The sequence below is a fragment of the Lepisosteus platostomus genome, chromosome 11, assembly GCF_059453375.1.
Source record: "Lepisosteus platostomus isolate fLepPlt1 chromosome 11, fLepPlt1.hap1, whole genome shotgun sequence".
Classification (NCBI taxonomy): Eukaryota; Metazoa; Chordata; class Actinopteri; order Semionotiformes; family Lepisosteidae; genus Lepisosteus; species Lepisosteus platostomus.
Window position 1 is genome coordinate 12230275 of NC_142621.1, and position 144179 is coordinate 12374453.

The following is a 144179-nucleotide window of genomic DNA, read 5'->3' on the forward strand; positions in this document are numbered from 1 at the left end:
ACATTTACAAAGATTATTAAGGAAATAACGCCTTTGTAGCAGATGGACGGGCATTTTATTGAAAAGAATTGCCAAGGTAAATTCATTATACTGATTTAAATGTCATCAACAAGTTTGAGTGCCAGAGGGTCTTCTGTGAAAGTCATAGTCTAGCATGTGGCCACTGTTACAAGCAATATACACTATACATCAGTCCCACTCCTCTTGCAAATTCAAGACAAGAACTGAACCGAGTTGTAGCAGGAGAGCTGAATGATTCCAAATTGGATAAGAAAAATCCAAATGAATATAGGGCATGAATTAATGGAAGAGGTAAGATTTAAGAGGTTATATTTCATGATTTTAAACATATTAAGGATGATGATAATTTAGCATGAGTGGACATCACAAGAATACACACATTTATTGCAAAATGTATACAATTAAAAACAGAACACAGGACACACTGGAAAGGGAACATGCATCTTAAGCGAGAAGATAAGGTTCCTCAATACACAGGGCTGTGGGAGTGGGGAAAACGTTATTCATCAATAGTATTTAAGTTGATAGATGAAAGCCTTTGAAAAAAATTAATGAGAACTTTACCAGTAAGTACAAACATTTACGTTGGGCCAAATTACCTTCTCTAATTTACAGAGAAATCTTGACACATCTTGATTTGTCTGTTTAAAATTTGTGTTTAGCAGTTTGAGGGATTCTTCCTAGAAATCTGATACAAAAAATAGTGTCAATTTAATAAAATTTTAGCTCTAATGAACAGACTAACCGGTCATTTTTCATTTAGTAAAGAAAGAAAATACTAGAACACACAAGGTTTTAAGAAATCAAATTGCAAGACAATTACTAAATGTGTACAAGAATTACACAAATTCCGTCTCATAAAAAAATTTCATCATAACCTTGTTTGGTTAAAGAATGGCGATTGATGGCTACTCAATGACCTTGGCTATGATTTCTGCTTAGGAACTAGACACACAAGATGCAAAGTATAGTGTCTCTCTTTCAGGCTGCATATATAAGATCAATAAATCAACGTGGTCTAAAACGTTTTGAATCATAAACGGAGATCTGCGCTGCATCGGTGTGTAGCACCTAAAGGGCAAGATAGTCCTTTAGCTGTATTTACACATTAGGAGAGTGAGTGAAGAAAATGCTGTCTTAGAAGAATAATATTTTGCTTCTTTGTACACTGAAAGGAACACCTAACCACTATCTAAATCAATATTAGCCCAAACCACACTGATAAAGATTGCATGGCTAACAGAAACAGGAGGTAAAATAAGAGACAGCCAGAAACCCAGCAGAGCTATAAATGATCCAAGTTGTCATTTAGATTTATTGACTTGGCTGTCCCAGTACATTTACGGTTTGCTGCATTCTGCAAAGTACATATTATTATACTGACCTTGTTAGCTGTTTTGTTCAGCTCTAGTTTTTATCAAACAGAAAAGCAGTCACAAAATTCCAGTCCCCTATGGCTTAAACATCTCTTTTACATGTCTACGAACTGATTTATATAGATATTTTAACACTTAAGGTTACATTTCATGCCCATCAGTAGATTTATATATTAGTTATGAAATCCTGTAAACAAACTTTAACCCTAATTCACACTGTACAGTGTTTCTCAAAGATGATATTTGGACCAATACTTGGATGTTCCTAAAACAACAGCATAACAAGACTAAAATCATGAATACTAATTTATTTTTGAGTGTATTGAATATTGAATTGAATGTATCTGAATTCATTGCGCTCAGCTATAATTTAGCAGCAATACAAGACTAATTTTGGGGAGCTGGGCTGAAGTCACTGAAGGCCTTGATTTTATATGCTTTTTGCGCTGGTAATGTATTCCAGAAAATAGAATTTACTTCATTTAAATTCATTTGTAATTGAAATAATTCACTATTTATTTTGCCAAAAGTTGGTACTGCAGTACCCTTTTCCTGTGTATAATGTTCAGGAAATAATGCAAATTTTCTGAAAGATTATAAAGCAAGGAAGTTTTAACAGTTTTGTTAAACCTTTATTTTCAAAACCTGTGTTTTTGTTTTACATTCTTGAGCTTGACTGTTTTATAATGTTGAAAAATAAAACTGAAATCTGACCTTCAAAAGCTTCTTCTGCTTACAAGGTTTGCAGCACAAGCTGCAGTGTTATCAGAGAAAAACAAGCACAGAATTTTACATAGATTTACAAGCACCAGCTAAAACCTACAGTAACTGCCTCCATATTTTAAGAAGTCAAGCCAAGGTTACAGCGAGGAAAAAAGTTCCATAGTTGAAAAAACAAAAACACAACAGACCACAAAATACTGAAAATCTGTATAATTACTTTAACACAATGGATCATTAAAATTAGTCTCTGACACAAATTCATTTGTGACCCCATTTGAAAGAACTAGGTCAGTGACTTATGCATTCCCTTAAATGCAGCAAACTGGCATAAGTAGTCAAATACGCAACTTGAGATGAAGCAATCTTTTATTTTACTAGCCACAATTTCTTTAATTCATGATCATAGTGCTTTAATAAAACACCAGGTACCAGCAATTATTTTCTATGTATTTTAAGTGCATAGAAAGTGTAGATCTTTGATATTAAATTAAAAAAAGACATTTAGGCCATTAATCTGATACTAGGTTCTTTATACTGCTGATTCTTAGAGCATTAACAATGTGGAACACTCTTCATTGGTCCAATGAATAATGATCAGCTAGGCACAGACTACTTCCAGTATTTCCCAGCAGAACACTAAAATAAATGTAAGGTCTTCTGGAAAGCTGATTGAAATTGTAATGAAAACCAAGCAAGAAACTGATGCTCTGATAGAATTACATTTAGCTGATGTCAGCAATCATCAAAACAGACTATTTAATCATTTTTACCAGTCAACACCTGCAAAAAAAAAAACTTGCACTGCACAGCATTAGAGTATTTGCATAAGTAGGCCAGATATCTCATTGCTCAGAATTCTAGTTTGAACAAAATGCTATGCTGATAACATCCTTACTCTTTAAAACCGTAAGAGATCTCTAAAAAGTCAAGTTATCTGTGAGACTGCAGAAAAACTGAATTATGTATCCCTTCATGGACTAAGTGACTGCAGATTGTGCTGTCTTAAGCCCCCAGGAATCTGAATTATATAAAGAATACATAATATACTCTGCATATTCAAAAAAGAGAGCATTTTTTATTTATGGTTTAACTTTCAAGACTTAGTTTAAGCCTTAAAAGTTTTAACTGCAAAATTGTAAGGTCTAAAGTATATTTTGGCAATATCTAAAGTACTTTTGTGTCTTCATAAGGACACTGCCTGTAGATACACAAACCTACTAAATGATATAACACAAATGAACCAGAAAGAAAAGGTGTTCATAATAGTGTAAATGTGAAACACTAAAGTATATGCATTAAAGCTGGAGTCTAGAACTTTCTTTCATCAATATTTTAACCATTTTAAAAAAATAATTTCAGTATCCAAAGAGAAGGCAAGCACCTGAACATATGGGTGAATCAAGGGCCTAAATTGTAACTGGACTAGACTCATAAAAAAATATTTTTCTGAGAATTCTACAAATGATCAGTTTCAGAAATCATATACAGTATAACACCTGTGAGATTTTCGTTTTTACACATTTAGATTGGGGGAAAAAGCTTTCTCAGAAGCTGTAACTGAAATAGCAGAAATGATTGCATTACGACTCCCTTACCTTACTACAAGTAATGCCAGTGTTGATCCATCTTTTCAAACAATCAGAATAAGGAAGTGGCAAGCATTCTGAAAATGTGATCCTAATCCAGTATGCTCTGAATTGCATTAAAGGATTGAGGGATGTTATTATACACCAAAACTATGCCAAAACTCTTTAAATCGCCACTCAAAATGACTGTAATAATATCCAAGATTGCTAATATACAGTAGCATCTATCCATAAAAGCCGTGATGACACCAAACCAAGTAATTATAGAGCAATAAGTCTTGAAAGGTTACAGAAACAATAATCATGTAAACGTTAATGGATTTATAGTGAGTTATATCCACATTCAAGAGAACAAGAAACAAAGCATATCATGTACTACTTTTAAAAAAATAATTAGAAGGTTTATGTTAAAGTTACACACAAAAAATAATTAAAAAAAATAAATTGAAGATGAAATAAATATAAGGTAATGGGTGTATAAAGACTGAAAAATGGGATGGAGAAAGCACAGATAAGGAATTGTTGCTTGAACTGGGTATTAATCAGTGAAGTACCACAGGGATCTACTGATATACAAGTGATTATTTCAGTGGACAGAAAATATCAATTAAGATCCATTAACTGCCAAGTACTTGAAAGTAGTATTGAAAGCAAGGGCTTCCACACAGGAGTGACCTATGTGTTAGTGAAGAAAATAACATCCTGACATGCTTTGGATCTCACATAAATATGCAGGACAGGTCAGGTGGTCTATAATTATAGCTAGCATGGTACAAGACCTCAGCAGTGACTTTGAAAGAGGGGTGAGAGTTGGGGTGTTTGGGCAGTGACCAAGACGGCTTAGCTTATGATGTTGCACAGCCAACTGTTTCAAAGGTAATGTCAACATGAAACGCTAAGGGATAGACATCACCAAGGGACAACAGGACATAATATTCATGCAATATTTCGAAGTCCAAGGCAAAACAAGCAAGCAAGTGGAGACCGCAAATTTCATCCACATATGCGATTTGCTAGTTTAATTAAAAATGGACTGCAGAGAACTTCACAGAGCAGGATACTGTAGTTGAATTGCAATGCACAATCCACTCATCATACCAGCAATGGCTATTTGAGAGTCCAATGGTGCAAAGATCCCAGGCAATGCACTGCTGAGCAGTGGAGAAATTGATATTGATGGATTTCATCCTACACCATGTTCTCAACAAACAGACCAGTGCAGAAAGAACTGTACAGCCCCGAGTGCTTGGCTCACACAGCAAACAGGACTGGTGGTTCAAGAATGTCATGGAACATATTTCTGCGGCATGGTTTTGGTGCATTCATTCCCTTAGAAGTCAAGGTCAATGGTAATCACTGCTTAACAGTATTGAACATATCTTCGCCTAAATTTGTAGCATTTCTTCCTGCCAGGAGGGGTGTCTTCTAAGAGGATAATCCCCCTATCCACAGAGCAGATGTAGTCACCTAACAGTTGGATGAGCATGACACTGATGCTACCCATAAGTCATGGCTTTCTGAACCCCCTCAAGCATTTTGGGATGTAATAGAATGAAACCTGAGATTCTATTGTCATCAACCAGGTGTGAGTTAATCGCATGGAATAATGGTGCCCCATCCCTTAATTCAATATATTCAACAAATGATAACATATGAGTAGAAAACACTATAGAAGTGTTTCAAAAAGATTTTGATAATGCATGACTGTGTAAACACCTGGTAGATGACATTTAATTTAGAGGTACACAGCATTACATGCAAGTAGGAACAACAAATTACAAATATAAAATGTGAAAGACAATAAGCTCCTAGAAGCTGCTCATAATGAAAAAGACTATGCTTATGTTGATTAATCATTTCCCTCCTCTTGGCAATGACTAGAAGCAAAGAAATAAGCAAACAACTTAAGATATGTAGTTAAGAGTATAACATTTTTAAAAAAATGAATGTTGTGCTAAAATTGGTTACAAATGCAATGTTATGCACCAGTAACACTTCATTTAGAACACAGTATAAGATTTCAGTGATAATGACAAAATAAATCTCTAAAATCTGTCCAAAGAAAAACAAACAGGTATATTCTTATGCTTAACAACATGTTCAACACTGACATGACAAAACTAAGTTGTTTTAGACATGAATAGAGATTCAGATATTCAAAATGTTCAATGGCCTTGATAGATTTGACTGTAAAGAACAAGCCAGAGGACTAGAGTCAAACTAGTAGTCAATAAATTAATTGGATTTTGCCAATAGAATAAAAGTCTCAGATTTAACCTAAAATAATTTTTACACTTCTTTAGCAGCAGGACTTCATTTATGTGGTGCCAAGACTTTAAGTTTTAAATTTACAGCCAAATGTATAAGATTATAAACAGTATTATTGCCACTTCAGAGCAATACGACATGATGTTATCGCAACTACAGAAAATAAAAATGATCTGAAATGAATCACAAATACTTGATTTTGTCTAAATATAACCAAAATGTGTAACTTGACTTTCTATGCTCTTATGATTAAAATCTAAAGATGTTATGAAGCTGCAACTGTAGAAATGAAGCTGTTGCCAGTGCTAAATTAATTTGCTATTTTTGTGACATTTCTTAATGTGTCCTGCAGTGTGAGCTAAGAAAAACTTAGAATCCAGCCTCTGCATTCGATTAACCTCACATACACACACATTTACACATGTAACACTTTTTTGAATAGCTTTAAATTAATAACAAGGAGGACTGAAAGGTTATCCACTTTTTTTCCCCCCAACACAGGTTATCAATAGTGTAGGTTCAAATATTATGGACATGCTGAACATGTGGCAGTAGTTTCAAACAATTGCATCACCCAAAATCCCAAACTGAAAGTATTTCACATAGGCAAACATTTTTGGAAATACGCCATCTTTATATTAGAAGTACTTTGATTATTGTGAATAAGATGACTCAGATTAATGTCAATATGATGCTTAATTATGCCATTCTTCATTAACAAAAAAAAATACAGTAATCGAAAATTGTAATTTGCACTTAATCTCTTAAATAAATGAATTATTCAAAAAAACTCAGTGACTGTGACAAATATTCAGTTTAAACCTTTATTAAAACAATAATTATGAAATTAACAATTTAATTTTTCCATCATGAAATTTAATTTGAGGTTCAAAGTATTTGTCATGCATATGTTTTCTTTAAGAAGATTCACATATATATAACTTTTCAGTATAGACCAGTCTACAGTATAAAGTCTGCTCTACACCTTTTCATTTTCTGTTTGTACTAAATGTGACCTCCTTAACAGTCTCAAATTGTGAGGCTTTATGGCTATAATGATGGACATTACTGCTTTAAAACTGTAATAAAAAAGAAAAACAAAAAGGAAAACAAAATACAAAACGTGGCTTACTGTCCCTTATACTCAGCAGACTTTATTTATCTGTTGCTTTTTTTTACATTTTGAAAGTTAACAAAATATCAAATAGCCATCTGTGGGAGGACAATGTGAAGGGATTTTTTTCTGGCATTAACAAAGACTGTTATATTGAAAAATATAGTTTTGAGTATGCTTATAGATGAAAGCATATGGTGTGAAAAGAAACCTGGGCACCCCCTGTCCGAAACAAAAATAGCTGCAGCACAAACTTTTACTTCTAGCTAAGGCGGACAACAATCATTTTGCCAATGCAGAAAAACGTCCAACAGACAAGTTGGAAAGGATGGGGGCTGCTCTGGACTGATGACGCTCTGACAGTTCATGGACACGCTGGTTAAACAGTTCTTTTCCCAAGGCATGGGAGATGCTCATACTTCTTAATTCAGCCTCCAGGAAATGAGTGGCAGTTCCAGCTCAGAATCGCAAGTGGGATTTGTGCTTCACCATGTACCTGTTTGTTTTATAAATAAAAGAAAGTCAGTGTTCCGATGCAAACCAATGCAAAACAATCTCTATACAATGAAGGCTCCTTGCCGCATAACATCAAAGGTAAGACTTATACTGTAGCTCTATTGTTATTTTTGAGCAGAGAAAACCAAAATACAGTAAAATATCTTTAAAGTAAGAACTTACTTAGGCAAAACAGAACTTAATTTAGGATTACAGGAATCAATTATCAGTAAAGGATGTTACAATTTACATGCACAACTATACTTGAAGTTCAGTGATTTCTATCGTGATCGTTAATCATACAAATACCCAGGTCAAGTAAACAATGTACTACAAGAGGTACTGAGACACAATAGAAAGGTGCCTTATTGCTGTGTATAATCTTAATGCGAGGTGGGGCAATAGCATTCAAACTAAAGCACTATAGAACCAACAGGGGCTACATTTCTGAAAATACCCCAAAATAAAGTCTTGGATATACTTATAGATGAGAGGATATGGAAAATAGTTGAGTAAACGGGAAATAGGTTAGATTTCCACAGCCCATAAGTAATCATCAACAGGCAACAGAGCCTTCAGAATTCTCCCTTAAAATTGCAAATGCAATCATGAGAATGATAGTTAAACCACTGGAAGCAATAAAATGGTGTTATGTTACCGCACAAACAAAAAACATACTTGAGAGCACTGAAATCACATGTCAATGTGAATGTGAAAAATAGGCCTTAGAACACCTAGTTGGGTAGAGCGATGTGTGGTATGCGAGCAAAACACTTGAGCTAGGCAAGACAACAAGAGTTGGAGAATACGAATGCTTTTAAACACTTCCGCAGGCAGAACCGAGTATGACCAAGGTTGGGATAACTGGTACATTACACAGAAACTGTGCGAGAGCAAGTTCCAGGGGTGTGGTTCGCAAGGGAGGCCTGTATTTATAAATAACAGATTAATACCATACTAAAAAATACTAGGAAATCAATATAAGCAACGTAAACTCCAATAAAATAAGAAATTAGAAAATTACACAAATGATGAATAATTGAATTGAACATTCAGAGGTGGACTGTTTAAGTGTCAACATTTTCATTCAAACCAGTTGTTTTACAACTATCATTTCTATATTTACTAGCTACTGTTAGATTAAAAGCAGTGCTTTTCTATCCATCATCAGAAAGCTGCTTATCCTGGTAAAGGTTGGACACCTCCTAGACAGGATACCAGTTCATTTCAGAGCTACAGAGAAAGGGATCATTTGAAATAATCAACCTAGCCAAGGTGTCTCCGAGAGGTGGGAGGAAACCACAGCACTTGAAGAAAACCTACAAGAACACCTGAAAATTGGAACTTCAAAGCTAGAGATGCTCGAGTTTAGATTAGTTCTAGTGTTAAAGTTAGATATCCGAAGTGTTTTCAGAAACCTAACAAATGATTTTAGATTTCAACCCATTTTGTCATACCAGATTTCACAATATCTTAAAATGCAATAACTTTGCATCAAATTAATTTACAGATTTCTGAAAGAAATTACAAGAAATCCAATGTTTCCAGGTATCTATAATGGAGATGGAGATATCTAACTAATCCTGAAATGACTGATATCTCTAAATAATTTGGCTTGCCATAGTTCCTGGCTGTTTAGCTGAGAGGTATTTAGACCAGTTTCAGACAGCATCATTTTAATATCTATAAAGAGTACAGACTTAAATGTATATACTGCTTAAGTAAATTATTTTCCATTAAATTTCACTCCCAATATATTCCATACACTTGAGACAAACAGCCAATGAGCAAATCATCAAAGGTTGTGAATATCTGCTATAGCTTCCATCATTCAAGTTTGTATTAACATTCAAATTTGATAGACAAAGATTAAGGCTTCAAGTTATCCAGATAAGTTTGTAAAATGAAACTACAGTATTTCAGTAAGGAAAGCCAATTTTTTTAGCAAACACTTCTGAAAAGCAGTGATAATTACAAATAAACCTAATTAAGAAAAAAATAATTTGCTTTTAGATCAATTTGGCATTTGCTGTTGTCAAAAAGTCCTTTCGCAATCATAACTTTCACTGGATTTTTTAAGGTACAGAGAATGTTCACTACGAAATGTGTTGTTTACAATATTCTCCGCATTCCAATAAAATGTTATAACGTGATGTTTTGTTTTTTTAGTTTTTCTGAATTAATATAAGAAGGGAAACCCCTCTCATTGCAATCAAAAACTGTACATTTTTTACAGTAAGGCCCACAGGATTAGTTTATCTTAAGAAGATGGGGTAAATAAATAAACCCCCAATTAGATGCAGAAGTTTACAAGAATATATGTTTTTTAGATTTTATTCCTCTTAAATAACAAATGCTTATATACAAACTGTATATGTAATAAAATTTATTTCACAACAAAAAGGCATCTACCTTTAACAAATTAAAACTTTGCTCACCTGTCCAGAGTTTCCCAGAAGCGCAAAAACACTGGTCTGTCCAAATGCCTTTTGTGATGGCTCAGCTCCAGTACTGTCACATCCCATTTCTGCACGTTGGGATCAGTCTTTGCTTCGTCATATTTAAGGTGAAAGGCTCTGACTGTAAAACAACAAAAAAGGTTTTATTTTTGGAGAAAGACAAAAAAGACTTTTTTAAATAGATTGCATTCAAAGATTTCAGAAGCAACTTAAAACAAGCCCCCCCAAAAAACTTGTTCTATTGTTTACAGAAGAATAAAACAACAAGCAGAATTCTATTTTGGAATTACATAAATAAGGAGTAACTTGAGTTGCAATATTTAAAAAAAAATTCTGTAGACATAATAAGGGCAATTATCAATGTGATTCCATAAATAGAAAAAATGAAATGTTACGAGTATTTTACTTGCGTTTTATTTTTGAAAGTGACTTGGGTTACCAAAAAACATGTATACACATAGAGGTTTAATATAGGGGTGTGTACAATATTTCAAGAGCACTACGACTGTGTAGTATCTCTTAAGATTTGTTCTTATTGGTAGTTCATTTAACATATTGTGGATTAAATATCCCCCTAGGACTTTTTTTTACATTTTATTGTGTTATAAAATGGAACCATAACATTTAATTGGGATTTTATGCGACTGATCGACACAAAACATGTCAAAGTGAAAACAAAATTTCCCAAATTTATTAATAACACTATAAAATGTGAAAAAGTCCAAGGGGTAAATACTTTTAATACCACTGTATTGCTTTTGATTTCACATTTCGCTCAATGGCAATATAACAGCAGATGCACCTTTTAAATGCAATGAGGATGGACAACTATAGAAATAACTACTTAAACGGACTTTCACAGTTTAAAAGATAATTAAAATATAAGATTATCATAAATTGTCTAATTAATAATTATACAGAACTATCAATTTGTCTGTTTTTTAAATCAAAAGAAAAAAGGTTGTCTGGTACCAAATTAAATTTAACTCTGCACTGACAGTAAATAAAAGGTAAAGCAGTTTATCTTCAAAATAATGTCTTTATTTAGATACCCTCATTAAAAATCATAGGAGTAACGTCGCTAGTAGAGTACCATAGTGATCTTCATTTGAACCACTGCCTTTTCTGATATCAGTGATCTAGATTTTAGTATTCAATCTCAAATTATACCAAAATAGGATGAGACGCAAAAACTGTAAAGGAAATTCTTAATGATTTAGGTAGAAAGACTAAGCAAATTTAACAGTTAATTTCAAGTTTAATATACATTTAATGCATGCATGTTTTTAGAAGTCAAGTTTAAGATGAGATTTTATTAAACATTTAATGTAGAGTACAGCGTACTTGCAAGTAGCCAGAACAAACTGTAACTAGAACATGGGAAATCATGACCTTGAAGACTAATGGAAAAACGATGAAAAATATTTGTTATACTATTGTTAACATTTTGTAAACAACAGAGGGGAATAGTGGGGAAGCGATACAAAAAGGAAAACAGAACAACAGAACACATTAAGTGCATACTTTAAATATGTTATTCATTGGGGTGCTAATTTCAGCATTCAAAATGCTCAATGGCATTGACAAAGTAAGCTCTATGAACTTCCTCAGCATTAACAGTGAAATATAAGCTCAAGGGAACTGACAGCAAGACAAAGTTCAAAATAAGCAACTATTTAATTTGAAGAATTTCAAGGAATATGACACTTTCAGTAGTCTCGAAAGGTTTATTATTTTATTTTGACCATATACAAAGTAATCCAGGATTTCAGATTAATTTCGTTCATTTCTGGGATTTATTTTAATCTAACTCCAAACTAAATGGCATTATATAACCCTTTTTTTTTTATAAGACCTTCAATGTACACGTGGTTAGGATAACAGTGCTGAACTCAGAGATAATGAAAAGAAAATAGCCTTCAAACAGCCTCCAAAAGGTGTTCTGTAGACATCAATCTGGAGTCTGAACAACCTGTCTGCTAGTCAGGATTTGAATCCTGTATCTTGACATCTCAATTGTGTTGTTAAACTGATGAGGAGAAAAATGGTGTTGCATTTTGTTTCTTGAAATCTAACACATGAAATTCATTTTTCACCTTTGCATTACCTTAATTTTTTTTAACTTACTTTTGGCAAAAATATCAACTGGTGAGCCGTCAGGTAACAACCATGGCCAACCTTTAAACTGCCAAGCAGGACCTTGGACAAACACTGCCACAACACGATCCCTTTAGAAAAAGAAAAAAGAAATCTTAGATGATCTGTTGCACATATTTTTCACATACTTCAATTATTCTCAATCTGTAAATACACTTAAATCCATGCTGTACACTTCAGAGGTAAACTTGTTAAACATACATATGCTGCAAAATGTAAAAATAAACAGTGCAAAAAGGAAGCTTTAAACAAATAATAATTCCACAATCTTCTCAAACTAAATTAATGCATTAATAAATGCACTCAATTAACAGTAAAACCTTAAAATGCAAAAGGAGCAAAGAAGTTGATATCGAACAAAAGACACTTTGAAGAAATATTAAAGGCATCAGTATAATTGTATATGCCATTTTCTATAAGGTGTACTTTTTGAACAACTGTACTTTTTTTTTTAACAGCTTTATCCAATACAAGGTCAGGCTACAGGGGAATTGCACATTCTGGCAAGAAACAGACACAAGGCAGCCATATACCCAGGATGGGATTTCAGTCCATTGCATGATGGACAACATTCAACAATTTTCTCAGAAGCCAATTAAACTACCAATATGTCTTTAGACTGATGAAGGAAAATGAAGCACCCGGAGGAAACCCAGCAAACACAGGGAGAACATACAAACTCATTGATACTACTCCAGGAATGAAGCCAGGGCACTAGTGTGGCAAGGCAGCAATGCTAACCACTGTGCTGTAAAGGACACTGAATTTGATAATACAATAACACAGCACATTATAAAAAGTATTCATAAAGCTTATGTTTTTAATAATTTTTAATTTTCAAATAAGACACAAATGGTATAACTGCCTCCATTTTGCCTCAAACTCAGTGACACATCCCTCTAAGCCTCCCCTTATAAATAAAATCACCTAGGTCAGAATCATCGTCTAGCACCACGTGATAACACAAAATATTTTGAATATGGATAAAGAAGAAGACACCCGTTTACAGAATTTAACCACCTTTGGACACTCCCTAGGGACTATGAACTAACTTCAGAAAGATACTGTCTAAGGGGTCAAACGCACTGTGCTGAATATTTAAATGGATGATTGGGATTTTTGGAAGCAGGTTTTATATCAAATATTGTTTCAGGAAATCATGTTCCATTTATTCCATTTAAGTCACTATGTCAAATAATATACGGGTTTAAATGTAGCACACAATAAAAAAAAGAAATCCAGTCTTACTAAGGTGCAACTGATTTTGCATGGGGTGTTTTAGACATCTTTACCCACTGGCACACTAAAGAAAGGAGATGCCAGTATAGAAGAACAAAGAGGCTGGAAGCCTGTATTTCAATTGAAAGTACTGGAATTCATGAAAACCAATTTTATTTAACATATTGTATTAGCAAATATTGGCTACAATACAAATTTGTCACACCAATGAAAAGAAAGAGAACAGGGAAAGTTGAAGTGCCTAGAAGGGATTTTTTAATTACAAAAACTGGAAAACGGACATGCCCCCTAATTAGTTACTAGTTACTTTTTCTACTTAAAGATAAATCATGTATAATTATGGGACCAAATGCAATCTCTCATGTTTTAGAGGTAAACCTATGAATCAGATTTCAAAACCTATATTGCATGAGCCGCCATCCTTAAAACCTTTCAGTCTATAGAATGGACAACATGGTTGCTTCCCTTTATATATGAATTTCAAAAATATAGAATGTGAATCCAACCCAATAACCTATGGGAATGAGAAACCAGAATCATACATCTAAACAAATTAAGCAAGAATGTAAGGAAGGACAGCACACCAAAATGTTAGGTTTCTATTTGTATTTCCTCTGTATGAAGGTAGTCCTAAAACTTCATGTGGATTTTACTTCTTCTGGAATTAGTAAAGACTACTTTGTCCTGCATGATATTTTCAAAATAACATTACAGATGTAAGAAAACATATAATGTAATTTTAACATTCCTAGCATCTAACAAATCTGAAATAAAAATCTATGCTTTTCCAATTTGTGATTGTGAAGGACTATGTTTTGTAGCTGTGCTATTTATATGGATAAGTGTTAGATCACTGTCCAACAGACCCAAAGACAAGGACTCCAATGCTTCTGCAGTCCAAAAAACAAAATCTTTTCAAACAGGGAAATGGAGACTAAATAGCAAAAATGTCTAAGGCAGCCATCAACTTCACTGTAGATGCTCTTTATAAAAAAAAAAAACTCCCAAGAGCTCATTTGAACCTTTACTATTAATACATACCAGTCCTGGGGAGCCAGTTTGAGGGGCTGGTCTATCACCCTGTATGGCACAGTGACACTCAGTGTTGTTCCACCTGGTTGAATCTGATCCTTTCGCCTCTGAAGTAAGACTTCATTTTCTCGTTGAAATCCTTGTTTTTTCTTTTCCTCGGACGTCACAAACCTTTGAAATTTTGTACATTTTAGTACTACCAAAAACTAGGTTTCAAGAGACAGGGCAGAGAAAATTGATAATTGCAACTTCACAGTACATAAAATAAAACTATAAAGAAAATATAAACTTCAATCTTTTCCTGGGACTTACTTAGACTTCTTTGAAAAAATTATAATGAACAATTTATACATTTAAGGGATTCAGCTTGTACTTCAGGTAATAAACAAATAATAAAATCGTGCTTTGAAGTAAACCATTTTCCTTCGAGTTGTATCCTTAATCATTAACGACTGCAAGTGGTAATCATGGTAAGGAATGTAATATGAAGAATGTAACCAATCTCTAGGCTCATTTTTAACTTGTAGCTGATTTAACATCTGGAGGTAATGGTATACAATGTCCTACAATCCCAGATTGACAGTGAATTTGCAGTCCTGGTACTAGAGGGAGAGTTCTACAAGCTGGGCTTCTATCGGCCAGAATAAGCTCATTATTGGCTTAACTGGAGCAGTTTGACAGGTTCTTGTAGCTTTTCTGGTTCCGATGTTTTAAAGAGACCTAGAAAACATACATTCTGGCCCTTTGGTACCAGGATTGGGGACCCTGCTCCAAGGGCTTGTTCCCCCTTCTGTTAAATTTGTGAGCTGGTTGACAATGTTTATTAAAAAAAACAAACAATTCATTGTTGTATAATGTAGAGAGACTTTTTTTAGACTAAAGGGATTTTCTTCTTTCCAACATAACAGGGTGAACAAAAACTATTATTCCTCAGTCCCTATAATGCCTGTACACCAACTTCTGAAAACAAATTTTTCTTTGGCAAATGTTTGTGCCACACCACAGTATGGCATATCACTTAACATTAGTTTTTAGTTACTCAGAAGCACAATAATTGTCTAAATGCTTATCGCCCCGTCAGCATTTCGTTTTCAAAAGCCACTTCACACCCACATTTAGTAACTGACAAAGGGATTCAATTGTGATGAACTGGTCTGGTAGGATAATTAAGAAGCACTGGATAGAAGCAGACATTCAATGTGTGACATCTTGCTCATTTCCACAAACTTTTAAATCGGATGACAAACATCATCAGAAGCAGCTGGTTAACAAGTACATTGATGTGAATCAAGGATTTAAACTGGAGAATCAGTAATTCTATATCTGACAAATGTCATCCATCAGACGCAATTTAACAGGTATAAAAAAAAATCACAGGATTCAATTAAGGAAAAAAAATACTTTCTACTATTGAGCTCAGCATGCAGGAATATAGTGTTCCAATGATGTTACTGTCTAAACAAGGTTTCTTGAATTTGGGATTACTGTTTTGGGCTTTGAAAACTTGAAAAAAACACATATCTTAGAAAAAAGCAAACATAATATCTTTAAGAAGAAGACTTAGAATAATGCAAATGGTTTAATAAAATACTGATCTAGGTCAACCTTACAGAAGTTCTTATTTATAAATGTAACAAAAACTTTCCTATGCATATCACTGCTTAATAAAGTTTTAAATTAAGTTGGTATACAAAACCCTTAAGTGATGCTGACTACGCTACAAACAAAAGCTCCAAGTCATCAGTGGGAACATATTCTCAAAGTTTTTGCCCTAGTCGCATCGGAAAGATGTGAAGCTTCAATATCGTTTCAGAAAAACTGCCAGACTTCATTAGCTACTTTTCATCAGCTTAACAATGTTCTCAAGCTTAGGACTGAAAGCTGAAGTAAGGATCTATACAGTCGAATGTTCAAACTTTTAAGACGAAGGGCGTTTCATTCATTTTTGTCACTTTTAATATTCCCGTCTTCCCTCTCTTAAATTAGAATTCATTTTTCTAAAATGTATCTGAACATGTATGGAAGATAAGAATGATGACCACTTCTTTGTAACAGTAGTTACCCCAAGTAGCAATTAATACTAATCCTTCCATCGGTGACAGTAATGGTCTTGCAACAAAGAAATGTAAGACAAATCACTTTAATTCTACCAGAATGTGTTGATTAATTATATAGCAGTTTACATTAATATGAAGTACTGAGAGGTTTGCAGTTCCAACAGTACATCAGCATCACACACACATGATACGTCTTTACTATACTTATTTCAGACTTAAATCAATTTTGATTGAGAATTTCTAATTGAAAGTATTTAAAATAAACAGCACAAATCTGTCGGTAATGTTTTTATATGTAAAGTGTGCACATATGAAAATACGGGTCAACACTCAAGCACCTATATAAAATATGAAGAAAAAAGAAACAGAAATTGCTGCTTAAATACAAATCATTGATTCAGTTGAGATGACCATAACTGCATCAGTTAAAGGTAAAACTTACCACTACTTTAACTGAAACATGCTGTGTACCACTTTCACATCTCCAAATTATACTAATCTTGACATCTTAATACAGCACTGAAAAAAAAATCTGAATAAGTCTTACGGCAATAAAACAGGTAATTTGTTGAATGTGATTCTCTAAACAATGTGCTTGTAAGTGTCTAGTACACTGTAGTGTCTGAAACACTCCGTAAAACAATTATGGCCCTGCCCAGAAGACCATTTAAAATCAGGGACAAATATATAAATACTGAAAATGTAAAAAAAAAAAGTCAATTATCTTGTTTGAGGACAAGAACTGAAACACAGGGAGAAAAAGAAAAATCTCAAACCTGTCACTGCAAGACAAGTCAGATTCATAGGACTATATCGCCTTTCAGGTTTTCTAGCCTTGTGTACCTCAGGCAGCAACATCAAGCAGGGCTTCTGAATACAATCAAAGCACAGTGAGGGGTATTTCTGTTGTAAGTGACATTCGCAAAAACAATACTGCACCCGAGACAGAAAGTGACAGGATTTATTAGTTTTGACATTTGTTAGTGATATAAAATTCAATCTGCTTAAAAGGAAAGCCACGGTATTATACAAATCTGTGTGCAACAAATGCATGGCTGTTAGTTATCATTAATGTTATGAATGAAGGAATTTTAGCTTTTAGAAAAGGTAAAGTTCTTAGATTTCTTACAGGTATTTTTTGTGGTGAACCTGGCATATTCAAGGCAAAAAAAATGAAAAATGAGGAATTACCAAATACAAATGAATTTGATTTTCAAGGGCTCATCACACTGAATATCACAAAAAGGTAATTGCAGGTTAACCTTGATTTATTAATATAATGACTATCTCAATTTATTTCTGACTTCAGTTTAATAGAGAAGAGATGGCTATTTGAAAACCTTACTGCAATCAAGGATTCAGACAGTGCTTTTAAGTGCTGCAAAAAGGATACATCGATAGGTAGCTTATTAAATACTGTTTCATGCGACGGGGGTGGGGGGAATTCTTTAAAATGCCTGGAATGATTAGGGCGCTGTATTTGAGAAAGGGGCCTCCCCACCCCACTCAAGGGTCTTATGTACATGGTGTCACTAAAGTTGGTATTAAGGCGTTTCATTGGCAGTGATTCCTAGCTACGTTTTCAGCCAGATCTGAGTGAAGAAATGGAACACTACCATGTTCCGGAAAATGGTCAAAGACTTATGTTACCATGCGACATACTTACAAAAAACAGATGAGGAACAGAATAATAGTATAGAGAGAAAAAATTTGATCTTATCATGAGATTCCTGCTCCTTATCAGGTATTAAACACTAAAGTTAAAAACTACTTAGAGAATGGAGTATTTTCATATTGGTGGAATTCTTCTTAAATCTCCCAAGTGGAAGATAAAGCATGCGGGAAACTCTATCAATCTTGGTAAACGTGTTACGATAGCAGGTGTTTGGTTCTGTAACACAGCTCTGAGAAATCTTCAATCATTTTCATACTATCACAGAACACAATTAGTTTTCACAAGTAAAAAAATGCAACTAACACTCTTCATAGTATTAAACGTAATACATTGAAAGCATTATAACAAAAAAAGAGGAATAATCCATATACAGAGAATAAATAGTCCGCATCACACATTTATCACAGGTGCTACAATTTTCCATGGCTAAAACAGACCATGAATATATTAAGAATCAATTACAATGATCACGTGACTTCATACTAAAAGCAATCTGAGAATAATAAAAGGAAAAGGAAAGGAACACTAATTACAAATGTAGCTTTAGGAATGTTTCCCCTCTCATTTTAAATGCACCCTATGTGCCAACTTCAGAACATACTTGCTTGAAACCCTCACCAATTATAAATTACACTGAAGACCGAGAAAAGGCTGAGGCTGCTCATCCAAGGAAGCTTCTGAAGGGAAATGCAGCTTTTCTGCATGTCAATTAGGTATGAGTCAGGGCTCTGACTGTCACAAACACACACAAAGCTTTTCAAGCATTCAACAGCCCCAAAAATATGTTCAAAAAGTCTTCATTATTTGGCATAAAAAACTGAAGAGTAGCACACAGAACCTTTGACCAGCATGAAGCACTGGGTTTACAATGTTAAGTATAATTGATGGGCCTTAATATATTTGAACCTAGGATGAGATGCTCTATGCCTTTCATGCAGACAGCCTATCATCCTTGAAAACATGGCAGGGCCACGTCCTTCTATTAACTCCACACTTTTAAAGTTAAAAGGCTGATTTAAAAATAACCTTTCCAGTGTTCATAAATGTTTTCAGAAATAAATGCCTGTTCCACAAAAAAAATTCCAATTTTAAGCAAGATTCCATTTAAAAGGCTTCAATGGCAAGAAAAATAGTTTACATGACTTGTGAACATCCTACTCATTATGCTTGTCAATTTAAATATGTATATATATTTTAAATAGTACGTTTGTGTCAATCAGTTTTACATTTAGCTTTCAAATGTTAAGTCCTCCTGGTTCGCTTCAATCACATACTTTCCTTTTCCATACCCATTCACTCATTTTGATTGACAACAATATGCCATAAAAGTCAGCTGTTAGTTAACAGTGAATCCTTAAATGTTTTAAATAAACACCTTTTAAAACACACCTAGTACCTATGTACCACTAAAGATTCAGATAAGAAATGTATAAAGGATCATGAAGTCAGATTTTCTCCACCATGTACACTATTAAACCATAAGTGGGGACAATATTAATGAGATGGGTAATGGGCAAGATACAGCAACTACTCCATGAAGTTTTAATAAGAAACAAATCTCAAAATTAAAGAAAAATGTTTCCCAAGAGGCATGGTAAAAAATTCTCAAGATAAAGGCAAAAATATATTTTTCAGAAATCCCATTCAACCAGCAAGTATATTTATGAAGAATAACTACCTGAAGTGTTTTAGTGCTTTATGTTTAAAAGCCCATCCTCTGCATACACAAACTCTAAGATAAAGCATGGCTAGCCAAAAGCATGATTCTGCACTGGATAACCAAGTGCTTGCCAAATGGCTACCTACTGAGAGAAATGAAACTGTGAACCAGATGCAAACAACCTGAAGCAATGCTGTGAGCAATAGTTTACAATGGAAACAGGTTTACAGTCCCACCATTTAAAATCAGATCTAAACTACAACATGGCGGCATAATTATCAGACGAAGCTTAGCTCAAACACAGCAATTATAATTGGTAAACATAACCAGTGAAGAAAATACACATCTTGAATATAACAAAAATAACCCCCCAAACAATTCTTCAGTTTCAATTTTCAATCAGCATTTTCACACTGAACAGTGGTGTGGGATTAAGCATAAAGATGTGGCTTGCTCTGTGCTTTACAACGTAGACTTTCTAATTTTCTAAAACTAATCTTAAGGGCATTTTAAATATCTCCAGCTCCATTTATGCGTCAACTGAGAACAATTGAGTTTGCACTTCAAGACTATTTCATAGTGTTATGGACTTATAAAACACTTGCAATGGCAATTACTCTTTTGACATACATACTACTATGTATTTGTATTATCTTTACATACGAACATGCACATGTGCAGGCAATTTAATTAAATTAAAAGCCCTTAGCTTACAATTTCAAACGTAATTTAGCTTCTAAAATCAATCTCATGATGCTGGGTCCTTATGGGTCTTTATTTCCAAACACTGGTAGACCTACTTATTTGCTCCTTAAGAGCATTATTAAAAATCTTTTGTTTTAATTTAATTATAACATTTGAAGGAACATTTAGGTTCTGACAGCTCATAGTATATATATATAAAGGCAGAGGTGCTGCTTAAAACAAAAATCTAAGAAGAAACGTTATTAGAATATACTGAATTACTTCAGTTAGGTCTTTAGGAATTTCAGGTAGTATACCTAGAGTAAAATAATGAATATCTAAACCATTCATAACTTAATACATACATATAAAATGGATGACAGTAAAAGTATTAGCATTTTGGTATTTCTGACAGGAACTGAAAGTGTGGCTTCCAGGCAAATCCCTGCACAACAAAACATGAAAGAAAACCAAATCAAACCCACAACCTGTTGTCTTGACAAAGGAAATCAGTTTGAGAGATGCACCGATTATTTCTGCAACCAGAGTTACCTAGATCAATGTTCCCTCATCACACAATTATGAGATGGATCCAAAAGCTTTAGCATTAAAAAGAGCAGTGAGAAAATAAATGTCCAATTGATCAGTTATATCTTATTTTATAATCTTTGATATTACAGATTTTTAATCTCAGGACAAGCCTGCTGACAAATCTGCAGATTTTTAACTGCCATCTATACCTCTGAATGCATTTAAAAAAAAAAAAACTTTATCCAATGAACATCATTAATTACATCCTTATAAATGGCAGGAAAATAATTTATCAGCATTAATAGTGGCTGGTGTGGTTTTTAGATCTTTATTTTAAACAATATTCAAAATTTTATTTTAATTGAACTTCAAAGCAAAATGTGCTAAAGAAACACTAAAATATTTTTAATGCATGTCAAGTCTCACATTCTGTTCTTAACTGTGCTTTTTTTAAAATGCAACATTTAACTTGCAGGGCAGTATCTAGTTGTGGGGCTGTGTAGACAACATAAAATAAAATAAAATGTATTTTATATACCATACTCCTGAAAGCTGCTCATTGAATGTCCATTCTCAAGCAGCTCTTGTAAAACACTTACATCTGTGTTTAGGCCAGTGAATAAGACAAAATAAGGAAATGTATTTCATATCTAGAAAAACATTCAATTTCTTCAGTAACAATGTTCTCCTGTACTGTACTTTAATATTGTAAAATATGTTTTGTTATTTTAAACAGATTGGTGTTTAAAAAAAGACCACAGTCTAGTCATTCATAAAGGTCTAGTCATTCATGGGCTCAGTAGTCTGATTCTTGAGACAAAATCTTTGACTGACGAAGCAGATGATGTAGGGATGAAGACTGTCTGAAGGTTTGTTGGTATCAATTTTTCTGCTTCCAGACTCATAATTTTCTTCTGAATGAACAGCAATTTGAGAAGTAATATGGTGACAAAGAAATGTGTTTGCCTGCTCCTACCAGTTCTGAATTGTGGCTATCTTGATATTCTTCTTAAATATCCTTTCCTTACTGGTCACCTTTAGTTCACTGAAATTGGCTAAGTTGGGAAAAGATGACTTGTTTAGAGAGCTGACTGTCTGGTATGCAGACACTGCACATTTAGCTCACTGAAGCACCAGTGCTGCCTTGCAGGTTTTGGCTTTGGTGAAGATGGAGGAGTTTCTTCTATACTTTTGCCATTGCTGTGAAGATTCATCTTGAGATTTTGGTGGTAGTTCTCCAGGGTTTTCAGTGACAGCTGTATGTGCCCCCCACTCCCTTTTCATAGAACAAAGAAGGGGTGCAGATAGCATTGTAGACTATGTTTCTTTTCAGAAATCATGGTCTGTACAGATATGCAAAAGGAATTTCTCCAAAATAGGCATTAGCACAATTGATTACATACTGAATTGTGATGTTTGAATTCTGGGAGAGAGGGTTTATCATATAAGAGAAAGGCTTGATTACTTTGAGGGTTTTATCTCACTCTCTAAACATTATGACATCTCAAACATAGTACATGCAAAACAATTTTTTTCATGTGGCTGGTGTTGAACCATCATGGGTGTTAACGTTCATAATGAGTAATAAAGGGAGTGAACGAGTATGAGAAATAATCAACACGTAGGTCAAAATGACTTGATACCAAAACATTCTAGCTAAACCACTAGTGCTCTTTTTCAAAGAAAGAAGTCATAGGAAACCTGGTAAAAATTAGAACAAATTTCTCAAGAAGTGTGAAAATGGCTAAGATCAGGGATAGTAGCAGAGTAATCCTCCCCAGAAAAATTTTAACAATTACCAGTAGAATACTTAGCAAAATGAGAAATCATTTCAAATAACATCATTCCTGAACAGCGCTGCCTTCATTAATGTCTTTGTAGATCACATACTGCAGTGGAAGCTGAGGGTCGATAGCAGTGGTAGATCACAGAATGAATTTTAGCCTGGTTTTATGATCTTTATGAACAGCTGACTAGACTGACTTAATAAACAACTACTAATATTGATTCACTGACTTTTTGAACTCGGACTGAAGTTAGAAAAAAAAGAAGACTATTATCCAATAAAATTAAAACAACAAGCTTTCTAAAGAATTTCAAAAACAATTAAGACATTTTAATGATTTCTGTTGCACTAAATATAATTAAGAAATATCCTTCATTATTTTGCAAGTAGTTTTCATATAATTAAGCCCCAAAGGTTATGGTTTACTTATTCCACAAGAGATCTGTTCTGTGAACACCAGAAAAGGATAACTAATTGGACATTTTAAATGCAAACCATTTCCACAAGGGATTTCATAGGATTGCATGTCACAGGATTTATGTCTGATCCTAAAGGCATCCAATACATCAACGTGCCATTCAGTACAAGGCAGTAACGTTTTTCCCCTTAAAAATCAAAGTCAAATGTTCCATCAAAATTGTAAAAAGACAACATTCAAAATCCTGGCCGTCTAAAAATTTGAAAAAACAATTGTTTTCTAAAAGCAACATTGTATAATACATTGTCTTCAGTGGGGCAATTCTAACAATTTAATAAGTCATATGAAATTATAGCATTATAGTGATTTCAACAAGGATTAGTATTTTTTTCCTTACTTATACTAAGAATATATAAGATACTGGTTTAATCCTACTTTGTCTAGTAATGGCAGACAAAAGGCTGAAAGTAATTTAAACAATCAAACATATTCAGTAGCCATATAGATCATATACTCACCTTTTTAAAGAAATGTATAATTTCTTTAAATTATAAATTAATATAGACATTTTGGACACTGTTTTACGATTTACTTACTTTAAGTCCTGCAGAAGATCTTTTGCATTCAGCATGGTGACTAATGAAGTAGTTGCTGCAGGTATGATGATAATAGGGGTTCGAGATCCTAGAAAAAAAAAAAAATTGTAGCATCTGGAGGAACCGTTTCACTTCTGCAGTTTTACAGTCAGAAATACAGAAAACAATGCATGTTTATATATTGTGGAAAATTTAATAATGTTCCTCAAGATTCATTTAAATATAACAGCTTCCACATTGGTTCTGAAGCAATTATGAGGTTTCCAATGAAGAATGGAGCAGATATATTTGGGCAAATAAAACTATGTCACTACTTTTGAATGTATGACCATGTAGTGAAATGGAATTAGCTGAGAGATAGGTTATCCTGAAAAAAGGACAGTCTGGGACTAATTTCTTGGTAGACAATCTGAGAATTGTTTATAAAGGAACAATGAAAACCTTAGATCACCAAAGTGTTGACAATACAGATCATTAATAATATGGATCATTAACTGTAAGCAACAACTATTTTATCAGTCTTTTAACATAATAAAATGGATTGTTAGAATAGGTTAGGTAGAAGTTTAAAGGTTTGCATCTTTCTTTCTACATTAGTTAATTTGATGTTTAGAAAATGGACACATCAAATCTCACAACACCTTACCTTTCTTTTGGTTTGGAGGAGGTCTGGCTTGAGAAACTAAAAAGAATTAAAAAAAACTGTTAGCATATGAAAGTTTTCACTTTATATAATAAAAAGACTACTAAAGTACTAAAAGACATCAATATACGTAACTTTTTTGTGGTTGCAGTTTTTGAACTTTTGCAACAAAGGTTTGACATCTTTTGAATAAAAAGCAGCTGGGCAAATGTCAGTGAGAAAAGAAAAACGTTCATCTAGTAGGTTTATTAGGCACTCCTATATATCCTATATATTCCTGAGGGGAAAAAAAGAAAATGGCAAAAAAATTCTAACAATTCCAGGTTTAGATTTCTGAACTGAAAAAGAAAACATTTCTATTATGTAGTGCATAATGAGCCCCCCACCCCTAAAACCACCCTACTGAAACCTAAGAACATTTGATCTTATTTGATTTATTCTGGCTTAAGTGTTTTTCACATTTTTTTAGCTTCAGAAGCTTTGACAAGCTTTCAAAGAACCAAAATTTTGTTTAGTTCAAGTAGGTCCTTTATGCAGGTGAATATCAATCTATAAAAAAAAAAAAACATTAACAGAATCACTAAACAGAATCTTTAGACTAAAAGCTGCAGATGTCTGAACTTGCTTCTGATTTTCTGAAGTATATTGGTATACACTATATAGGAAGTATGTACTAATGTTAGTATATTAGTAAAGGTGTCCACAAAGTAAAATTATAAAAGCACAGATTGTCCTCTGGTTATGCAATGTGGTAAAAACAGACATTTGTTGAAAATCTGAAAAAACAAAAAGTATTTTCAACAGAGAAGCAATGAGAACAAGTATAAAAATCATAGTGAGCTCTAATGCTTCCATTAATCTAGATACACTGTTAAAGGACCCCAACAAAGCTGTGTTTCTGTTTCCAACCAAAGGTGCCATTCCATATATAGAAACAATTTCCACATTGTAAAATCTTGTTGATGACATAAGGTTTGTGCTTCAGATATTGCAAAAGCTTTAACTAAGACCCTAGAAAATATCAACAGAAATATATATGCATAATTAAACTTGCAGACAAGAAAAAGAATATTAGTAGTCACACATTAGAAAGTTGAGCATTTTAAGGTAACAGGAATATACTCCCACTGCTTTTCCAAACTAACAGGAAAACAAACATTTCATGCACATTCTCAACAGTCAAAGACTGCTAAACAACAACATGAAATATGGAATGTTGACATGAAACATTCATTAAACTACTTCTCCCTCCCTGTTGTGCAAAAAAAAACGTGCATAAAATGATTTCAGATAAAGTCCTATTACCATGTTCAATTCTAGAAAGCAAAATAGCCATTTAAATTTGTAAATAATAATCCATACAAATGCATATGCACACAAACATTTTGACACACTCTAAATACTTATCACACAACAAAATTGTTATTAATTAAAGCTAACAACATTAGATTAATACCTGGTCTTGGTACAGGCTGTACTGTTGGTGTCTGCGCTTTTCTGGCTGAAGCCCCTTCCTGAAAAAAGTAACAAAACATTACAATATTTTACACAAACTACAAAAAGTATTTTACTAGTAATTAATATATAAAACAACAATGTGATTCTCCCCTCTAGATGTTTCCAATATCCTTAGTAATAACATGTATTCACTCAGCTGAAGGGATATTTGTCCGTGAATACACAATCATACTACTAATCTATTTTAAATATTATTTTTCCGCTTATCAGCCTCCTATTTTTATTACTTAAACCAAAAGAAATCATAAATTATTTAAATGGTAGATAAAATTAAATACATTCAAAATAGCTTAATTAAAAAAAAAACTTGCCTGTGCATTTTTTCCATTTCAATAATATTAAGTAGTACTAGGATATATATTTAGGCTCATGCCTACTCTGGAAATTCCCATAAAGAAAGGTTCATTGTAGGGTTCAAATTAAATTCATTCCTGCAAGGAAGAGGCTCCTCAAATTAGAGGACAAAAAGTACACACAAAAGGAAGGCTTAAACTCTTAGGAGGTTTATGTACATAGAGAAGCGCTACAGTGCTATTTTGTGCAACTTTAACATTGACAGATATAGCTAAAATTAGATAAAATAGTAATACAAGCTTACTCTGGCATATTCCTATGAAAATACTTATGAATTGTATCAAGTACAACAGAAGTGAATGTACAGTTGATTTACAATCAATTTCAGAACTTCAAAATCAAACTTTGCTCTATTTAACATGTACTTAAATGGGTATGTCATTCAAGTAAACCTGATATCAACCCAGGTGGCTAGTGTCCCCATCCTTTACCCCCCCTGCATCCCTGGGGATACCAAGTCATTTTCCCATGGCACATATAAATGCCCACAAGATGAACTTTAAGATTAGAGGGGGGCATGCCTTTTTCCAAAGAGTTCCTGTAAAAATTTTAGAATTACTGAAACAGGACAAGACTGCATTGTAACCAAGTACACCAATCCGGGAATATTTTCTACTTAATCCAATATTAGGAATGGGTGGAAGACGCCTGGTATTGATCAGAACCTTGCTACTCTAATTGCAGAGTCCACAACCACAGCAGGCTTTCTAGATCCTGATGCTACACTATGAATTGTGCCTGGCTGAGCAGAATGAAGTAACGCACCATCACAACGACCCAAACAATACACCACAAGCATATGCAGGAACAGAAATGCATAAAGGAATGCATAAAGACTCAATGTAGTTATTGTCTCAAAGGGAAAGACAGCCAAATAATGACTTTTACCCTCTGACATTTACTTAAAGTGAATGTGTCCCAATACTTATGGCGACATAAAATCACTGGGTTTAGCACAAAGTATGTTTTAATACCCAAAAACAAAATGTATATGACATTGTACTTATTCATATTAATCTTAATCATACACACATTACATAAGACAAAAACAAAAAACAGCTTTGAGTTTCCGGTCCCAATACATTTGAAGGGCACGGTAACTCAACAGAATCTGTAGTGATAAACCAAAAGAACTTAGATGGGAAGTGCACGCACACAGTGAATCTTTAATAGCTATGAATATGAAGAAATTAGGACATTGATGCACTGCAGCTCCAACTGGCTCTGAATTCCAATGATTCCTTTTGAAGGTCTGGGTCTCTAACTGCTTTCCTTAAAAAAATCAATACATGTCAGCAAATTTAATCTGGGCACATAGAAAAGCCTAAACATACTACTATCCTGGCAGACTCTTGAAGACAAGGTTATGAATTGAATAATTAATATGCAAAATAACCCGTTCTTTTCCACTGAGAGGCATTGTTTTTTTTTTTAATACAGCAATTTTCAAGTTTCAAGTTTATGCAGTTTCAACCAACCTGTTTAACTGGAATCGCTACCTTTAACCTTGAACTGAAGACATCCGTTATTCAATATTCCTAGCTTTTGACAAGTGAGCTTTTCGTGGCCCTTGCAATATTTTAGGAAAGTTACATTAATGTGTTCATAAACCAATATACAGTATGTCACAGGGAGGGCAGGAGGGGTGCCAAATACCAACCCTGAACACATTTTACTCATTTTTAACCATCTGTAAAAATGGTACTTCCTTTACCAGAAGATGTGTGCATGCACCACTCAGTGTTGACACTACAAAGCCAAGCTGAAAACTGGTATTGGGTTTGGACCAATGAGGCCACCATACCCAGAAGTCAGACTGCAACACGGAAAAAGACCCCAAAAAGAGTGCTCTCTCACATAGCTAAGTACTAAGAAACAGAAACATAACAATAGACCTTCAGAGTTTGTGTTTGTGTCTCTACAGATAACAGGAACGGATTTTGAAATAAAATGTGGTAATGTTTTGCATGTATGAAGTAAGCAAATGCTAGCCAAGCCCCGAGTGTGCACCCTCATGAGCTAGCTAGCCGACAGGAAAGTATGCATGAACATGTGTTACTTAAGGTGAATATTACGTGTCGTGTATTGTACCGCCTGCGGACAGCGACGGAGATCCCTCTGTCACACAGTAAATGCATGATGTGAGAAAGCACAAAATTTCTAATGCCTAGATGACTTTATCAATGCAACCTTAAGGTACACTGTGCAAGGATGAATTAAAATACTTTGGGGAAACATCGTAATAATCTGGCTAATCAGAAAGAAAACCAAAAAACTACTGCAAGGGCAACTCATATTCAGACCCAGTGATTTGCTAAAGTATGTTTAAAAAGATGGACAACACATATACAGTGCTCTTCATAAGTATTGGAAGAGTGAAGTCAAAGTTACTATTTTTGCTGTACACTCAAGCAACTCAGATTTGAGATGAAAAGATGTATATGAAGTAAAAGTATAGAATGTCCCCTCTTATTTCTAGATATGTAACAATGTGAGAGTGGGCGGAGCCATGTGGAGCACCAGTAAAAAGTCAACATCCCTAACCGGAAGCACCGGTGTGAGGTTAGCAGGAACCGCAAATAAAAAAAAAAGTGAAAAAAGAAACAAAAAGCAAAAAGGAAGGTCTTCTGCTGTGCATCGCGACATCCAGGCTGGGCTTGCCCTATACACTGGGGTCCAGCCCGGAAAAAAAGAAGAACCGCTAGCACAGCTGTGACCAGACTGGACTTAAACAGGGTTCAGTCTGGAAGAGCACGGTGAATAAGGCCAAAAACAAAATAACTCAAGTGTGAAAAAGGTCTGCCCTGCCCTAATGAAGATGCCTGACGGGACAGGCCGGAAAAAAATAAAAATAACGCCTAATGTAGGTACAATCCTCTCCGGGGCTGCCTGTGAAAATAATCCTCCCCTTCCGGGGGTGTCCAGTGTGTCTTCACAGCTGTGGCTCATCTTCTAATCACCAGAAAAGCTGTGACTACCAAGGTGAGGCATCATCCTTCCCTCCAGGACCCAAACCTCCACACTGGACACGCCCCCGCGTAATGTCACATATGCTTTAACATTTTAGAATAATATCTCTTTTTGTGATAATCTTAGGTCAGCATAAGCACTGGAAAAAATTAACAAAGCAAATTATTATAAGTCTTCGCTTGCAAATCCTTTGCACACAGTAACTGCATCAAGTCTGTGACCCACTGACATGAGCAGACACTTGATTTGTTCTTATGAGATGCTTTGCCAAGCCTTTGCTGCAGCCATTTTTGGTTGCTGTTTGGTTTGGGGGGGGGAGGTTCCGACTTCAGTCTACGTTTCAGAAAGAGAAATGCATGCTCGATTAAATTAAAATCGAGAGATTGACTTGCCTAATCTAAGATTTTTCATTTTTTCACCCGATGAACTCCTTGGTTGCGCTGGCAGTGTTTTGGGTCCTTGTCCCGTTGCATGATGAAGTACCAGTTGCATGAGTCTGGAGGCATGTACACAAGATGTTTCTGTACACTTCTGAAGTCACTCAACTTCTATAATCATTAGTTTCATCATAAATAAAGATAAGCGAGTCAGTTCCAGAGGCGGTCTGGCATGCCCAAGCCATAACACATTCCTGCTATGTTTCACAGATGTAGTGGTATGTTTTAGATCATCTATACTTCATTCCTTTTTCCACACTTTCACCTTGCCATCATTTTGGTAAAGGTTTATCTTTGTCTCATTTATCCATAGCACTTTGTCCAATGATTCTACTGGCTCATCGTAGATGGCATCAAAAAATGCGATTCACCTCTGCACTGTGGACATTTCTGGTCATTTAAGCAACAGACGATTTACAGTTTTTCTTCACAGCTCTGATAATTCTTGTATCAACAACTGAAGTTGTTTTTCTCAGCCAACCTGTTTGCTGCTGATTCCTAAGTACTTCAACGGTTTCTTTCCATTTCAAGATATTCCAAATTGTCGATTTTGCTATGCCCTGTTTCTGTGCTATAGTTCAGGTTGAAGTCTTTTCTTTAAGCATCCAAACAACAGCTTGCTCTATTTGTACCAAATAATATTTCGCTTATAATATTTATTGGGGGGGGAAAAGGCCCACACTAATTCAGGATCACTAGTTCATTGCATTGTCATGGTATCACAGAGAGAAGACAAAATAAACTTTTTTAACATTAACCTATAGAGGAAATCTTTTGCTTTGCTTTCTAACATGTGGATAAACCCTACAAAGCTGAAAAACATTTGTAGGGGAATCAGAATACACATCTTTGCCTATGCTTCAGACACTAATTGTACCCTTGATTCTTTACATATTTGTTCAAATAATCCATTGTATGTTTGTGTGGTTAAAAATAACTTTGTCCATTTAATTCTCATATGTTTACAATTTACTCATTTTTAAAAATAAGACATGTTCACTTTACATTCTCTGCCATTCTGAATTATAGATATACATTTACTCAACATCCTTCTCAAACCCTTAAACGTTAACAAGAGGCAATAAGAATACAAAAAAAAATGAGCACTGGGATTAGTATTTCTTTACCTTATTTCTTATTACCTTACAGTAACTATAACAGCTGTTTAACCACAGTAACAGAGGTTTTTATATGTTAACAATAAGGTTATCAGTAAGATGTTTTTAAATGTTTTTTTTTACAACAGTAAAATATTTTAATGTCAAACCCTAAAATTCGACAAAATGGACATATAATGTGGTAGGGGCTTAAAAACATTTCAAATTTTCTTCATTGATATTTCATCACAATTTTACAACAAATGTAATTAAACAAAATATTTTAAAAATAATAAAAAATATTCCAACAATTTTAGACAGATGGAGCTCACAAACCTTATAACCTCATATTAATAAAGCCCAGTGTCATGTTGAGAATGAGCATGGTAATCGTCTGGGCTTTTCTAAACAGGTGAACTTAAGCAACATGATGAAAACCTGAATAAATATATGGAAGGCTTCAAGTGCACTTGTCGAACAGCACAGTGTAGAATGAAAAAACAACAACAACAACAACACAAAGCCATTATAACACAAATTAAATGAAAATTATAACCTTAAGGAACATTTCAAACTCCACTGAATAGTAATCCAATATTCCAAAAATGTCATAAAAACAGATATCAAAGTTAGGACTTGTGTGAAAATTGTCAATATCTATACTGCAATAATACCCTGACACATTGTACTGATAATGCAATTACCACCATTACACTATTAAGAAAAGCTATTAAAACTCATTTTCTACAAAATAAATAATACCTTGTGAATTGTAAATCCAAAAATAAATAGCAAAAGCCATTCTGAATATTTACCAAAAGACTACTTTGGACAACATTTTCTTAAACGCCATATAAAAACAAACAAATTGTAAAGAATAATCTTTTATATACACACTCAAACCCTCAGCAAGCCATTACTGAGTGTTGTTTTTAGCTGTGACAGCACTGGGGTTATTAATTTAAACACTGAGCCTGTTAAAGGTCACAGACAAGAAATGAATGCCATATAAATAGTGATTCACTTTAACCTCTTTATCAAATGCACAAAAATGCAATGCATCAGTGCAACAAATAGTAGCAAACATTATGATAGCTTCCTAGATTTTATCTATTAGTTTTAAATAAAGAGGATTTACGTGCTGTTGCTAATGCAACCTACATATTCACACCCAGTCTATAGGAAATATTGACATTTACATGAGACTAAAAACTGAAAAAAGCTAGAAGCAAAATAATGAAGAGTAATTATACTAGATATCTCGGCTGTATTCTCAAAACTGTTTATAAGATAAAGCCACACTCTTCCTGTCTTGTGCAAGGAAATAGTTAAAGGTTTAGACTGTAGAAGGGAGGAAATGAATATGAATAGGTCACGTGGGAACCCCTGCTAAGTAAGCAGTGACGTTTGAATGTTCTGTCACTGAAACGGTGTCTAAGTCCACAGTTAAACAGCTGCCTTCCCAGAGCAGCAGAGGAGCTCTTCATTCCTTTCAACAGAGGAAAATCACATCACACTGGCTGCTGTAAAGAAGAGATTTTTTTGTCCTGCTTTTCTCTACGATGGGCAAAGAACCTGCTTTTCTCTACCATGGCAAAGGAGTGGTACAGCCTGAAGTAGTGGCTGTCTGAGATTGCGATCAAATACTAAAGCAGTGGAGGAAAGGATACTGGACAGATAAAGCAAACCTCTTTGTAACAGGAAAACAAAACAGTCTAACTGCAGCTGTTGGGGCTTGTTCACCAACTGGCCTTTTGCCAATCAAGTCAGCACAACGTCTAAATAAAGAAAAACTACTAAGCAGGCTAAACATTCTTAGAAGAGCAATACACACAAGAACTGAGAAAAAAAGAAACCTTGGGCTACGAAAACGAACAGAAATGATGGCTGCAGTCTGACACTGACAGATGGACGGATGGGAAGCCAAGAATAAAAGAAAGAACACAAGGGGATGTACACGTGATTAGGGGAAAAACATTATTTTTTTTTTCGTTCATGGAATGATGGCGTGCCACCCCTGCCTGCAGAAAGCACAATTGTCTACCTACGTCAAAAAATTACAACAGGAAGAGGTATGTTTAACGATAATAGTATTTTTTTCTTTTACTGATTTGTTGTCACAAGAGGCCTATTGTCTTTCTGAAGACCTTAAAAGTGCATCATGTAATTCAGAGCAGCGAGGCAGAGAAATTCAATGGATCTGATTCCTTTCCCAGCACCACCCCCCATCGTTCCGTCCACCCACAAGAACTGACAAATTGAAACCAAGCCGCTTCCTAATAGTTAATTACTGAATGTAAAATAAATACAGTATTTTGCAACGGTCAATGGAATCGATCAGCTTGCCTGCTATTATGTTTTAACATATTTTGTTTTCCCTACATCCCCTTGATTAAATTAGGTCATAATGATCCTGCAATGATCCTACATTTCAAATGATAGTACTTTTTTACTTTTGTTTAACTATGTTTATGTACAGGAAAATTGAAAATACTTTACGTTACTTTATGCGCATCAGACCAGATGTACAAAAACCAAAGTAAATTGAAAGGTCCAATAAATTGCGTCTGATATGACACGCCGTGAGCTCAACCATCAAAACAGATCATGCAGTAAAGTCACATTAACTGAATTGTATATCCTATACCATTTCTGACATACAATCTTATATTTTCCAAAGTACAATTATACAATTTTAGGGTTTAGACCAAACACTCTACTGTATCTCACTTAATTGGACTAGAAATAGCGATATCAACATACGAGTCAGTTTTGTCAATGTAAGTACAGGATAATACTCCAAAACAAATTGTGTTAGCATTAAAAAAACACTACATATATACAGACATAAACATGGAAAAAGATTTAAGCCTGTTAAAGAGATTAGTGGCTGTTGCATAATCTAGTCAATGCTCATTAATGCATCTTTCAGACAGTTCTATGTATTCTTTTTACCTCAATTACCAACACATAATAAAACTACTAATTTCAACACAGCAGTATATAATTCAGTACTAAAATGAAGGAACAAAAATACTGGAATGTAAATAATTACTAGGTTATAAGCAACAGTCAATATTTTAATTATGGAAATTAAAGACTTAAAACAGATAACATGGAGTACCCGCAAATTCTCTGTGTTCATTATCTATTTTAGGATGCACAAGTTTATGCTATAGACTACACAAACAGTATATACATACTTTGACAATATTATTACTATTATTCATGCCTGAATACAAATTTTACTAGTACTTGATATGGGAGATTTTAAAAGATTCTTTAATTTATGTTTATGGGTGTCAAGTAGGGGTACTGTATGGGTTAGATCTGTGTCACAAATGACCTTTAGAAGTTCCATTAATAAGCCAGAGGGCCCAAAGCCAGACGTGGCATGTCAAGTAAACATGTCACTCTTTGAACCATACAACTTTTAACAACTGAAAACGTTTTAAAAATACTTTTATGCTTAAAATATTGAAAAATAATTTTACAGATACAGTTAAAACTTAAGAAACCCAGGTCCGTGAAGATTTGGAAAACTATGAAGTGTTAAACATTTGTATTTTTACATCTAAAAAAATGGCAATAGACAGACAAAAAATTATATATACATATGAAAGCCATTCCTTGTTTAAATTAGTTTTAATTGATATAATACTGATTAAATATCTAACATAACTGTTGAGTACAATTGTCTTTTTTGTTTTTGGCAATTACATTATTTGAATCTTAAGTCTGTTCCATTTCATTTAGTAGGGATGTGGAATACACCAAGCCTTACCTAGCTTTTGCTTCTGAAGCTGGCCTACATTATAGTAATATAGCAGGGTAAGCTCATTTGTTAAAAAGGTCAGACTGGATTGATTCTACTCCTAGCTAACACATTCATAGGGAAATGCAAACTCACAGAGTGGATATAGATTTTTAATTTAAATTTTAACACACTCTAGTCATAACTGACCATATATTTATAAAATGGCAACATATATTAGGCTAAAATATTCTAACTCTCTGGTACAGAATAGAATTTACTTTCCAAGATCACATTTTATGTCAATCTTCTTAAGGATACATAACAAAAGATTTTAATTCCAGCAAAAACAAAACATTCAAGGTACCCCTTTTCTCAAACAAATATCAGGTTGAAGGTGAATGATGGGTGAAGACTTATCATTTGCTACTGTCTGCAGATTCTGCAGTGGAGCTTGCTGGACCCTGAAAATTCATTTTGACAGATGCATCTTTTCACTTGCTTTTCAAGCACAGCAGGAGGCTGATAGGAATAGGCCATCAGAGCAATACAAAGCTACAAGAGCACCATATTGTGTATGGGAAAATTTACATAGCTGTTAAGGGCCTTTTGACTAGCTTGCTACCACTTTGTTCATTCCAGATAAGACGTATACAGTACTAATTTTTGGTATGCACCCAATTAGCCAAAACAGAAAGGATTTAAGAAAGTAATGCAGGTATTAATCATACATTTACATATATTTATAACATGACTAAATTTAGTGAAGCACAATATAAACAGATTATAACATGGCAATGGTCTCTGTATATCTTTTAAGGTTCTGTACAGTAAACAAACAAAAGGAAGCCCAGGACTGAAAATGATATAGCACTTGCAATTAAAGACTTCAAGTTATTCAAAGTAATATACTGTTCAACCATGTTTGTTTTTCCTAAACTCTCATAATGCATTTACCTGAAAAATTATTGTTGTTTTTTTCAGATGTCCAAGAGAAGCATAAACTGAAGAGAAGAACTGTTAAGAAACTGCATGAAAGCATGACAGCCAATTATGCTGATAAGCCAGAAAAGGAGTTCAAACTGGGTTACTTGGAGAGTACATTATCACAAATGTAGCTCTACTACAGGCATCAAGAAACATTGAATGTTTCTTTTTAATAACGGCTGCTCCATTTGCAATACACACGTGACTTGATTAAATGTGACAATCAAGCAGCGGGGAATTTTACATCTGCATCATGCAGTGGAGAAGACGGCACTGCTTCCTGAAAAAAATGACTTGTAATGTTAAGAGGTCACTTTTCCGCACACACATCATTGGCCTCCTGTGTCTAGTTTTTCTTTTCGGCATTTTCCTGTTCTGTAACCATGTGGACTGGCTGCCTGGGAGGACTGGCATGAGAGATAACCCTGTGGCTTACACTGTGAGAGGATTCCGTTCACCGAAAGGTGAGACCAATCAGAGCTCACTGAGGAGCATTTGGAAGGAGACTCTCCCTGCACCTCCCAAGCCTCAGGTCACTCTGAACTTGAGTCATGCTGAGCTGTCTGTGCAGGGAGTCACTGGACTGGAGAACTCTTTGAGTGCGAATAACAGCTTGTATAGAAAGAAGGGGGCAGGGGGTGATTTGAACACACAGCCTTACCGGTACATCATCAATGAGCCAGACAAATGCAAAGACAGGAGCCCCTTCTTAATACTATTGATAGCAGCAGAACCAGGCCAAATAGATGCAAGGAATGCCATAAGACACACTTGGGGAAATGACACCATAGCACCAGGAATTAAATGCATACGTCTGTTTTTGCTGGGCCTGGGGAAAAATGGCAATGGTTACTTGCAGCGTTCTATTGTGGAAGAGAGTAGACAATACCATGACATCATTCAGCAGGAATATTTGGACACATACTACAACCTAACCATTAAAACTCTTATGGGGATGAACTGGGTAGCTACACATTGTCCATATACTCGCTACGTTATGAAGACAGACAGTGATATGTTTGTCAATACAGAATACTTGATTCAAAAGTTACTAAGGCCAGATCTTCCACCCAGGCAGAATTATTTTACTGGCTATTTGATGAGAGGCTATGCCCCAAATAGAAATAAAGATAGCAAATGGTACATGCCACCTGAATTGTATCCTAGTGAAAGATACCCAGTATTCTGCTCTGGGACAGGGTATGTGTTCTCAGGGGACTTAGCTGGAAAGATTTATAAAGCCTCCTTAAGTATACGCCGTCTCCACTTAGAAGATGTCTACGTAGGAATCTGCCTTGCCAAACTGCGTATTGACCCAGTCCCACCTCCTAATGAATTTATTTTTAATCACTGGCGGGTCTCCTATTCCAGCTGTAAATACAGTCACTTGATTACCTCTCACCAGTTCCAGCCAAATGAACTTATTAAGTATTGGAACCATTTACAAAACAACAAGCACAATGCTTGCATTAATGCAGCCAAGGAAAAAGGCAGCAGACATCGACACAGGAAGCTGCACTGGAAAAGGGGTCTGTGATTAACTTTGTTAAAAATGTAAATAAGCATGTACAGAGGTCAGTTCTATAGAAGGTCAAGCACGGTGGGTCCGGCACTGTGTACTGGTAACTGTCTTTAAGGAAATTATTTTTTTAAGTTTTAAAGAAATGTCATGTAGTTGTAAAACTCTAATGTGATAGTTAAAGGGGCAGTAAAACAAAATATATCGGTGAACATGTGCAAGACTAAGCATGCACACAAATCTAAAATGTACAGTTGCCACTTCAGGTACCAGTAAGAACTATCAGAAACAACAACAAAAAGTATTTTTAGAGCTTGCTAAAGGACTATGCAAAGGGCTGTTTACACTGTTTGTGTAATTTCAATATGTAGAGTACACGGATGGTTCAAAAAGAAATATCCAGACCCAAGGAAAATTAATTTCAATTAAAAAAAACTCACAAAGGATTCAAAGAGAAGAATCCCTCCAGAATACACTGTGCAGTACTCCCAGGAATTCATCTGATTGATCCAAGCTTTGGCGTACTAAGTACTGGTACATTTTAGGTACTACAAACCTATTACACATTTTTACTTCAAAGAAGTTTATCTAGATGGTGTACTAGTTTTAAATTATCACCTCTTTATGGATGGAAATTACATGCATCACAAAAGATATCTTAACTATTGCTCAAAATATAGTGCTTCTTTGTTATAATGCTAATATCCATGAACACAAAATGAGGAATGGAGGCTTATGACTCACAAGCATGCAAATATATTCCTTCTTTAAACTGCAGCTACACACTTCGATTACAAAACCTCAAAACAAATTAAATTCAACTAGTTACATACAATAGACTCTACAGTACTATACGTACAACAGCAGTCTCACAAGGTTCAGAGCAGGCAAGGTGAAGTATATTTGCACGGCATGCATTGCAGCAAGGAAGCAGTGTATATTACTCAGAGCAAAATTGTGATGAAAAATGTTACAATTACAAGCACCACCCAATGGAATAAAGTAAAATTCTGATACAAATTAATTAATTTAAGGTCTACTTTTTTATTCTGAAAGAATACAAACCGTTTATATTTTCCTGAATTCTTACAATTTGTTTCCTCACTTTGAGTTTGAAACCTATTTTTATATTTATCTGATATTCAATATTTTTTACAAATATGAAAAAATAATTGATTTTTAACCTACTAAAAAAAACGTAAAAGAGATTGTTAAATACCAGTGATAAAACTGCTGGATTACAGGGTAAAAGGACATTTATGTTATAACCAATGTTTCTTACATCCATTCTAAGAACTGAATTATGAGGAAAAGTTCCATATTATATGTCTCTAAAGTTTACTTTAAAGGTATTCCTTAAACGTGTGCCATACCAACACATGTATAAAAATAAACTTCATCCATAGAAGATCCATCATACAGAGGTGTCTTTATAACACAATTTTAGGGGTCAGCAGTAACAAGCTGTACTACTACTTTATTACTAAAAGACCACATTACAAACACGTGCATTACTAATACATGGCTCATTATTACCTAATTATTAAACAGTACAGATCTATTAGACACAGAAAGCAAATACCAATACAGACTTAGCACAAGGGTTGTTAACTTGATCATTCATAAATAACACATGACTTACAGGTCACTCCTAAAGTAAAGTGGTACCTGAAAAATCAAACCTGCACTATAAGAAAACTATAACAGAGAAAGACAAGAATATAAGCTATTTCTTACTACTAAAACAAGCTGTCCACAGTCTAAGGGTATTATCTTAGCTTTAATGCTGATATGCTGCTTTAGCTATACATGAATTATTTTTTTGCTTTCAAAACCTAAATGCTGTAATGTATTAAGTGAAACTATAAATAAAAAAAAATAATACTCATTTACATTAGTAAGGTATTTCAATGTGTTGATATGGCTTTATCAACTTCATATTCACTTGAATGCCAACATGCACTCAGTTTTTTCTAAAAGAACTTTAGAAAGAACGATGCTCACCCCACCACAGTGCCATAAAAGCTAATAATGCTTTCTACAACCTTTTGACTAGAATCTAAACAAGAAGATAGTTTTTACACATATAGATTGGTTACGTCAAGTTTCTATTACTTTACCTAATTTTTGTGCAACCAAATAAGCTGCAAATATCATTACATATTTTAGCATTTTTTACTTAGCAAATATTTTGATAGTTCTAAATATGGCATTGCCTGTTTGTGGATTTGCTGATCAGTATAACATTTGCACCTGTACAGAGGAAGGAAATTACACAGGCTTGGAAATGTGCACTCTGACACCGTTTTCCTGTTAAAAAATGAGCTACACTGTGCAACAGTTATTCCAACAGAGATAGGGTAGGCAAAGCTGTCAAGCTCACAGGTACCTACCTAAGGTATAAACCAGGGCTACTACTGTTAGGAAAATCAGTAACAAGAAAATTCAGATGAGAGACAGTAAAATTTATTTTTGAGGAGCTAAAGTTCACTCTGAATAAATTACACAACACGTCATTCATATAAGTACCATTAATACTGAGTCTAAGACTAGCACTGAGTTTGAAATAAATGATGTGGCATCCTAAAAGAGACCACATGTAAGGCTGTGCAGTTATATATATATATAAAAAGTTCTATATGGAAAAAGTCCATCAATATACAGACCCCTTCATAAGTATTGGTACAGTGAAGTTAAAATTGCTACTGTTGCTGTATACTCAAGCAATCAGGATTTTAGATGTAAAGATTAATCTGAGGCAAAAGTATCTTTTATTTTTTGGTATTTCTGTGTATATATACTTTAACATTTTAGAATAATTTCTGCATTCCATCCCCCCATTTCAAGTGAGCATAATTACTGGGACAAATGGCTCCTGTATTTTTCTTATTGGTCACATGTTTCCTGATGCATTGATTATGCACACATAAAAGAACTATAAATGGGCAGTGTTCGATTTAAACTTTGTTCTTTCAAATGGTGTCAGTATGCCTAAACCAAAATGAAGTCTAGAGAACCGAGAAAGAGAAGCAAGCAATTTGGGTGTGGAAAGTTGAAGAAACCAGAACCATAGCACAGAAACTGGGCATAGCATAATCAACAATTTGGAATAAATTATATTAGTCTTTTCATCTCAAATCTTAAAAGTCTTGAGTATATAGCAAAAAAAAAAAGCTATTTTATATATAGCTGTTTATATCTCTAGATACTGCATTTTCTTTTGTCTCGAATGCCCATCCAAAAGGTGCAAAGGTGTATAAAGGAAAGACTAACAGAACAATCTTTTCACAAACCTGCACACCCAGCAGACTTAAATTTCCAGCAGGATTTGATATACATATTAAAAGTTTATATAATAAGATTACGGTTTCTCTTCTACTGATGAATTATTATTAAAGTTTAAGTGTGCTCACTGAAGTTGGATGCTGACCATATCATTCTTCCTTAAAAAACATTTAAAACTACTTTAAAATCAATCATTTGATCACTTCAGAAAGAATGTTCTATACATTAAGTCAAAAAGACACGCAAGGGTCTTGTTTTCAATTTAGAATGCATGTTTAGGCTACGAAATCTTGAGCTTGATCTGTTATGAATCTGTTATATACGAAAAGTACCACAGTTCACATTTATTCTTTTTGAAACTATATCACATGATTTAGCAGCTGGATTGACATTGCCTTTGCATATCACAGAGTGAATTTAGTGCCACAACAGTCACAGGGAAGATGCTGTGAAAAAGTTGTCACAGCAAAATGAGCTCAAGGCAGTGTACAAGGGTAACAGTCTTTATAAATGCTTTTGCTGACAATATACATTATGTTCTAATATTTTTAATATCACTACAGAAAACTGTCATGCCGTGAAAAGCCACAAAGCAAGCAGTCTCAGCTAAAAGTCATGCTTCCTTTTGAAACGTAATTTCTACCTACCTTACTTTGACTGTAATTGCTTAAGGTAATAATGTAAAGTCAAAAGGGTGCTGTACCACCATGTGCACCATATGATAAGCTCTACCAGCATCTGGAATTCTGTAGGAGGGATGCAGCACCAATTTTCCATGAGAAAGTCACACATATCCTAGTTGATGGAGGTGGAAAATGCTGTCTCAGGAGTCATTCCAGAATTTTTCATAAATGCACAAATGGATTCTGATTAGGTTACTGAAGGCCATGGCATATGGATAATATCAGTCAACTGCTCACCAAACAACTGGGCAAACCACACTTGTTCTGTGGATGAGGGCATTATCATCCTGGATTACAGCCTTCAACGGAAAGAAATGATGCATCATGGGGTGAAGATAACTCAGTATCATTAAGTAGCAACACTTTGCATTTCATGCCAAGAAACTACACCTCAGAAGATTACAGAGCAACCAGTACACGTCCGATGCTATAACCATGCTCTCTGGGCTGCAGAGTTCTTTAGGTTGGCACCACATGTGCACTTGTCCATTTTTCAAGATCTAACTATATCACATTTCTTCACTGCATGTGAGCCACTGTGTAAATGCCACTGAGCTCAAAAACATGTATTGTCAGGTATGATGACCAGTTTGTGTGCTGTAACCCAACTACAATATCCTGCACTGTGTAGTTTTTGGCAGACTGTTTTTGATTAAACTGGTTGCTGGTGCCCCAGGATGAAATTTGCAGTCTACTGATCTTTAGTTACCGACTTCTTTTGCTTTGCAATTTGAATTAATGCAGGGATATCCATGTTCTTAAAGTATGTAAGTATAGACAACCCGTCAGGTCCAGCATTTTCAGATGTGTCCCTAACTAACCATAATAGAAATGTTATTTACTTAGCTCATGAGCCTTTCCTATGTGGAAACTCTGCATTCAACATCAAAGCATTCAACTTTGATATAAGTAAACACCATCCATTTTTAAGCACCATTTTTTCAATCTGCTGGCCTTTCTCATTTTTCCAAAGATAAATAATTTTTGAAATGAGAAATATTTTGGAAATACTTTAGTTTATCATACCCCTATAAAAAGTTAAATGTAGTTTTAATTTTGTCAAACTTTCCTTTAATGTTAATTTTAAATGTCAAAGGACATTTGAGTAACATTTGCACTGAATTCTGCATATGCAACCTAGGCTAAACCATCCACGTCCACTTTACCCTGGGTGTTTCAATTGATTTTTGCAGCCTTAGTAAACACTGGTTTCATCAAAACGTAAGACCATAAAATACAAGCTCTTTTATGGAATACTTGAGATGCACAAACCAATAAAGATTTTTTTTCTGAGAAGTAGTTGAGCCGTAGTTAAAAAAAATAACACTTGCATGGGTTAAATCATCATCTTACATTAAGTTGAATGACCAAAGATGCAGAGCACAATATACTGAATGCCTCCTGTGTTGAGTGAGTTTGAGTTGGATAGGACACCCTCATCTGCTGCAGTTCTTGACTTGCTTAGTAGTTGTAGCTATAAGCATGTTGTGTTTAGACAAGCATATCTCTTCTTCAGTACTCTCTATCTCTATAGTACAGGCACTGCAGGACATGCAGCATGAAATGTTGGTATGCTCCGATAAGTACTGGAGTTGGACACTTCACATACAGCACATATCCAAGTTATAGTGTAAGTGTTTAAATGTGTTGCGGAATGTATGATAGTAGTTACTGGAATATGTTAACTTAGCTGTGTACTGCCTGTATTAGTTACCACAAGTCCTCGAGGTCTGTTGAAGTGAAATAAAGACTGACTTTGCAAAAACAGCAGTAACTGGTTTGCTCCTAATGAGGCTGTAAGAAGAAGTGATCAACTTCAAAGAACAGTACGAAAACCGCTTGAACCTAAATCAAACCGACTTCTGTCATGTACTACATGAACCTACATTCTATAAAAGAGCTCAAGATACCCTAGCAGTTTCAGTCTTGCAGAGCTGTGCTATTCTTTCAAAATCCCCAAAACAGATTCTCCCTCACACAACATGCTCAATATATTTAGTCAAATATTTAAGAAATTACAAAAAATATCTATTCTGAGATGTAGATTAATAATAAGATTATTAATAAGATCTGTGTACACAAAGCCACATGGGACAATATTAGTAACAGCATCATGTTCAGGAAATCAGTTACAAAACTTTCTTCTTATGTAATGATAAAATTCAGCTAGAAAATTTAAAGTTGTTTTGAAGGCTTCCAGACGGTCGTTACCAGCTTACTTCAACATTAAGAGCAAACTATTAGTAAAACAAAAAGGTTTCAAAGCTTCACCACGTTTGGGAATGTCGCAGATCCACATTTTGAAACAAAACCTACTCCTCTTTTTCAAAACACTAAACAAAGGTATCCCCTGTTCACCAGTTACTTTTATTGAATAATGATTCATGTTTGAAATTGAGCCGTTTTCCATTCCCCCCCCCCATCACATTTCTAACCACCAACACTTAAGTGACCAAATGAGCTAATACAACTAAATCACAACAATTGTTATACAATTTATTTTAATACATTTTCAGGACTAATTTCTGTTTGCAATTTCACAGGTTTTCAAAGAAACAGCAGAGAATTACTGCACTTAAAGGACTATAAAAAGAGAAAAATTAAACAATTATAATTACCATCTAGAGAAATAGACATGGCTGGATTCACACCTATCAAGACAGACTATGTGTAATGGCATCACTTTTTTTGAGAAAACCATACACTAACTTTATGTCGACAGCAATTTAAATTCCTTGGAGATATTTATGCTGTGCAATTTTCTAGGCCATCAGCTAAGCCAAGATAATACCCACTAACATTTTCTAACAGATGGCATATTTTAACCGTGTTTCACATGGACTGGCAGATGGAAAGTTTCCAAGGATAAGCCAATCTCTAATTGTAATTTTAATTTGACATCAATACTGTCTTTCTAATGGGAATATGATCATTCACACCGGCCTCCAAACCCAAAGTTGGATGACTGACACCCCCCAATCCTTATCAGGCTTATCCGTAAATAGGAGCTATAAAAGAAAAGTATGAAAAATAAGGAATAATTACTTATAATTACTTCTAGGAATAATCAGAATATTGGAAAGAACACTGGATTTCCAGGAATCATGGAAAGTACATCGCTTCATATTACTGCAGCCTATGAATGGAATGGCTACACTATGTTTTCAGCTTAACAAAAAAGGCAAGCTCTTATTTTTGATAACTGTAATTGTAATTGTTATAATATAATGTTAATTTAGATGTCTACAGCTCCAGGAAATGTGGGGAGGGGTGCTACAATATGTAATAATACTAGGCTTCTGTTTGTATTCTATATCTTAAATAGAATGTGGCAGAACCTAACTAATGCACCACATACAAATACCTGAACTCCTCAGGCTATCACAGGGAGCATCACTGTGCTGAACATCTACCAGGATGTTCAAGCGCTATCATGGGTTTGAGCCTATGTCACGTCACCAATTGGCTGTGATGGGGATTCCCCAGGTGAAGGTAGGGAACCTTGGTCAGCTGCCTAAGGCATGCTACTAAGACAAATGGCTCAAACACTTAACAGTCTGCCTCCACCTTCTCATTCACCCACATGTATGTTGGTGGGTTTATAGATGCAGGTAAAATGAAAAACACTTGCATATAAGAATTTAATCGCATTTATTCCAGGATAAAATAGAAGAACTGGTTTTATCAGAAGTCAAATCTAATGTCAAAGAGGAGCTGAGACCTTAAAGAAAACACAGACATTACGTTCTAGGCCCTGACATTTTTTAAATACAAATGTGAAATTGTGGCTATCATTTTATTACATTTTGTCCCTCTACATATTTTTAGCATTATTAGGGTTACCTGTCTGTGCATGATGCTTAAAAATAGATTGATGCAGATCCATTTCTACAGTGAAGTGTTAATGTATGGCTAAAATGCATTCCTTGTTTCTTAAATTAATATTTCAGCAAGCAAAAAATTTAACCATTGCCATAACTTTGTTTGAAATAGCTATACAGATATTTGAAATCTTAGAAACAAAAATTCATTTTCAAATAGAGAAGACTTTCTTACCCGAATTGTCCCTTAAAATGAATACTACAACTGGTTAATGTAGTATGTGGAATTAATAAACCTGCCGGTGGTGTTTCCCATCTTTCTATTCTTTGAATATTCAAATTAATGTTACAAAATAAGGAATTGATGGATAAAGAAGCTGAGATCTAAAAAACTGATAACAAGGTCAGGGTAGATTAAATATGCCTTTATTTTTCTAACCCTTCTATGCATTTTACTAAAATAAATCTTCAATGTTCTGTTTTAAGGAAATCTGGATTGGATACAACTTTGAACTTTCCTTCTAATAACTGTTAGTTGGTCTAGATTTTGAATAACCCATCACCTCATTCTCCCTGGCTAACATTTTTAGCAACCACAGTGTCAAGGAACCACATTACCACTAAAAACTTGAGAGCAAGCAACAAGGCATTGAAAGGAAGCATATGAGTTTATCCAAATGTGAAATGAAATTAAGTAGGCTCTTACAGCTACAATATGTTGTGGCTAAGACATCAACCTAAATACTTTGCTGCAATGAAAAACTTGAAGCAAGACTAATTTCTCTACATTGATTATATCCTACAGGAGTGTAGGAGAAATGTCATGTCTACTTAAAATTGTACTAGCAAGGCAGGCTTTTGTTTCTTTTCGAAACATCTATATTTTATCACTCTTAAAGAAATGTTAAAGTAAATTAATCAATTTAAAAAAGGAGAAAATACTGACATCCTGTCAAAGACAGTGATAGTGTTACACATTTGCCTCTAAGTAGGATTAAAATCTCAGCCTTGTCATTAGAAAACTTGTTGAAAGGCACTCTATAAACAATCAGATAATGTTTATTTATATGAAGAGAAATGTATGGCTTCATGTCACGGTAAAACTGAAGCACACTAGCATGCTATTTTAAAGTTTTAAAACTACTGGATCACATTTCCAAAATCTCACTAGGCTTTAATAAACTGGTTCATGTGATGCCACATCTCTTGGCAGTATTTCCTTAAACATAACTCTACTATTCTGGGGTTTGTTAGGCCTATAATGCCAGCCTTTTCAGTAAAACAGATGGCATAAATTCCTTCAGCATGAAAGTAAACAACAATGTGCAACCATCTGCAGAGATCAAATTGCACAACAAAAACCAAAGGCTTTTGACATGGATGTTGTCTTTTGACAGGCTAAGCAGAATTAAAGCTCAGACAAACTTGTCTACATATCCCCAGATAAAAGAATTTATTTGACACATGGAGAAACTCTGTGAAACAGACAGAAAGAGAAGTTCAACTTAAAACACGTGTAGTAACTACAATTAGCAATACAAATGCTGACCATACCAGTGCATCATTATAATTTAATTCCAGGTTGATTTATGGAAATTGACTCGTGTGTATAAACGACTGTGCACCTACATTAAAGAAATTCTTAAGTCTATTCCCATTTCAATATTCAAACAACTCTTCTGCGGAAGATTTTTTTTTCTTTTGTTAAACAATAATATAAACTAAATTAAGACACCACTAGCCTAGAACCTTTCATTTTGGTTTACTTGTATATAATAACATTTATTTCATTTATATTGTCTCCAATGAAAAAGCCTTTAAAACCTCTAAAATGTAACCAAATGTAAAATCGTGATTTTACTTTGCATTTGTGACAATTCTCATTTTACTTCTAGTTTTGTTATGATGGTGGTGAATAGACATAAAATAAAAAAACATTTAATTTTATGCTTTGGGTGCTTTAAAACAAGGTTATAAAAAGGCAATAAAAGACAAAATGCCTTTTGATTTCCCTAAACTCAAACTCCTGTGTTTTTAATAAAGTCTTCCATGTGTATTTTCCGACAGCCGAAGCTTAATTGGAGTGATTGATGCAGTAGACTAACTTACGTCCGACTTCCATTAAAGGAAAGAGCAGGAATCAAGATAAAGGGAATGGAAGCCTAAATAAAAGTGACAGCTTTTAAATTGGGAAAGAAATAAGCACTGTGTCGTGTTCATTAAAAACACCAGCTGAGGAAAAAAAGTATTTCTAAAGCCTCACTAGACACTAACATCTTCTGTACAGGCAAAGGTTCAACAAGTAATTCCATCTAATTATAAAATTTGTAACAATCATAAATTTAGTATCGAAATTCAGGCTTTTGAAATTACAATACCTGACTGAGAAAGAAGAAAAAGGAAGAAATTGTTTAACTCAAGGCTATCACTAAAAATCAGACACAGTTAAACTGATGACGACAAAGAAAGTAAACAATGACAAAGAAAACTTGCATCACCTTATAAAATCATGGAGAAATAAATTCTAAACATCTGCGTAAAAAAAGAAAATACACTGACTTTCCTGCTCTTACTATGGCATGAAAAACATCTCAGTTAAGGTAAAGGGATATGAACATTTTTGTTCCCATGTTCGCTGAAAAGAAAACTGCTCAAATAAGAAAGTCAAATCTTTTAAAGGGTATTTATAAAACAATAAGCAAAAACACCCAATGCCAATTAAACAGCTTTTTAAAAGCCCACTGTCCGGATTAATATAAATGCATATCACAGTCAAAAAACATGGTTAAATATGTTCAATAATACAGTAGACGTCCCAATAACCATGTAACCATCTCAAGCAAACTTTCCTTTGGTTTTCTGGTTCTACTACAAATCACTCAGTACAATTATTTTACTACACTTCTTGCACTAAACCGATAAACCACAATATTCAAATTCCTCTTTATACTTAGAGTTTAATCCAATGCTTTGAAAACAGAGAACAAGCTGAAACTGGAACACTTTGAACTCCTTTCAGAATAGGTTTTATTACAAACTCTAGAAGCACGGTGAACATAAAACACTCTGGTCCATTCATATTTAATTTGTGTTTATGCAAAATAAAACATTTAAACAGTTTCAGAGGATTACCAAATATGCATATGTTTATGATTACACACAAGCATTGCATCAAATGCAGATAAGATTGTGTGTAATGTGCATTATAGCAGGTAAAGGATTAACAGAAGAATGACATTTTTTCCTGTCCCTATCTGATACTGATGAGGCCTGAATTCATCTGCCCCTTTTTAGAATTGACAATAAGTGCATAACATGAACTGCATCACTTTTCGGAATATATGAATTCTTAAGCAATTTGATATTAACTAGACTTTAAGTAAATAGTAAAACCAGGTTTACCATTTTGAAACTCATTACTGAGTCAACTACGATTCTGTGCTGTGCAGAGTTAGGGTAAGAATAAGCAGAAATGAAGGGAAAAATTTCACAGTAATCAAACCAAACTGCACACACATTTATAAAAGTTTTGAACAAGTCACCTCTATTTAATTCTGTTTAAATATGTTTACAATAGAAAGTCATTTATCATATTCTGTATGAAATGGAAATTACAAATTTCTTATGACAGAAGAAAAAAAATATCTGTCAAGAAGTAGACCTTTCAGAGCCATTGTACTCACATCCTTAATTCAATACCTTCAAATATTTAATCTACGAACTCTGAGAAGTACAGTCACACTAATATGTTAAAGGTGAAATAATAAGAAAGGCATAACACCCTAAATATTTGTTACAGACATATTGGACTCTGCAGACCGTAGTTAACTTTGATGTGCTTGGAAAATAAAATGAACGCATTTCTGGCTTATGATGTGATTAATAGCATAAAGTGTACCCTTATGAAATAAGCAGTCCACAGTAGGGTGATTAATCTAAGTGAGCTGTTAGCACTTTGGGAGCAAACCATAAGAAATATACACAGAGATACAAAAAGGTCAATGAACTCTATCACTCACTATGCATTTAGTAATTAGATTTTTTTGTATGTGGATGCTAAGCTTTTATCTTCAGGACATTCACATTATTATATAAAATAACTCAAATTTACTCGGCAATTAAAAAAAATACATTTTTTCCAACGGTAATGTCCCTTCACAAGGAAGATGTAAATATGCATTCGGGTTTAAGAAAGCAATCTCCCCCTCTTTATATGTCTTTTAGTCTATAGTACACATTACAACTCAGGGTATTTAACTGGAAATAGTGAGCGATTCATCATGTTTTAAAATGATTTCTCCATGGTGATTTAATCAATGCCTAATCAGTCTGAGCAAATGCATAGTAACCTCTGAAAATAAAATAATACCAGCATACTACAGAAATCACCAATACCTATTATCCAAATAAAAGCTAAAATGCAAGTGTCATGTTAAATCAAATTTCTCTTAATTTAAAACTTGTTGAAAATAATTCAGAGTTAATCTACAATTTGCCCCCTCTGTTTACACTATCACTTTATAATAAAAATATAAAGCAATTTTATAGAAGTTCTAATTAAAAGTGTAACTGAGCTTCAGCTTATTTAACATTCAAATAGTGCTTACAAGGCAGACTTATTTTTTAGGATATTCTAACTGAAGTAATAGAAGTAATAGTAATAGAAACCACAGACTTTCATGTAACTATACTGCCTTTCAAACAGCAAGCTTACTGATTATGTCTGACAATGTACCCAAAAAGCAAGAAGCATAATCATTAGAACAGGCAGTGTTTTTCAAAAGTATTCAAACCCTGGCACAGTTTTCACATTTTGTTGCTTTAGTGCTTGCAGTCGTGATACTTTGAAGTAGCAATTAATATTTTTCAGCCTACACATACATTCAAAACAAGCTGAATGTGTGGAAGTAAAAAAGGTTGTTGAAAGGAACTGAAAGAAATAAAATGCTAATTTCAAATGGAGTTTCTAAATGATACTGTAAACATGCAGCAAAAGGCTTTATGGTCCAACAAGATAAAATTAGAGCTTTTTGGTATGAATATAAAGCACTGCATTTGACATAAGCCCAGCAGTGTATCACCTAGTCAATACCATCCCTGATGGGAACATAGATAGAGCAAAGTACAAGTAATCTTAGATAAAAATCTGCTTCAGACAAACCGAGACAAAATCAACTTTCAGCAAGACAATCTGAAACACAAGGCTATACCTCCAATGGAGTGGCTTATTAATAAATAAATGAATGCCCTTGAGCGACCCTGTCAAAGTCCTGACTGAATGCTGTTGAGTCTCTTAAAAACTGCAGTCCATACGTGATCCCAAGTCAAGACAAACTGGACAAAATTGCACCAAACCAAAGAGCAAATATGGAAAAGATTTACCAAACATGTCTTGCAGGCTATAATTACTGACAAAGCTGTTTTTCACTAAACATTGAGTTCAAAGGTCTGAATATTTATGCAATCCAAAATAAAATATAATAAAGTTTAAAAGAAGCTAAAAGAAGCTTCATTTTGGTCTCCTTAGTTTTATCAGACATTCATTACCAGTTTTTTTAAAAAAAAAAACAGGTATTGAAGAAATTTTCAAATGTAAAAAAAGAGAATCATTCATAATTTCACCCAATGGGACACTATAGGAGGGGTCTGAATACTACTTAAAGGCACAGTATCTGACAGTCTGGTTTTTAACCCAGGAACCGAACTGCAAATCCTTTGGCAGGTGATTTGCAATTGGCAAGTAATTTTCTGTATTCTGTATCGTGACTAGTCTTTGCATCCTGCATATTTGATATTTAAGATTTACTGCATTCTATCCTGTTTAAAGCTTAAAGGATTAATGCTCTCCATTAAAAAAATACAGGATAATTAAATATCATTACGCGACGCTCAATTTCCTTGACAGAGTGCAAAGCATATTTAACTTAGGTGGGCTTGTCCTGGGTCAGGTTTTTTATTTGCAAATATGCAATTCTCCTATTAAAATTTTATACTGTAAGCAAGATAAAGGTGGTGGGTATTGCATTATAGTGGTGGACGAAGTGGGCCCCCTCCAATGTATAGGACTTTGTGATCTTTTGGGATGAAAAGCCATAACAAAAATTAAGCTATTAAATAAGTTATTTAAGTTATTAAACTTCTTGTAAGGGATTTACTAGCCATGATTAATATCCTAAATTCAGGGTTTTTAAGTGGATAATTGCATGGTTCAGTTAGTACAAGAGTCATTACTTGACTTGTGTTGTACATAGGATTGTTAAAAGAAACCAAATGAATGGAAGAACATTATCTAAATCACTAAATTTTTGTTTCCAAAAAATCTAAAAACCTCACACTCGACATTGTCATTCACATGCTTCACATAAAGATGCAAGTTAACCAGTAATAACGCTACTGTACACAACAGTTAATATCAAAACGAATGCTTTAAAGGCAGACCCAAGAAAAACACTTACCGTCACCGATTTCAAAGTCATGCCGTGGTAGGTGCCCATGGTGTCGATTTTGAAACCCTCCGTTTCTAAATAAAAAAAAAGATTAATTCTTAATTTTCTTTATGGAATAAAATTACTTAACATAATAACAGCAAATGTAACACAAATAGAATTACCCAAAATCAGAAATGGGTTGTTTTATTTATTATACGTACAATTCAGAATACAAAAGGTTTACTATACAAGGTCTGGAAAAGAAAACCCATGATTTTCTTGCGGCAAAAAGAAAGCTCAGCTGCAACATGAAAATTGAAATGCAATATTAAGGTGCATTTTAGATGGAAAGACGGAGCTAATAAATGGTCATAAATTAATGATTTTAATAGACAACACTAATGCTCCACAGCTATGCTAAATTACATGCTCAAATGTGTTGTAAGGTTAACAGGACTGAATAAGCAATTTTAAACTTATTAATTGAAACTTAGACCCATTCGAATAAATGAACCAATTTATGACGGTATCTGGCATTTAGCAAAACTGTCACATGTAGAAAAGAAGCAAGATTAGTTGAAACCATTCGATATCAATTTCATAAAGCAATAAGCTGGGTCCACATTTAAAACTATTTTAAAAAAATCAAAACATCAAAGTGTATTTTTCCCCATCGTATTTCCCCCCATGATTAAAGCCTAGGTAGCCAATTAAAAAAAAACATTGCGTTGCTCCCTGCCACTGACATTAGATCATGGTTGATGTAAAATTAATCAAGGGAATTTGTGGATTCACGTGCTATTACTTTCCTGACTTTGTGATGCACATTGAGTACTTTAGCACAATGTGTTCCTCATCTTTTGTCATCCCATTCAAAACACTCAACATTTGAAATCACATCTCTCTTGCAGTTTGTAACCCTGATCATTAGTCCCAGAGTCCATTTAACATACACTTCCATCCTCCACTTTATTAATTGACATGTGCAGGGTCGGAAATAACCCTCGCATTAGAGACGCGTGAGTTTTTTAATTCTCCAGCACATCTCTGCAGACAGACTAATAAATCAGAATCAGACTTGGACAAATATTAACAATAATTAACATCTATGCAACACACAGATGTGCAAATCTATGTTTCAGAGGCCTATGTCCTGCAGAAACAGAAAACCCAGTATTCCAGCCCTATACACCAAATGTTTAACATGTCAAAAACAGAATAATCTGTATTCTCATATAGAACTATAAGAATCAGAACTAAAATCTCTCTTCTTAACATGGATACCCAAAAGTGAAAGGGAAGCTGCCTATTCCAAAAATGCTTTAACAAACTAGGAGAGAATATTTTTAGTCCGGAAGTCCACATGACAAATAAATCAGAATTTCAAAAATAAACAAGACAGCTCTTCAGATTGTTCAGATTATGCTGCCACAATGTACTCTTCAAGACTGATCAGAACAAGGTCCTCTCGCATAGCAAAAGCTTAATCGAAGAAGAGAAGAATGTACTCAGTTTCTCTCCCCGTTTAATAATAATTGCTTACACTTATATAGTGCTTTTCTGGACACTCCACTCAAAGCACTTTACAGGTAATGGGGACTCCCCTTCATTACCACCAATGTGCAGCATCTACATGGATGATGCGACAACAGCCATAGTAAGCTAGAACGCTCACCACACATCAGCTATCAGTGGGGAGGAGAGCAGAGTAATGAAGCCAATTCATGATGGGGATTATTAGGAGGCCATGATTGGTTAAGGCAAATGGGAAATATGGCCAGGACATCGGGGTTACACTCCTACTCTTTTTGGAAAACGCCCTGGGATTTGTAAAGACCACAGAGTCAGGACCTCGGTTTTATGTCTCATCTGAAGGGTGATGTCCCCATCACTATACTGGGGCATTAGGACCCACATGGACCGCAGGGTGAGCGCCCCCTGCTAGCCCCACTAACACCTCTTCCAGCAGCAACCTAATCAGAATCCTAGATAACATCCCAGTTAGTCATGTTAATTTTATTTCTGGATTTGTAAAAAAACTTGTTAGCAATAACACTTGTACAATTTTTTTCCTCATACATTTTATGTCAACAGTGCATAAGATTGTGTATTGTAGACCTTTTTTTTGCCAAAATTGAAGAAGCAAACCCCATTTTTTTATTTTACTTTCACTTCACAAAATCTTTCCTTAAGGGAATAACCTTGGTGTAACCTCACAAGCAGAATGTGATTTATGTTTTATACATGTTCTTCTCAGGAATGACTCTTCAAAACATTAAAGTATAACCTTAACTACCTCTTTTTGATAACGCATCCTAAATTATTTTACATTATTAATAACAATACATATTGGTGCATTTAACTGGCATTCAGGGCAGATTTCTCTCAAGTGCAAAGAGAAAATGCAGAGAATAGACAAAAATACTCTTTGCTATAAAATTAAGAAAAAAAATCCTGGTGACAAGTGGGACGCAGACTCCAGCATGTTGTCAGTTTTATTGCATAGATCAGCACATTTTGCTTGCTTACAGCCAAGGAGCTCATTTATTCTGGGTGCCATACGGCACTATTTCTGCATCTGTGAAACGGTTAACTGGTTTTAACTTTACACAATAATTTCTCCCAAAGCAAAAAACCTGCTGGTTTATTATTAAGTGGAGGACATTCAAAAGTATAGTTTATTATTCCTTACCAACTGCCATGAACTGCAAAAAAAAGCTAAACATGGCTTTTACAAAACTCCATAATCCCATCGATAATCAGTGCAGTTCTTATGTAGCCTGGACAAAGACTTTCTGCATTTTACTAGAACATAATTTTAGAACTCTGAAACAATTCTTCTGCTTCCTGATGTAAAAGCAGTATATATGCTCCTTGAAACTGTACTTCAGCAGACTGTAGAAATTAATAGTCACATCAAGATTTTTGTGCTTGTGTCTAGTCCCTACCATTCATTTTGTCAAAGATAATATACAATATCCTCTTTAGAGGATACATTTATGTAAAAATGAAGTTTGACTTTACTATTGCATTTACTTAACCAAATTCTTTTGTTTCATTTGCCTTTAATGTTTGACCACAATTGATGGTTAAGGAAGAAAAGCATCATTTTACCATCAAATATTTGTAGTGAGAAAACACACTGAAACAAAGTAAATTTGAATGTACTAGGAGAATGTTATCTCTCATTAAAAATGGATAACAGAACAAAGCTATTGTAGACTTCTGTTTTTCAGCATCCACTATGGCTGCCTACATTAGTTACACATGATTACCGATATAAGAGCAGATAATTTTATATTAGAATTCAGATATTCATCCTTATTTAAACATTTATGGGCCAAAGGGAAATAATATATACCTATGCTGCTGATTAGAAGCAATATTTTTAATGAAAAGTTAATTTTCCCAGAAAATCTAAATTCCCTAGACTTTGTTCTGTCTCCCTCTATAGCAGCATGAGTGTTTTTCGGGTAGCTGTGCTGTAATAATTTTGTCTAAATAGTTCAAGAAACAAATTAAATAAAATGTATAATTTATCTTTAAAGCCATCTTGACAGGACATATAACTTTAATGCTGAGTCAAAGCACCATTCTGTGAAAATGCAATAGTTTAACCTCTACTAACAGCGAAAATTGCACACATTTTCATTATATAAAAAGGAAACATTTTTGTGTTGTGTGAAGAAAGAAAGATGATGCATCTTTATCTGACTTAAGTAAAATACACTGCGCACTTTTTATAAGAGGAAAACCTATCATGCCCATTTTATGCTAGTACTAGAAATTTCTATCAACTGAATTTCATTTACTGATTAGTTTCTACAAACACGAAACATTTTATATCAGCTATTCCTCAACATGAAAATGCAATCCACAGCTCAAGTTAAACCAACTACTGTAAATATATCACTTTTCATATATAGAAAACACAGCAGCTAAAACCACAGGATCAGATGAAATATTTAAATCCAAAATTGTGCAAGGATGATCAACTGGTCCACACTGCAAAAATAATCACCCATTTCAATGTTCGAAGTGTGGACCAGTTGATCATCCACAATAAAAAGCATCAAATAGAATTAATATTCAGTAACCTTGAACCAAACTTCTGCTAATAATCATTTTCTTAATCCTTCCAAAACTGAAACTGATACCAATTTTACCACACTTTGTTAAATAACCGCTTGTGCAGATGTCATAAGTTGAGAACACATTTATTTTGTTAAAATATTAGCATAGCTGGATAGTCAATCAAAATTATGTTTAGAAGCAGAAACATACAAAATATCCTGCTCTGAGTACATTTTGAAACCAGATTTGTTTCTGTTTTAAAGACAATTCATCATGGAAGTAATAACTATTTAAAATATAAACTATACAAAAGGAATCATTTAACTGAAGAAACATTGCAGATTATACAGGTAGCTTTTTTAAATGTGGTGTCTTCACTTAAACTGTTATATAAAAGCTTAGTTTTCATTCTCAAGCCAACATTTTAAGTGCTGCAAATGCATGTGAGAAAGAACAACAGCAAGAGATCTCAGGTCTGGAGGCAGCACAAAGTTTGCTGAAAAGGAACTATGCAATCTATAAATAAAACGTGGTATGATCTAACAATTTCCCTGCTGCTGATAATGAAACCATGTTGTTTGCTAAACAAAACAGATCTTATTTCTGCTGAAATGTTGAGCCATAGAATACTGAATTACAATCAAACTACAACCTTTAACCCCTAACCCATGGTTTAACTTCTGAAGGCATTCTGCATACATCCTTTGCTTTTCAACATAACTTTGTCTTAAGTGCATTCTATATTTAAAACAATATGGTAGTTCAGAACAGCAGGATATATTTTTTTTTCCCTGCTTGTGCAAAGGGTGGCACAGTGGCTCAGTAGTTAGTATCACTGCCCTGCAGCATTGTGGCCCTGGGTTCAATTTTCAGGGGATGTTTGCAAGAGTTTTCTCTGGGAACTCTGGTTCTCACAAACCAGTTTAAAGTTTACATTGTGTTTGCCAGTTCAGAAGGAAAACGACCACTTCAAAATGGTCAAAATGCTTTTAAAACCACTATTGAGTATTTAACCAGTAACCCAATGTCTATGGAATACACATTAGTGACAGCTTTTACAGCTGAGATCTTAACTTCAAATTACCTTTTTTGCCCCCATAATCCAAAATCAAAATAGAATAACCCAGCAACAATTCTAAGACTGATTTATAAATAGCCACACAAAATATAAAGGGACGGTGTAACTTTTTCTGAATTTCATACTTGTTTTACCAATACAAAACATTGCCGATTGAAAGCCCTAGAGGGAAATCACGTAATTTCACTTCATATTGATCCACCAGGTTTCATTTAAGAGGGAAACAACTCAACTGGCAAAACGGTGGTTTCAACATTTTTTATACAAACTAAAAATAATTAAACTATACACCTTAACATGAGTATACACTAGTATAAAAATATAGGTATGAATAAATTTACATTTAACATTAACATTTTTTGGCAACTTCCCCAAATCCTCACTTTCAATCTTGCAGAATATAAATTAAGCCCACACAAACTTATCTACAAAAGAACCAGAGCCCTGCTTTCATTATTGTGCCAAACAATGGATTAATTAAGCATGTATATAGAAGCTATTGCATATGAAAGATCAAAATTATATTGTTAGCTTTTACCCTATAATTTTTTACGCTAAACATGTAATTTGGTTTTTAAGCAACTGTGATTAAGTTCCCTATAACTTTAAAAAGAACAAAAGACGAAGCAATTACAATGGGTGAACTATTAGAATCATAAGCTTTCCTGTGCATATTAAAATAGCTTGCATCTGTATTGTGAAGCGTTCATACAAGGGTTGTACTTCAACAGAGCAAAATAATATATAGGTCCACTTCTGTATACTTTCAGATTAATATTTTTCATATTTGAAACACAGAAAATGACTGGTCAGTATATAGTTTACACTCCTATATTTTCCCCACAGGTTAAAGGCATTATGTACACTCAAAACAAGCATTCTGAATCCAGATTTACAACAGTTGGGGTTATGCACGTCAGGTGGAAAGCCAGTGTGGTCTGGCATCTGGTTAAAAAAAATGGCATTCCCCTGTGTATAAACCTTTATATAATTTCTGACATTTGGGGGAAAAAGAAAAACTTTTTACCCTGCAGAAGTAAAGCATCCTGAGAAATGGAATACAGGAAATACAAAAGTTGCTGCTTAATGGTGATCAACATTAAACCATCAATTTTTTTTTCTGCACTGCACTTTTATGAGAAAAAGACAATACAAGATGCATATACATTTCTACTGAAAACTTCAGGTTTGAGGCTGGAGAGCAAACAGTAAGAATTAGGTGGATGGATGTTAGTTCTCTGTTTTACAATACTGAAAAGCACTACTGTCTAAATGGACATCTAATTCTACTCAACATACAGTGCCAACATACATACTGTGGAACTTAATTACAGTTGCTTAAAAACAAATTACATGTTTAGCATAAGAAATTATCTACACACTACACACCCTTTCTACTTTGTGATGTAACAGCCAGAAATCAAGATGCATTAAATTAGAATGTATTTTACCTTTACACAATGTAACACAAGCTCCAAGTGAAATACAAAAGCTTGAATGTTCTGAAAAGTAACTACAAATAAAAACCTAGAAAAAGGACTGAATAAATGTACATACTGCTTAGTAACAGCAATTGTAAATTAGTTCTGAAGTAACCAACTGCCTTCCAAATCACACAACAGCTGATCATTCTCCACCCGTGTTCACTTGTAGTGATTCTGATGATTATATGATAAACATATACTTAAATGTTAAACAAACCACAGTATCTTTCTGAACTCTTGCACACCCTAAAAGCTAAACAAATGGAAGACTTGTACTTCTTAACCGTACACTAAGGAGTACACTAAATCCTCATTATAGAAAAGTTCACTTAATAATTCAACACATTTGAAACACTTTTTTTTGGTTTGTGTAATGAATTTGCTACAATATGTCTAGTCATGCACATAATTAATGACAGCAGTGCCCAAACTCCCTCACACAGCCTTTGTACCACATCATTACATATGGTAGCCTATTCAAAATATCAATTTTTGTGAGGATTTTGTCCTTCGCTACTTTATATTATTCTTTTTTTAATAAGTACTGTTTACAATAAAGTAATAAAGGTATACATGTACTGTACTATAGTGAATATATGTACTGTAATTCAAGGAATACACCCCTTTCATAAATTGAGCAGATGGTATATCACACATTGTTCCAATATGGCCACCGAAAAAAAAATCTGCTTAATTTATGTTGAACATCTACACCAAAAGCATTCTATATAAAGACATGAAAGTGATAAGCAAAACAGCTCAAAGGTATGGATGTGTTCAGTTTCTTTCAGTCACACCTGGGTGAAAAATATAATAGAAGTTACATTTACCTTCTTTTCCTTTGAACCTCTCTTGATCGTATCTGTTGTAAGCAGCTGGCACTGGTTGCTTGTTTCTTAAGGAAGGGTCCTTAAAAATAAGTTAAAAGTCAGGTCACCATGAGCAGTGCCACAAGTAACAAACTGTCAAGTTAGTGAAACTGCAATAAATAATGAATACCTCCTACTATATATAATAGTATATATATACTAATGGTATATAATATATACTATTATGAGATTTTTTACAGAACAGTACTTCTGTCTTGCAAATTTTCATCGACTGATTGACATGATTCAGTGACACATGCAGGTAGCAGGGGGAAAAAAACTGGAAACACCAATGTAAAGTCAATAAGGTGGTGGACAAGTACCTGGAGCTATCATGAACTGCCTATACTGTAGCAGAGTCTGAATTCTGAAGGCATGCAGCGCTGTTATTCCACAAAAACAATCGATCAATTCATGCCTCTTTCTAGAACATCCCGTCAATTCTTGATTAGGTTCAGATATGGTTGCTGCCATGTCCGCACTTGTTTGTTGGGAACATGGTGAAGGAATATACATCTAACCATTTCACAATCGTCCACTGCTCAGTAGTCAACTGCTTATGCTCTTTGCACCACTGGACTCACAAACGTCCACCGCCAGTTTAACATGGCAGTTTATGCATTGGAACCTGATTCTGTAGTTTCACACTTTCATATTTTTAAACAAACTGCTTGTGCCCAGAATATAAATTTGCAGTCTACTGATTTGCAGTTGCATGTCCGTTTTGCCTTGCTCTTCAAAGCAATGAATGGATATCACTAAAATGGGAGTATATAAAGTATGCAATTTCTGCCTTCTGTTGCCCTATGCTGACAATGTCTTTCCCTTGGCTTTCCATGCAGATATCACCTTAAACTCTGTTGCTTATAGACCATTAACAGGGTGAGCTGTCTTGATTACTGATGCTCCTGCCAAATGTACTCTAACAACCACCCCTCTTTCAAAGTCACCATGGTCTCGTCTTGCAGGTATGCTAGCCATAATTATATGCAACTAGGCCTTTCCAGCATTTTAAATGTCTCTAAGCATGCTAGGATTTTATTTGCTTAATTAATGTGTGAGTCACACCTGCATGGAAAACCTTATATATTTGGGATATCTCATTTACCTGAGTCTTTCCAGTTTTTTGGTCTACTAGCTATATAGCAACCCTGCCCCAGCCTTACTCAGCTTGTCTCGCATATTGCTTCCATCTTTTCCTGACAAAATGTCCAGTGTGAAACAAGCCGGAGCATTTAAGGGCTTCACCCAGGCTTATCAGTGTGGAAAAAGCAATAACTGAGCGAGCACATGGAATCATGCAGAATGACAGGTTTTGCTACAACAAGTGGCCACTTCAATCACTAATTCTGAAAGCTTATTACTGATTTCACTGCTGGGAAAGAGTGTGCACAGTGGTACTTAACAGTTGCAAATTTTGTTAGTTGGAAACACTCAAGAGGACAACGTGTATGCACACATAATTCTGTTAATGAGCAACAGTTGGCTTTTTGTTTTTATCTTTTATCACTCTCTTCAGCCTGCAGAATTAACTGAAGACCAGGTGTTGAACCAGTGCTCAATCTGATGGTTAAAGCACTTGGGATGAGTCAAACACAGTCTGATGTCCATTTTGAAACATCAAAAAAGTATTTAAAAAGTGTCAAAGGTAATATATTGAGAAAAAAATTTTAAATGCAATTTTCATGTAACATTTACTTGCTTAATTTAAATCTGACAATTAAGAAATTCTAAATAACTAATTAGACAGCTAAGAGTTCCAATGTGTATCTATCAGTACCAGAAACATGACTGGTTTTGGCAGTTCTAAAACATTAACTAGTCAAATAAATCTCAGGATGCCTCAAGTGAATATCTTACTGAACAAAAGCATATGATCTAAAAGCTGAAACTATTGCTAAGGTCAGAACTTTAAGACTTTCATGAGGTGGTGTTTGTTTTCAGGTCAGTTTATAAACAGGAAGAAAACCAGGTAATGTTACATTACGTTTTTAAGATATTTATCTCACTGCTAAGGGATTTAAAATATATGGCTATTAGGAAACATTTTAAATGGAAGTCGCTCTTTAAGAAATTTTTAAAAACTACTTGAATAACAAACCTTTCTAAATCATAATCTTTTTGCTTAAGCCAGCCAAGGTCTAAAATCCAAAAAAGGGTAAATAAGTAAATCATCTTTTCTACTCAAACATCTTTTCAAAACCGCAGCAGAAAGGGGGTTCATTGCTCAAAGCTTATGAATTAACAGATGCAAGTACAAATATTTGTTTTTAATGACACATATAAATGATACCTGTGGAATTTGTTTAGGCAAACAATGTATAGAGTAATGACAGTAATCTTCACTGGATTCAATCTAAAGGTCGTGTTCAGCACGTACAAATAATCTGCTTACCACCTGCGCTGTATTCTGTGTTGGTCTTTGTTCAGGGGCACGTCCCTCTTCTCTCGCTTTCACAGACTGCAGAATTGCAAAGATGTTCTTAGCGAAGTTCTGCAATAAAATAAAGGAATAAATTATAACTGCACCCACCAAAATATACAATACATTATATTTTTATCAATTATTTTCTTACTGCATTCTGTAGACTCATTATGTAAAGCCACCTCACTAAAAGTTGAGAATAGTGTGTTCTCAAGGTCAGACTCAAGACCTGATGTGGAGTGTGTTATTATTACAATTAATCCAGGTTCCCAGGAAGAATCCTATTAAAATAAATAATTGGGTATGCGGTTTGCAATGTGAATTGGAATGAAACCTAGTTTTTGCACTCTCAAAATAAGATAAGAAGTTGAACAGCAGAAGGAAGTCTGGTAATGATGGTGGGAAAAATAAAAATTCACCCCTATTGTGCTCTCATGATTATCAGAGGTGATTTCTAAACATATCAATAATCCAGTCATTCATTCATAAACCTGGTTGTGATTGTCATCATTAAAGAAGATCCATCTGATGCTCAAGAACTGAAATATCAAAATTGAATGCTGAAGAGTCAAATTTAACTACAAAACCATTTTAATACCACACTTCAAGATAATTAGAGCATTTACTGTCTAATGATGGCTAACGTAAGAGATTTTGCAGTACTTGTTCCTAATCTGTGCCAGGACTAACAAAAGCATTCAATGGCAACTATGTAGAAAAAAATAAAGTAAATGTACTTCATGACTTTCAGCTTTCTGGCTGACAGAACAGTGATAGAAGAAAAATGGTGTACTTTGTTTTGTGTGCACTTTTAGACAAAGGTACAGTATTTCAAAGATTCTTTAATTCATAAGCACAAGAATGACTGGGCTGTTTCATTTCCATGGCAACCAGCAACTGATCTCCAGCGCTCCTTTACAAGGAAAAGTGTCAGTGACAAAGACAGAGCAACAGGGGGGTACAGATGGGGAACAAAATGCAATAAGTACAAAGGAAATACTTTACTGTAAGCCCAGTAAACGCAGTAAAGTTAAATTCTACTGCAAAACCACTGAGTGTCTCAGTTGCATTTCAATAAAACAAAGTATCAAAACAGAAAAATGTTTTCTCTTAAGTAGTAAAAGAATTAACATGACAACAAACATCTATCAAACAAGGATTAAAACTTCCTTACAAAAGTCTGTGCTTTCCAATCTCAGTGCTCCTCTCGCAAAGCAGAATATAATGTGACATTAAGTTACACCATGCACCACACAATCAACCCATTTTCAATAAAAACGGCCATTAATCTGAACAATGGCCAATCATATTTCTCAAGCAAATCGTATTTCTGCTTGCACAGCATTTTTGTACACAGCTGGTAATGGATGCTACTGGCTTCTCTGAATTGCATTCTGCACTACGGCCTCTCACGAATACAAGCTCCTCAGCTTCTTAGGTATTTCTTTGTCAACAATATCAATGAAACTGAATAACCAAAAATTTATTAAAAAATATTCCACACCATATCTTTGTGATGTGTCTTTTTTGTCACTGTATGAAGGGCTGCTGGGGATGTAGAGCTCTTTGTACTTCTCCACTGCCGTAATAATTTTTAAGTCATACATTTTTTTTTAATGATTCTTAAATAAACTTTTCATGAAAAACGGGATCAAGCCGATGGTTTTAAAACCTCACTATTTACTTGGCTCAGGTTCTCGTCAAGTGGTCATCTACTTCATCCTCAGGGTTTTGAATGACAACACAGGGAATATTACAACACCATATTGGGAGGAAATTATGAAAAAATAATATGTAAATTGCATGATACTGTATAGCTAGTATTCATTTTTACACTTCACTGAAGGTGAATAAAAAAGTATAACAATAGACTTGAAGCATATAGAATTGGAACAGGATGAAGAGCTCTGCTGAGCTGTTTGTATGCTACTCATACTGCCAGTACAAACTGCAGCACTGACTACAATAGGTATGTAAAAGAAACACCAGATAGACATCAGGCACATGGAAGAAATACATCAATAATGCAGCTAGTATTGATAACCACCAGAGCTACGTCAGATCAAAATATTAAAAAATGAGCCAAGGAACAATAACTGCGTTTTGCTGTATCTTGGCACATCATAATTACTGCTCTGCATGCAGGTACGTGGCAATCATAAAAGGCAGAACAAATATTTACATATTTATAATTACATTCAACTTTGAATGTTACTACTGTTATTCACTACCAGATAAAGGCATCATTTTGACTGTTAACATTCACAAAATTAAAAAAGTACTACTTTTCTGTGCAACTGTGGTTTATCATGGTGTCCATTTTTAACTGTTTATTCATTAGAGCTAGTCATGTGACATTAGTGCTGATTGGATACTGCCTGGAACCTAATCACTTGGAATAGGATTGCTGCCTGCTCCAACAATCTCAGGCCAAGTGGTTGCTAGAGCACTGATAGTAGGTTGCTAGGGGTTTTATATGGGGAAATATATCCAAAACACAGACACAAGGGATGCACGTTGCCAGCAGATTACATCATGTAACAAGGGCCTTATACTGACAGGCTAAAGAAAATAAATCTCTTTAGACATGAACATAGAAGACTATGAGGTGAGACTTCATTTAAGCATGCCAAATTGAATATATTTGAGATAATGACAAAATATGACTATTTGACTTCTTCAGGATCAAGAGAAACAAAACAGAGGACACAAGCAGATATGTCCTGTGAACAGGAGGTACTTTTCACTGAGTTATAAGGGAATCTGGAACAAGCTATCCTGCCACATAGCTGAAGCTGATAACCTGGCTTCGTTCAAGACAGATGCATAAGACACTCATATCAATTATCTAGTAACAACCAAACAAGGTAAAAACACCAAAAAGACTCCACTAATTAACTTATGTTTTTGATTTTAAAAAAATCAATAAAAACTTATAAAAAACAACCTATATTCTAAAGTTAATTTACTTCACATTACAATAGTGTTAACTGAAATGCATATTACTCTATAATACTTCGTATTCTCAATACTCTAACAAACTTAAACCACCAATTTCCAAAAAGTTAAATAAGCTACAAGAAGGGATTTTAATTTAAATGTGGATTTTTTGCTATCTTATTAAAGCACTTTATAGAATAGCTGTAGCACTGGGACGTACGATACATTCTCCTGGATTATTACTACAGAGCAATTGTGCCACCTACAGGGAACAAGAACAGAAGTACTACATACCTATATCAGGTAAAATTAACTTTTCAATTGTACAATATCCCAGTAATATAATAATTTATACCCCATATACAGTTCATAAGCAGTATATGAAACAACCAAAACTGTCCTGCATTAAAGAAAGCACTTTTATATCATGGCATACATACACAGACCAAATGAGTTACAAATATAGTAAAAGGTGTTTGGATTGCCAAAGGTTTCTCACCATATAATGCTTACAAACACCTCACAAGGGCTTCTGAGAACTAATGTATAATAATTAACTGGTGAAGGGGAAAAAAAACTGTTTATCAATTACAAATTCACAGCTTAAAAAGCCTTTCATAAGCAGCATAATCACTGTGGATACTTTGCTAATGACTCAAACTGCTTTTAAGAAATTAACATCTACACTGGAGTTCCATGACATGTCAATGTCAACCTAATGTCGTTTCACATATGAAGCGGTATTGTAGCCCCAGAGTCATGCAACCATCAAAACCGTAATATAAAAATAAAATGTCCAAATGAATAAGGAAATAGACATAACTCAGTAACTGACATGCAACCTCATTTGCTGACATACAAACAAATCCCTTCAAACCCAGTGGAAAAGCAGACTTTGCTAAAGAAGGTTAACTTATGAAACACTGAGTTTAAAAAAAACAGATCAGTAGATCAGATCTGCTACTTCATTCTTGTTCACAAAAGAAAAAGCAGATGTAAAAGCAGATGCATAATGATAAAAGTACATCTATATACAGTCTTGATAAATTTAGCTGAAATACTGAAACAACTGTCATGAAAAGCATGTGTGGTGGAGCTACTGAATATAGCATAGTCTTTGCATGTGTATGAGAAGAAATTCTATATTCTACATTAAAATGTCTACAAAAATTAAGTGGTTTGAGCTTGCATTGGCTTAACTGCTTTATAGGTATGTCAATGCTCTCCCTCTACTGTGTCATTACTTACCCCATGTTTAGAAGAGATGGTAAGGCTCAGTGTTATTTTTTCAGTTGCAGTTTCAATTAGAACAGTTGTGACTGCATTCCACTTTCAATATCAGATCTGCAGTGCAAAAATAGCCCTTCAACGTTTTGAGGTTTTGCTTTAAATGTATCGGTTGTTTCCATGGATCACGTACTCCAATCCACCTCCCGATACTTACTTTTCACTGCCATAGGTCAATTCTAAGTTCTAACTGGTTTGCAGTCACTGACTTAACATCGTTGACAGAATCTAACAAGTCAATTAAAACAATGGTTTAAAGAAATAAATGTTAGATTTATAATAAAAATAAGTAACGCTACCAATATTTTTTTCCACACACTGAAAAAGACTAAGTACTTTAAGGTATCCAGTATGATTACTGGTTTATTACCTCGTTTCTTTAAACTGGCACAGTTAACTGTCTTTGTGTAATCAAGTGATGGCATATATAAGGCCTACATAAGCACAAATGTAAGCACAGCCACTGATGGAGGTAATTAAAAGCATTACAATATATATATCTGATAAATAGGCTACAGTATACCTCTGTTCCAACTAGATGGATGATTTACAAACTTTGCCTTACAAAATCTGATAGAATCTAATGTGCTCTTTCAGGGGCAAGGAAAATGCAAAACACAGCAGTATGGGTCCTGTCATCATTAAACTATTTCTTCAAGATTGGTCATTGGGCAACCACAACACGTAATTGATTTTTATTGCCTTCATTTTGTTATTCTAGCTATGATTTCTCCACAACTAAAACAGTATTGACATATTACTTCTTTCATAATTCTGCCTCATTTTTTTGAGTGAACTGCTTGCACTACAGTTTGCATGACTGCTTTCCCACACGTGGGTTTGCTCGTACTTAATGGCCTTGCTACTTCCAACAAACATTTTAAAATAGAAAAGTACACTTTAAGAATTATTGACCAGTCATTGGCAATGTACACTATCACCTAAATTTAGCTTTACTACCAGAGCTTTATGGAAATGTGGTCATAATTCTCAACACAATCCTAGGCCATGCAAAATGTCAAGAAGAATCTGAGCCGTTTTCATCCTGCTTTTCAACATTAACTTGCCATCAAACTAAGCCAATTTATGTCAAGGGCACTCTTCATAAAACTGCCATTTATGCTGACAGCCGTCAAAACAATACTTATTTGGCACATTCCAGTGAGCTTCCTAAAACAAATGTCACCATCAATATTACAGAGCATCAAGGAATTGGTCTTTTCCAAAACCTTCACATGACAAGAAATAACTAAAGTAGTTGCTTAAAAACTCATTTATTAACAATATACGATGTTTTAACCAGTTTTTCTCTGCAATTAAAAAGGTTGCTGAAGCAAAGTGAACCTACAACCTCACTAACTACCGCAGATTAATATAATCAGACAAACATCCATTGATACTGCTAAGCGGCTCTGCAATGCAGATCACTAAATTAACAATTAGTGAATGTATGTTTTGTTACTAAACTAAAATGAGTATGTTTTACTAAAGTCAATCTCAGAAATGATGGACTGTGTTCTAGGGATAAGCATTATACTTAAAATTTGTATAACATTTTGGAAGTTGTAGATAATCAGCTATTTTAGAAAATTTCAGTTTACATGTAATCTTTATGCATTCAGAAACTGCACCATCAGAAACAAATTGGGCACATAAAAGCAGATTGGAGGAAGGTTTTAGAAATATTTTTTAGAATTCTGTTGTGTATATGATGTGCACTTTCTGGGCTCTTGCAGCTACAAAATTTATATTCAATGTTATGATTTTTTTAGAAAAAAATATTTTGGGAATGTTAATCTTGTATATTAACCAAGTAACTGTGTGCATATTATAGCACGTTTTTTTAAATATGCAGTTTAAGGTCCTACCATTTTCTGACAACTAACCTGTGCCAAATTTGGTGCACAGACACAAAGACACGACGAAGTATTTGGGGAATATCCAATAATTTTCCCTTGAGTACATGTACGTAGTATGCATTTTCCTTTGATGCCAAATCAATTTAATTCAACGAACGAAGTGTTAAATTGTTAGCCATAAAGAGATGCTGTCAAATGATATTCAAGATGGAGAAAAACCTGAAATATATTATGCTATTACTCAGTTTTATTAGACTATGCACACTTTTAAAGTATCACAAACAGCCACACCAATATTAGTTTTACAGACACTTAACACTTATCAACAAAACGATTAAAAAAAGACTTAACTAGACGGAAGCATTCGTGTTTTTCAAGTAAGGATAAATACTCATTTAAATCCATTCTAGACAGCCATGACAAGCTGACAGGTTTTGACGTTTATTAAAACATAAAAAAAAATCAACAGAATTGCATAAAATCTTCAAAACCTGCATCATGAACTCAGCAGGTTTCCTCATGAAAGATTACAAAATTCTGCACATTTCTGAACCAAAAGCCCCCGAGACTGTCATCTGGCTCAGAGATAACAGTAGCACAGCTTTCCAAAAGCTGTTTTAAGTCAATGATACATTGCTTCAGAATGCTTAAATTATAGATTTTGGAATTAGTTTATCCAGCACACGTTGCTAATAACGAATAATTATGCTGCTCACCAACATTGTCCACTTAGCAGAATCACAGTAAATGCTAATCAACTACAGAACGTAAGCAACATTTTGATCAATGGCCATTACAAAACAGTGACAATAGTTTCAATCCGTCTTAAACAGCAGTTCAGCATAAATGCTGCGGAGGGAAAAAAAATGTTGACAAATCTTTGCAGCACAGACTTATAGAGCCCTTAGAACTGACTCAACCTTTATCCAGTTATCACACTTTAAAGTATATCTTCCGAGTAAATATTCCAGCACTTTTGTTCTTTACATTAAGTGAATATGCAAAAATATATGCTTCAGTGACTAAAAAACACAAACAAAATGCACAATATTTTATTGGTCTATCATACAGTTTTGATATTGGAAAATCATGCGCTCCCCAATCTTAGGAATTTACGTCTATAAATCAGTAGACCTGAGTTAATGTAGTTTTAATGATTAGAGGTTTTCAGATTTGTCAATTTAAAAGATTTGGGGGGCCTACCAAGTGGCTCAAGCAGTAAGTGTGCTTGCCCAAGCACACGCTGAGCTCGGTCATCGTGGGTTAGCGCCTTGATTACGACACTAGCTGACTGTGACCTAACTGTTTGTGCACAATTGAGTAAATGCTGAGGGCAGGGTAGAATTAGTCAGCCAAGGCTCTCTGTACTTCACAACAACCACTAACCCAGAAGCCTTCTGGGATCCTGCAAGGTTATAGCGAGGTTGGTAAAGGACATACCTCTATGTTTTTAAATTCAAATCTCTGGTGCAGGACTGTCCCTACAGTTACGTGTTAAAAGACAAAAGGCTCAAAAGGTGAGCGCATGAGAGTAGTCTGGCTACACTTCCGTTATCTCCCATGTCTGGCTGTAAGGTTCATACATATGAAGTGAAAAAAACTGCCAATTCCAAATGGGAAGAGTACAACAAAATGAATTAGCAATTTAAATAAAAAATAAACACTAATATTTAGGACTGCATACAAACCATCAGGTCTGTCCTCAATACACTCTCAAGCTCAATGTTTAAAAACAAAATGTCGTTCTTAGAAACATAAATTTTATCTGATAATTACTTTGGCTCTATAAACTGACATTAATGGAGTAGGCAAATAAAACAGTAACAACATACATTAAATGTACATATGGATTTAAGGCCCCAGACATGCTTGCTTAAGCTTGTTGGAATACTACTTAAACCAATATGGCCAAAACATATTACGCCCTTATCATAGCAAAGTCAATATTTCCCTCCTTTTGTTAAGCGTTCGATACAGTAAAACTTTCCTTTTAACCAATTATTTCCAGCAATATCGAGCAATCTTGTTTCTTTATAGTAGTAGACTTTAAAGCAGATGTTTATATCCTACCCATTACGTTTCACAATGTATTTTAATCCTTACATGTTGAAACAAAGATTAATATAAAACCAGATGAGCAAGTCAGTTTTATTATTTAAGATTTATCTTAACATCATTCTAAATCTTGTCCTTAATGCCTAGAACGTCTTTGCAAGTGCAAACTCATACAATGACTAAAAATGCAAATTAGTTATATCATCTGCAGGTACACAATAACTTGTCTGACTCCTAAATGAGTTAAATTGTCAAGTGATATAACCTAAAAACAAGCTACTCAGTTTCCTCAGAGTAGCCTGTTGTCCTGTTTTGAGTTTGACAGACTGTGATTCAAGATGTGATATATTTATCTTTAATTCCCAGTAGTGTGAAAATGTGAACCATCCATCGGGTATAGTACATCAGAATTATTAAATTAATTTCTTCAGAAAAACCTTTTCAAGGGAACAAAAGGAGTAGATTTGCATTTCAACCCACCTTTCCGCTGCTTTGTAAAATCGTTGTCCTTGTTCTCCACACTCTCTCTCTACTGACAATATCTCTGGTCACATCAACCTCTGCATCCACAAAACTTCTCTGTTTCAGCGCAGTGATGTCATCATCCAAGTCAGTCTTAATTGTTGATCTTTTCTTGGCCATAATCTTAGCTTTGATGGCAGCAATTTTTTCAACAGACATGGCTTCTGACAAAGACCTGCAACAAAATCAAAGGTACACTTCATTCAAAATGTGTGGTGTCCTAGATATGTCATTGTACAGATATGTGATTAGGGTTCAAACTTATTTTTTACAGCAGTGCAAAAAAAAAAGTCCAGATTATCTGTCACAAAACACAAAATAGTTTAGATCACAATACATCTGAAACATTTTGATTACTGGGAAAAAAGCACTTGTAAAAACACTTTAACAATAAAAAAACCAAATATGCCACCATGTGGTCAAAGTTGAAAATGCAACCTCTTTCCCACCAAAGGCGCTTCATAAACTTTTGAGAATCACTACAATCATTAGAAAAATAATTTCTATATTGTTATTCGTTGTACATGAACTAAATGAATGTTCACCCTCTTTTCATCAATTACCACCAACAGAAAATTTTACACATTTTGCAACGAAAGGACATGAAAGAGTAAAAATGCTCACATTCATCACAGAGGTTTGTACTCTATAATAATTAATAATAATAATAATAATAATAATTGCTTACACTTATATAGCGCTTTTCTGGACACTCCACTCAAAGCGCTTTACAGGTAATGGGGACTCCCCTCCACCACCAATGTGCAGCATGAGGCAGCCATAGTGCGCCAGAACGCTCACCACACATCAGCTATCAGTGGGGAGGAGAGCAGAGCAATGTAGCCAATTCGTAGAGAGGGATTATTAGGAGGCCATGATTGGTAAGGGCCAATTGGAAATTTGGCCAGGACACCAGGGTTACACCCCTACTCTTTTCGAGAAGCGCCCTGCGATTTTTAATGACCACAGAGAGTCAGGACCTCGGTTTTACGTCTCATCCGAACTATACTGGGGCATTAGGACCCACATGGACCGCAGGGTGCGCGCCCCCTGCTGGCCCCACTAACACCTCTTCCAGCAGCAACCTTAGTTTTTCCCAGGAGGTCTCCAATCCAGGTACTGACCAGGCTCACACCTGCTTAGCTTCAGTGGGTTACCAGTTGTGAGTTGCAGGGTGATATGGCTGCTATAGGTATATTAAACCTAATTAAGCAGGGTGATATGGCTGCTATAGGTATATTAAACCTAATTAAGCAAATTAAGAGGGAGTAATTGCATAAATCCAGAGTTACTTGTAGTGAGAAATGCTCATCTAAATCTGTCCAATTTGGAATATAACTAATCAAGAGATTCTGCCATTTTTCATCTGTTGTAAACTTAATATAGTCAAACAGACGTATGAAGGACTCCAACGAATCTGGGGTCAACCATTTCAATGTGTTGCCCTATTGCTAACTCAGCATCTACTTTAGTTTGATTTTACTTGATTCTTCTAATATAAAACATTAGGTAGGTGACTTAGTGGACAGAGGTTGGAAAAAAAATGGTCAGTTTAACGCTTATACATTAGGTGTTGTACATATACCAGTTTAAATCTCCGATACATATACCAGTTATCTAGGAGCCTCTCCAATAAGGCCTAAACTACATAAAATAGACTAGACTAGCACAAAAAGGGAAACAACGTGAAGCTGAGCCAGGGCACTATGGCATCCATTTACCCGTTGAATGTGAAGAATATGAAGTGAAAGGATGTGCAGCTTATTAAATTATGGCACATCACAGGAAGCTGACAGCACATACCTGATCTGATCCGTTTGTACAATGCCTTCTTTGTGGCCTTCCAGTCGAGCTGCCAGTCGCTCCTTGTCAAGACGTACACGTTCCTCATCCTAATGCACAACATGATACATTAATATACAATAAACAAAAACTGGGAAATACTTCCATATTCATTTATGAGCATTCTTCCTCATTAGATCTAGCATTCGGCTGCAAGGTACAAATTTCTTTAAGTGTTCTTTACCTCGACTCTAGGCTTTTTGGCTTCCGATGAGGCGTCATCTGCTGCTCTCTTAACTGAAAGAAAACAAGAGGAAAAGAAGTCACTAGAAAGTCTCTGATGGACAATGCACACAAATTGTTACTACATAAAACAATAGCAAACTAAGATATGCCAGCTCTGTTAACTGGCATCTTTAAATTGGCCCCCATGTGCTTGCAGGAGTGCATGACTTGTCATGGATTGTTGTCCCATTCAGTGGGCAGGACTGCAACTCACCCTGTGCTTCTGGGGAAGGCAGTGGGTTGCCGTGACTCTTGAAATAGAAAAATACCAAGTTTGTCCTTGAAAGAGTTGCACTGTCAACAATTTAGTTTTATACACTCAGTGGCCACTTTATTAGATACACTTGCTTGTTAACACTAATAGCTAAACAGTGAATCATGTGGCTGCAACTCAATATAAAAGCATGTAGACATGGTCAATTTTAGTCACATTTAGTTGATGTTCGACAACGTGATCTAAGCGACTTTGATCCAGCATCTCAGAAATAGCTGACCTTCACACACTACAGTCACTAGAGTTTACAGAGAATAAACAAAAAACATCCAGTGAGTGGCAGTTCTATGGGCGAGAGGTCAGAGGAGAATGGCCAGACTTGTTCAAGCTGACAGAAAGGCCACAAATACTCTTTACAACAGTGGTGTGCAGAAAGGCATCTATGAACGCATAACACGTCGAACCTTGAGGCAGATGGGCTAAAGCAGCCACATGATTCAGAAGACCATGCCAGGTTCCACTCCTGTCAGCTAAGAACAGGAAGAAGAGGCTACAGTGGGCGCATGATCACCAAAACTGAACGACTGAAGACTGGAAAAACGTATCTGGGTCTGACGAATCTTAATTTCCACTCAATGCAATGCATGCAAATGCTAGGGTCGGAATTTGGCATAAACCGCGTTGCCTTGTGTCAACAGTACAGGCTGGTGGTTGTGGTGTAAATGTTGTGGGGAATGTTTTCATGGCACACATTAGGCCCCTTAATACCAACTGAGCATCACTTGAATGCCACAGCGTACCTAAGCATTGCTGCCGACCATGTGCATCCCTTTATGGCCACAGTCTACCCGTTTTCAAATTGATTCTTCAAATGCGCCATGTCACAAAGCACGCATCATCTCAAGCTGGTTCCACGAACATGACAGTGACTTCAGTTTACTCCAATGGCCTGCACAGTCCCCAGATCTCAATCCAATAGAGCACCTTTGTGATGAGGTGGAACAGGAGGTTCGCAGCATGAATGTGTGACCAAAAAATCAGCAAGAACTGGGTGATGCTAGCGAGACAGCATGGACCAAAATCCCTAAGGAATGTTTCCAGCACCTTGCTGAATCCATGCCGGGAAGAATTCAGGCTGTTCTGGAGGCAACAGGGGGTCCTACCCAGTAATACATAGGTGGACCTAATAAAAGTGGCCACTGAGTGTACAGTTATACCCCTTTGTTCTGATGACAAATACATAAACCTAAAAAGTAGAATCAATGTTTTTTTGGCATTTCACCCATCTGATCTGGAACTGACAAATGTGCAAATAAGACTCATGATCCACCTGGAAGAGAAGGAAACATGGACATGCTCCTCCAGCACACCCACATGTAGAATCATGACCCACCCCTGGATTCCAATGTACAAGCTGCACTCCAGGGGATAAGAACATTTTTAAAATATGAGACTGAATTATGCATTTATGTTCTATTCCAATCAGAATTAGAAAGGGACGTGTTTACTGGAGAGCAAAAAAGATACAATATTTTTAAGAGGTGATTTAAATACATACTGAAGCTTCATTGTGCCTCAATAGTTAGTAGACCCCCATGGAAAAACACTGAAAGTGTGACATTAGGTGAATAATATACTAAAACAGAACACAGAGTTATGATGAATTTGGTGAAGCTGAAATCACAAAAAATCCTTTGCGAAATGTAAATTTGAAGAATGTGTTGACAGATCTAACTTTTAAATCTTAATTCAGTACTGCTTGAACGGAGTCTATGTTTTGGGTGATGCTTTTATCTAAAACACCTCATCTGTACTCATTTATACAGCCTGGAATACCCTTTCTCAAGGGTATAATAGTGAGGCCCGCCTGGAATTTAAAGCTACAATCTTCCAGTTAAGAGTCCAGAGCTCTCACCACTACTCTAACACTGCCATGAAAATCGCAATGCTTGGTAAAATGGGACATTAAGTTGGCACATTTCTATCAGTATGTGGGGATAGAATTACTTGCCATAAAGGAAAATGACAGACACTAATGGGCTAATTGCCAATACCTGTCACTAGTATTTTTGTTATTTATATTTCTGCATTGTGTCAAAATAAATTTTGTTACATACCTTGAGTAGGCCTTTGCAAACCAATCTCAATTGGCGCACTTCTGTCAATACTTGCAGAAGTTGCTGGTGGAGGGAAAAAAAAGGAAAAGTTAATTTGGTTTCTTTTAAAACTTTCTTTCTCTAGAGGTGCACTTAGTTCAATAATTTTTTTTAAAGGTCTTCAGGCAAATGACAAATTTGCTACATAATTTACAAACATTAAAAAAAGAGTAAAATTTATATTTCTTATACTTACAACTTTCTCCATTTAAATAAGCAAGCAAATCTTTTCTGTCAGGTCTTCTGACCACAGGAATATTCTCTGTCTAGAAAAGAAAACCTTAGTAGTAATGCTGTATCTTTATCAAATGAATACAGGAAGAATCACTATTGACAACATATGACAAAAAAAACAGTAGGGAGTTGTTGTACAATGCTCAAATGACAATTTAATCAAGGTATATGGTGCATTCTTCTGTCCCATGGAAGCAGGAGAAAACATTAATATCTCATACACACATGCTATAGATAAAATACTAGTATCACTTTAAAGCTCATTGTGCTGCATGCCCCATTATACTGTATCAGAGGTTTGCTTAGAGTGGGAAAAAAAAAATGTTTAACAGTAATTGTAAATTAAACATTCATTTTGCTTAAAAAACAAGAAAAGCAAGCATTTTGCAGACTTGTTTATGATTACTAACATTACAGATCATTAAATATTGATGAATTTCTTCATGTTTTCAACTTGTGTGCTTTTACTGGGATACCAATCACTCAAAGTGAAATTCTTGTAATGTACAAAGGAACATGATTCCAATATTAACACTTGAAAAATGAGAAAAATTCATATAGAAACAAGCTTTCAGTATCCTTACAATTGTAAGATCGAGAGAAAGCTTTACTTTTGGAAGAACAATAATTTATTTCAGTGAAGGAAACTGAAGGAGGATGAGATTCAGTGAGGCTAAAACACTCCTTTGCACTGAAAAGTTACATGCATTATGTCCCAGCTGCCAATGAAGGAATATTAAAATTGTGTGGAGTCTAGCTTTGTCTGGCTGTTGGCGCAGAAAGATCAAATATCAAGGTCTTTTCCACAACATAATATGATGGAAATTAGTGTACAGGTTGTTTTGCTAGTGGTTTTCCATATCCTATGAAGTTTCAGTAAAGTTCAATGATCTAGATGCATTGGTTTCAGGACGAGATTAAAAAAAATGTATTTAGAATGTTCTACTTCTTTTCTTTAAAATGTCATCACACCTGCATCACATAACTTATCACAGGTCTTTAAAGCCTACATCTGTCATATTCCATGCTCATATATTAGTGTCTGTAGAACATTATACTGAAAACTATCTGTATAAAATTAGTTTAATATTAATTAAAGTATTTAATCTAATGGAGAATGCAAAGAGCTTTACAACTATGTGAAATTTATGTCCTTAGCATGTGTACATCAAAGGCTGAAACGCTTTCAAAAAAGCCTGGGCAGAGATTTTCTATATCTAAAGAGCCAAGACAACGTATGCATTTTTTTCCCCATGAATCCTTTTTTCATAAGTCATTTGAATACATTAAAACACCTAAGAAAACTTTCAGATGGCAATGCAAAAATCACATCAATGGCAGATGAAATGATGCACATTGTAATTTCTCCTTTTCGTTTAGTTTTATGACTATCATTTTGATTCTTCTATTATTCTACACTGAGCAAGCCATGGGTTTTAATCACAAATCTTAACTGCACAAATACCTTTGTCAAATTTGAAAGTAGTAAACTTAGCAAAAAGTAAAAAATACTAAATTAATATTCTCAGGGAATCTGGAATATACGTTTATATTAACAATATGCAAGTTAAAAAAATTACATCTAACTTAAACGACCTGTCAATTCAATACTATTTTGCTCATTTCTGGATTCAAAGATTTAAAAAATCTCAGAATAACTGCATAATATAAAAAAAAACTGGAAAAAACTTACTGCAGCTCGGCGCACATAAGACGAGTGAGGAAGATGTACATTGTTCAACAAGAACAAGATGGAATCCAAAGTGTAGTATTCTTTGGGCTGACCCTCCTTCCCCGTTCTAAAATAAAAAAATCATCATATATGCATATTATTCCATATTTAAATACATTACATTAAATTAAATTATGCACCTATATACATTACATAAGGTAGTGCTCTTGAACATACAAGTTGATGCAAAAAAACAGTTGATCATTTTTAAGAGCTTAGTAAGACTCCAACATGTTAATAAATGCTTCTAAAAATTCATTAAACATAAATAACTGTTGCACATTAGTTAAATAATTTTATAATTAAATACCACCTCCCACCCCCCAAACCTCCCACCAAACTGTACAGTATGAGGAATGAACCCAAAACCATTCCCTAAAGAAAATTTGGTTTTGCTTAGTTTTTCTGTACACTCAATGAAAAGTAAAACCAGCTTTTTAAAACAATTCTGAACAAACAATCAAAGCTCAGATTCATTGTCAAAGCCTGAAAAGAACAGAACATTGGTTTCAGAAATATAAAATAAATAAAAACTACAGTTTAACTATTTTTTGAAACCATCCTGGTTCCTAAGTATGACATGCCTCTGAACCCTTGCAAGGAAAAGCACAAAATCTTCAAATTATTCAGTTCCTTCAATAACCTTCAATTAGGGATGTCACAGTGTGAGATTTTGATGGTACGATTATATTCTCAGGAAATATCACGGTTTCATGATTTTTTTTTTCAGGTAATTTATTATGAAACACTATGGAGGGAAAAAAAGACACCAAGTATGGCATAATCAAACATGTTTTTTTCAAAACGTTTTTGGTCCTGCAAATAAAACATGTAAGCCTCCTTTATAATTAAAAACATAAATATGATAGGGGAAAGCAGGCAGATTTAAGAATTCACTATAGCTGCCTTTAGAAACCAAAGTAATACAGTACCGACCTTATGAATATATAAAATTAAATTAAATATTTAAAATATATAAAAATACATAGAAATAATTTATAGTGGGCAAATGGAAATATTCAGAGAGGTCAGAGTCTCAGCCTGTCCCTCTCCTCACTTAGAACTTTGTCACCTGTTGTCAGTAAAAAGTGTATTTACTTTAATGCCAAGGCCAGTGGATGGACTGTTGGCAAGCACTAATTGTAGGAAAAATAAGTGATCTATCATAAGTGATATATCCCCACAAAACCAACTTAAATGAAAACAAAAGTAACGTTATACATACACGGAGGACTGTACCGCTGTGAAGTGCTCCAGCCAGGGCGAGCCCTCACTTAAGTTAACGAATGTAACGTTCGCTAGTTTATTTTTTTACCTTGACTTGTGTATAGAGGGATGGATGATCACAGAGATGCTTAAGCAGACGTTTGAACCTTTGGCAGCCACTTTTTTTGGCACGTTTTGCAAAATTGATTATCCGTCATCTTCTTCTACCCCCTGATCATTTTTTAGATATCCAAAATATCTGCTCCCACACTGCCGATTTCAGGCGCTTTTGTGGTGGATATAAAGCTGAGATGCCATATCTCTCTGTCATTTTCACACGTCTGCTCTCTGTAGGGTAACTAAGGTGTTGCTGGACGAGCCAGCTGAGCCAAGCCAGGCACAACCGCACACACGTGGCGCACAGGCGAGAGGAATTTTTCAGGTCAACCTGGAACGCAAGGCTTCTAAAACGGAATCTTCCCCGTAACTTCTAAAATTCTCTTTAATCCTGGTTAATTGTGAAACTGGTTAATCTCAACATCCCTACCTTCAATTTAACTCCAAACGCTGAATTAGAAAGTAAGGGATGCTTTTGTTTTTTGAAGGGAGAATGTATTCACCAAATCATGTTTAAAGAAAAGTGACTGTTCCAGAAAAGCCCTCCAATCATCTTATCCAGAAAGTTTCCAAATCACAAATTCTACAGTAGACAAGGATCTGGCATTACCTACACGCTAGGACACTACAGAACAAATACCATGTAAGGTAGCCACACAAAAAATCAGATTATTCTCATATCAAAAAATACCATAATACTCTTACACAGCAGGGTCAAGGACAGTTGCATGTTTGCGCATTATATTGGCAGACACACAGACTTTACTAAATGTGCTAAATGTCTACCCTTTGTGTGGTACATGGGGCAAGAACTGAAGGATTGCAAAATGTACAAGGAAGGAAACAGTAATTTGAGTATCTCAATTATTACATATAACCAACATGACTTCAATAGTATGGGATAGGTATGCTGGATGGTGCAGGAAAGGTCATCAGAGATGTTCAGCATACACAACGGATTAACAGCAGAAGTGAAGGCAGTTGAGTTCCACAATTCCACAGTGACCTATTAATTGCTTTTCGAATTGCAAAGCACTTACAGGCAAATGTGTCCAAAAATGCATGATGTAGGCTATTAATGACTGCAAACAACTTGGTTATGTTTGTATAAATAAATTGGTGCTGTGTACCAGTGTCTGCAACCAAACTAAAGTTAGATGACTGTGCTGAGGAAAACTGCTCACCAGACTCTTAGAACCTCGATGCGTTTCTAGAGAGCAATGGAGTCCTCTGGTGGAATACTTGGAGGACAGAAAAACTGGCTTGCTTAGTAAACCATCAGCCATGTGTAAGGGAAAAAAACATCTATTTTAACTTAAAAGACAAAATCATTCCCTTTAAAAATGAATTCAAAAATGGACTCCTCGTTTTTTGCATAAAACTGGAGGAAATTAATATTAAAGAAATAAGCTGCATTCACTTCTCCTTTTCCCAATGTTAAGGAAAAGCAGTGAAAGTGGGTTTGCGATCTGCTTAACAGCTGAGCACAAGAAACATACCTATTAACAAAGAGTGGTAGAAGAGCTAATTGAGCTGTCTGTAGACACGACACTTTAGCTGGAGTTACATTAAACCTTAATGCACTTAGTCCATTCTTGTTCAGAACACCCACCTCGGACTTCAGAGGCCCCGAAGAGCTTGTTCTCTTTTCCACAACCTACTTGATCAAATTAGCCTGTTCAACTTTGGCTATGATGTACAAATATTGTGCTGAAATGCAACCTTTCTGTGGTAGGAGTGCCAGCTCATCCATGGGGGGGGGGGAATCTTTTCACACTGGTTAGCAAGGTTAAAACAGGTACTGTATTTCTGATGTTTGTTATTTAAGCACATCATAGAAACAGTCAATTCTAGCAGGTCACTAACAATTGAAAAGGTAACTTTTAAAAAGCATAAGTGTTCCACAGCAAAGTATGGTTAAAAATTATTGCTATACGCACTTCTTGTACGGATGATACTGTAAAACACTTCCACGTTTGAAGTGGTTATTCGTACAGAATTTAATACTACGCAAGGTTTTTGTACGGGACGGTAAATTAAAAGGTCATGATTAAATTAAAGGGCTTTGTTTTTAGTAGATCAGACAAGATTTCATCCATTTAGCGTGGGACACAACTCTGGCTTGATAGCTGGGTCAAGCGTGTGCAAAATGTGAGAAAGTAGTTTAAAACACAATTTAGCATCGCATCCGATATAAGCCATTCTCCAACACCTACAAACTGCAGGACACTTGTAGTGCGACAGGCTTTTCAAGATCTGAAGCTATTGGTTACATACTAATACTAACGAAGTCATTAACGATACAGCAATTAATGCAAAGCAAGCAAAAAAGATCTCCACGACAGTCGTATAAAACATACAACCCTAACAACTTTGTTTGTGTGGCGTCACTTTCAGCAAGTTAAAAAATCCACTTATTTCTTATTAATCATTTGAACCTGGCTCTGACGTAGAGCTATGCCTACCTCTACTGTCATACTTTACTTTCAAAAAGTAAAACCATACCGCTTATTTTACCATTATTCCCAAAGATAAAAAAACATTAACAGATTTCTTCTTCAAAATCCACTTGGCCTCTACAGCGAACGATTTGGTTAGAATCCCAACGTGCTATTCTTTGGGCTTTAATGCATGTCAACAACTCCTGCGACCAACACCAGGAAAAGTTTTTTTTTTAGATGCATTTGTGGATTTTTCAAAAGCAATCACTCACCCCCAAATAACATAGTTGGTTTTAACATTTTTTGGCCAGGAGAACTCTCCGAAAATAACTTCGTCTCCCTTGGCGACGATTTCTTTCTTCTGGATGTTGTATTGACGCAGAACACTCAACACGTCCGCCATCTTCACTCCCTCTTTACAGAGTGAAATTCTAAGGCCCCCACGAGAAGCACAAATTGTCTGTAGTAGTACTTTTTCCACGGCTGGTTTGGCCGTGTTGAGCGCCTGATCACAAAAAACATCAAATATAGTATAATACCGGAAAATAAGTCCAATTAACCATAGAATTGTACTATTTTTATAAAGACGCTCCAATGTAACAGTCTTCGTTTTCTACAGATAATATAAAGGGCTTTATTTGACTCCCAAATTCTTGAAGGGCAAAGTCTGGGTAGCAGAGCAATGTATTACACATGTATTACATGTATTACACCAGAGTTAGAACTGAAAGAGATATTTCAAATCTTCCGCGAGCAAAACACGATTTCATATGTGATGTATTTAAAAAATGGAATAGTAATTCGAGTATAAAAACATGCTATTTTTCCGAAACAAATTATTTTCACTAAAACAGAGAGAAAAATACTTAAGCGGGACTGTGAAAATACCAATGAAGACGTTAAATAAAATGAATAAGTACTTGATTAAGTTGATCGATTTTTATTAAATGCAATTAGTCGCAGGCACTTCTTGGGTCAGCTCAACTAATGTTTGGGATCCGCTCGGCACAAATTTCCCATGTGCTTCCGGTAACCTGTGTTTGACAGTGACAGAGGTGATGAAACGATAGACGTGAGGTACACAAGTTCTTGATGCATTGGTTTCGGATTTATTTTAATTTGACTAAAATATTGTAGTAGCTGTAGGAGGAGTCTTGGGATGTTCTTCTGACGTCCCCTACATATTTTAATAACACGTAAATATAGAAATGTTATTACTGTAAGACTACGACTGACGATTGCAAACGAAAACTGTAATGCTACGTTAAAATAAGTAAAAGGGACTTATGCGCCACGTTTTAAATGTATCTTCTATTTATTTACCATGAAATGCACTCGTGAGATGCGCTCAAAGCGCTAAACACCAGTGTTTTCATTATCCCATAGTTCTTTCTGGTTAAAAATGAAATATCCTGTTACCTTTCACCTTGCAATTCACCGTGATGACAACCAGAAGTAGACACAAGAATGACTATATCTGATTCTCTTGTTACATTATGTGGTAAATTCTAGTATTATTTGTTTTTATGATTTTACATGTGGCTTTCGCCAACGTTTTTTTTTTTCTAAATGCAAATGTATTTACCGTGTTATTATATACTGACTTAATTGTAGGATGGGGAACTCAATACCTACTTCATCGGGTGTATTATCCAGTAAGGCATGTACAAATTTCATCATGGTGAGTATACATGAATAACAAATAGTCGTAACAATGAACAGTTTCTGTAGAGGTGATGCGTATAAGCTTTCACAAGGTGAAGGGAATTTAAGGGAATCTTGTTTGATACACAGTTAAATTAAGATCATCCATCTTTAGTGTTATTTACCGATTTATTTAGGTTTTTTTAATTATATATCTTGAGAATTTATTGTGCATTCATTTATCTTGTGTATTTTCTCATCTAAGGCATAGGCTGTAAATATTTCTGTATTTTTGTACTTTTTTGTTTCTTTTTTACAGCTATGGAGCTGTAGAAAACCTGCATTCTAATTATATAGTTGATTTACTGTATACAAAAGCATCCATGTGCCCGGAAAATGGGTGTTAATGTTAACAAGCAGCATTTTTGTTTAAATAAATGACCATCATTGCAAACAGACTGCCTGTCTTTCCATTTACAGCTTGGTTAAAAAAAAGATACAGAGGATAAATGGATTATTTGTTCATGATATTTTGCAGGATGTGGTATCTCACAACTGTATTGTTATATTCTCCAAGACTACATGCCCTTACTGCAAAATGGCCAAGAATGTGTTTAATGACATAGGTGCTGCATATAAAGTGATTGAATTAGATCAGCATGAAGATGGAAAGCAGCTCCAGGATGTTTTAGCTGCTATGACTGGTGAAAGGACGGTAAGAATATTACTCCTATTTTTGCTCCTGTTTTATGTAGTCATAGAAATCACTATAGCTTTTTTTTCATCAGGTAGTGATTATAATTTACCGTAAAATCTTTAAAAGTTCTTCAAAACCCAAGTGTAGAGTATATAATTGTAAAATGCCAACATTTATCAAGAGTTTTGTGTGAAAATTACAAGCTTGAAAGTAAAAAAATAATTAATGTTGCCCCTAGGTTCCAAGAGTCTTTGTTAATGGGAATTGCATTGGAGGTGGTTCAGCAACGAAAGAACTCCATCAGAAGGGGAGGCTAGTCCCTCTGATTGAGCAGTGTGCTCCATGCTGCACAGGGAAAGCAGAAAGCGCTGGCAGAGGTCTACCTGAATCCCACAAATTATAATTATCTTTTACTTCAACTTTTGATGGAATGGAAACTTTGAAAACTTGGGTCCACAGGACTATGTTTCTGTTATTTGCACATTCACATTTTGTGTGTGTCTTTTGAAGTGAATCTACAGGGGTTCATATCATCTTGTTATATACAAAGTCAAGTGTATATCTGTTACATTGAAAAACGTCAGACCTGTCCATATCTGGTTTTTCAGACCACATTGGCATAGAGTAGTATGTTACACTCCTGAGAACATTATATTTAAAAAGTAAATTCATTACAGTTTTAGCGTACTTGTTTAAGTGATTACATTTTTAAATTAAGATCTTGTGGAAAAATACATTTAAAAGCATGTATAGTTTACGTGTGTATAGATTAAATGTAAAGTACGGTATTACTTCTTTAAAGCTGTTTCTCCCAAATTCTTACTAATTTAAGTAATCCCTGTAAATTGGTCACTATGATGGATTACTTTTTTAAAAAAGTAACGTCTAGTAATCAGGATAATAATAAGTAAGGAAAATTAAGGAATTATGATGTTTGTAAAAATCATAAGCAATTAATGCAATGAATCTCCCTGCCTGTGTTAAATATATTTTTGTAAACTATTCACACCCAGGAGTGAGTACTTGTCAGAAGCTTATTTAGCAGCAATTATAATTGCAATTAAGTCTGGAGAAGTCGACCATTTTTGCCCACCAGCATGGTGAATTCTGTTCTATTCTTGTTTGCAAACTTGTTCAAGTTCTGTCAAGTTTAGTTGGGCATTTTTAATGTACAGCAATGTTCTTGCCACAGAAAGTCTGCTGGATTCAAGTCAGGGCTTTGACAGCATCATTAAAGGATTCATTTTCTTTTTGTCAAGCGGCTGTGGTGTTGCTTTGCTCTTATGCTTTTCAAAGGTAAATTTTCATCTCATTTTTATGTCTTTAGCAGACTGACCCAGTATATGTTTGTATGTATTTCCAAAGTTTTCCAGAAAGAACCAGACAGTACCATCAAAAATCATAATTAGAACACTAAGGATAATATGAGAAAACATATGGCTGTGAAATTGCCTCACATCCCACTCAGAAAGAGAAGCTTCACATTCCTGTTCTATAGACAAGTCATAAATTTTTTTTGTTTCAGAAAAGAAATCCATATAGATGATTATGAGACAAAATATAATCTGGAATTTAATCATGATATTTATCCATGTTAAACAGGTTTATACAGAGCTGGGTACATTGAAGTTTAATTCATACTAACAGTTAATGCTTTTTAACAAAGGTTTATGTTTCCCAAAAATGTATTTCAAACCTTATTTGCATTACAACAAAAATAAGCCATGAATCACTAATGCCTTCAGTTTTCTCCTATTGTGTTTCTTTACCTACAACTATTTCAATATGTCTCCATATATTACTATAGTAAAATTAACTTGAAACATGAAAACACTCGATATGTTAAATATGATCATATTTTATTACACACAAAAATGTCTCCATACAATTTAAATATTGTAAATATTTGAAAGTTACCTCGTCACCTAAAAAGGAATGTTATGCAAAAGGATGTATCAACACTCATGCAATCAATCCACTCACAAGACTTAATGTGTGTCTAACACATTTCTATTTCTGGAAAAAGTGCTTATAGTTATTAGATCTGCTATCTACAGGATACTATCTCTTCAGTATGGAATATTGTTCTGAAGAGTGAAATATTAAACATACCACTTCAAAACAAGATCTAATTTTAAATATAAATGTGCTGATGAACTGTTTAAGAGCTCTTTCACTTAACAGCATTGCTTTAGACTCCAATCTGAATTTGAATAGCTCGGTATTGGATCCAAAACAATAAATTGTAACATGCCCCAGATTATAATTCTGATCCAACTGTCAATTCCAAATTCCAAACCTTAAATTTTGATGTAATCCAGAACTAAATATTTGGATGAATCAAATATACAGTTTGAAATATTTTGTGTTTTTTCTACGGAATCAAAATAAGAAACATTCACTCAAAATTGCTACAGTTTCAGGAAACAAAATTGTGGAAGGGCCCTTAATTCACAGTTGAATGGTCAGACATTTCAGAACAAGGTCAGATTTCAAATTACAGTATTACTTTATGTTTTAAAAACAGGACTATTTATTCCAAACTCTGGTATTAGTGTACAATAAAAAAACGAATGTTACTTAGTGCTATAAAAGTGTAATATGGTACATTCAACAAATTTGTTACATATAAAAATGGAAAAAAAAACTAAAGAATAAGGTCCTTTGTATATTAATTTTACTACATTTCTATTTTGTGCCTTTATTTTATAGTCCTCTATAGTATCACTTCCTAGCAGCCTCAAACTTAGCAGACAGTAACAGGGGGTTGCATTATCCTTTATGAACATTAATGAAACAAATTTAGTACGCAAGTAAAAGAGAATTGATAATTCATAATAAATACTACTTTGTTGTATTATTAGGAATGCAATATTTTACGTAGAATTAGAAGTTTTGAAAATCTACGTATTCTTGTGATCTCCATAATCTTGATTTTTCTTTTAATAGCACAATGAATACACCTAATAAGCTACATCAAACATTTTCTACAGAAAATATATAGTTTGTATTTCTGGAGAACCATAAGTCTTTATGACATGAACAGTACTACAAAAAACAACAAGAAGACAAACTATAAAAAGCAACCTCTGTTATTTTTTTTTATTTCTACAAACCCACTAAAGTCATCAACCACATACGTGCTTCTCAAACTATGAAATGTTTTGTTTCACAATTTCTACTATATCTGGCATACCAGCAAAGCACAATGTGTACTAGTGTTAGTTGTCAGACGGCATACTTGGGTACTTTTAACTAAATATACTTTTTTTGTTGTTGAACTATTTCATGATTTGACATGATTTGTTATTTCATGATTTAACAACCTATTGCTACTTGACAATAACTGTACCAAAGTACCATATGATATTCTGCTGGTAAAAAAATGATGAAAAAAGCTTACAGAGAGACACTAAACCGTATGCTATATTGTGTACATAATGTTGGAGAAGGGCATCTTCACAAGAGAATGTGATTATAATAAGATAAACGTATAAGTTTAGTTTTTAACACTGTTGTAGATTCCATTTTAGAATTTTTTCCAGCCTGCTGGACAATTAACAAATGTCCACACAACTCTAAAGTAACTCTTGCATAACTGTTACACAGTCCAGGCAAAACAGATTCACAATTAATTTATTAGGTCTGTGTGGATATTTTTGTGTTCTTTTAAAAATTAAATTTTTCTTATGGGCATGTCAGTTTTTTTTAACAGTAATTTAAAAAAGGCCTTTATGCTTTTCTGTTACAGTTTTTCATCTACGTGAATTGCTTTATCCTTCTGTATTTCACCTGTATTTCATTCTTTCAGATCAGGTCCAAAACAAAATTTCGGATGACTTCTAAAGCTCCAGAGTCAAAGCCACAGATATCCAGCATGCCTCTGTCATCAGGGTCTGCAACAGTAAAGCCATTTGATGTCATCCCACAGACAATTAATTTGGAAAAGACACCCATTTTCTGAAATGATAAAGAAAAACAGAGTTGCACATTAACACAAACAAATGATGTACTTGTCACATTCTAACTGGTACCAAAGCAGTTCAGTTTCACAGAGCAAGATTGCATATGGGCAATATATGTATACTGTATGTGTTCACTCCGTTTTCAAAATGCTATTCTGTTGCAAATCTATTATATGTTGGAGCTCATAACTTTCTAAGAAAATTTAAAATTACATAAATTACATAATTATATATGTGTCACAAACAATTATATCTGAACTGCAATTTTAACCCACTCCCTTCAAAATGCCCCTATTCTATCAACAATAACAAACCTTCTGTTATTTATTAACTTACTTAAACAGTAACATTTCTAAAAGCCACACAAAGTACAGTATACCATGTGGGGTTTTGGGGTAGAAAGATTTAGCCATTAAAAGAGAAAGAAGTAATGCTCTTAAATATTTCCTACTTATACTCTGGCGAAGAAGTAATTAAATTGTACTAAATGAATACCTAATGTCTAGGCTGTAAAAATATGTTATGAAAATGCAATGCAAAAAAGCTTTAAAAAATGTCTATAAAAGCGCAGTTACTATTGGCAATTCAGAGTAATTCATTTCCTTATACTTTTATCAGCCACGTACATTTCGATGCTTCCTTAGTGCCTCTGCTGGATGAATGTCCCCAAACCAGGTCTCGTTATCAGTGAAAATGATAAAGACATCAGCTGCAGTATTGGTCTCCATGGCCCAAAGAATTGGAAGAGAGCAATCAGTGCTCCCCATAGGAATCTAAATGAAATAGACAAACTTCTATCTTTTAGAAGAATATTTTTACGCAATGGCCTGCAGATTTCTTCATTCAGTTAATTAAATGCAAAATGTATAGTTTTTAAAAAAAGCATGGAATTAGTTCAAGTTGTTATCAAAACAGACACCCCACACTTGCCATTCTTCATAGTACATACAAATGCACTGTTTTAAAGACATTATCTAATGGTGTACCGTCAATAAAGGTAAAAATGCTTTACCTTTTTTTAGTATTAGAGATATGTCATGCCTTGCAGGTAAAATTCAAAAGATGTGTGGTTACACAGTCATTACAACCTCATATTTACTAAATGTTTTCTCTTTTCAGTTTGCTGTGCTGAAAACTCCTGTTTAAAGTAAAAATACAGGCCAAATTTTACAATGAAGTGCTATATAGTTAAAATTGGACTGAACTGAATTTCATCTTTTGAAGCAGTGGCTATGCAAGAACAAAATTTAGCATTAATTTAGTATGTCTTCATACTTTATGAGTGTACAGTATATATAAAGAGCAAATTTAACCTTAAAAGTTGTGGGTGAAGTGCACGAATGTATATGCTGCACATTCAGCTTTATTAAGTAATTCATGAGCTCTGAAAATGCTTCAATACATTTATTCCCAAGCTTTATAACCCAATTTTAAACCTACAATGTATATCTTAACAATACTGTGTTAAAAACAAATACAGTATGTCTATAAATGGGGGCTTATTTTGCTGGAGAGATAACAGACATCTACAACAGTATGATTTACAGTTTTTTTTCTTCTAAATAAGTGCAGAATGTCCAGGATTCCTTTTCATTTTGTTCACGGTGTCTCTTGGAGCATAATCCTAGCTTTTGTGTTATTTACCCAGGTAGTTTACAAAGTAGTTGTCAGTCGGCACCGGCACTTAACTGACTTGCTTTTTTTTTTGCTACAGTACATCATTTGGTTTTCTTTTTTTGTGTATTAAAAGAAGTGTACTGAGACATACAAAGAGGTATGTCTGTATTAGAGTAATATCATGTAGTGATGATGTAGTAATTTCTAGGTGTTTAGATTTATTCTTGATGAATAATATTTCAATTAAAAAGAGAAAAAAATACGACTGTCATTTTATGTCAGCAGCCATATCACCCTGCAACTCACAACTGGCAACCCACTGAAGCTAAGCAGGTGTGAGCCTGGTCAGTACCTGGATGGGAGACCTCCTGGGAAAAACTAAGGTTATTGCTGGAAGAGGTGTTAGTGGGGCCAGCAGGGGGTGCTCACCCTGCGGTCCATGTGGGTCCTAATGCCCCAGTATAATGACGGGGACACTATACTGTAAACAGGCGCCGTCTTTCGGATGAGACGTAAAACCGAGGTCCTGACTCTCTGTGGTCATTAAAAATCCCAGGGCGTTTCTCGAAAAGAGTAGGGGTAACCAAATTTCCCATTGGCCCTTACCAATCATGGCCTCCTAATAATCCCCCTCTATGAATTGACTACATTACTCTGCTCTCCTCCCCACTGATAGCTGATGTGTGGTGAGCGTTCTGGCGCTCTATGGCTGCCGTCGCATCATCCAGGTGGATGCTGCACATTAGTGGTGGTGGAGGGGAGTCCCCATTACCTGTAAAGCGCTTTAAGTGGAGTGTCCATAAGTGTAAGCAATTATTATTATTATTATTATTAATCTAGGAAGGCATTACTCAGAATAGAATCTGGAGGTAAACCCACTTATTTTATGGCCCAAAATCAACCACCCCCCCTGTTTTGATTTTTTTTAATAAAAGGAAACAGGTTTCTAACATACAGTACCTTTTTGAATTCTTCCATTACTTGTGCAAGGGTCATGTCTGCAATGTCTGGACAAGGAACCATGGATTTGTCAGAAAAAGCCACAATCTGACAGTCAACTTCTGTCTGTGCAACAACCTTTAGCCAGCAGATTTTTCCGTAGAAGAATAAAAATTAATGATATCATCAATACAACTGATTGACACATTGAACTAGCAAAGTACTTAGATTTAACAGAATATCCAGGTTTAGATTAAATTTACAATGGCCCTTAAAACAAACCTGCTCAATTTTAACAAGTTTATCCTGACTGATATATTCTACTCCCCAAATGACTATTTTTTTACATAAACCAAAACACATTTGCTATAGGCCAAGCTCAGCTTAACTGAGTATTTAAATGTATCTAGATAACCGGACTATATTCATCAAGCAATTGCTTTTATACTCATGGTTCCCTTATTTTTTTTACAAATTCATATTAACTTACCATACTCATAGCTGCAGCAGCAGTAGCAGCACTGACGGAACTCCCTAAAACAGTACTGCTCATTGAAGCGCTAACATCTACACCCAAAACAAAATGTTTTCCTGTGGCCTCAACATTCTGAAAAAACAAGGAAGGATTCAAACTAGTTTTTAAAATTAAAGAACAAAAAGCATAAACATCAGCCTAGTACTATGAAAAAGAAACAAAGTGGTGGTTCTTGGCAACATCAATACAATTAAGTGTGTGTATTAAGGAGAAATCTAGTAATGGAAATAGCTGACATATATTTTAGTCAACTATTATGTTTAGACAGTTATGTTTCAGATACAAATCAAGTAATTAAAACTGTTCCTGTTACTACTATGCTGCAAAGATCTGTATGGATATAGATAATATGATAAATGCTCTGCAGTATGCTTCTTAAGGGCATAATTTCAGGTTTCCACCTTTATAATTTAAGATAAGACTGTTTCTTTTGTTTTTTTATCATTTCAGTCTAAACAGCCACACACATACTGTTTAGTAATAGGTCTAGAGAATTCCCACCTTGAAGCTTTTGTAGAACGCACTGTCTAAGGCCTGAAGGATGTCCTTATTTGGTTCCCATTTTAGTTTTCCTCGATTCCCACAGCCTTTACTATATGTCTCTAAAGCAACTAAGACGTTGAAAGGATGAATTTGAGCCTGGAGAGAAAGCAGGCAGCTTTTTAAAAACATTTTACTTGTATTTTAAAAATGATAGTCGAAGGAAATATTAGAACCAACGTAGTCTCTTTCCTATACCTGCTTCAGAACAGATTCATTTTGAAGTCTTTCACAAACCAAAGTTACTTCTGAACTGCCCAACTCCAGAACTTCATCTGCAGTCATCTTTCCTAAATTACGCAGCATGGCAGCAAGAGGCATTTCCTTCAGCAATGTTTGCCACACCTAATAAAAACGCAGTAAACATAATAAACCTTCACAAAATCAGGACAGTTTTCCAGGAAATTGTAGAATTTATGCTCTGGTAAAAAAAATTAACACTCTGAGAAAATGACACGCAATGCACACAATCAGGAGAAAAGCAATGCATGCTAAGCACTGTCTCATAAAAATCAATGCATATGCAAACAAACCTCTTTAGATTTTAGGTGGTTAGTGAGTAATTGCTCTCTCACTAGTCTGTGTTCCTCTATCAGATGAATTACTTCCAAAACATCGTCAGTGTGTTTTACTTTTTCTACAGCTTCAAAATATTTTAGGACCTTTGTAATATCATCTGAATTTTCTTTGTCTCTGTATGAATCCTGAACATCCTTCCATCCTTTAGTGATGTATTTGGTGATCACAGCAATTCCTAGGAACAAGGAAAGTGGCTGGTTACTCAGTAACAATATCAGAAACTGCAAACAACATATTCTTAAAACAGACTACCAGTCAACAGGTTAAAAAAATGTATATACTGAAAACATACAGAAGGTTCTCTGTTGTAAAGAAACAATATTTTTCCATTTTAAGTTTACTCCAAAACGCTTCCGAAATGCTAAAGGATCACATCACATCACATCACAAGCTGTAATTAGATCTGTAATATACAAAGTCTAACCTAATAAGTCACTGATTCAACAAAGTGGATTCAGATTTCAGTCATACCTATTACAACCAGTGACCATTAAATGTAAGAGAACAATACAAATTAAAGAAAACATATTTCCAACTTCATGTACTTAAACTGCTATGATCAGTCATTTCTTCATTCAGCTATTTCTGTTCAGAATGCTATGCTCATATAATATTCAAGCTAGACCCTATAACTATAGGCCTTTTTTACCATTTACCTTCATTTGCAGGCTTCATGTGCGAAAGTCGGAGTAGATCTTTGTGTGACCATCCATTCCTTTGTTTATATTTTGTCACTGCCAGTGCCAAACACATGGCATCTTTTTCATTATACCAGTCAGCCACTGCCTTCCTTAGGGCACGGCCCCACATACCACACTTCATGCCTTCTTTGAGGTCCTTTTTGAACTGGATGAAAGAAAATAGGTGCGTTGGAATGCGGCATACCTCTTTCACAGCCTTGAAGGCTGCTTGCTTGGTCTTAACATCTGAGTGCTGTGAGCAAACAGCAAGGGCAAAAAGAGCAGGGTTTGGCTTGGCAGCTCTTCCTTCCTGACTGAATGTCTTTATTTCTTGAACCACCTCACAACCTCTGCCCTCCTCTATAAGTCGTATTAAGGCTAATGCATTCTCCAAACTGAGCTGCTGCTCCTTAATGTAGTATGTACCTCCCTCTGATCCAAAGCACAGAAAGCGGTGTAGACGAGTCATATCTGTCACCTCCCATGTAAATCCGCCTGCAGAGTTAAGCATCTGTTTGTCATTCAAAGGAAGTGCCTGTGACAAAGGGTCTCCTGAAGATTGCATTGAGTCAATTCCTTCAGGCTGAAAAAAAAAGTGAAATAAATAACCATTTATTGTTGGCAACACCTAACGTGAAGAAAATAAAGGTCACTACATAAAAATGTACTTTAATTTTTTTTTCCCCTGAAGACCATTTAAGGAAAAAAAATGCTTACATTCTGTACAACAGAAACTTGTACTCTAGTTGAATATTAATAAAATAATCGTCTAATTTGTTTTTTGGGCTTGTTGTGTTTCTATTTTAAGACGTGAAAGTTTCGGTTGTTATTTCAAAAGAATACTGTTTTATTTATTTTGTCACAATGTATCAGTCACTTCGAACTACAGACTATGTTTTGTACAGCTCAGGTCTGTTTAACAGTACTTCAGTACAACTACTGTAAGTTCCTGTGGTTGCATTTTTGGTCTAAGTCATACACAAAATGTGTACAGTACAGAATTAATTGCATATACTTGACCTTTGTACCTTAGCATAAAACTGTTTCTCGTGAGATTTAACTTGAACGCAAGAATATCTTGAAAAAAAATAGATGTTTTAAAATACAGCAGAATATCGAATGAAAACAACTATTTTCTAAGCTTTTAAGTCCGTTATCTTATCCTGTTTCACGCAACGAAGGAGGGACCTCCTCGCAGATCGGAACTTCAGAAACTAGTCACGGATTTCCAGCCAAAAAAAAGTTTTGATTTGTACCACTAGAGATCTTCAAGTGCAAAACGAGCAGTAAAAGGCACTAAAGACTTCTAATAGAAACGTTAGAATTAGATATCATCGGTTATACAGCTGAATAATAGATACCGAGAACTAGGTGGATCGTGATAATTACAGAATTATTGCTGATGTTAATGTTAATTTATCAGGATACTTAAATCTGCAAGGGGATAATATATTGAAAACCTGTAAACATGATAAAAACAATAAAAACCTAATCATTTCATCTGAAAATAACGTACAAAATAAATCCAAATGACACTTGCTATATTAGAGAAAAATAACTAATACAAAATCTTTGCATTTACACATATTTAACGACTCAAACAGAACAAAAATGCAAAGAAAGCAAAAAATAAATAAACGATTCTCCGTGTACCACAAAGGGGCCTTACAGTGAAACTTGTTACTTCAGATGCCTACTTTCTCTTTCCATAGCCGAAAAAAATGAGTCATCCTCATATTTGCAGTCGTTCACCATCAAGCTCGGCTCACTGGAACACTAAGTACTTAAGTTATTAAGAATGTCACTCATTACAATCTAATGATCATGCTTGCGGAGTACAAATGCTAGTTAAATGGGAAAACGTTTTAACGATTTAATGCCACTCAAACATAACTAAACTGTACCGAATGTGGTATCTTACCTCCATGGAGTATCGGAATCCAAGTTTATTATTTTCCCCCCACTGTGTATAATGTATTATCTAGGTCCTATGGGCCTCCCCCAAAATCGGCCAAGCCGTGACAACAAGAAACCGCAGTGGTTGCTGGGAGGGGACAACAGTGCAGCTGTTCTGTAGAGCTCGCCACCCGTGCCACTGGTCTCGCCAGGGATTTCTGTTAAAAATGCAGGCATGATGATAACACCAAATCAGATACAGGGCTCGATCTGTTATACTGGAAATCGAAACTGTATTAAACAAGTGCAGGATAAGAAAAAAGTTGAACGAAATACGTGTCTTGTATTTTACATAGTGTAAAAGCAATAATTCATCTTTTAATGTAATTGGTACAATATTAAATCTATACGAAAGCAGAACTGAAATAACAATGACTAATGCAACTTACATACAGCTCCCGATATAAAATACCAGACACCAAGTTTCATTCCAATTACGTTCAGTGACATTAAAAGCCTGTAACTGTGCCACCCCTTTGAAACGAATTGTACCAATACAATATAGTCGTTATTTACCAATATGGCATATGTCTTTACGTAAAGGCATATTACGTCAAAAGATATAATGTATACATAACATTTGTTTAACATTTGATGTAACATTTATTTGTCGTAATACAAATCATTACCAATCGTTCAAAAATATTTACGTTTTAATTATGTCGAATGTATTTGAACACGTATTACAGTAGCTTGAATTGTTCTGTTCGGTAATTTCAGCCGTATAAAGGAGTACGTCTAAACCTAAAGTACTAGTTTGACCAGCAGTTAATTATTTCTTTTATATAATGTAGACGAAACAGTTATCCAAATTTTAAAACAAGGTCCCGTTACCATAGAAATAAAGGGAAAATACTACAAGATATCTATGGTAAATGCAAAGTGAAACCTCTAGATATCTATGGTACCGTTTATGCGTTTTGCAAGGATTGCCGGGAAATAGGCAGAGAGTCTAGTCCAGTGAATGCTGCAGAGTGACGGATGAGAGAGTTTACAATTTTCGTGTTTGGTTTTGATAATCGCTTGAAAAAATAATAAGAAAACAACAATGGCAGGGAGCGCCGGAGAATGGTGTCTAATGGAGAGCGATCCGGGAGTCTTCACAGAATTAATTAAAGGTTTTGGTGAGTTGGTGTAGCCTAATACATTTCTTGAATAATTATGTACGCATAAGCATGCTTTAGTACACTGTGTTTGATTCGCCCATCAGCCTTTTATAAGAATTGAAGGCAAAAACGTATTTTATGACGTGGATAAGTATTAAGGCTAACATTTTAGTTGCTTGGTACTTTAATTTGGTACTTCAATCTGTTTTACCTTATTTGAATGAAGTGAGCCAAGGCGTTTTCACTGGTGTACTTGCCAGGCCCAACAAACTGCAGAAAAGCAGTGATGTTTAGCTCATTTCATATTTAGGCATTGATGTATGGGAAGGAAACCATCTATTGAAAGAAAAAATGTTTTATTTAATGTGAAAATTCTCAGTGCTGTGTGCGAGAAAACTCTGAACACAATGTTTTTGCTTTTTTTTTGCATTATTAGAACTGAGTTCTGAAAGTGATGATGGTGAACTTCATTGTTCATATTTGTTAAATTTGTAATCTTGGAACGTTTGTTAAAAGGTAGAAAACATTTCGTATCTGTAATTGTATGTAATTGTAAACGTTTTTAATTAATATTATATCCTAAGATGCCGATATTGTGAAGCTCGTCTCGCATGCTCGGACATTTATCATATATTTTCCATTAGTATGTGAATTTTTCCAGAATAAAATGTTCTATTAATATATTATACGTTTTGGTTTTGTATGCATTGCTACAGATAGTTACACGTTACAGGTAGGGTAGTTACGTACTGTATGTCATATATTGGTCAAATCCCTGTTATTTTGAGGCTTTTAAAACTTTGAATGAATGGGTTCTTGGCGATGGTTGATTAGGTCTTTACACTCGGTGAATTAAAAATTTAAATCATGACTCTTAGTAAAATTCAAATGTTTCTATTTTTTAGGTTGTAAAGGAGCACAAGTTGAAGAGATTTGGAGTTTGGAACCAGAAAACTTCGAAAAACTGAAGTGGGTTTTCTAAAAATGCACACAGAACAACTCGCATGTTTAAAATGAGATATAGAATAATCTTATTTGTTTATATCTCAAACAGAGGGGAGCAAAAAACATTCTGAAGGATGTGCTCATACTATTTTTTTAGTTTCTTAGGTTTTCTCACGCATTTTTAAATGGTGTTCATAAACCGAGAAATTAACAATGCCATAAATTTGGACAAATTTTATAAAATAATAGGGACCGATAGAAGAGCAACATCTTTTGTTAGTTATCACACTAGTTGTTTGTATGCTCCTGCAGTTTCTATTTCCAATTATCTCTGAACTTACAGTGTTCAAACTAAGTACATTAGGCCCTGCATGTCACCAGTAACTAGCCTAGAATTAGGATATGCTGTACCATGCAGTGTAAGTACACCAGATTGATTTCTAATTGTTTTGAATTAACACTGCACATAAGGTAGAAATTCAAAAAATAAATCTTAGATACCCCTAAAGTCTGTAGAGAAGTCTAAAGTCTATGCCCATTACATTTATTGGCAGTAAATATCACACACAAAGGACACACGTGAAGTCTTAAATTTATTTTTACTTGTCATGTGAATTAGAAAAACCATTGCAGTTACATCTTAAACTTAATATGCTAACTTACATATACTTACATAGGCTTTCGCCTTTTGTATACGTCCTTAAAAGCTTGATTTCTGTCCTTGGATGCCATACTGTACATGTAGCAGCAAATTATTTTTAGCATGTTCTTTTGCAGACCGGTTCATGGATTGATTTTCCTTTTCAAGTGGCAGCCAGGAGAAGAACCTGCTGGATCTATTGTTCAGGATTCCAGGCTGGACCAAATTTTTTTTGCCAAGCAGGTACTAAGCAGAAAACGAGAAATTCTGCGAGACCTTATTACGGACAAAAATCAAGAATACAGAATAAAGAACAAAAAGTACTAGGTATTTAACGGAAGTTAAAGTAAATGACTTGTTTTTAAGCATTGGAATGAAAACCAAGTTATTTAGTTATATTTCAAGAAATAATTATATTGCATACCTTAAAGGTAACATATAGGCTGTCATTTTTATAGCACTGGCCTTTCATTTAGAATACCACTACCTTTTAGCAGATGTTTAAAGATATCTCTTCATGAAAAACGTCTAGATGACAATGTTTGCCACAGATGTTCATTATGGAAATGATTGGCATTTTGCTGAGCCTGCCCTTCTATTTATGCCTTTCTCCCCTTCCTTTCTAGGTCATTAATAATGCATGTGCTACCCAGGCTATAATCAGTGTGTTACTGAACTGCACACATTCTGACATGCACCTTGGTGAAACGCTGACAGAATTTAGAGAATTCTCACAAAGTTTTGATGCTGCTGTAAGTAAATGTTATAGGTTAATATTTGTCTGTTGGGGACAGTGGTGCAGTGGGTAGCATTGCTGCCTCACAACACTGGGGTCCTGAGTTCAGTTCTGGACCTGGGATGCTATCTGTGTGGCATTTGTATGTTCTCCCTGTGTTCGCATGGGTTTCTTCCAGGTTCTGTGGTTTTCTCCCACAGTATAAAAACATACTGGTAGGTTGATTTCCTTCTGGCCCTGGTGCGAATATGTGTCCATCTACCCTGGATGCGATGAAATCACATCTCATCCAGGGTGTATCCCACCTTGTGCCCTATTGCTTGCCAGGATAGGCTTCGGCTCCTCAGAACCCTGTGTATAGGATAAAGCAGTCACACCGTATTACAGTCAATTGTAATTACAGAAAATGTTGATAATAATAATAATGTTGTTGTTGTTGTTTTCCCCCTTAAAACATTTCGAATTGCCAGGTGTCTGTGAGTCAAGTGAGTCTCTCTGTATGCATTCTCCCATTGCTGAATTCACTAATTAAAATCATCTTAGCTGAAAGTCATGAACCCCTTACTTGGAGGTATGATAACCTTTCTTTCCCCTAGCACAAGGGAAAAACCTTGTGCTTTCCCCTAGTGCAATCAAAGTCACCCATCTCTTAATGAAACTGTGAGCATAAGAAGTGTCCTGTTTGATCATGTTGTAATATTTCTTAATAAGCTGAGGCTGCCCTGACCATCCACTCCCCATAGTGCCTTATGTTTTGAGGAGTCCTGGTCACTCAGCTGGTGATATGCTGATGGAGTTTACAGCTACATTTGACCACTGATCAAGCACCTTTCTTGTCCTGCTTGTTAGCTGCCTCCAGTTACTTTTTAAGTTATAAACGTTTTTGTAGGAAAGCATTATTTTAACTCCAGCCAAAATAGAACGTTTAGAGTAAATCTAAACCCCAAATAAGCAGATTATAATTTAAATGAGATCTGCATTAGAATGAAATAATGTGGGAAAGCAATTAAATATATTATGGTCAGTTTTAATATGAATTGGACAAGAATGTGAACATTGTGAATATAACATTAGTATTTCAGGTGGGTAGCTGCGTCAGCATGCCTCACACCTGAAGAAGGCTCCACGGCCGAAAAGTTGTGTTCTCTTTCTTCTTTTTTTCAGCATGGAATAAACCTATCACTTGTTCCATAACATTAGTATATGCTTGGAAAATGTTTAGGCATGGTGCATTGTAATAGGAAGAAGTTAGACAAAGACAGTGAAGTGACCAATTATCTCTGTCTCTGGGCAATGTTGCACCTGTTATATTGAAAAATAAATAATGTTTAATTATGATTAAATTATGTTTGTCAGTGTTTATATTTTTTATTGTATTTATACAGATGAAAGGTCTGGCCCTGAGCAACTCTGAAGTGATTCGACAAGTGCACAATGGCTTTGCCAGGTATCATAAAATCATGTTTTCATTATCTGTGTAGATTGATAGTCCATGATAATAAAATACAGAATTTGAAATGGCCATTTCATGGATAAAAGCATTTTATATTTCAAAGAAAACAAAGATAAAACACGTAGATCTGAGTTTAATAGCAACTACAATTAAACCCTTTGTCTAGAAACAGAGGATCTAAATAAGATAAAAGACTTAAATGCGAGTCAGTTTGCCTTTAAGGTTATAAACTCTTTCAATACATTTAAGAGCTTGGTGCTGAATTAAGCAGGCTTTAATTTGGTATTGTTCTTTTAATTCTTAGGCAGCAGATGTTTGAGTTTGATGCAAAATCATCTGCAAAAGATGAAGATGCATTTCATTTTGTGAGCTATGTTCCAGTTAATGGCAGACTCTATGAACTGGATGGACTCCGTGAAGGACCAATTGACCTTGGTAGGCTCCTCACCTGTTGACAAAATTTTTTGGTAACTCCGTATACCCTGTACAATTCAGTCTTTCATTGCCTTATTACATATTTCTCAAAAAATGTGTAAATTAGATCGTGCTTGTTAAAGAACCTTTTATCAGTGTCATTCATTTTTTTTCCTGTTAGGTGCAATCCAAAACATTCATTTAGAAATATTAATCTGGCATTGTTTCTGATTTTGTTTTTAGGCACCTGTAATCAAGATGATTGGATAAGTGCAGTACGACCAGTAATTGAGAAAAGAATACAGAAGTAAATGTTGTGATTTTCTCTATATTTAAAATAAAACTTGTATTATTTTAAAAGCAGACCTTTCTCACTTTTACCATTTTGGTCATTTTGTATTACATTTTCTTTACAAAAAATGTTTTTATTTGTATTGTATTTTGTACAATGTGCTCACTGTTTAGCTCATTGCCTAGTTAAAACTGGACATAGGTCTTAAAATAAATTCTTATCCTTCTAGTGTTAATACAAAACTGCTTGATTTTCTCTTTTTTTTTAGATACAGTGAAGGGGAAATCCGCTTTAACTTAATGGCTATAGTTTCAGACCGAAAGATGATTTATGAGCATAAGATTGCAGAGCTACAGAACCAGCTCGCAGAAGTAAGTAAAACTTCTAAGTATCAGTCTGCCTATAAAGTCACAGTTCTTGCACATTGACCTTGATTTGTGTACACATCACTAGTAATGAAGTTTTTATTTCTCTGCTGCTGCTATGTTAAAATGTTTGTTTTACAGGAAGAACCAATGGACACAGACCAGAGTAGCAACCTGTTAAGCTCCATTCAATCAGAAATTGCGAAATATCAGCTTCTAATTGAGGAGGAGAATCAGAAACTAAAACGATACAAAGTACGTATATATGTTTTATTTCTAGTTACTCTTTTGAGAAGCCCAACTTTATATTTAGGCATAAGGTTCTGTTGGCATGTGCCAGATATGACACTGACTTGTGGGACTATGGCACCAATGCTGAATTCTTGACTGGAGGAGAGAGCAAAGAGTGTTGCTGTTTGTAACCTAATGAATGTTGATTGCGTGGTGTTATTGCCATTTACTATTGCTCTCATAAGTTTTAGGTAAATCACATTGAGCAGTTAAATCCTGTCTAGGAGAAAAATACATTTGTGTTTTTTTTAGTTAAATGATCCTTTTTGCACCCCTGAGTAGCATACTTAACTGTTTTACTGGTATTGAACACAGTTTGCATGGGTACATCATGAAATGAACAGCTTGAATTCCATTGGGTTTTACACAAGCAAACATCTCTTCCACAATAGAAAGCTCATTTAATATGCCCAATATGTGCTAGTGTAAGATGTCTTAAATACCACTGTTTTGCAAGTACATCCTGAAATACTGTATTCTATAGATTTTAAATTATAATTCTTTGAAACTTTTTTTCCTTTATCATTTTAAAACCTTTATGACTATCAACTGAAAATAAAAAATATAGACTGTAGTTTTATGTCACTTAAGTTTGAATTTTTTCATTGAATCAATCCATTTTTAAATTTGTACTTTAAGATTGAAAACATTAGAAGAAAGCACAACTACTTGCCCTTCATCATGGAACTACTGAAAACACTGGCGGAATACCAGCAGTTAATACCATTAGTAGAAAAGGTAAGATTTCTGGTGTTAATAATTCCTGGTGGTTTTTTTTAAAGCTTTAGTTTGTCTTCTGAGAGCCTTATGTGTTTTGTTTACATCCCAGTAAATACAATAAAGTAGCACACGTTTGTTCTGGTAGTTTGTCATTTTTTAATTCCTTTTGTTGAGGGGAATATTTCCAAAATAGTTTTTAAAGATGTTTATGCTGTATATCTGTAAATTCAATAGTTCCAGAGTTTCTATACACAGTAACCTTTACCACTGGATTATACTGTTAATTACGTCTTGTAGATTGGTATATGGATTGTTTGTGGAATGATAATTGATGTTAACTGATTTTATTGATGTTTACTTGTTGTATTTTTAGGCAAAAGAAAAACAGAATGCCAAAAAAGCCCAAGAAGCCAAATGACAAAGAGCTGACCCTTCATTTTCCCACAAAGTGTCACTGAAATAATCCATCACAATCCTCTGTAACCTGTCCAAAGAGCACAGAGAGGTCCTGAAAATAGTTTCAAGTGATTGCTCGAAAACTGTTAATTTGTTGTGCTACATGCATGCAGAAATGTTGAAATAAACCTTTGTCTATTTTTTTCATATATAAAGTTTAAATGTTCACATGCTTTTGTTTGATTTCTTTACAACTAAGCAATCATTGTAGTGTTCCTTGGGGTTAAATTAGTTAACTAGTAGAATTATGTAAAAACATACATGGTAAAATTATTTTTCAAAATGTCTTTATACCAACACCAAACACCAGCAGATTGTATGCTTAGAGGCACCTATGCACTGTTTGTGTGTGAAACATGGAATACATATATATATCAATTTTAATTAAATATTTTTTTCTAGTAACAGCATTTTTATTTGACTTAAATGAAGAAAGTACTGGCCACTAGATGGAGAAGTTCACCATATTAAAGTATGTTAATACTAGACTCAAAAGCTAAGAATGTGCCTATGCAGTTAATGCATGTATAATCAGTGTATTTTCCTATACATTTTTAGTCAGTATCTTAACATATGAAATGCATTAAGATGTCTTACTTGCAGTGAGATACATCCCAATCTTTGTTTTAGGTTTTAATAGAGAAAGGGTCCTCTATAGTTTTATTATAGGAAAAATTACAAATTACAAATGACAGAATATCTTACACAAAAAAGAATTGTTTCTTTTATTTTGTGTTATGTTTTAGGTTTACTGTACCTTGATAATCACAAAATTATATGTGTTAACATTTGTGAAAGGGCAGATGGTTTATATTGCATACAAACAGGATGTAGAACATACAACTATCTCAAGAATTCATGAGCATTATTTGTTCATACAAGCAGCATAGGTGCTTTCTATTGAAAACTGCAGAATTGCCATTCAATATGTAATTACCATTATGCATTCAGTAAGTGGAGAAAAATGAAATGGCTCCTACTTCAGAGAAACTCAGTAATTGTTGCAGGAACAGATCAGGTATTAAAAGGCACGTACTGTTTAGTACAGTTTTCGCATTACAATATATTAAGAAACAATATTGTGAAGTAAGATACCCTTGGATTGAAAATGCATATGCATTTTATAGGTTTTTTGGATTAAGAATTTTGTTTCAAGATTTCCTTTTTAACGTTCAAAGTTAAAACTTTATTACAAGAAAAACAAAGGTGCAATGACGTAAAATCACTGCCAGTCGTGGTTAACAACAGCTTTGAATCGGACTCTGAAACTGAACATCAGAGGTGTAGCCATTTCCTCCTATCTATCTCTGACAGCTGTTTTCAGTTCAGGACAGCATTAGAGGCAGATAACATCTTCCTTTTACATCTTTCACAATTACAGTAGTCACTCGGCAAAAGCAGAGCTGGCAAAACCTAAAAGATGTCACATCCTCGTGAGAACAACCTGCATTCTCCATCTTGAAACCGATACCTTACAATAAGAGTAAACAGGTTTAATGTTTAGGGATATTTATAAGTGAATATACTGTACTGTATCTTCAAATGGTTTAGTAATTTGCAGTAGTCTTTCAGTAGACTTTTAATAAAATTGAGCATTGCTTAATTCCTAATAAGGGGTTCTTTATTGGAAATAAATTGAATTTTTTAACTGTTGGTCACATTATACAAAACCTGGACAAACTTAAAAAAAAAACGGAAAGCCATAGATCTGTTGTGCGATACATAAATTTACACAAATCCTTATTACATAAAGTAATATTTACTTTATAACTTGAAGGATAGATCATGTAGTATAGATCATGAAAAGACTTGCAAGTGTTCTGCAAGAAAAGAAGCCTATTTAAATCCTAGTAATTCTTTCCTTTTTTAAAGCTTTTAAAAAAAACTAGAGACACTAAAGATAAAAGAACATGTAGTACAGACTAAACTTGTAATGATGTAGCCCATTGATTTGGACTTGCTGTACTTTTAACATTTGTTTGCTAAATTCAAAAGTACTCTTCTTAACTTTCTGTATATTTATATCCTCCAACTTCCTGAAATAGATCTTTTTTTGGCAGGATTTAATTTGTGGATCCAATAACTAAGTAATGCATGCTGTATAATAAAAGATGCAAATTCAATTTTGCCATAGTATGAAATGCTTTCCAGCACATTTTTTTATATTTCACAGATCCTGTAAAATGACAAAAAGTCTTTTTGAGGCTCTTAACAGACAGTAACTTTCTATCATCAAGTTATTTCTTGCCACCCAATTCATTCTAGATTAGTTTTCATCCAGATGTACAATATTTTAAATCTAAGAAGTTATTGAAAAATCAGATCTGGTATTATGGAAAGCAAGATGATACTTCCCTTTAAAAATAAAAACAAGGAAATTACTTTAGTGCTCTAAAGTTTAAATACAGTAACTTGTTCTTCATTTGCAGGGAACACACACACACTTTTCCAGATCCAGCAATTTCTTCATTTTTGTACATGCATACTGAACTGCTGGTTCATTTATAACTAAAAAAATTATATAGCCTCCTCTATGTAAAATTAGTTTGTTGTCTGTTAAGGTTTACATTAAATGTTTCTATGTTTTGCTTTATTAAGGCATTTTTACACATACATTTAAAACCTGAATGAAATGTTTCTAACAAGGCAGGTACTCCTTTTGATGCCTATCATTGATGACTTTCAAAAAGGCATAATGGGCAAAGAAAAAAGTTCTTATCATGCTATGGTAATTACACATTCAGTATGGATTACAATGGTGTATTTATAGTTGTTGCCCTGAAGATAAATTTGATCTCTAAAAATAACCTCCTTGTTGTGAAATTGCTAAACAATGGTTACCTCAGTGGGTACTGTCCAACCTGTTTTGTGAGCATAGCATAGCAATATCTTTTGTCACATCTTAGTTAAATATGAACAGTCAAATAAGCACATGTCATTTCTCTATGCTATGTCAGTATACAAAGAAAGTCTTCCAGAGGAGCAGCAGGAACAGAATTCTATAGCCAATAAGCATTGAATGTGTTGTTATTTCAACCATTACTGAGGTTAATGCAGAAGTATATCAGTTTTTTTTATGCATTCACAGAAGTGCATCAGTACCTCAATAAAACAGTATTTGTGAATTGTGAATTCTCCAAAATGATCTATCAAAAAGACTTGGCACAAAAACTTTCTGACCAAAATACAAATGTCTATTTGGTTATTTGATATCTTTCCTCATGCAGTTCAAAGACCGATATCCATAGTACCTTTGCACAAAGACTGCAAAACCTTACATTTTTTTAAACTTTTGTTAAGAAGAAATTTAATTTTTTATTTCAACAGAAATATTAATTGCTCCGTACTGCTAGTACTGTAGTACTAGCAGTACTAGTACTAGTACTGTAGAGCGTAAGCCAAGTGTCTCTGATGTCTATGTATTCGAAAAATGCAAACTATTTTTTGCTTCCAGTCTATTTTTAGAAGTCATACAAGTTCCCAGAAAAAAATATACATTCTTCAGAATATGAGGGTGTGTTTAACTTATAGAGGTAATATTTTCTTAAAATAGAAATGTTTTCAGCCCATGAATTGAAAACAATTTGTCTCCTGACAAATTTGCTATTAAATTTTAAAAACGTAATGATTTCCGTAATTCATTACATTTTTAAAATATACCTCAAGATTATTACTGTTGCTAGCAGCCATATCACCCTGCAGCTCTCAACTGGATGTCCACTGAAGCTAAGCAGGGTTGAGCCTGGTCAGTACCTAGATGGGAGACCTCCTGGGAAGCTACAGTATGGTTGCTGCTGGAAGTGGTGTTAGTGGGACCTGCAGTATGGCAGGGACACTATACTGTAGTGGACGCCATTTTTTGGATGAGACGTTAAACCGAGATCCTGACTCTCAGTGGTCATTAAAGATCGCCGGGCATTTCTCGATAAGAGTAGGGAGTTATCCCGGTGTCTGGGCTGAATTCCTCCCTTGGCCTTTACCGTGGCCTCCAAATTGTCCCCATGTGTGATTGGCTTGCACTTGCCCTGCGATGGACTGGTGTCCTGTCCATGGTGTACCCTGCCTTGCGCTCGTTGCTTTCCGGGTAGGCTCTGGCTTCCCACGACACCGTATGGTATAAAGCAATTTGGCAAATGACATGACATGACATGACATGATTATTACTTTTCCAGATAATAGATATTTTATTCAAACTGAAGTATTACTTGTTTAGTGTTATGGGAATTGGTATATTTCTCATACATGTAAAGATATTCAAAAGATGAAGTTGCTTTATTTAAACTAAGATACAGTATACTAAGGCTTCACACACCACAGTGTATTAGACTGCAGGCACGTTTTCAGTCCATCTGGAACTTTTACAAATTGAACCAGCTTGATATTAAGTGGACCATTTTACCAACTTCTCCCAGCTCTCAGTTCCTACTGCTTTAAGAGACTTGGTAAGCCTACTCACTTCCAGGGCCAGAATTGGAATCTCCTGCTTTAAAGAAATTAAAAAACAAGTAAATGTTGACAAAATGTAAACTTCCTTTTTTCAGTTATGAAGCTACGACGAATTGCATGTTCATGTTTTAATCTAGTGGGCAACATCAAGCTATCTTTTTTTATTTCTGCGTGCACTGGATCCAGGGTTTTCCCAACTCCAGCCCTGGACAATTGCATTCCGTCAGGTTTTATAGGTCACTTTAAATCAGCAGTATCTGAAGAGCTGGGAAAAGCTGTTAAAATGCTGCATTTAAGCCAGATCGTTGTTTCAAATGTTTCATTATGAGCTGCTATGCTATTAAAGCCTATAGAACAGAAGCTCTCCAGAAATGGGCTTGAGACCTCTGGCACTGGAGAATATGAAGAATCGTAAATGAACAATATAAATGAGAATTATTAATAAAACAAATTTATGAGGCATTACAGAGATCAAAGGGTTATTAAAAGTTACAGAAATGTGTTTGATCCAGACATACAGCAGTGCAGTATGCATACCTTTTAAAAATTGTATTACAATCTAGTGTGGATCTCCAGTATTGTTTGCGATTATTCCTGGGTGTGGTTCTCTTACGCAGACTGCCATATCTTTTTTGCATGCTATCTTTCTGCCAAAGTCATTCTCAGAACGCTTGTCATGACATTCTTCTCCAGTAGCTGACAACTGCTGCACCTAGTTTCAGTGTTAGACAGCATACATGCCCCAACTCATTGCACCTCTATTTCACACTTAATCCTGATTTCATAGTCACAGGTCTAGCTTAATCCTCTCTTGATATCTATCAACAAGAACATTCCAGAATGAATATATTTAATTTTTGAGTAAAACAGAAAAAGTGCCTTTTGTGGTATTCTGTTATGGAAAAAATATCAGAATGTGGCTAATAAATCTTTAAATTGCAATCTGTGTTTTATTCTAAAAGAATATGGTTTATTTTTTACTACTACAAAAACAAAAATAACTCTACAAGAAATTAATCTAATCTTTGCTTGAACTACTGTATGTTGCTGCTGATGAACAGAAAAACACTTTTATCGCTGATTCAATGAACACACATTGCGTCTTCTTCCTCATGAATCATTCATATCTCCTGGATTTCCTTTCTTATAATCTCACAATCTTTGAAGCCATCCTGTTAACGTGACTGAGAGCAATGTGAATGTCACAAGGACATCAATTATGAAACTGCGACATTGTGCTATGTCATTTTTTTTGCCACTGATAAAGTTATCTACTGTAGATGGGTTAATGCAACTGGAAGTAATTTGAAAACAAGAAAACAAATGATGATTCTCTATTCATTTGTGCAAGTTCTGCTTAAATCCTGTACAGCATTTTCTTAACCAAACTGTGTTATCAGGCATGTACATGTTCGTATCTCGTAAAATCAATAAAACACACATTCCATCCAGGGAAGAAAAAAATATGCTGAATTGAATCATTGTTCTTCATTTATTCTACAGTTGAAACAACCATGACATTATTAATTCGGAATCGCTAAGTACACAACTAATAGCTAGGTTTTTTCTTTAAATTACATTTTTAAAATGAAACAATTTCCCTTTTAAGTATATCACCATGTGACTTAGTTTTGGCTACAGAAGCTTATGTGTTGCTCTACCTTCATACAATTTGCATTTGTGAGAAGTTTAATTTAAGTACTACTGTATGCAGTATACTTTTTGGGTTATTCCATGCATAGATTAGAACAGAAAACATACTTTCTGTTCAACTTTGGGATGTCAAATGACCATAAGTATTGGGACACATTTACTTTAAACAAATTTCAGAGTGTAAAAAATCCATATTTGGTTGCATATCCCTTTGAGGTAATAAATCTGGCATCCACAGAGCTCACCAACCAAACTGTTTATGTAAGAGTCTGAGATACCCTGCCAAGCCTTCGCTGCAGGTTTTGCCTACTGGATTGTTCCAACTTTATAAGTTGTATAATTATCTAAGTGAAGAAAAGCAAGCTGCAGTGTTTTAGACATGTGGTTAGACAAGAAGCCTCATTAGAAAGAGATATAATGTAAGGAATTGTCAGCAGAAAACAAGGCAGAGGAAAACTATAAAACAGCCTGGGTAGCAAACTTAACATGCAGCCCATAAAGCAGCAAAGAAACAACTCACTGTGCCTCATCCGTGCTGCAGTTCATCATATTAATGATTTTATCTTGGTATCATCCCTCCATGAAACTTTGTTCACCAACTGTACTTGCTTAGCTTTTGCACTTCCAAGCAGATTCTAATGTTGATTTTTTACTCTCATATCATATTTGGTATGCCCCGTTTTTTTCTTTCAGCTTCATAATTGCTTGCAGCTCATTAACAGTAAACTGGTCAGTTTGAGTTGCTTTTCAGTTACCAAAGTCAAAGCAAGACGAACTGGTAGGATGGCCACTCTTTTATGAGTGCCTAATTGCCCAACAACAAACACCTGAACAAGAGGAGACACCTGTCAGCCAATTGTCTCAATACTTTTGTCCCTTCAAAGAGGAGTTGTGTTTATCAGTCAAGTTTTTTCATTAAAAATGATTATTAGAGTTCATAGTTAAAATTCTAATTTAGACTTCACTGTCCCAATACTTTTGGGAGGCATTGTATGGTGATTTCATTAATTAAAATGAAATAATAATAATATGTTATATCTGATTAGATTTAGGATATTACAAAATCCCTATTCTAATTTTTGTATAGGTATTATACTATCATCATTAATCTGAGGTGCAGACATTTGGCAAATGTAATCTAGATGTAAATATCTAGGTGATGGTGTCTATCATATTAGGGATTTCACTTTTTCTCTAAGACAATCTGTACTTTTTTATCGATTATCTCCATAAATCCTTCCACGGGCTTAAAAACATGGAACAGGCAATTAAATGCAGGAATAACACTGAATCAACAATGAGGTGTACAAGATTATGAAGAAAATGTATTTAGAAAACAAAATATACAGACCAGGTAAATTGTTACAACAGTATAAAAATAAGTTAATATAACTAACTTGCAGTCCAGCTGCTGTTTCAGTTTGAGTCTAAAATATCGTTTACTGTATGTTCAGAAAGTCATATATCCATCAAATGTAATTGTAAATGTAAAAACATAGCAGCATACAATTACATATTCCTGTGTTTTTAACATTTACTTGGGGATTCAATAAGTATGAGCTCTTGAGAATCAACCCCAATTGTGATTTTGTAGAATTCTAAAGAAAATAAAAGATACAAAATAAAGAATATATATATATAATTCAGTACATTCACATTCTTGACTTATTTGCCTGAGGTTCAGGAAACACACTCTTTATTCATTTTCCATTTAGATTCTGTTATTCAAAGAAACAGGAAGTTGTTGTTCCTGAAATGAATTTTTAAATGTTTCACATAACTTTTAACATGGCAATGGCATAACATAGCAACCCACAGCCTTTCGAATTACAGTATAATACTAAAATATAAGCCATGTCTTAGATAAAGAATTAAATCATTCATGTAAATGAACGAAATAAAACTCTTATTAAAATTATAATTTCTGAAAAGTGTAGAGTTACCCTTTAAACACTGTTTACGGACTCTGTTTCTTAAGATCAATCCGAATTTGGAAAACAAATGTTGTGTCAGTAATTATACAGTATGTAAACTGTTCATTGTGATGGGATGTACAGTATGTAGCTATTTTTGGCCATGACTTATTACAAGCCAAGGAATGCTTGGAATCAAGTGATTACCTGTCTTTAGCTGTATGAATTGGGTTCCATGTGGACCAGCAGAAAAGGTACTAGAAAATGTAACTTGCTCATATACCATTCCACAAATTAACTTAATATGTTCGACTTTTCATACAGTTTCAGGCACTTTAGTGTGAACATATATTCTTTTTTTGGTTATAATTTTTTCTAGTTACTGTACTGCTCATGGAAGAATTACTTAATTTACAAAATAACTTGAAATTGAAAGTATATACATAAATACATAAATTGTTATTAAGTTTGTTTTACATGCATCTTGTCACTCTATGGTCACCTATTACCTTTGTCTTAAAAACAGCTCATATCACACAGTGAACCTTCTCCTTGGACTCACAAGGGATCTTTTAAAAACAGAGTTCTGTGGTGATGTGGATACTGTTTTCTGTACAGTATTTTCTGCAATCTGGCTATGCAAACTCCATAGCCATAGGCTATGGCTCCATAGGCTTTCAAACTATGCAAGCCCCTGGTTGTGGTTCATGATTTCAGGTATTTCCCTTTCCCTTGAGATATTGCCCACAGTTCTTTGTAAATTTCTGACTGTAAAAATCGTGGGTATGAATTATTCTCCATTAGGTTGTAGACTCTTTTCTGTGCAGCATTAAAGCAAGAGGTCATTGGCACCTGAAGATTCTGAATGATGGTATCTTTTGTATGAAAATCCAAATTGATCTGAAACAAATAAATAATAGCAGATATAAGACGTCAGAATATTTCTAAAGAATTTTATTCCATATATAATAAATACACTTTTAAAGAAATTATATTTAATTAAGAGAATGAAAAATATCAGTCACAAAAACCCAGCGTGTAGGAATTAAAGGTGTCAGTAATTTAGTCATTTTTAAATAATCAAGTAATAAGTTTATTCCATGCTGAAAAGAGAAGAAAGAAAACACAACGTTTCAGCCGTGGAGCCTTCTTCAGGTATGAGCTCCATGGCCGAAACAACATTTTCAGCATGGAGTAAACCTATTACTTGTTCCTTTAAAGCCTACGCATGCTGATGCAGCTACCCACTTGAAACATTTTTTAATAATGTCATTAAATGCATTCTGACCTCTTTTGGGGCCTGACTCTTGATGAATTTGTTATAAATTGTATTTGCCCTAGAGGCTCGCTTCGCTGGTGACTTGATCTTTCTGAAATCTTCACAGGCAAGCCAGAACTCGATATTCTCTTCACAGAACTCTGATTTCAGGAATATCCGGAATGCAGCCTGTCCATCTGCAATACATGAGAGAAAATAATACTTTTAAAAGGAAGGAAAAAATAAACATCTTATCGAACAAATACTATAATGTAGACAGAAAAACATTGTAAACGTACTTGCAAAACCAAGCAGTAACACAAAGCTTACACAAAGCCACTTTAATCATAAGCCCACTGCAGCATGTGTGTAGCATTGTTTCTCTGTATTTTTCCTGTTAATGCACATATATTTATTGAGAGACAAATAACAGAAACAAATTCCTGTGCCCTGTTGACTTAGGCCCCGCTCTGATGTCTAGCATATTCACTTCAAAATCCTTGACATGATAAAGAAAGAAAACAAAACTTACATTTATGTGACAGAAGTTTTTCAAGAGACTGACTCCATTGGTTTACTTCTTCAACTGTAGGTCTGTCATGAAAGAACATGATTTTTTAGAATGAAATTTCACTGAGTGTCATCAATAACACTCAGATGCAAAATTAAAATCCCATAGTAAGCCATATATAATTTACATGTATTCTTAAACATATCTTTCAAAAAGTTTAAAATCTGATTGTATACAGTATGTTACCTGTAGGCTTTACGTCTTGAGGAATGGGCTTCCTTAGAGGAGGATTTTTGCAAGAAGTAGCTTATCCTTGATCTCCAGTTATTTTGTCTGTTATTGGAAACAAAATGCCACATTATAGGTATCTGTATCTCTCCTTGTATACAGCTTCTCTTCTTATTATTACCTCTAGTTCCTAGTTGTAGTATATGATTATAGTTAAACACTACACTGCATTGTACAGTATGTACTGCTAAAAATTATATAAGCATATTTATGCCATATTTTCCACTCTTGCACACTGTAGAAGAATCTATAAATCATAGTGAAAATGCAAATGTTATCATTATTTAGATACTTACTTGTTTCTTTTGTTTTCAACCGGGACCTCTGACGTCTCTTCACCGCTAAAGCAAGCCATATCCATTTGTTCTGAGCTGTACAACAGGGGCAAAAATAATGTACTCTGCATCCTTTATTCACAAATACTTCCTACAGACCTCACTGTCTTTTTCAATCTGGTTTGTGTGGAGCTTTATGTCCTCTGTGTAGCGTTTCAGACATGGAGGCGGTGTTAGATTTACATGTACCTGCTCTGGAAAACCATTGGCTGCCCGGTGACAAATTGTTCAATGTGTTACGTGAGTAAGAAAAGTTCTCACTAGGGTACAGCTGTGACGTATAAAGTACACAAAGTACTGCCACAGGCAAAGCACAGGCGTAACTCTTGCTAAAGTACAGAAAATTAACACTTTGCTTTATCAGATGAGCATAGCTGTAATTCTGTTTCTTCGTGCTTGCTATCTACACTGGTGAATTTGGCATTGGAGTCTGTCTATAGTTGGTTGTGGTAGAAACAGAAACCTTTTTTTTTCCTATGGAAAACACAATGCTCACTTCTCTTGACAAGTTATGTGCTTCTCATGTTTTAAAAGGTCCTTTATGCCTTTTCATTTTTTCATTTAAATTTTATTTTTTATTTTTTAAGTTTGAATCTTTGTGGGGGACAATTTGCCCATGAAGTAAAGGTTTCATTTTAAATCCGTTCTTCTGTTGTTCATTCATGGGGATGACTAATAAAAAAATCAGAGATGAAACAACAGAGTTCAAAGTCCTACTTTGGTTCCTGCTGAAGTCCTATTACCTGTTTTTTAAGCCCTCATATTTTTACTTATTTTTCATTTGTAGCTTCATTTTCAATTGTTAATTATTCCAAATACTGTCACCTCTGACTGCCCAAAACCCCTGTGAAAAGCTTTGATTATACTTTTGTTTGAAAATATGTATCTTTTCCTTGAAAGCTAAATTTGTTAAGTGCAGAGGATCTGTTAACAGTATTGTTTGAATCAGGGAACTACAGTATAACCTGGGTAAATATTAACACAGTCATAAAATTTTATAGTGGTTTTACCCTTAGGAAAATATGACCATCCTTATGAATCTACAGGATTTTTCGGAACATTAAAAGCTGTGGTCAAAGCACAAATAGTGACTGATGCAACTCTCTGAGCAACGTCAGAGTTCTCCTAACAGGCCATGACAATAATATGTATAGTATGCAGTAGAAATACACTACCCTTTGACCTATTCAAGGTAAAAAGGTGGAATGAAAATGCCAGTTATTTTATGTGACAAATATTTATAACCCTAACAAATCGAGGGCACATGCTCTATTTAGAAGTGAGATAAATGAGAAAAATCACATTTCAAAATGATCAAAAACGGGCCAGCACAGTAGCTCCCCTGCGACCAGGAACTGGAAAAGCTGGTTAAAAAATGAGTATCTAAGAAAAACATGCATCATAATCTCATATGTCATTTATCATATGATGTAATTATAATCACCAAATAATTTGCAGACTGACGTGGGCTCTGCTCCTGACCTGACCTGTGGAAAATGACACCTCAAAGTTGTACGCAGGACATGCACTCATTTAGACAATCATTTCCTTTCCAACTGCAATCCTAAACAGAAACTCATAAGGGCATGACGCCACACCCTGTCAATACACCAGTATCCTGCAGGCTTCCTGTAGCACTGAGGAGTTGACAATGTGAATTAAGCCGAGAAACGTCTAGCCAGCTGTAATTAATCTTATGCAGTGACCATGCAGTTAGTTTAATTATGGCACTAGGGACTTCAAGCTTCCTGCCTACTGGCTATAGGATAGTGATAGACTTGAGTTTGAACGAGTGATTCCCAGATTGTAGAGGTAATACTGCTGTTGTGGTCAAACATTTTGTTGGCTGAAGTACAATGGAGAGCCTCTTGTATTACACAGGAGGTTTCATTCCATTTTGAAAACATGAATCTCAGCTCACATTTGCTTCATGTGCCACTGAATGTTACAGATACTGCACAAAATGAATGCTGTCGAAAGATAGAACTGTTTTCTTCATGAGCCACAGGTCATTGCTACAGTGAAACAAAAAAGATGTGGTTAATTTCGGCAACTGCAGTATCCCACCACTTTTACCCTGAAATAATGCTTGTGTCACAAGGAGGTTAATGTTTTAGAACTTCACAATAATTAGCATTTCTGCAACAGTACTTGAAAAGTTTCTTTTTTGTTTTAATTTTTGATAAAAGAATCATCTGTTAACAGTCTAGATTTCAAAATTCTGAACTTTGTCTTGACCATGTCAAATGTTACCACCTCAGCATTACCATTTTAAAAGAATTTTATAAGGGAGGCAGTGATACACAGCACCTGAAGTGCACCTGGTGTAATTAATGTATACACTTTTACAGTGATTTTTGTAATCTTAATCTTGAATGTCAGCATTAACCAGAAACCAGAAACCAGAAAGAAAAATAAAACACTGCACTTCGTTGTTAGGTTAAGTATTTAATCCCTTTGTTATGACAAACTACTTAAATTACTTTGAAAAGTTACGTGTTCAATTCAATGGCCTCTGTGTGCAATAACAGTGGTTCACATGCTTTCAGCATAAATATACTAGTCTCTGTAAGTTCTCCCAATCAGATAGTCTATGAACACCAGGAAGCTTTAAAAATGTCTTGGGGATAAAGTTGGCGAAAGTCACAGATCGGGAGAAGAGTGCAAAAATAAAAAACAGTGAATGTCCCTTTAAACAGGGTGAAGTTGATTATTTCAAAGAGAAAAGTGTATAGTACCACCCAACCAATAGGCTAGGCTAGATCAGGCTGTTCCTCCAAACTGAGCAGCTGGGCAAAAGGAATCTGGTTAGGAATGCCACCATGAGACCAACAGTAACAGCAGTTACTGTTAATATCCTGATCATTCCACAAAGCTGGCCTGTGTTGCAAAACCATCTCAAATCCTGCATTAAGTGTACAACACTGTGCATTTAAGAGACATGGCAAAATATTTTTGGAACAAACACAAATGACACAATTTTTTTTTAACTTAAATTTGAGAGTTATATCTGGAGCAAACTGAACTCAGAGCATCACTAAGGCAACACCATCTCTACTATAAAGCAAGGTGTTTTATTTTATGTGGCTGCCACTCATCACCAGGGACTGAGAATTTTATCAAGAGGGGAAAATAGATGGTAATTGTTAGAGAAACCTGATTAAGTCTATTAAAGCCCTAAACTGAAAACAGTCAAAGAAAGAAGGAACACAACACAATGAAAATCACAATGGAATTATTTTTATCAGAAATTGTGAAAATCATGGGACATTTTGAGCCTCTCTGTCCACCATCATTAAATTCTACTAAGACCGCTGTCTGACAGGGAGTGCCTCTAATCGGAGTCTACCGAGTACTATACTAGAAAACATTAAAAAATTACACTAATGACTCATTTTCCTTTGTATTAAAATTAAGATGATATACCTCAACCTTAATATTCTATGTAATTTAGTTGTTATAATTGTGAAATCTATAAATGTTTGAAGCCTTGAGTACATTCAGATTACTCTGACTGTACATAATGACTGCAATTTAACTCCATGCAAACAAATCTTTCTCTGACATCTTGCAAACTACTACTACTACTACTACTACATCATCATTATCATCATAGGACAGCGTGGTGGTGCAGTATTAGTATTGCTGTCTCATGATGCTGAGGGCCTGGGTTCAATTGCAGACTTGGGAATCTGTGTTTGTATGTTCTTAAAACAAAAAGAAAAAAAAAGAAAAGAAAATGAACACCGACAACTTTATGACTTCTTCCCCATTTTTCATATTAGATCTTAAAACTGAAAAAAAAAATTAAATACTCCTGAAAGTAAATATACTTACTATGTTTTGTAGCTTGTCATTTATGGGGTTCTTGAATGTCATAATACCAAAATGTTCAAGTTTGTTTTAAAAAGAAACAAAACTAATATGAAGAATGCTTATTTACTTTGTAATTTGTATGAAAGAGCATTGGAAACAATACAGCCCACGTATTTCTTTCTGAGGTATGCAGTCTGCAAACCTTTAGTTGTGACCTTTCGTGTGCCGAGCTGTGAGTGCATTACATGAGTAGGCAGAGATGTCTGCATCTGTTTTAAAATAAGACCACCTCTTCAGTCCCACCATAAACTAACAAACTCTTTTTCCATTTTGTTTTTCTTCTTTTACAGTATGTGTAAATTGTTTCCTTTCACACCGCCTACAGCTGATTACTGCGTGAACTTCAAAATGCCTCATTAAATACTTGCATGGTCAGAGCATACCAAACTGCTTGTAACCTGGCATGAACTGAATAAACTGCTAAGGAAAACTGAAAATAAACAATATTAATTTGATTTTGGATTTGAAAGTGCTTTTCACTGCTTCATAATGCATAAGTTATTTATTTAAATTAGTTCCTTACACAAGGTGTTTACAGCATCTGTGCTCTAAAAACTGTACTTTTTCCATTTCCTAAATGATGTAATGCAAATATATCTGTAACAGGCTTTGACATGAATACCAGCTTTGTATTAATCCACATTATTCAAATTGTAAATAAAAGCAGGCTGCCAAAGGAATCGCAATGCAAACTTATTTGCGTGAGTTCATAAACTCAGATAAGGAAGTTTATACTAGTAAACACATATACTGAAAGTTTGTTTCATATAAAGGGATACATTAATAATTGACCAAACAAATGTTTATAAGTGTGAAAAGATACTTCCAAGTACACTGTCCTTTTATTTTGATATTTCTAAATTTACCCGTTTACCTTCAGTAATAAATCCAATAAGTGTTAACAACAGGAACAGTCTTGCAGTGGAACATTATTATGGACCAGGGAGAGCAGCACAGTAATGCCCCAGTTTCTACTCACTTTCAAAAGACATGCTGGCTAGTTTAACCTGTGGTCCATGTGGGTCCTAATGCCCCAGTATAGTGATGGGGATACTATACTATGAACTGGTGCTGTCCTTCGGATGAGATGTAAAACCGAGGTCCTGACTCTCTGTGGTCATTAAAAATCCCAGGGCGTTTCTCGAAAAGTGTAGGGGTGTAACCCCGGTGTCCTGGCCAAATTTCCCATTGGCCCTTACCAATCATGGCCTCCTAATAATCCCTATCTATGAATTGGTTTCATTACTCTGCTCTCCTCCCCACTGATAGCTGATGTGTGGTGAGCGTTCTGGCGCACTATGGCTGCCGTCGCATCATCCAGGTGGATGCTGCACACCAGTGTTGGTGGAGGGGAGTCCCCATTACCTGTAAAGCGCTTTGAGTGGAGTGTCCAGAAAAGCGCAATATAAGTGTAAGCAATTATTTATTATTATTATTATTATTATTATTATTATTATTATTATTATTATTATTATTATTATTCATTGGTTTCTCTAAATTGTCCATGTGTGTACCCTGGGATACAATGGCACCTTGTCAGGGTGTATTTTTGCTTTGTGCCCTGTATCTGGGATTAGGGTCTGGTTTGCTGTGTATGAAGCACCTGTGGATAATGGATAAACAGTTTCAATATAGCTTCTTTCAGATGGACAAATAACAAATCAGCAGTTAATAATGCTTCAGTATCTTATTAGGCCAATTATCAGGTTCCAAGAATGTCCATTAAAACAATTGTAAGACTTCAGGAGTGTAAACTGAGCCCGTTCCAAACACCTCCCAGCTTTGATAAGCTAAGCAGGAAAAAAACAGGCTTGTACCATGAACTTATCCATGTACTACTGAAATAAGCATCATTTTGTAGGTAGCACAGAATATAGTATGCAGCTGTTAAATTCAAAGCCAGCAAAATATTGCGTAATACATTTCACTTCTTGTGTGTCAACCTCTTACAAAATGTTCCATTTCAAAGCAAAAGAGTGTGTAGAAATCTGTTGCTGCATAGCTTCACCTGTTAACCTCTCCCAGCTACTGCAAACAAAACCAGTCATACAATTTCATTTTGGCATAAAAAAATTCTTATGTAGGATCAAGAGGTATTATTATGGACGTGGCTACTTTTTATATGTACAGTACTATAGAAAACAAATGCCAAAACATGTTTTAAGATATAACATATGTCATCTAGATGTATTAAAAGTGGGTAGTTACTCATCCTCCACGTTTTGGAGCATGAAGAGAGAAATGTATTTCTTTAAAAATTATAAAAGCCATCTTTATAGTAGACTATAAATGCCTTTAGTTGTCTACATTGGCTATCTTACTTAAAAAAACTATAATCTCCTATAAATTAAATGCTCATTTAATCAAATTAAAACAACGTCAAACACCTTTAATTTAATTTTTAATTGTTTACATTTTTTATAGTTCAGGTACATTATATTTTTGTTGCATTATCTGATCTGTTTCTATGTTGTAAAAAAAGAGAAGGTTAATTTCTGCAATGCCAGCATTGTCCTTTACCAGTCACTACTGTCCATATAAAAGAAGGTGACAATAGCCATTCTAGCTTCCAGTAGCTAAATGATCTGTGTGTGCATTTGAAACTTTAAAATATGTATAATTTGAACGTCAATTATTGTTTCTTTAGAAAGCACTACCGACTTTCTAGTTTAAAAGAGGCATGCTCTAGAAATGAAACTCATGTTTTTCTTTTATGAAATGTGTATGTACAATACAAAACATGTAAGGGCAAGATGTCAGGTAAATGTCGGTAAAAATCTAAAGAGAAAAAGCTGAAATATGTTGAATGTATAAGTATTCAGACCTGTGAACTCAAGAACTTTTGTCGAATCTTTTTGTTTGAGTCTCTACTAACTTTGCACACTGTTTAGGTGCAATTTCTGTGAATTCTTGGCAGATTTACTTGTGCTCTCTGAAGTTGCATTGGGGATTGCTTATGAACAGCTGTTTTCAAGTCTTTCCACAGATTCTCAGCAGGATTAAATTCTAGACTTTGACTGGACCACTAGAGGATATTCACTTTCTTATTCCCAAGTCATGCCAGTGTAGCTTTGGTCAGGTTAAACCTTTGGCAGACTGAAACTGGTTTTCATCTAGTATTTGCCTGTACTTTCTTCCATCTATTTTGCTTCAATCCTAACAAGTTTTCCAGTCCCCGCTGATGAGAAGCATCCCCATTGCATGACGCTAACACCAAAATAACCATAGTTCTTCTATAAAATTGGTTATATGCAGACCCTTTTGTAATGCCCAATAGAAGCAGATTCAACAATGGCAGGAAAGTCCAAATTCATAACTTTCACCATAAACATGTTCCCCTTGACTGTAGGGATGGCACTGAATGGGAAATGTGCTATTTTTGGTCTTTACGAAATGTAAAGTGTAGCATTTTTAACAAAAAGTTGCAGTTTGGTATCATCTGACCACTGCACATTTTTGCATATTTTTGCAGGATAACTGAGGACTTTGTTGCACACTCCATGCGTAATGTGAGATGGGTTTTCCCTCCATCTACATGCCAGACTTGTAGAGTAATGGGGACATTGCTGACTGATGCACATTTCCATCCTCTCAGCCACTGAACTCTGCAGCTCATACAAAGTTCCCTTACTAGTTTTCTCCTTGCCTGGCTGCTCACTCTAGGAGACATACTGTAGGGACAGCCTGATCCAAGCATTTCCTGGGTGGTACCATGCATCTTCAATTTCCTGATGATTGAATTGAATGTGCTTACAGGGATATTTAGAGACTTTGGTATGGCTTTTGTACAGTCCTTATCTGTGCTTTCCCTGACTTGCTCTGAAAGCTCCTTGGTCTTAATGGTTGAATCTAGGTGTTTGTAATGTGAAATCCACTTACAAATGTACACAGTGACCACTCAACTGTTTGTCTGGCTCAATAAGGTAATTCTAGCACCGAAATTAATTTAGATTGGCCACCATATACAGTTTGAATAAATAAACAATCATGACTTTTTCATTTTTCTTTTTACAAAATTATTTATTTACTTCTCATTCTTGTTTTTCTTTGAATGCGTGTAGGCTAGGTTTACAACAGACATTAAAAACTACTTTATAGTGTTATGTGAGCAAGCTTTAAAGTAACAAAATGTAGAAGCTGTACATGGGTCTGAATACTTTTGCAAAGCACTGTATGTACATAGATAAAAGAGCATGAAAAGAACACAGACATCCAGGGAGAATGGACGTTCATTGCAATACATTAGACACCTAAGAGGCAATAACAACAGTGATAGCCATAGTACGTCACAGTCTGGAGTTTCCATAGCAACTACCCTAGAAATAATCTCCAACACTAATGCTATTGGGTTAGTAAATAGCATTACATTATATTTATTTTGCTTTTGGCCTTTGTGGTGCTTGTTATATTAATCTGTACTACAATGGCATGTGAATGCTTATTATTATTACTTCTTTTGCTACTAATAATACCATTCAGGGCTTATAATTCCTAATCGTATACATACATAAAGGTTAACCTTTTCTATCTTATGTTTTTTCATATACTTTAAGCTGTTCCAAAATGGTTATGTATTGTATGTGTATAATGTTTATATATATATATTTTTATTCCTGTGTTTATAAAATGTCTGTACCTACAAAATGTGAAACCCTCAATACACACTGATAGTGAACAAAAACAACAAATATCAAAAGATTATTCACATTGAACTTTTAGATCTAAATAAATACATAGTAATCAAAAAAATTGTTAAACACTTTGGCCTAATGGTTACCCAAAAAACATAGTTGTATCATAAAAAACTGCCTTACAAAGCCCTCACAAAGCTGATAAAGATTAAAAGCCATGGAAAAAGTTTATTAGACACTTTACCTCAAACTTCACTGTCATGGTACAAAAACATTTTTTATAAGTATATTACTAATATTATATCCCACATGAAAATGATTCTATCAGACTTCCCTTTAATAATACTATGTACAGTAGTTGGTGATTACTGGTACTGTGATACATTAATTCAGCACAATAACCTACCGTAGTGCTTTCAGATAACTCATACAGAAATAGTTACTGACTTGTGAGTAGGAGGAGGAAGAATGTGATAAAAAGGCTGTGGCAGAGGTTGTATGCCTTCTCAGTTTGATTAAAGGGAGGAGGTTTTGAATACTAATGATTTCCCACAACCCTTAAATAAATCAGGTGTAAATTATATATATTTTACACATATCATTTTAAATAAATTCAATTTATGAACTTTTGAAGCGTTACTAGTAATGTGTAACATAATGTAACAATAATATGTGTACACATATACAGTATATATGAAGTAGTTCAGGTGGGTAGCTGCATCAGCAAGCATAGGCTGCAAAGGAACAAGTAATAGGTTTATTCCATGCTGAAAAGAGAAGAAAGAAAACACAACATTTCGTCTGTGTCACACTCGAAGAAGGCTCCACAGCCGAAACGTTGTGCTTCTTTCTTCTCTTTTCAGCATGAAATAAACCTATTATTTGTACACATATATATAATGTATATGTAAATTTAGACAATCAAGTTCTCTCCGATTGCATTTAAACTGCTCTGATATCTTTCTTGATACAACATGCAGTACAAATTCAAGGAATTATTATTAAACACTTAAGTGCATACTCTAGGCCTATATGACTTTTCAGATAACCTTTGATCAAATAAGAGCTATTTTAAGATTCAAGAAATGGAAGAGGTACTGTTTATTAGATAATGAATGACCTTGTAAAGTTTATAAGCTAAATAAAAAGCTTTTACAAAGCATACAGATTATATGTATAAAATCTCACTTTCCTTAAATGATTTTAATTAAATCTTGAGAACTACAGTATAGCTTCTTTAAAAAATGGCTTGGAATTACATTTTCTCTTTTTTCCCATCACAAACAGAGCCATATATCATCACGGATTAAACTAGATAAAGTTTTAGACAGTTGGTTAGACAAGACAGCGTGTGGGTGGTTTAAGATATTACTGTGCATAGTTTAGTGCAAATGCTGTGTCTCATTCTACACAAAGACTTCTTATTTTAAACACATACTGCCTGATAATTATATTGTAAACCTACGAATCTTATAGACCTGTTGGAAAGCAATCATTTATTTTTCCTTATCATGCCCATTATCATATATATAGGAAGTGTTCTGAACTGAGCATTGCTCTCTTAGTTGTACACAGCGTTATAAAACAGCACTATCTGCAACAACAAAATCTGTTACAGTAACAAAAAATCATAATAATCACAAAATAATAAAGTTACAATTTTACAAAGGATTCAGAACTGTTATCATAAATTACAAATGGTAAATTTAGGTTTTGCTGTTATTCAGAATGACCAATGTATTGTTTTATATTTATCTACACAACCTCTACTGATATCTACAAGTAACGTTGAGTGTTCCATTTCAATATCTACAATTTCCTTTGTATGAACACCAGGTAAAGCTAATTTCTGTAAAGCTACACTGCACTTATAGGACAGTTTCAGCATTTACAGAAGCTAATCATATGTACAGTGGGTGTTTTGCTCTTCTTGCTTAATTTAAAACATTGATCTAGAAGTTATTTGGAAGTTATGGCTGCCTATTATGGTAACTGTCTATAATTAGAAAACATTCACCAATAAAGTCAAACGAACATTAATAAACTAGTCCCCCCCGATGATTGTTGGCAGAAATAAATAGGTGGATATGAATAACAAATCATAAAGACAGACACAATAATGAACGGCAGCAACTTTAGTATTTCTTTCTTAGAGGAATGAGGCAAAACTAGACTAGATGAGAACGACACCCTGGAATTTCTAAAAAAATACATGATGGCCCGATTCACTTCAGAAGAGTTATAAACAGGAAAGTATCTGACATTATTGAAGTCTTCCAGGGCAGTAAGGATGCATATCGAGCAAATTGAATCTGGGAGACAAAAACAGATAATGTACTAATATACCTGCTTCAGAAAGTGTAGGAATCTAGACAGAAAACAAATACAGTGTATGTCCTATAAATAACACCATCTGTACATTGTATTACACAGACAGGGCAATAGATGTTGATCTTGCTGAAATGAACTAACTCAACAAAGTCTTTAAATGTACCATAAAGATTAAGCTTGTATATATCTAATCATTTGTATCTGGTATTGACATTAACAATGTTTTTATGCAGGCTCCTTGGTAGCTCAATTTCAACTTGGGTTCAGAGCCTCCTACCCTGGGAGTGGCCCAAAACTGGCTGACCACTCCTAGAGTGGGGTGTGATAGTTTTAGCGGAGGATTTCTCAGCTCTGAGTGCATCGACTATACCTTTTGCTCAACAGAAGCTTGCAGGCCTGCAAGAGTCATATCCGTCACACATAACACAGAGTCTTTTAAATTTTAGGGTCACAGCAAGAAAGCAGGAAGATAACCTGTAGATGCAAGTTGCCTAGATGAATCCTAAGAACTGTCTGCCTTTCCTAGATTGATGATGGAGGTGTTGCAGGGATGTGGATTAAATGCTTTTGGTAATTAGATGTTCTAAATTAATTTAGGAAATTAATTCTTAATAGACTGGCAACCCATCCAGAGTGTACCCTGCCTTGCGCCCATTGTTTGCTGGGGTATCCTCTGGCTCCCCAGCGACTATTGTATTGTATTGGATTGGATAAAAGGATAAAAAGAAAAGCAATCACACTCTCGAATGAAAGTAATGCAAATAAAAAAACTGTTTTAATGTTCTTTGGTGAACAATCTCCACAGAAAGACATCCACTAAAGCCTTAAAAATACTCCATAGCCCGGTTCTAATTACAAACACCAGTATAAATACCTTATACCTTATACCAGAAAAATGTATGCTCTACGTACAGTACACATGCTAGTTGGAAGATGATATCAGAATAACCAATATAATTCTATAGAGGGTAGAGTGATGAAGACTATAATAATAGCACATCTTGTGTAACACCCATGTTACTCATTCAATTAACCTCCCAGAGTGAATAAAGAGATCTATAACTATGCGAATATTGGTTTCAATCAGGTTGCATCTGTGGGTTTTGAACAGTTTTCACAAAATTCAAGAACATGTGGTAGTGTCACCAAAACCAATCTTGGCTCACCACCTTGACTGTCTCCTAAGGCTTATTAGGTACTGCAGGATTGTGCACTATTCATCTGTACTGTCCTTCATCTCCTGCCCTTTCAACTCCCATCTCAGGTTGAACATAATGTGACAGCTGCATATAAAAGCATGTCTATGCATGGATGTTCTACACATTGTAGGTAGTTGCACCATGTGATTCAAACTGTGATCATAAGCACACAAGGAATTACCTGTGCTGTGCCAAACTGTATGTGTGCTGTATCTGGTTCATCAAAACCTTCATCCCTGAACATAAAGCATTGAATTATTTTGAGACATAAAAAGGGTAATACCATTATACTGTACCTGGCGTATTATAAACTCAGTTATCCAGGTTTTATGCTCACACTAAAGAATAAGGTAGTGACCATGACTAATTATCAAATGAAATTGGATATTTCATGCATACATTTTGTAATGTTTTCACCCAACTTTAGAGTTGTGGGGGAGTTGGAGCCTATCCCAGCAAGCAACAGGAGCAAGATAAAATACACCCTGGACAGGGCACCAGTCCATAGCAGGGCACACACTCACACCCAGAACCAATTCTCCCAGAAGCCAATTAATCTACCAATATGTCTTCGGACTGTGGGAGCACCCAGAGGAAACTCACTTTAACATGGGGAGAAAATACACTTACAAACTCTACACAGACAATACCCCAGGAATTGTACCTAGAGCCCCAATGCCGTGGGCAGCAACACTAACTTGTACACCACATGCCACCCCCAAAATCCTTATTCCTTTTTTTAAAAAGGTACATACATTTTGTAGTAATTATATTTAAATGTTGCCATTATAATATCATGATAATTATTTCATTTGATCAGCTATAACCAGTTTATCCTTGCATGACCTTACATAGACCTCTGCAGACAACAGTGTTCTCTTCTTATAAATCACAGTAATATAAGAAACTGAAACTTAATCTTCCTGTTTCTCTTCAGTGCATCCTGTAGAAAACCCCACAGACACTTGACAGGAAAACAGGTTAAAATTTCAAATGAAAACAAATACAGTACTTAAACTGAATATCATAATCACACAAAAGTATGTCTGATGCACAATGATAGGTAGCATATATTGTAATAATTTTTTATAAAAAAGAAAAAAAACAACTAATTACATCATCTTGTATGATTGCACAAGAAATATTGCAAAGTTTTACCTTTTATAGTAGTTGTATAAATCTATGCAGCACATTACATACAAGATAAAAAAGGATAAAAAAACAATTAATAATATTAAAATGTTCTGCGTGATTTCAGAAGAAAGGTTGCATAGCTTTATCCTGTGTCTGATATGCTGCACTGCAATTAAATCTCACCATTACTAAATGACAGAATGTGTTTTTAGTTTACTTACCACCAATAAAAGTGTGTCCAATTTATTATTTCAGGAATATAAGAATACTTGTACATATACCAACATTTGTTTCAAGTTAAATTTGTAAAAGTCGATTATTTTCTATTGTTTCTGAATAGTGACAATAATGAATAGGAGGAACAGCACTTTTGGCACTGATGTTAATGCAAGCTCATGGGCATTAAAGAGGTCCAAGAAGCCACAGTTGATCTACAAGCTAAGTAGCCCTGAACAACTCAAACCCAGCTCTAGCAGGTGCACCATCATACAATTGGCTAACACAGCTGAGGTTTGGACAAGCAAACCAAGTTTCTTCTAAAGGCTCAGTGCACCGATAAGGACATTCTGAGAGTCTGTTCCAAAAGACGTATGGTACTGAGAATTCTGTCTTGATCATGGTCTAGTGAACATATACAAAATCCCTTGAATTTTGTACAGACTTCAAGATATTAATCTTGGCTCGTAAAGTCATAAAATGAATCTCTTTTATTTATATATCTGGACTAATGCATTTCACCCCTAATTGCACTCTCTTTGGATCTCTAATACTGATCTCTTGTTTGTTTTGTGAACACGAGCATAAACTGTAGATGACACATACTGTGGGCTGCATTTCACTTAGGCTGAGGAATATTCTTCCATGTGAAATCTGGAATTCTGAGTGTTTTCAAAACTTAACTTCAAATATACTTGTTTATACGGGCATTTGGTGTAGATTGTGTTATGTATACTGTGTTTTGTTTATTGATGCAAGAGCATGTTGTGAGTATCTAAAACACTATTGTCTCAGATGCCTGAGACCTTTATATTATTTGTATTATAAAATAAAGTTTCTATTATTGCTGTTATTGATATTAGGTACAAAACAAAATAAAGGTTTGACCATATAGCAGTGGAATAATCCATTTGTGACATTGAGTCTTACCAAAAACTCAAACACACATTGAAATGTCTACCTTACATGTCAAAAAGCTCACTCCCCATAATTTATATCCTTTATTTCATTCTGTTGATGTATGTTTTTGCACATCTGATGTTGTTTTGCACATTACCTGTTACCTTTTGTTGTTTTGCATATTGCCTGTTGTTGTTTTGCACACTGCCTGTTGTCTCTGTCTTTCTTTTATTATACAATTGTATTGTTGTTTTTTTGTACTACTTACAAAAGAGCTAGCTAAATAGCATTTCGTTATACCATATACCTGTATATGAGTATAATGGCTATAAACTTGAACTTGAACTTGAACTTGAATCGAGTGTTTTAAAAGACAAAAAAGCGTAATTATTTTTTGGAAGCTTAAGGTACATGGTGCTCTCAATGTTTCAGAACAGCAGAAAAAAAAAACTAAACAGGACTAAAAGTTCATTTACCTGCAGATTTTTAGCCTTTCTGAATAGTCTCAAAATATTGAACTCCTGTACAAAATTAAGTTGCTTAACTTTTAAATCACATGATTTATAATAAATGTTCTTTTACCAGTAAGTACTGTATGCTCTTGCAGCTACTAGTAATTATGCATTTTTTGTAAAAAACATCCTGTATTACTGGTGTCCGGGTTCAAATTGTGTTCACGTGTCCTTTCGCGCTTCTGGAACCATGTGACTGTGATAACTAATTTTCGTCTAGCTGCTGACAAAAAGAAAATAGGGAAGTGGTTTTGAAACTAGAACATTGTACACAGTCATGCAGTTTCGCAATTCGTTTAAGTCATTAAAAAAGTAGCAGATACAAACACCCTGAGATTCACACGTCCCTGAATCTAAAGTAAATAGGTTGCCCCCATAAGCAGTTTGCCATCTTTCAATTTTGTGTTTTAGTCTTTTCAGCTTGATATTTCCCTAATTAGGAAAGCCAAAGTACACCAAAGTAGCCAGGCTAATTGTATTTTTCTAACAATGCTGATTTTTTAATTGTGAAACAAGTTCACATTCCAAGTTGTCATACTGTTGTGCCAAAAATAAGATATAACTTCCATTTACACCAATTTAGATCCCCTGGATATGGATTAAAACAATATTGAATTGCTATAACATCTTACAATATGATTATTTCTACAATGAAAAATATTACAGACTATGTTTTTACAAAAACAGGAATGGGTGTAACTGTGATTTGCATATTTTTCAGGGGTAATGTTAGATGAGCTTTGTATCAGCTTAGATTTACATATAGTGTCTGTGTTCTACAATTGTTGTTTGTACTCTTTATTTTGCTAAAGCAACTATGGCCATATTCATACTAAACTGTGTTTTTTTGTTGTCAGGATTTGTTTTATTATTCCCCTTCATGCACAAAATACTTTTAGATAATTTATGGAACTCTTCAAATAATTATCAGATGCAAGAAATCATTACAATAATTGTTTTATTTTTCAAATTATAATGACATGCAAAAACAAAATATACCTTACACTGGATTGTAAATTACAGTGTCAAAAACGGCATGGACAGTTTACATATAATAAAAACACAGTCCTAAAATTCTTTTATTGTTCTAATTTGATACATTACTTTTAACATGGTCACATGCCAAGCTAAACAGCTCACACCATCTTGACTCCTTGATGAGTGTGAAGGTTATTTTCCCTTATGTCATAATTCCCATCACAGGATTTGAAGGTTTCAGAATTTGTTGGTGGTGAATTTTTTAAACATGGCTTTTGAATATAACTTTTTCAGTTTCAATTAAACTAATCTTGTATAACTGTCCAAACAGCAGATCTTTATTCATGACTCATTGGACAGCACTAAAATGTGAGATGAATCCCCAGCGTGTTGTCAGACATCCTCCTACTCTCTAAAAAATCACCTACATTTTACATCCAAAATGCTATAGAGTCATCAAGCACCTGCCATTAGACAGTCTATGCTGTCTTTTTTTCTTTGTTCTTGTAGGATGTTCACACTGCACGAGTTATTCATACATTTCTCCTCACTTGCAGTTGTCCATACGTTCTTCTTTCTCTTTCAATTACTTGTGTTTGGAAGGGTCCAGTCCTCGTGCTGCTACACAGCATCTCATCTCCATCTTCACTGAAGCTTTTGGAGAGCCCCATCACGTGTTCTTCTGGATGTTAATCCTTGAGTTTCCGTCAGAAGCCTGGGCTGATCATGTTCATGGTTTTCCTGAGAACATCCTTCACCCTTTGACTGAATCTGGCTTGCTTGACAGACTCTTGTAAATGTCAGATCTCAGAAACCTGGGATAAGAGTCTCTTTCCATTAGGCTGTAGACAATTTTTTGAGCTTCGTCAAAACAGTTTATAGTGGGTGCCAACACGTTCGCTTTGATAACTTCTCTTGTCTGATGGTCAATGTTAATCTGCACAAAAAATAGAAAAAGGTTTAGACTTTAAGCAGAATTCAGGAAGATGGAATAGATGTTTAAGATTTTTAGAACTATTTTAGAGACTATACATACTTTAGTAACTTCTCATAGTACATATTGTTTATCAAAAGAGTTTAATATTTTGGACTGCAGAATAATACATTTGATTTTTGTGATAATTTGTTTAATTAGTGTTTATTGAAAAAAACACACCTCCTTTGGAGCCTCAGCTTGAATGTATTGCTCATAAATCTTTTTAGCCTTAGACGTCATCCTGGAAGAAGACTTAATTTTCTTGTAGTCCTCACATGTCAGCCAGAATTCAATGTTCTCATCACTGAATTCAGATTTCAGAAATGCCCGAAACATAGTCATTCCATCTGTCAATTAGAAAAGTACAGACATATTAGTATAATGCAGTAGAGGTTAATGCACATATATATATTCAATTTCTATAATTACATACAATGTATTCAGTATATATATAATGAATTATACTTTCACATATAGGCTGTCTATCTATCTGTTCATCTTGCATTATTTTTTAACTTTTTAAACTGTATTCTTTATGCATTTATGCTGCATCAGGACAGTTTTGTATTTTTTCTTTCTTATTAAAAGGTAAATCTTAACATACAGTAAGAACTTGCTTACATTTAGAATCAAGTAGTTTCTCCAGTGATTGAGACCAAAACAGGATTTCTTCTTGGTTAAGTCTGTTGGGAACAAAATTAAATGTTAATTAGATAAACAGATGTGTTGTATAAATCTTAAGCAGTTATACTGTACTGTATATTCATTATTTTAATATTGCTATCAAGTAATATGTATAATATGTACCTTGAGTGTTTTGAAGATTCATCAGTGGATGTTGTATTTGAGAACATGGACTGCAGACGACACATGAAGTCTTTTCCCCTGTCAGAATGAAGAGAAAATACTATTAATTTCTTTTATCCAGGCTATAAGTTCAATGAATTTTTAAACATTTGAAAACATTAAGCTGGCACCTTTTGTTTTTTATTTACTGTATGCATTCTGCAGCAAAAGTAAATACAATTTTAATTTGATTTAATTTAAAACTGTAATTTACATTTTGTGATAAAAATGAGCTCACAAATATTTAATTTTATGAGCTAGGCAGTTAGGTACTCTACAGTACATTGCATTCTATTTTTTCAAATTTCTAACAGTTAAATATATCCCAGCTACAGTACACATACTGTACAGTATGCAAACAGAAACGTTGCTGAAAAGCAAAAATTAATCTCAGGCTTGTAAAATATTTTAACTTCTGTCAGCTACTTCTCTCAGTTAGAACTCGCATGAAGAGTTTTATAAAAAGCATCCAATGCAGTATTCACTTACAAATTCTTAGCCTTCTTTTTATCATTCTGCTCCATACTCATGTGATCAGATTCTTTCAGTGGTGCTGTGACTGACTGAGAAAACATTAATCCTGGCATCTTGGGTTTTATTCCAGAAGATCAGCTCTTGCTCTTTGTCACACTAAAATATCTCTGCTGCAGGGTCATCTAGCTTCCTTTTTATACACATCTGTGGTTGCTAGGGGCGAGCCTGAGACATCACTGCTGCGTTTTTGAGCATACCGCAAAAAAGAGGAAGTGTTTTTATCACTACATGATGACGTGAGTGAAATGAGAACAGCGTGATGTCTGTACACTCAGATTCAAAACCTATTCAATTTACAGTACCATATTTAACACAGAGGCATGAGAGTCATGCAAATGTAAACCAAATTGTACTAAGATAGGCAAATGCTGACCTTTATTTTTTGGCCTGGTGCATGAAACAGGTCCACTCAGATAATTTTAAAATGAAACAACTTAAAACGTAATTAAAAAGACAATGGCTGATATAATACATGCAGGGAAAACATTAAAAAGCCTTAGCCATTTTTTTGTTTGTGTTTAAATTCAAAGTGCATATTTTTAGGCTTCCAAACCCTACGGCATCTTGAAGAAACCATGTATGGTCAGAGTTCAAAAAAACTTTCATTCGAGAAAAAGATGAAACAAATCATGAGGCTACCCCACAGGTCTTGCACATAAGCTGATTATCACATGAGAAGAGAGTATTTTTGTGCAGGTTTTCTTTAACCTTAAAAAAAGGAAGGCATTCATGATGCATGGAAACTGTGGCATTTGCATGCGTACAGTTCGAAACAGTAAGGTTTCAGTTCAGCCCAATATGGCTCAGACTCTTTATTTATCATTTTATTTTGAAAAAAAAAACAACCAACAACTACATTTGTGCTGCACAAATTCAGTTGCTAATATTATGTTCTTTCCTCAGTTTGAACTGTGGAGCTCTAAAACAATGCAATGTTTTCTTCATGAAGTAATAATATTCATTACACCATGAATAAATACTTAAATACCTTTAGACTGTTTAAAATGGGCATACTGGCAGGTCTATCTTTTAAACAGAAATGGTGTGGTCTGCAAAATTCTGCCAGCTTTGTTTTTGACTAGAATATGCAACCATGATCTAATGCACTGCATTTTCAATGTATTGAATATTATATATGAAAATAATATTATATGAAAATAATGTTTAAGATGAAAGATGATAAAAATATGATGAAAGAAAATCTCTGAAGTCCTTTGGAAAGAAAAGTGTAATGATAAAAAGTGTCCAACATTTGAGTTAAGTCTTTCTGTACAGTATTATTTTCCCACGTGCCTATACTGTCTACAGAATTATGCCAAAGAAAGACAGAGATAGTTTCAAATAAGATAGTTTCTTTTGTGCATTGCAGATAAAACCTTGTGTTTTGAGGCAAATAACAAATTTAGCAGTTAGATGTGAAATTGGAAAGTAATGTGGAGGTTAGCACAATAATTTGAGGTAGGAAACAATAACTGAGGGTGGAGCTCTCAAACAAAGATTTAGATCTTCTATTTAACATGTATAGACACATAAGTCCAAAAATGAAATGCATTAACCTTTTGAAAGTTTTGAAACAGTTTTTCCCTATGGTGCATACATCAAGTTTGACCATAGTATATAAAAATATCTACAAATGTTAGCATCTGTACAGTAGGTCTTTAACACTTCATATGTTTAATATCTAAAACCTTAAAATGTTTACAATTTAAGACTGCCTAAAGGGGTATGAAGGATATTGTTTAATCATGACAGCCATTGGATTATTTTTTGCACTTGTACAGTCTAGTTTTTGTTTTATTCCAGCTATATTAATAAGCTGTATTAACAAAGATCTGTAGTTCTCTAAAGTGTTGGTAGCCATTACAGGATATCTAATGTGTCTTCAAATACATATTTTGAAAAGCCTAATGGTTTCTCTGTCTGTTATTAATCTTATTGTATTTAACGTTTAACCAGGGAAGCAAATAGTTATGTGAAAAAAGGCCTGTCAGTGAGATAAGTGATATAAAACTAAACACACAGAATTGCACTTACTTCCCTTCCATTTCTATGGCAACCTTTTTTCCGTTAAAGAAAACAACAACAATACTGAAGTAGAAAACCCACAAGAAGACACGTCCTGCCTTCACATGATACTAACTGAGGAAGGCGGGATTTAACAACTGTATTTTTTTAGAATACTTAAGATGTTCTTACAACTGTACAAAATTAATGTGAAAAGAAAATGTAAATTATTTTTAAAAGCATCATATATCACGTATCATATCATATGACCATATGTGTTTTTGTTTGACTATGGAATAAGTTAGAGGAACTCAGGAAAATCCTTTCATATGTCTGTGGTATTAATAGATTTTCCATAACTGACTTTCCAAGTTGTCTGTGATATTGCTCAAACCTTTGTTATAGTATTGGGCGTATCAGAAGAATTTTAAAGTACATGTATTTTTCAAACATGAAATTGGAATCGAAAAGTCATACATACATAATGTATTTCATACTTGTATGCAGTGTATCTGAGACCTGGCATAGGGCTCATATATACAGTATACTGAAAAAGTGAGATATTTAGCCCAGGCCAATTTTGATACAGTAGTAATAATAGTAACATTTGACAACATTTCTCCTGGACAGTTCTAGAATAGGGTGACTAAAATGTTTTCATCATAATAATAAAGAACCCAGGTTGTGTGATAGAAATTCATATCTGTGCTTAATTGATTACTACATTTTGCTGCTTATTTGGCAAACTGGCCTGTTTTTTCTGTTAACAATTCTTACATTTTGCAAGGCAAAGGTTATTATAGGGTTTGAGGACCAACTGTATAACTCGAGCCAGAACTCACAAGTGTAAGTTAGTTGGAAAATACATTTAGACAGAAAATCCTTTAGACAAGGGGTTAATGGGAGTGTGGAAATACCCATCCAGCCATGTTACTGAAACTAAAACACTGGGATCATTCAAGAAACATCAGCTTAACAAGCAAGAAAGTCTGAATTGCTTCCCTTTGTAAGTCAGTAAGTTATTTGGTTGAACAACAAAATAAGCTGATTAACAGAGTTAGAGTGCTTAGTACTTTGCCTTTAACTTACTATTCGGAGATCAGCACTGTCACATTCCACCTCACTTATGAGGTACGATCCAGGGAGAATTGCTGTAATGGCGAGGGAGGAGTGCTAGAAAGGTGCGCAGTGCTGTGTTCAGCCAGGGAGCATTTTTGAACCAGGAAACAGAACTGCTAGATTAGAACATGACCTCCACCTGAACGTCTGTTCAATAATACCATTACAGTGTTTGGTCAAATTCTAATAATGGCAAAATGAGCTGATGAATATAAAGAGGTAGTGTGCTTAGTACTTTGGCTTTAACTCAGCTGGCTGAGGAAACAACAGTGCTGGTCAGATATCAGTGCCGTACCAAGCCCTAGAACAATTCCCTAAACACAGACACAGATTTCAAATGCTGACCTAAGAGCAAGTTGGTTTGGCTGTGTTTTTGGAAGGCTTGCTAATGTCGGGAAACCTGAAAGAAAGACACGTGCGAGACACGTCTGTCTGCGACAAAGCAAGAAGCAGAGAGCTGGAAAGAATCATGCAGCGTTGTGTTCAGCCAATGAGCTTTTATGTACAGGGAAGCAGAAGTGCGAGATAAGAATTTGACCTCCACCTGAATGTCTGTTCTATAACACATTTTAGCTGAGGAAAATCTAATTTTTTTTTTCTCTATAGTACAATTATAAACTGCATGTCTGCGTATTCTCAATATACATATTTTTTAAATATTACATATAGGTATTGCTGAGGTCATACTGATGACCTAAAAGTGACAACTGTCACTGTGACACATCACAACAACATTATTATTCTCCTCTCCATGTTCATTTGTTGTTTAGCTGGTTTGTTTTGTGAACAAGACAAAAGCATTTGTAATTGTACTGAACCTAATATACTGATGTAAAAAAGCAACGCAACATTTTCTGGAATGAGAATACTATAGTTATGGCTTATGTATTTTCACAAAAAGTTGTCAATTTGTTTTAATCCCTCTGACCAGTAATACAGCTTGTGCAGTGAGGCATTGCAACTTGCCAATCACATGGAAGCTCGTTAGGTGCACTTTTACCCAACAAAGTCCAGGTGGAACAAAAGGCCACACTTAGCCAGTATTTTATGCATTCCATAATGCGTCGAATGTCATCAGAAGCAAGGGACAGGGCCATTGGCATGCTGCAGGCATGCATGCCATGTGACAGCATTGCCAGACACTATGGAGTAAGCCACTCCACTATGTCCCGACTGCAGAGAAGGTTTCAGCAGACCAGCAGGACAGATGACCGTCAAAGTTCTGGTCGCCCACGAGTGACCACACCAGAGCAGGACCAACACATCAGACTGGTCCATCGGAGAGACCGTTTCAGATCTGCTACCTGTACTCCTGCTGAAACAGCCAGCAGACTCAATGCCCGTATCAATGACAGGACAGTGGGACTCCATGCTGCTGGCCTTAGAGCAAGGCGAGCTGTCAGAGGCCCTCTGCTCACACCTCCTAGATGTCACACCAGATGTCACACCAGACAGAGGCTGCGATGGACTCATCAGCAATGGTATCAGGTCCTCTTCTTGGATGAATCACTCTTCAGCCTGTTCCACGCAGATGGGAGGGCCAGAGTGTAGTGGAGGAGGTATTACGTTTCTTTTTTCCATCAGTATATATCTTTCCCAAAAGGAAACCTGGAACTGAACCTACTCTTGATTCCTTATTCATTTATTACCATGCTGAAAAGACTGTATTTGCCCTGTTAGCCACTATTTAAGGAAAATAAATATTTTAATTTATATATTAAAATATTTATATATATGCAATATGACAGATGTTGCGGGTTTCGGTGGTTCTATGTACATCTTCTGTTCTTTTGCATTATGATATTTAAGTACAGGAGTAATTGCGTATGTGTCATAGCACTGTCATGATTTTAATTGTATTTATAACATAAAGTAGATCAGAATTAATGAAGAACTGCAAACAGTATACAGTAATTTCATACATAACGTTTGTGATATGATATTCATTATTAATTCAAACACTTACATTTTCAAAAACTTTACAACCAGTATAAAAATTGCAGATTAAAAACTGATATGAAGTCTGAAAACTGTAGATACTGTACATCACGGGTGAGGTCATTCTTAACCAACCACATATTTTAAGAATATGAATTCAAATTAGATCACAGATAGTGGTGAGCTATTCATGGATGCATCATATTTCCTTTTAAGTCAGGATTTGCAGCAGGATACCAACTGAGGAACATGTGATGGATGATTCTTTTTTTTCTTCATGCCTCATTACTCCAGGGTTTTACAATAGTCAGTACTTGTAGTCAATTAGATTGTATCATACATGTGATACAGACTGAAATAGAAGCATATTCTGGCTTTAAAACAGAAGTAATTAGCTTGCTATCTTTACGTTTTCCACAAATATCTGCGTTATGCAATCCCGTGTTGCCAGGACAGTTAAAAATAGTCTACTGTCCACTGTTCATTAAGAATGTTAATCTTATCATTAACGCTTGACATTTAAGTACATTGAAAGGATCACTCAGACATTTTTTGTAAGTGTTATTTCTTGAAAATAGATTGAAAAGCAACTTCCTATACTCCTTACCCTTCATCCTTTACAAAAAACAAACTATAACATCAGAAACCAGATTCCTGTTTCACGAAAGACCATAAAATATTCATTAAACAAATTGAAGTGATAAGCTACTCCAATATTTCCTGTGAAAAAATAAAATTTTTCCTAAGTTAAATATTGTTTACAAGAACAAAAACCAAAAAGTATGGAAAGAAAACATTTTTATTTTCATTTATACATTCCTGGAATATTGATTAGCCAGTAATCTCTTTCCAATCACTTTTAAGTGTTGTCCTGATATTTCAGTGTCAACCAATTAATTACAAATTATTTTTAGACTTGAATTTGAAAACAAGAAAAACAAAATATCTTAACTCATTTTGCTCACTTGTCACTACTGTCATTAAAATCTTCCTTGTGTTTCATATGTTTATTGACAGCGTTGGAAAAGTTACTTTTAAAATGTAAACCAATTCTTCTACAAAACATAAGGATACCAGTCTGTCACAGGGCACACACAGACACAAACATACACTCAAACCCAATTCCCAGGTCTGGAATTGAACCCAGGAACCAAATGCTACAAGGTAACAAAGTTAACAAAGTTAACAACAAGACCATAGTGCTGCCCTAATGCGTTATTTTTTAAAATCATTTTATAAAAATGTTTTCTTAATGTTTTGAATTCCACAATGAGGTTTCTGTTTGGCTGGAAATGCACATACTGTAAAATTGACTTCAGTTTTTTATATCAATGGTGTTGGACAAGTGTTCTTTATGTGAACAGTTTGCACTGCTTTTCATTTTAAATCTTGCTTTCTCCAACCAACATAAAAAGTGCCACCCTCTTATCATTGCGTGAAAGAAATAGGTTTACCAGCAATTCAGAATTCAATTTTCAAATCTCATTGCTAAAAAATAGAAATCCGGAAATCAGATACTATAGGTCTTGACAATACTTTAGAAAAAGGGTTTACTTTTTACTGAAGTGATATTCTCAATTAAAAAACTTCCAATAAAAATATAGTTTATTTTATGGTTTATAAAAATAGTTTTTGAAGCTCAACTGTTAGTCTTCACAATGGTTTTAAATCAGTATATTTGAGACTTTATTATGCATATAAACACATTTTGTATAAGGGCTTCAGTTGACTAAACAAGACATTAGTCATTTCCTTCAGTCTCTTGAAAACTGACTCCCATCATTTATGACAGTCTGCTCCACAGGAGGAGCCCCATTTTAACTTTCCATGCCACCCACTTCCATCATCTAAGCATGAGTGACGTGAAAGTTTAAGTCATAGTCTGGGCTTCAGCCTCTGCATTGTAACACTTTTCACAGCAATCATTATAATCATTTGAGCAGAAGTTTCAGTTACATATCAGATTATGAGAACCTTTGGCAGGAGCATATCTCTATGAAACTTTGAATATGAACAGAGTTTATTTCACACTATTCAGCAGGTGTGATGTGATTGGTGGCTCTGTGGCTAAGGATCTGTGCCTGTGGCTGAAAGGTTGCTGGTTAGTACCCAGTGGCTGGCAGAAGAGGAATCCTACGTCGTTGGGCCCCTGAGCAAGGCCCTTAACTCCAACTGCTCCAGGGATGCTGTATAAATGCCTGACCCTGCACTCCCCAAGCTTTTCTCCCTGTCTATGTGTCTCATGGACAGCAAGTTGGGGTATGTGAAAAGACAAATTCCTAATACAAGATGTGTACAGTATATGGCCAATAAAGTGATCGTATCTTATTGTATTTTCCTTGTAATACTTTCTTTAACATGAGAGTCAATATTAATCTGTGCTGTAAGTCATAATAATAATTGCTTACACTTACATAGCACTTTTCTGGACACTCCACTTAAAGCGTTTTACAGGTAATGGGAACTCCCCTCCACCACCACCAATGTGCAGCATCCACCACACATCAGCTATCAGTGGGGAGGAGAGCAGAGTAATGTAGCCACTTCATAGATGGAGGCCATGATTGGTAAGGGCCAAATTGGAAATTTGGCCAGGACACCGGGGTTACACCCCTACTCTTTACGAGAAGCGCCCTGGGAGTCAGGACCTCGGTTTTACATCTCATCCGAAGGATGGCACCAGTTCACAGTATAGTGTCCCCATCACTATCCTGGGGCATTAGGACCCACATAGACCTCAGGGTGAGCACCCCCTGCTGGCCCCACTAACACCTCTTCCAGCAGCAACCTTAGTTTTTCCCAGGAGGTCTCCCATCCAGGTACTGACCAGGCTCACACCTGCTTAGCTTCAGTGGGTTGCCAAGAAAAACATAAAACACTACTATTCTGAAAATGGCTCAAAAACAGTACATCCTGTTGTCTCACCATTTATCTTGCTTTATTTTTCTGGAGAGTCACATGTTTTCTGAGAAATGATTAGTTTGGCTGTTACTGTGTTCCTACTGTTGTGTGTTTCATATAAATTTTTTATGATTTTATGAGAAATAATGGTAATAAAAAACTTCCTGTAACACAGTTATATAAAAGCTTTAAAACTAAATTAACATAGCATGAAAAAGTGTCAATAATACAATATGATTTCTACTAAAGAGTAATAATTAACAAAATACTTTTTGTGTCATGTTTGAACACTTCAACAATCCATAATTTAGAGCAAATAACTTGTAGATTATGTATTTATTAAAGGGTCCATTTGCAATCCCTATACCAAGGTGTTATCAGAATGAGATGCAAAAATTAAAACTTGGAAAACTGTTGATGATTACATCAGCTAAAAAATGTTTGATTAAAGGAAAGAACCTTGCTTCAGTTCTGTTGGCTATGCAATCTGAAGTTAATTTGTTTGATATATCTGATAATATTCTGATGGATTTGAAACTGGTTCCAAATTTATCAGGCCCTAAAAATAGGTTTTATGTGTTTTTGATCACTCAACTGATTTGGTGTATTTTTTTTTTACAGAGCTACCAAAAGTAGCTGGAGCACTGGAGCCCTGGGTTCAATTCTAGACCTGGGATGCTGTCTATGTGGAGTTTGTATGTTCTCCCTGTATTCGCATGGCTTTCCTCAGGGTGCTCTGGTTTCTGCCCACAGTCCAAAAAAACATAACTCCTTCAGAGTGTGGCGATCAACACATTTTGTGAATCTTGTTCATAGAAGAAATCCCATTGGTGATCTTGAGTTTTAGTCATCCTCACAGATTAAGCCGAACTTATTGTTAACCATACAGTGAATTCTGAGCAGTGGAACTCTTTGTAGAAATTAAATTTAAAAAAGCCAAATTCATTTCTTATATTCATCCAACAGTACAAGAAAACTCTACAGAGTAACCGGAAGGTAATCGTAAAGCACATGTACAGTAAGCAGATTTAGTCGAAAAACATGCTTATCTTTATCTGTTGTATCAAACATATGCTTATTTATTAGACAGACTGTTGCAATATAGGTTTTTATTACACCCCAAGATATGTGGGCAACATGTTGATAACTAATGCTTGCATTTTTGTGTTGCATGCATCTGTTATAGTACTGTATGTAAGAAGATATGATAATAACTTTCTATGGCACTAAGATACTGTATACAGTACTGTTACCTTATGGATCGAAACAACATGTACAGAATGGATTCTACTTTTTGTGGGTAAATCTCCCTGCTCTAAACATCAAATTATTTATTCTCTTTAAGTACTACACTCTGATAATCTGTTAGTTTTGTGTCTTCTTAGAATCTTAGAATCTTTTTAGGGGTGGACTAAATGTTTTTCTCCATAAAATTCAGATTTTGACACAGAGAAACAAAATACTGAATAAGATGTGAAAGGTTTTACAGAATTTGAAGTGGTTATGGTTATGAAAAAATTTAATTGACTCTTATTTTAATTTAACAGGTTGCTTTCCAGAAAGTTACTGAGTTAAGCACAATATTTTCTGATAAAGCTTTGAACATTTTTATCATTCCTGTTTTTAATATTTCCAAGTACAATTCAGTAGAACTGTGCTATTTAAAGCCATTTTATTTGATTTGCATTTAAAAACCAGGTTTTAGTAGTTCACATTTGGTCAAAGCATTCTAATCAGAATGATCACATCAGCACACAAAAAAAATACAAATTATTCCCTGCAGAGAAACTTTTTGTTTTGAAGTGCAATTATGCTAATAGATGCACCAGGGAGCTTCTTTCTTTTACACACATTCAAGTCTCTTGGGTAGAGATGTGGAATGTTTAAAACTTTCCACCACACCATTCTGCAAGAAAGGGTGAAGCTCACGTGGCAGACAGAGGAATCTACAAGCGATCTTATCTCTCAATTAACGTCTGATTTACAAAGGCAGACCGATTCTTAGGTGCTTTCTGCAGGGAGGCATGAATCACAGTGGTTTCTCAGGAAGTTGCTCACATGGCTAAGTTACAGATGTCTGCTTTACAGGTGTCCTCACACCCACAGAGTGCTTCATGTACTTCCGGTGCATCTCATTTAAAACACAAACGCTACTAATTGCAAGATGTTTGTTTTCTAATGAGACATCCATTCACATTTTCACCACATCATTTAGTCATTGTAACAGTTCACCCGACGTGCTAAAATACTTTGTCTTCTTTGTGTTTTTAGCCACAGTACTTCCGCACACATTTTAGCTTAAATTATACCATGTTATTTAAATAACAGCCCTTTTTCTGGTACTGATTTCGAAGCCTTTAAACACCTTGCATTTTTAGTTATTGTAATTTAACAGAAATGATTTAAAATGTTTTAGTTTATTCTGTATCATTTTAGGCAATACTGTGTCCTAAATCCTGATCTATTTTTGAATTTTTGGGAAGAATAATGTTAGACGGTTTATTAAGTGGTTTCTGTTACATGTCAAAACTGAAATTACTGTATGCTACATTGTCAACATGATTCATGGTATGATGACCCTGGGTTCTTCCTAAAAAACCACCAACATGGTTTTCAAGTATCACTTTGTGGGTGAGACAGAATGGTAAAAGTGGTTAGGAAGGTAATAAATAAGGACTGAAGAGTAATGGAACATTGAAGGCATTTCAGTGAAATAAATAGTCTTTAATGGTTATCCAAATTCTGCACTTGGCACACATTAAGTCTGTCTCACTGGCAAAATATAGAAGGACTGTTTTATGGTGTCATAAACTAATAAACACATTTTCAACTTGATCAAAATACTTTGATGTTACTTAATCAAAATAATCTGATGCTGTGTAGACAGGTATTATCTTAAATGTTTGCAGACAAATTTAGATACAAGTTTTACAGGTCTTTAGAACCTGTTCAAAACCAGTTTATTCTATAAATAGCTAAACAACATTATCCCTCGGATCAGAATTCAGGTCCCAAAGAAATGTGTTCCTGTGTCACAGCAAAAATGACTGCACGACTTGCTTTCTTGATATATCTTCTTCTCAGGATCCATTCATTTCATGCTGGAATGTTATCAACATCTAAACACAAATTTAAACTTCAGAAACTTACTTGTTTTGAGTTATTTAATAGTAAACACAGTATCTTATGGTATGTAGCATCCTGACATGACTAAGAAAGTATTTCTACCAAACAACACTACAGTATGTAGCACAGCAAGGTGAAACAGTTTTCCCACGGATTCCTGTAACACTTAGATATAAATAGATATAAATAGTAACTCTTATTAAATCTTTCTAATAACTGGCATTATAGCAGAAAAAACCTTAACTAAAGTTTCATATTAATATACGAGTGATGGTGACATCTACTGTACCTAGTTTACCTGATTAGATGTTAACAAATGCAGACAAATTGACTTTTAATTGACTTTTTTATTGTTGTATAGAGTAAATGTTGGTATTTTTTGGTATAGTGAAATGCTATATCATGATGATGTTATCCGGTCAGTCGGATCTGACTCTCGGTGATTCTATAGGCCATCTCTCGCCATGCTTTCCAGTCTTGGACTTTCTCTTTCAGCTGTTCTATGCCTAAGCCAGTGTCCGTTTTGATGGCGTCGAGCCACCGCGTTCTTTGGCGGCCTCACCTTCTTGTTCCACTGACCATTCTTAGCATCATTGCTTTCTCCAATGAATCTGATCGCATCACGTGACCAAAATAAGTGAGTGAAATGCAATATACCACACACTTAAGTTTTGTATTGTATTTTAAACTAAAACATTTGTCACTGAAAGCAATATTTCTCTATATTTTTCTTTTTATATTACCCATAGTTTTTTTTCTTCTGTAAAATAAAATACACCACTGAATTTCCATCTAGACCATCTTGCCCACAGTGAGAGCTGACTAATTGGACATCATTATACCATGACTAAAGAAGAAGACATTCTGGAACAACTGAGCTATTTAAATCCAGCTGCATAACCATAATATTTTCCTCCAATAAGAACTGTCCATAATGCATAATATGTTTCGTAATACTGCACATCAAAAATATATGAGTGAATCAGGGTATGACTATGACGGTGTGGTAACTAACATAACTATTTTATCTTCTGACAATGCTGTGGTAGTGTAGTATGGAAAAGATGCATACTACTGTCAAACATGATGGGGGCAGCATTATATTACTGTATAATGCTCATCAGTAGGGACTTTAAAGCTTATCAGGACTAACATCGCTATAGATGGCAAATCTTAGAGGATATCCTGCTTCAACTAAAACAAAAATTCTCCTTTCTTCAGGACAATAATTAAAAGCACAAGACTAAAGTTACAAATCAGAATGCCTTAAGATTAAGAAAGTGAATATCCTTGTGAGGGCTAGTCAAACTGATGGCTTGAAATCTGTGGAAAGATTCTCACTTAAAAATGCGTGTCGATAAACTAACCCCAAGCAATTTCAGAGAATTCAAGCAAATCTGACACATGGGTAAAAATGATATACTGTATACCAAGCTAATGTGCAAAACTGGTAGAGATTTGTTTTCTCTTTAGTATTTGCTGACAATTACTGTAGCTTTTTTTACCTTTAAAAGTCTTCAGTTTGTGCATCCTTGATAAAATATCAAGTTTAAAAAATGCTTGCATTATTTGGTAATTTTAGCATAGTAAGGGATACTTTTGCAAGCCACTTCCGTTGTCTCTAAATTGTCCTAATGACAGACAAGTGTCTTGTCAAAGATGTATTACTGCCTTTCACCCTGTGTATCAGCTGTGATAGGACCCAGCTTGCTATAACACTGCACAGGATGAAGGAATTATTGATTCTTGATGGATACATTTGTACTTCAACAAGTGCCAAGACAAAAGTAACCTTGTTTTTTCCTAGTAGTAAAATTACTAATACAGCTTAATGATTTGGTTTCACTGTTGTTGTTAATTATTCTGTGATATAAAATAAACTTTTCATTGGTTTATTGTCACTTTTGTGACATCTGTGTACTTGTTGCAAATGGAACCACTGCAGCTGAGATAGTGAAAAAGTGGAAACAACACTTAATCATATGTGGCTGGCCACAAAGGTTGCCCTGAGTGAATTATTCAGACTATGTGTGTATAATTTTCATCTCCATGTCTGCAAGGTCTGTGTAGGTGCAATGTATACGGTAGTGAGCTGGGTTGATTTTAAATTGGTGATACCAAGTTGAAAATGGATTAAAAGAAAGAAGAATCATGATTCCATGATCCTACATTCTATAAATATATAAAAATACTTAAGAAAATAGCCAGCATATGCTTTTTTAAATTATTTTTGGTGACATAAGTGAATACATATACAGTATGATAAAGAAGATGTAACACAAATGAGACTAACATTTTTGATAAACTTTAGAAAACACACTTCATTTATATCATATGCACATTTGGCTAATTAATGCTAACTATCAATTCAATGACCATACAATAACAATACAATAAAACTGAATTTAATCATGAATCAGAAAGGCTACTGACAGTCATTTTGTTCTTTTTAAGACACAACCCTAGGCACAAACTGCCTCTGAGCAAAAATCATTTGATTAATTACTTTTGAACTTGGTAGGCAATCTTCAAGACACAATAAAATTAAGAAATGAAAATAAAGCAGTTGCAGCTTAAACCCAGACAGCCATGTTACAGTCATTATTAGTAAATTTCCCAAGCAAAACGTGTTTGTACAATTTCCTTTAAACTTGGTATAGTATAAATATATACAGCTGCAATATTGTAATACAGGAATTCCTGTTCCAGTACAGCTGCTGCAAAGCAATATTTCCTTAGAAATTCACTATACCACTGTCTGGGGAAATACTGTGCTGACACAAATATTGTTGAAACTTTTGCACCTTGAATGTTGCAGTGATACTTTTTCTGAACAAACCAGGTCCTTAGAAAAATTAATATGTGGGGGTTTCCTTTGAGGTTTTCAAAATTGCTAATAGTTTTATAGTTAAGCATTAGTTCTGATTAGTTAAGCAGCAATTCCAGAGCAGGGGCACAGTATATTGCAAAGCCTCCTTGTCTGACAGAACCAAAAAAGCAGACAGAAGCTATTGAGGAGGGGATGAACAAAGAGCTCAATTAAAAGCAAGAGGCAGCGTTTAAAATTCCTTTCTTGATTTTTGTCAGACTTTTCTTTGTTTACTGTATTAATGAACTTACAAGTTGTCAGGTACAAAATTCCTTTGCTGCCTGATCCATGGTTTCACTAGTGCTTTTGTGATATACTGTAAGAAACAGAATATTACAGTCCACAGACAAATAATTTTAATATTTTGATGTCATAGTAAACATTTAAATTAATTAAGTTGCTATTAATAATAAACCCAAATGTTACCCAAATATTGTAAATATTAGAAAAGCTTTCATATGGGTGTGTGTGGGCCTTATCTTTTGGTGTTAATGCATGCTGAGGTCTACAAAGAAAATCCTAGTCTCAGTTTCTATTAAGGGATCACAGTAATGGTCACATTACATAATAGTTTTAAGTAGAACATTCACAGTAAGCTTAAGAAATGATTTGTGATGCAACACTATGTTCATTTCTCATGCTTTGGAAGTGGCAAGAAGTAAAACATGACCAATATTTTAAAATATCACTTTGTATTTATATATAAATCTCTCCGTAAAAAGACAAATAATCACAATCATCACAAGCTTCTTAAAAATATTCCTGCTATGGTTTATGCCAAACCAGTTTATTATATTAATGTTTGTTTTGTGCCAAAGAATGCATTGATCTCTGAGCTATTGATGTTGTCTCCTAGGCTTTTAGATTTATTTACACTTACCTTGTGTGTTCATCTGAAATATGCATAAATAACATTAATGAAAAAAAAAGCTTTGAGGAAGTTGTGGCATTTGTGTAAAACAAGTCACAGTAGAACTGCTTA

General features: G+C 34.7%; 7 protein-coding genes across 12 annotated transcripts; 3 read left to right on the forward strand and 4 right to left on the reverse strand.

Moving 5' to 3' along the window:
* Positions 1–6784: 6784 nt before the first annotated feature.
* On the reverse strand, positions 6785–80567 carry cdc73 (cell division cycle 73, Paf1/RNA polymerase II complex component, homolog (S. cerevisiae)). 2 transcript variants are annotated; one of them, XM_088598472.1, is made up of 17 exons: positions 80406–80567; positions 76331–76436; positions 74600–74669; positions 74365–74427; positions 71993–72045; positions 71770–71858; positions 69925–70141; positions 61277–61372; positions 58840–58918; positions 51401–51465; positions 25977–26034; positions 24524–24559; positions 23878–23965; positions 14480–14641; positions 12170–12270; positions 10022–10163; positions 6785–7584 (listed from the first exon to the last, which is right to left on the reverse strand). In XM_088598472.1, exons 1-17 carry the CDS (start codon positions 80534–80536, stop codon positions 7548–7550), a joined length of 1593 nt encoding a protein of 530 aa, XP_088454598.1. In that variant the 5' UTR covers positions 80537–80567; the 3' UTR covers positions 6785–7547. The 2 variants fall into 2 exon arrangements, with proteins under 2 accessions (XP_088454598.1, XP_088454597.1); XM_088598471.1 differs by having other exon boundaries at positions 61274–61372.
* LOC148652006 (beta-1,3-galactosyltransferase 2-like) lies at positions 32299–42889 on the forward strand. Its single transcript, XM_088598466.1, has 2 exons — positions 32299–32968; positions 35635–42889. The coding sequence occupies exon 2, from the start codon at positions 35891–35893 to the stop codon at positions 37172–37174; it is 1284 nt and encodes a 427-aa protein (XP_088454592.1). The 5' UTR covers positions 32299–32968; positions 35635–35890; the 3' UTR covers positions 37175–42889.
* A 543-nt stretch (positions 80568–81110) lies between the features above and the next one.
* Positions 81111–83451, forward strand: glrx2 (glutaredoxin 2). Of its 2 annotated transcripts, XM_088598473.1 has the most exons (5): positions 81174–81210; positions 81520–81634; positions 81748–81814; positions 82316–82492; positions 82713–83451. In XM_088598473.1, the coding sequence occupies exons 2-5, from the start codon at positions 81630–81632 to the stop codon at positions 82875–82877; spliced, it is 414 nt and encodes a 137-aa protein (XP_088454599.1). In that variant the 5' UTR covers positions 81174–81210; positions 81520–81629; the 3' UTR covers positions 82878–83451. The 2 variants fall into 2 exon arrangements, with proteins under 2 accessions (XP_088454600.1, XP_088454599.1); XM_088598474.1 differs by lacking the exon at positions 81520–81634 and having other exon boundaries at positions 81111–81210.
* An 861-nt stretch (positions 83452–84312) lies between these two features.
* On the reverse strand, positions 84313–93801 carry ro60 (Ro60, Y RNA binding protein). Of its 4 annotated transcripts, none has more exons than XM_088598468.1 (10): positions 93675–93801; positions 93251–93443; positions 91306–91912; positions 90604–90824; positions 90269–90415; positions 90032–90169; positions 89486–89602; positions 89017–89133; positions 87066–87212; positions 84313–86434 (listed from the first exon to the last, which is right to left on the reverse strand). In XM_088598468.1, exons 2-10 carry the CDS (start codon positions 93254–93256, stop codon positions 86282–86284), a joined length of 1653 nt encoding a protein of 550 aa, XP_088454594.1. In that variant the 5' UTR covers positions 93257–93443; positions 93675–93801; the 3' UTR covers positions 84313–86281. The 4 variants fall into 4 exon arrangements, with proteins under 4 accessions (XP_088454594.1, XP_088454596.1, XP_088454593.1 ...); XM_088598470.1 differs by lacking the exon at positions 93675–93801 and having other exon boundaries at positions 91306–91495; positions 91808–91912; positions 93251–93641; XM_088598467.1 differs by having other exon boundaries at positions 93251–93798.
* A 406-nt stretch (positions 93802–94207) lies between these two features.
* On the forward strand, positions 94208–100871 carry uchl5 (ubiquitin carboxyl-terminal hydrolase L5). The gene is made up of 11 exons (XM_088598475.1): positions 94208–94409; positions 95297–95360; positions 96114–96219; positions 96603–96728; positions 98098–98159; positions 98470–98600; positions 98823–98886; positions 99140–99242; positions 99378–99491; positions 100167–100265; positions 100621–100871. The coding sequence occupies exons 1-11, from the start codon at positions 94334–94336 to the stop codon at positions 100663–100665; spliced, it is 990 nt and encodes a 329-aa protein (XP_088454601.1). The 5' UTR covers positions 94208–94333; the 3' UTR covers positions 100666–100871.
* A 7236-nt stretch (positions 100872–108107) lies between these two features.
* rgs2 (regulator of G protein signaling 2) lies at positions 108108–111281 on the reverse strand. Its single transcript, XM_088598477.1, has 5 exons — positions 111069–111281; positions 110731–110817; positions 110506–110567; positions 110004–110170; positions 108108–109615 (listed from the first exon to the last, which is right to left on the reverse strand). The coding sequence occupies exons 1-5, from the start codon at positions 111176–111178 to the stop codon at positions 109421–109423; spliced, it is 621 nt and encodes a 206-aa protein (XP_088454603.1). The 5' UTR covers positions 111179–111281; the 3' UTR covers positions 108108–109420.
* A 15566-nt stretch (positions 111282–126847) lies between these two features.
* On the reverse strand, positions 126848–129358 carry LOC148652011 (regulator of G protein signaling 21-like). Its single transcript, XM_088598478.1, has 5 exons — positions 129196–129358; positions 128668–128745; positions 128482–128543; positions 128041–128207; positions 126848–127821 (listed from the first exon to the last, which is right to left on the reverse strand). Exons 1-5 carry the CDS (start codon positions 129291–129293, stop codon positions 127639–127641), a joined length of 588 nt encoding a protein of 195 aa, XP_088454604.1. The 5' UTR covers positions 129294–129358; the 3' UTR covers positions 126848–127638.
* Between the last annotated feature and the right edge of the window lie 14821 nt (positions 129359–144179).

Bases quoted from the DNA above. Each gene is read 5' to 3' on its own strand.
- glrx2 (XM_088598473.1), top strand. The intron at 81,815-82,315 runs GTGAGTATACAT...GATATTTTGCAG, and splicing joins CATGTACAAATTTCATCATG to GATGTGGTATCTCACAACTG. The intron at 82,493-82,712 runs GTAAGAATATTA...TGTTGCCCCTAG, and splicing joins CTATGACTGGTGAAAGGACG to GTTCCAAGAGTCTTTGTTAA.
- rgs2 (XM_088598477.1), bottom strand. From the start codon at position 111,178: ATGCAGAGTACATTATTTTTGCCCCTGTTGTACAGCTCAGAACAAATG. The intron at 110,171-110,505 runs GTAAGTTTTGTT...CATGTATTGCAG, and splicing joins AAAACTTCTGTCACATAAAT to ATGGACAGGCTGCATTCCGG. The intron at 109,616-110,003 runs GTCAGAATGCAT...TATTTGTTTCAG, and splicing joins AGAGTCAGGCCCCAAAAGAG to ATCAATTTGGATTTTCATAC.
- cdc73 (XM_088598471.1), bottom strand. From the start codon at position 80,536: ATGGCGGACGTGTTGAGTGTTCTGCGTCAATACAACATCCAGAAGAAA. The intron at 74,670-76,330 runs GTAAGTTTTTTC...TTTCTTTTCTAG, and splicing joins CTTATGTGCGCCGAGCTGCA to ACAGAGAATATTCCTGTGGT. The intron at 10,164-12,169 runs GTAAGTTAAAAA...GTTGTTTTACAG, and splicing joins AGTTGATATTTTTGCCAAAA to TCAGAGCCTTTCACCTTAAA.
- LOC148652006 (XM_088598466.1), top strand. From the start codon at position 35,891: ATGCAGTGGAGAAGACGGCACTGCTTCCTGAAAAAAATGACTTGTAAT.
- LOC148652011 (XM_088598478.1), bottom strand. From the start codon at position 129,293: ATGCCAGGATTAATGTTTTCTCAGTCAGTCACAGCACCACTGAAAGAA. The intron at 128,544-128,667 runs GTACATATTATA...TGTTCCCAACAG, and splicing joins GAATCTTCAAAACACTCAAG to ACTTAACCAAGAAGAAATCC. The intron at 128,208-128,481 runs GTAAGCAAGTTC...TCTAATTGACAG, and splicing joins GAAACTACTTGATTCTAAAT to ATGGAATGACTATGTTTCGG.
- ro60 (XM_088598468.1), bottom strand. The intron at 90,170-90,268 runs GTATAGGAAAGA...CTTTCTCTCCAG, and splicing joins ATGAATCTGTTCTGAAGCAG to GCTCAAATTCATCCTTTCAA. The intron at 87,213-89,016 runs GTACTGTATGTT...TATTTCATTTAG, and splicing joins TAATGGAAGAATTCAAAAAG to ATTCCTATGGGGAGCACTGA.
- uchl5 (XM_088598475.1), top strand. From the start codon at position 94,334: ATGGCAGGGAGCGCCGGAGAATGGTGTCTAATGGAGAGCGATCCGGGA. The intron at 96,729-98,097 runs GTAAGTAAATGT...GTATTTATACAG, and splicing joins CACAAAGTTTTGATGCTGCT to ATGAAAGGTCTGGCCCTGAG. The intron at 100,266-100,620 runs GTAAGATTTCTG...TTGTATTTTTAG, and splicing joins TAATACCATTAGTAGAAAAG to GCAAAAGAAAAACAGAATGC.